We start from the raw sequence: 144,179 nt of genomic DNA on the forward strand, positions 1-144,179 counted from the left end.
TTCTCTGCCACCCTCTGGCCTACTGCCTTCTCTGTTTTTATTTTGGTCAGGAACTGCAGCCTGAACTCACGTTATGCTTTCACGTCCGCAAGCTATTCAGGGGTCAGGTGATGGGAGGGCACACTACTCCATGCTCTTGCAGGGGGCTCCAGACCTGTAAACAAGATGTCCTCCTTTTCCTCAGGTTGCCGCAGCTCAGGACCTGTGGCCAGGCCCTAATCCTCTAAGATTGCCTCCTCATATTCAGGGCTACCTTCCTCCTGCTATTTTGTTGTGGTCTGCAAGCTGTTTGTCTCCTCAGAGGCTCTGAGCATTATCTGGAGATTTGCCTGTATGGACCTCTTTCCCACATTGAGCCCCCTCTCATTGCCAAGCTTCTGCAGCTTCCCTTGTGATATCCAAGTTGATTCTGGCGCTATATAAGAAACATAATAATAATAATAATCAGCTCCATTTCCATTGTAAGCAAAAAGGAGGTGAGGTAACATACATTTGAAAAAAGGAAAACATGATCAAATCCATAACTAAAACAAGTTTACAAAAAAGCAAAAGAGGCCAATGAAATTTATTTAAAAAATAAACTTCCTTAGTGTGCGGTCACTTGGACTGTTTATCCTTCCCTGAAAGTTTGGGGGGGATTCGTCAAGCGGGGGCTGAGATAAGAGGGGGGTCCCAAAACATGTTTTCCCCATGTTAATTTCCATAGGGCGGTAGACCTCACTTTTAGCCCGAACAACTGAATGGATTTACACCAAACTTTGCAAAATTGTAGGAACTGGTAGCCCGATGTGCCTTTGCTATGTCTCAAGATATGTGCTCCAGTGGATTTTGAGTAATTTTGGTTAAAAAAAATATATATATCTGTAAGCGCGCCCCGGTACGAGCACCGGGGAGCGCACTGGGCGCGCCACGCGACTTGCGCACGGAAAGCTGATTGGCTGTCGGGTGTCTGTAAACATTCTAAACAGTCCGGAGCGGCCGCCATCTTGTGTCTCGGTAGGATCGAGACATGAGAGGTGACCAAAACAAAGGGGGAAATGACCTTAAGGGGGAAGAGTAGACCCTCCCTGACCCCCTAGGTTTGATGTGGGGGCTTTAAACGGCCCCGCGGGGCCAAATAAAAAGAATATTTTTTTCTCGATTTTTTGCGGGGGGAGCGCCCTGTACGCGCACCGGAAAGCGGACCGGGGAGCGTACTATGGGGAAAAAAGAATGATAGACTTTTCAAATATTGTATGTTTATTCATTTTTTTTTGTTTTTTTTTATTTAAGTACGAACATGTAGGTACCAATGCATAGTCTAAAATTTAATATACACTGTCTCCTTTGTAGATATCCTGCATTTTGTTACAGAAGTTATTGTGGTATATGGAATTCATACCATAGTCTGTCAGGAAAGCAGAAACAATATGGAGGCAGGAGATGATAAAAAGATGTTAAATACACATTGGAGATAATATATTGGGAGAAAGGAAGTTACTATGAGAAAACTTACTATGTAACACAAAAAAGTTGCACAGTATATTTTAAGTCTCACTTTATATTATATCTATTTTGGTACTATTTCATAATTTACATATAAAAAAGAATAATGTCTCAAAAATTTCAAATTTTTAAATTTAAATTTATTGTTGTGATTTTTCAAAATCTAAAAGAATTTGAAACATTAATTCATCAGGTATGTCCTCCTTTTCATTCCATGATTCAATTTCTTTAACACATTTAATTAAGTCTTGGTCTACAGTGTGATCCAAAAAGTCCATTTCATCTTTGTCTTCCTTAGGATTGTTTTCCATATTAATTTCAAATGAAATATTATTTTCATTTTGTTGTGCTTCCATTTTCTTTCTGTAAATTGCATAAAAAATAAATATATCAGTAGAGATAGGACACTGTTGGGTTTAAGTTCAGACAGGTACTTGTGAGTTTTTAACAGTGAAGTTATCTTTGGGCAGTGTATGGTTTCAGGCAGGAAGTAGAACTACTACAAAAGTGCCTGTGATGAAGCCTAAATAAATTCATAATTATACCAGAGAAGCCGAACTCAATCAATAATTTTAATAAATAAGCCTTTCTCAATGTCTAACTCTTACAGAGGGACATTCTATAACTATTTGAAAACGTTTTCCCAAATTAACTTAAAGTGCATAACATAGTTCTCCTTTCAAATTAACAAATTACCTTCTTCAAAGTAGTTGAAGTTTTTTGTGAATTTTTTTTCCAAATGTACCTTAGGTATTGTTAGTCAAAATGGCTGTGTTTCCCTCTCATTTTTCATATATATTCATGTACTTAACCAATCAAATGTCAGCACATAAAAATACAAAATGTAAGTAACATTTTAATTGGTTGAAAATTCAAACAGTTTCATATGTGTTTTTGTCATGTAATTTACCTCAGGATATTTAGACAGGGCTACAGCCCAAATGGCTCAATGGAATACCACCAAATTTGGGTAAATGGTAGGGACTGCTATGTAGTAGGACACATTCTATATTTGGTGTAAGTGTCTCCAGTGGTTTTTCTGTAAATTACTTTCCCACCTTTTTTTTGGGAGCGCTTACCGGTGCGCGCACTGGTACGCGCACCGGCAGCGTTACGGGGGTCCTCCATTTTGTGTTTTGGTAGAATCGAGACACAAGATGGAGGAAAAACAACGTTGGGAATGGGTAAAAGGGGGCACGGTAGACACTTCCTGACCCTCTAGGTTTTCCGAGGGGGCTTAGGACGCTCATATAGGCCAAAAATGAAATTTTTGGGGGAAAAATTTCGCGGGGGAGCGCTCGGTACGCGCACCGGTAAGCATACCGGGGAGCGTACATTGGTGAAAAATAGTGAAAAAAGTTAGAAAAAGATAAACGTTTTGAATGATCAGAGGTAGGGTAGCTCTGAAAAGAGCTTTTGGATTCTGTGGCTGATTTAGGTACCTACAAGTAGGTTCCAATGCACAGTCTTAAATTCAGGAGGAATATTCTATTCCCCTCATCTGAGAAGTGCACACCATCTCCTCTGTAGATGTATTGCATGTTGTAATGCAATTTGTTATTGTATATTGAACCCATTCCAAAGTCTCTCATGTAAGCAGAAACAGATTTATTCACATGTTTCCGTGCTTTCTCAAATTGTGGACAAAATTGGTTGGACCAGTTCCATTTCTGTCTTTGGCATATTTTGGAATATACCAAGGCATTTTGTGGAAAAAGTGTCATCAATTGATCAAAGGTGTCCTTTAAAAGCATTTCCAGACCAACCCCAGTCATAGTGCCCAAATCATTTCCACCACAGTGCACTATTAAGAGGTCAGGGTTTGGCAGATGCAAAAAGGTTTTCACCAATGGTATCAATTGATGCCATCTCAGTCCTCTCTGGCCAATCCACTTGATTTCCACATTTGATAAAACAAGGTTGTGATAATTTCTGCTTGCTGCATACCTTTGAGCCCAGTGGATGTAGCTATGTCCAATAATCCATAGAGAATACATGATGTGGGAAGGTTCTGGTGCAGTCAGATGAAGTGTGGGAATGAAATGGCAGTTGGAACAGTAGGAGTTTACAAAAAAATAATTGTGGAGTTTCCCTGCTGTTGAATCACAAGCAATGATTGGTGGATTCAGTTAGTTTAAAACAGAAAGTTAGGGTGCATGGTTGTGTTGTGTGTAAGAAGCAATTTGAATGGTTAAGAAAAAGTCACTAAAAGCAATAATGCCCTGGATAAGCTGGTGTATTGAGAGGTCAAACATCCTTGCTGACTTAATTTGCAACATTGTAGAATAAACTTTTGAACCTGAGAGTTCAGTTAGGAGGGAGTTGCTATAGTAACAGATAGAAAGGTCTGAGGGGGGAAGGGTGTTAGTTTGAAAATGGTGAGGGAAGACTTTTGATTGGTTGAAATAAGGCATATGTGTGTAAAGTAATAGATTTTCTATGCCAGTCTTGGTTTCAGTGTATTGAGTGCACACCTTTTGCTCTGCTAAAGAAAAATTGGTGTGTGTGTCTGACACTGTTTTCAATCTCCCAAAGCATTTGTAAAGGTAAGTAATGATTTATTTAATTTAGATAGAGACTTGTTTGCTCTATGGAGAATATTTGGAAGCAGATAGTTGGAAAGGGGCGACCACTCGGTCCCCCCGAACGTATGGTTGGGTGCCCCGATCCTCCCGGGAAACCATTTTGGGCGGGGGGCGTGTCTCGGCTGGTATGCCCGAAGTGGCGTAGCCGGGGCGCGCCTTTTCCCGCCCAAGAGGGGTTGTCCTAGACACCTACACCGATGGCCACGCCCAGTAGGCGTACCGGGGGAGGGTACACGCCCTTCCGAAGAAGAATAAAGAGAGCGGGAATCCAAAGAAGCGTCCTCTTGTTCCTGTCCTTGGAAGCTGCACCCACTCGTTGCACGTGAGCCCTCGACGGAACAAGGAGCAATTTTGAGAACTTGTAATTCTTGTGTTTCTCTTTCAGTGACTTTACAGAGAAGAGTCCCGGACTGTCTTGATCGACCCGGAGTGGATAATCGAAACCATGTCTGGCAAGAAGGCAGGAAAGGGTTCCGAGACAGACCAGGTGCTTCGCATGTTGGTGAACAGAATGACGAGAATAGAACGAAGCGTCGGTCAAGTTCCGGCGCTTGGTCGTGATATGGCGGGCATTAAGAAGCAACTGGCCGCAATGAACAAGCCTGGTAACCCGAAGAAGGTAGTAGGCCCGGCACTGCCGGGAGTCGTCCCCGAGGGTAGAGGGAAACGGGTCAAGAGGAGGGCGGCGGCAGGGGAGGTTCCGGTCCCTGAGGTGCCCCCGGTCAGCCCTGCCATACCAGCCGATGCCCCAGTACCAACCCCAGACGCGGGTCAACCGATTCCTGTTGTGATTACGCCCGCCAACGACGAGGACATGCCTCCCGAATTGGCCGCCCAGTTGGCCGCGTGGCTTAACAAAAAGGCAGGGGGTGCTACGGCGCCCGGAGACAGGGCCGAAGAGTCCAAGTTACTAATTCAGCAGTTGCGGCAGTCGCGAGATGCCGCGAAGGCGAATCTCCCTCTTGTCTCCCCACAGGTGACCCCGGAAGGACCGGCAACTGGCATCGAGAAAACGGCGGGAACAATGGCGGAACAGGGTAAGCTCGCTTTGCCAGTGGCGGGGGAGGGCTCTTTGCCCTCAAGACGGGAGAGAGTGGTTCAACATATCCCGTTGGCCACGAAAGAATTGATATGGGCAGACAAGTATGTTAATATGTTTTCGTTGTTGACTGACCATCGCGAGCCATGTGCAGCCGGTGCATCACTTTAAACATGGGAAATAAGTGATGCTCTTGTTGCGCAAGGCCTTCATAAATAAGGCCCTGAGTTTGTTGGCTGTTGATTTGTTTTTTGCTTTTTGATAATACTTATTATGAACATTTGCAAGATAGTGGATTTGTATTTTGGGAAACAGTGAGGTTTCAAAAGTGATATTGAGTGGTTCTACATAGGTCCTGTGTTGTGTTTCTAAAATGTTATTCAAGGGGGGCGTGGCCAAGATGGCGGGCTGAGAGGACGCTCTTGCCGTGAGCTCCCGAGCCCCTGGAAAACCTGCACCTTTCTACACCGCTGATCTCCCCCGGATCGAGCGGAAAACGCACACAGTGCTCCCCGTGGTGGTGTGGAGCAGCCCGCAGCCCTCAGTCTCCTTGCTGCAGCGGTGGAGCCGCTTGAGAACCGGCCGTGGCAGCTGGAAGTAGCAATTTCCACGGGGGCAAGATGGCCGCCGAGGGATGCAGTGAGTAAGTCGCATCTCACCTCCTCTCCACTGCCGGGTTTTTTGATGGCATAACTGAGGAGCCTTGCCTGAAGAGAGCAGCCTCTGGACACTGCATGCCTTTACAGTATAGCACCACTGTGTTATTCCCCCCTTGGGAACAGCGAGGAAACATCATAGTACGCACAGTCTTGCGTATTAAGAGGAGAGTATCAGAAGTTACTAGGCTGATATTAAGATCCTGGTTTAAGATGCCTCCTCGCCTGCAATGCAGACTCGAGGCTAAAGACGGTAAGGGGGGAAAAACGGCAGATGCTGATATTACTAAAGGTCAGGCGGGGAAAGAAAAAGAGAAAAGTAAGGTGGACCCGAAAGCCTCTATCTCTGCCTTAACCACTGCGCAGAAAAATGCCTCCAGTCTTAAGAAGGCAACAGCGAAGAGAAACAGAACGGACAATGCGGTTCCCTTGAGAGAGACAGGAAACGCTACTAAACCGAAAGCTAAGGAGAACGCGCTGCGGCAGCCTTCAGTAACGGAAAGTTTTGCAAATATATCAACAAGCAGCGGGCCCCCAGTAACCAAACCTGGTGTTTCTTCGGATCACAGCGCAGGAGCGGGAGCGGAGGCAGAGGTTGGAGCCGGCGTCCACGGCGTGGATGCTGGAGCAGGGCTCAGAGCCGGTGCCGGGGTTGCTAGGCAACCCGAAAGACCAGCAGCGGCAGGGAAGCCGTCTGCTGCAGTGCCTGCCGTCGATCCATCTGGGAGCAGAGGTAGCACAGACGCGGGCCTGGGGGCCCCCAAGGGTGAGTCTGGAGGCAATGCTGGTGCTGGTGCAGTTGGGAATCTTGAGTCAGAGCTACATGACTTCAGGTGTGCAGTGAAACCAAATGTGAGTAAAGAAGTGAGTAAAGAACTTAAAGACTCAATAGATAGCCGGGCCTTGTATGCTCAGCTACCAGATGAAATTGGAAGGTCTCCCATGCCGGTGCAAGGGCTGGGGGTTGAGTTGGAGTCTCAGCCATGTGGGCAAAGGATTAATAACGAAAGGGAAGTAGATGTGGATGAACTGTTGCCTAAACCTCTAACATGGGCGGAAACCATGGATTTAGATACGGAGAGCAGTGTAATTAAATCAGGAGGAGAATCCTCTACCTCCGCTGAGATAGGCATCGCTAGTGGGTCTGCCTCTGCAGAGAGAAATTTATTCCGTTGATGAAGAGTCACAGTCTCTGCCCTCAGAGGACATTAGTACTGATGAATCCACGGGTATAGACTCAGTTAGTAGTTCCCCAGCTAGGAAAACTTCCCAGAAAAAACGCCTCTCTAAAAGGAAACCTTCCACAGCAAGCAGCACCACTGATCCTACTAAAAAGCTAGCTTGGGACTATTCTACTACTACCTTCTCTTTTTTGGAGCAAGACAGTCCGGCAACATTGATTGGGGAGCAAGGCTCTACTCAGCCCTCTCAACCTCCAGTTACGCTTGATCTTCTCTTTAATACCTTGAAGTTAATGCAATCTGAGGCTAGAGGGGAGAGTAGGAGGGCAAGACAAGAATCAAGGAAGATACAGAACAAACTCAGAAACATAAGCAAAAGGCAAGACGAGATGGTCGAGAGAGTTGCTCATGTAGAGGAAAGGACTAGCAAAGTAGAAGACGACTTGAGAGATCTGAAATCGTATAAAGAAGAGCATCAAAAGGTGGCGGAGGACGTTAACTGGAAGTTGGAAGACTTTGAGAATAGGCAGCGTAGTAATAATATCAGACTGCTAGGCGTGGAAGAAGGTCTTGAAGGGGAGGACCCCAGAATGTTTGTTGTAAATCTGTTAAAGGGGGCTTTTCCAGAACTATCTAGTTGGCAGTGGGAGAATGAAATTCAAAGAGCCCATCGCTTTCCATTTTTTCTTAAAAGGGGTCAGGCTCAAGCTGGAGCTCAGGGCGGGCGTCCAAGGGCTCTGTTAATTTTTGTAGGGAATTTTCTCCTGAGGCAGTTGATATTGGATAAAGCCAAGCCAGAGTCGAGACGCACCTACAACAATGTCACTTTTTTTGCAAGACCAGACTTTTGCCATGCCACAGTTGAGCGTAGATGGAGGCTGAGGCAATTGATACCACATATTCAGGCTTTGGGTTCAGAAGCTTATTTGTTATATCCCGCAAAACTGAAAATAGTGACTAAGGGCCAGTTTAAATTCTTTTTTTCTGAGATTAAGGCGAAGGCTTATATGGTGGAAGTCTTGGGATATAAGGAGAACAAATAAAATGGGTTTATTTTTGGTATGCTGAATGGCGGTGGGGAGGAGTGGCGGCTGCTGCTTCCCTGGCGTCCACACATAGGTCATGCCTGACCTATTTGCCTGTAGGGGGGGTGGGGGGTGGGGCAGCGAGGGGGGGGTCAGGGGGGGAGGGAGGGAGGAGAAGGGGAAGACGGAAAGAAAATGGCACACATCATACGCAGTAAGACACAGTTTGTGGCAGTTACAGGCCCTATACAAAGGGTGGAAGAAGGAAGCAGTGGGTTTGTTTAAGAGTTGGAAGTGGGAGCTGGTACCAATTTTTGATGTCTTTTAATGGCTTGCCGAATTTTGTCAATGAATGTTTGTGGTCTTAATGATCTCCAGAAAAGATTACGAGTTTCAGCATTTTGCAAGTCGATGTATCCAGATCTGATTTGTCTACAGGAAACTCATGTGGAGGGAGGTAAGGGTTTTCTGCTAGAGCAGTTGGGTTTTAAAGTCTTAGCACATACCAAACAAGCCTCTAAAACACGTGGGGTAGCGATTTTGGGGAGAGGGACGGACTGTACAGTCTTTAGGAGTAAAGAAGACATTTGTGGAAGATTGGCGATTGTAGAAATAGGATTCAGAGGAGCTAGGTTTACACTGGTTTCAGTTTATGGATCAACGTGTGATGAGCCGGACATATTTCAATTTTTGGATCATGAAATCTCGACCTGGGTGGAACCGATTGTTTGTTGCGGGGATTTTAATATCAATCGTCCGGCTAGTATTGAGCTACAACTGGGCCATTTCTATACGGGGAGGAAGAAAAGAGTGCACAGGGCTATAGTAGACATGGCTACACACAATGCTCTTTCAGATGTTTGGGCTAATTTGCATCCGCAGACAGATGGCGATACCTTTTTCTCTGCTCCTCATAGTATAACAGTAAGACTGGACTACTTTTTAATATCTAACGCGCTGCTTTCTAATACACAGATTAAGAAGCTACCCCGCCTGGTCTCTGATCACAATCCACTGTTATTGACAGTTATTTTAAATGGGCTAGTTAGGAAGACATATAAATGGTCATTTGAGCGAGCTTTGCTAAAAGATGAGGGATATTGTAAGCATATGGAAAAGTGGATTAGTGAGCTTTGGCTTAATAATAAGGGGAGCACTAATAGTGGTTATATTTGGGATGCCTTTAAAGCAGGTGTAAGGGGGGAGACAATTCGTTTTTCAACATATAGACGAAAAAAAGAAAGAGAAATGATTGAACAACAAGTTAATTCACTCTTGAGTGCAGAGGTAGAGTTAAGTAGGTTAATCGTGAGTGGGCTTCCGTTGGATCAACAATTGTTGGAAATCATGGTATTAAAGACGGAAATGGCGGAAAGAATCACTAATAAGACAGCAGTAAATTATTTAGCAAAGAAGGAACAGGCCTGTGAGTTTAGTGAGCGGGTGGGTCATATTCTTGCCGTTAGGACCAGACAAAAAGTCAATGCAGGGGATAATAAAAATATGGTAGACGATTCAGGCAATTTGATCTCGGACTCTGCAGGTATAAGAAATGAATTTTGGAAGTACTATTCTGAATTATATGATACGGAAGCAGAGGTAGGTAGGGACAAAGTCAGAGATTATCTAGGAAATATCCAACTCAGTAAGCTAGATTTAGAGGAAAAAGCTATATTAGACGCTACCATATCATTAGAAGAATTGACACTAGCCTTATCAGATCTCCCGTCCTCAAAAGCTGCAGGACCAGATCTCCTACCGATTGAATTCTATAAAACATTTATTTCAGTTCTAAGAGTGGAGTTATTGGATACACTCATTCAAGCTCAGAGAGAAATTTCAATTCCAAAATCATGGGGCGGGACTGAAATCATAGTTATTCTGAAAAAAGGTAAACCTCCCACAGCTCCTGGGTCTTATAGACCTATTGCTTTAATGAACGCTGATGTGAAGTTGTATTCCAAAATCCTGGCAACAAGGTTGACAGCCGTTATAGACAAATTAGTCACCCCAATACAACATGGGTTTATCCCGGGGAAGGGGACTACAGAACATGTAAGGACAGTGATCACCTGCTTTGACGCTATGGAGGTTGCTGGCGGCCCTGTCGCAGCTTTATTTTTGGATGCTGAAAAGGCTTTCGACAGGGTCGCTTGGGAGTACTTGTGGGAGCTAATGAGAATTATTGGGTTTGGTGACAACTTTATAAGAGCAATTCAGGTTCTCTATAGGGATCCAACGGCTAGAATTAAAATTAATCGGGATCTAACTTCGGCAGTGCAGATAAAAAGAGGTACAAGGCAAGGCTGCCCAAGTTCTCCCCTTCTATTTGCATTGTATATGGATCCGTATCTACGCTACCTTAACCTTAATCCCAGTATTCCCCCCTTGTGCGTAAATGAGCTAGAAGTTAAAGTGCTGGCATACGCAGATGATGTCGCGATAATTACCCCTGATCCTGCATTGGCAATTGGAGAGATAGAACAAGAGGCCCTCAAATTTGGCAGTATCTCTGGATATAAACTTAATAGAGCAAAAACACAGATTATTAAAAATACATTGGTTCATTGCAATGATTCATCTCCCCCTTAATGAGGAAAGTAAGTTTGGATTTGACGAGGCTAAATAATCTTAGACTTATGTTAGTGGGCCGCACTAACGTCATTAAAATGCTTATACTCCCCAAATTTCTTTATTTCTTTCGTACGATTCCTCTTATGTTTGAGTCAATTTGGTTTAATAAATTGGAGTCGATCCTTAATAAATTCATCTGGTCATATGAGAAGACAAGACGGGCTTACAAATTTATGACTTTGCCAAGGAACAGGGGAGGATGGGGGGTTCCTGATTTTAGGTTATATTATTGGGCATCGGTATTGCATTATATTCAGGGTTTGATTGGAGCAAGTGAAGGGGATTTGAAAGTCAAAGCTTTTTCAACTATGATTTATTCAATTGTATTGGGCTCAGATACTGTAAATGCTATCTTAAATTGTACTGACTCGTCATATTATAAACGTACACGTTTCAAGACAGTTGCTGCGGCACATAACATATGGACAGCTGTTGCAAAAAACTGTGGATTAGGGAGATTGAATAGGTATACCAGATTATATAGGAACAAGTCCCTACCACCCTTAATCTTCTCCGACGCCATTATGGCAGATTGGGATAGAAACGGTATTAAAAAAATAGGAGATATGCTAGACTCAGATGGAAATATATTTCAATTTTCAGATTTGGTGGCAAAATTTAATATAGCAAGATATAGCTTTTTTAAGTATCTGCAGATCAGGAGCTTTTTTAATAAGAAAAAAGGAGGCGTGGGTGGATTTAGTAAAAATAATATTATGGAAGCAATAGCGCAAAGTGGGGTGTGCTCCATCCGATATTTTTATGCCCATTTGGCAGAATTGAAGAAAGACGATACTGACAAATTTGGTAATAAATGGGCTGGAAAATTAGGGATACTGAGCCTGGTTTTTCTGGACTCATTGGAGCTAGGATGTTCAGTCTTTCACTCCGCCTCACTCCAATCCCAACATTTTAAAACGCTCTATCAACTCTACCATACACCGGACCGCATTGCACAGTGGGGTGGCACTACAGGGACTAGTTGCTGGCGGTGTAATGCTCCGGCCGCAGATAGTATCCATATTTTTGCGTTATGCCCTAAATTAAGAACCTTATTGAAGGGTATTGAGGAATTTATGGCCCGTACACTTGCTCTGAAGGTGATTTTAACACCAACGGTAATTATGCTAGGGGTTAGGGGTTGTGAAGGTGACCATTGTGAATTTTTATTTGTGGCAATGGCGGTGTAAAGGTTGTTGATTGCTAGAGTCTGGCTGGATCCCTTACCCCGTGTAACACAACAGTGGATTGCCTTATTATTGGGGACGTTCAATCTTGAAAAGGGTATATATGGTAAGAAAGGCAAATGGGCAAAGAGGTTGGGAAGGAAAATATGGGAACCGGTACATCGGTGGAAGGAAAAGATAAATGCAAGTCTAGTCTGATGTATTAATAATTTTTTTTTTCTTCTTCCTTTTGCGTTGATGGCTATGAGTAAGGAAAAAAAAAAAAAAAGGTTATGTTTAGCATTATATAGTTTTTCTTGATAGTAACTTTGGTTTAATATATGTATCAACTTTTTTGTATTCTGTGATATGTGTGTGCCAAAAAAACTTTCTTTTTTATAATAAAAATATTTAAAAAAAAAAAAAAAAGAGAACCGGCCGCGGCAAGGGCCGCCGGAGGAACCGCCGGAAGAACCGGGGACCCCTCGATCGCGGGGCCTCGGCAACCCAACGAGGGAGGCCAGTAGCACGGAGTGGACCAACGGCTTGCGGGCGTCTCGACACTACGACCGACCCCGCTGTGGCCTGAAACAACCTTCCTTGGCGGAGCGGAGCCGCATTAGCGGAGAGTGCGGAGGCGGAGCCGACAGTAAGCAGCTACGCAAGCCCGGGGATCAGGTAGGCCGCGAGGCCTGCGCCACGTGGCCCGGCCCTGAGCCCCGCCCTTAACCACTGCCGGGCGCTGCCAGCCCCTCCGGCACCCACGGTCACCTTCGTGGCCCACGAGACCTAACCCCTCTCTGGTCCCAAATGCTGAACGACTCGCATGACTGGCCCCCAGTCATGTGGTAATCGAGTGGACCAGTGGGGAAGGACTGCTGTGACCCCCGAGAGCGGGACTAGCCGGAACCGCTGGATGTGGTGTTCTGGGACGATCACTGGAAGGACTGCCCAGTAGTGCCCTCTTGTACGGGCAGACCCTGACTTCAACCTTGGGCGGAGCGGAACAGCACATACATAGTCCGGGAGACGAGACTACGCCACACCGGCGCTGGTTCCCCAGGCCGCAGCGGACGGCCATCTTGGACGGGAGCGGAGCGATTGCATCGACCTCTTGGAGCAGCCCTCGCTCACGGCGATCGGGGGCGCCTCATTGGGATTGGACCCACATCAGCGCGAGCAGTGTGGATTGCCACCTACTGCTGCTCTGCTGCCTCGGTCTGTATTGCCTCCTCGCCACAGCACGTGGGCTTTGGTGATCCCCCCCCTCCGCGATGTCGAATGCCAGGGGGCCGAAGAAGGGTGAACGGACTTTGCCGGACATGCTGGGAAGAGGCACCCCGAGGCAAGACAGGAACCAACCAGCTCCAAGCCCCCCGACTAGTTCTCGGGGCGCAGAAGGCGGGGAGCCCCCGGTGACTAGATCATTCCTGGAGTCACTGTTCAGCTCCTTGAGGGAGGACTTTCAAGCCTTGAAGCAAGAGGTGGCCGGGGAGGTCCGGGAAGTCCAGAGAGAGGTGGACTCCCTGGGAGAACGAGTGAACACGGTGGAGGCGGCTGGCCACTCTAGGGATGAGGAAATCACCCACTTGCAACAGGAGGTCCTGAGGCTGAGGGACTAGCAGATTGACCTACAGGCCCATGCCGAAGACCTTGAAAACAGGTCCAGACGAAACAACATAAGGGTCCGAGGCGTTCCATCCAGCGAGGAGGGTGAGGACGCGGCCGCCTACTTAGGAGCCCTGTTCCGTGAAATTCTGGGAGAATCGGAAGACTTCCCAATCCGGATCGACAGAGCACATAGAGTTGGTCAGCCTCGCAGGGCCTCAGCGCCTCTTCCGGACATTTTAGCTTTCTTGCCGGATTTCCCCCTGAAGGAACAGATTCTTCGTGAGGCCCGATGACAACAGCCTTTCAGCTTTAGAGATCACCCGGTGGCTCTCTACCAGGACCTGTCCGCAATAACACTGCAGAAACCGAAGGACTTTAAAATTGCTACGGACTTCTTGAGGGAACATGGCACACAGTACTCGTGGGGGCACCCCTTCCGCCTCATCTTTCGCTGGAATGGAACTCTGCACCAGCTCCGGTCCCTCCAGGATGTTTGCGGAGTGCTGGGAATCACTGCATCGGGCACGGACACCCCGGCGCCTCGTCGCAGGCGGAGCACGCGAGATGGCTGGCAGTTAGTCAGGGAACGGCGATCCCCACCGCCCGCGAGACCCAACTCGCCTACAATTCGGGCAGAAATGTCCAGCGCCATACAGGAGGCTTCCAGGACTACGGCAAATGGCGATGTGGCCTTGACGGCCTGAACATGCTCCGGGGGGAGTCTGCAGTAGCCTATCTTCATCGCAGGTGCGGGGGTTCCGGGGGTGGGGGGTGGCGGGGGCGCTGGAGGTGGTGGCTGGATGTCCACTTGAACAACTTTCCACGGCCTGGTCTGTTGAGGACCGGACTGGGACAATGATGTACTCTGCATGGTTTGGGGTGAGGGGAGTGGGCAGGGGAGTTGAATGGGTGAGTTTGGGGTTTGGGGGTTCACTGGGCAGCGGGGGAGAGGGGGTGTGTGGGGTTCCAGGGAAGGTTTCCTCACAGTTGGGGGTTTGGGGGCTCGGGGACTGTACTGTGCTATGAGGTGGTTTGCTATCACTGTGTGCTGTGGCCGCACGCTGTTGCCTTTGAGTTTAGTCCGGCGGGCCATGCCCGCCTTGGTGAGCGTTTCTGGTATTCCCCTCACTGATGGCCCTTAAGATTGTTACCCTGAATGTGAAGGGGCTGAATAACCCGGTTAAACGGAAGGCTGTACTGTCTCTCCTGGAAGACTCACAGGCAGACATCTGTCTTCTACAGGAGACTCATCTTCTAGCTAAAGACTGTCACAGGTTACGGACCCCAAAGTTCCCCACGCAGCTTTTCTCTTCCTGCGCTTCCAAAACGACAGGTGTAGCACCTATGATATCTAGGAGGTTCAAAGGGGAGGTAATGCAAAAGGTAGCGGAACAGAAGGGGAGGCTCCTGGCGTATAGAGTCAGGGTGGGGGGTCTAGTGTTAACTGTAGGCTCCATATATAGCCCCAACGATCATCAGGATCAGTTTCTGCACAGGGCACTGGAAGACGTGACATCCACTCCTGACAGACACATCGTGATTGGGGGGGACTTGAATATGGTATTTGATGCGCCCCTGGACAGGTCGGTGCAAAGGCGCCTACAATCGGGAGAGCTCTCGGGCTCGGTTCGTTCCCGTTTGGAGGATCTTGATATGCACGACATGTGGCGCCGCCTCCACCCCGCGACCCGCGCCTATTCCTACTATTCACACGCCCACAAATCCTATGCAAGATTGGATCATCTACTGGTGACGGGCCAGATGTACGAGCTGGCCTCGGGCGCCGACATAGGGGTCCTGTCTCTCTCAGATCAGGCCCCGGTGGAGGGCAATTTCCGGCTACCTCCGGTGTCTCCCTCGCGAGGGGTCTGGCATCTCAGGGACACTCTGCTGCACAAACAATCCGTGGTGAAACATATCCGCGAGTCCATAGAGGAATATAAGCGTAATAATGACAATGACGACACCACCCGCGCAACGCAATGGGCCGCCTTGAAGGCAGTGCTCCGCGGCGAGTTTATTGCCATCTCCTCGGCGGAGAATAAGGACCGCCAGCTTAAAAAGGACGAACTTACACGCCAGGTGAGGGAGCTAGAACAGGTGCATCAACGGACGGGAGCCCCTCGAGTCTGGAGGCAACTTAAGGCCGCCAGGAAGCTCCTGTCCGCGCTCGATATGGACAGAGCGGAGTACGCTGTACTTCACCTGAAACATAAATACTACACCGGCGGAGACAGGTATGGCCGGCTTCTTGCGCATAAGCTCCGTGTGCAACACCAGCAGCATCGGGTGAAAGAACTAGCGGCCCCCACTCGAGGGACAGTCACGGAGGATGGCCAGATTGCGGACGTTTTCCGTGGTTACTACGCTGATCTCTACGCCGGTGTCCCCCACTCAGCACGAGCCGAGACAGACTATTTGGAGTCGGTGTCACTCCCGTCCCTTACGCCGGACCAGGCCCAATATCTTGAGCGGGAGATCCGGATTGAAGAGGTGGTTACGGCTATCTCCTGACTCAAACACGGGAAAGCCCCGGGGCCCGACGGTTTTATCCCTCTCTTTTACAAGACCTTTTGCCAGGACCTTGCACCACTGTTGACGCGCCAGTTTAATTCGTTCTCTGATCTGTCGGTGATCCCTAAACCGGGCAAGGACCGGACTGAATGCGGGTCCTACCGACCGATTTCACTTTTAAACTCAGACCTGAAGATCTTCACCAGTATTCTAGCGGCACGTCTGGCACTCCACCTCCCGGGTATAGTTGACCCGGATCAGGCCGGGTTTGTCCCGGGCCGGCAGACTGTCGATAATACTAAAAGGGTGACCCATATACTGTATACTGGAGAAGGCCTCACGGATACCCGGGGAACGCATGCTCCTTTCCATTGACGCGGAGAAGGCGTTCGATAGAGTGCATTGGCCTTACTTGGAGAAGGTATTGAGTAAATTTGGCATAGGAGAGAGGTTTAGGCACCTGGTATTCAATTGCTACCGACTCCCATCTGCGGTAGTGAGGGTGAACGGTTGCAGCTCCTGGCAATTTGCGATAGAGAGGGGCACCAGACAGGGGTGCCCACTGTCGCCATTGCTTTTCGCTCTTTATATGGAGCCGTTCGCACACAGAGTTTGCCTGAACCCCAATGTCACAGGCGTCCGCATGGGGGAGTTCCACCACACCCTTAGTCTTTACGCGGACGATGTGATATTGACGCTCGACGACCCCAGGAGGTCGTTGCCTGCTTGTATTGCAGAGCTGGAAACCTTCGCGACTGTAGCGGGTTTCAAGGTAAACCTTGGGAAGTCGGCGGCCCTCGACATCTCGCTGTCCGGCGCCACCAGGGCTGACTTACAGAGGCTTTTTCCGCTGAGCTGGTCTAAAGACCAAGTACCCTATTTGGGGATTCTCCTAGCACCCTCTCTTCCTGCTATGGTTGCGGCCAACTATACGGCCTTAAGTAAGAAGATCAAGGAGGAACTGGCCCGTTGGGACAAGGGCACGTTGTCGTTGCTGGGCAGGGTGGCCGTGGTAAAAATGACCCTTCTGCCGCAAGTCCTGTACCTGTGTCGGGCCCTCCCGTTGCAACCCCCAAAGGGATGGCTCGGGCAGACTCAGTCTGATATAACACGCTTTGTGTGGCAGGGCCGCAAACCTAGGCTCAAGAGAGACATAGCCACGCTAGCGCCTGAGTCTGGTGGCCTTGGTTTACCGGACTTGCACAAGTATTTCCAAGCTGCTCAACTGCGCTACCTAGTAGAGTGGAGCCGGTGGGAATCGGATAAACACTGGTTGTTTCAGGACCAGGCGGTGGCGGGCAGGACGTTGCAGGAAGTGCCCTTCCTGCGGAGGGCCCACCGCCCCCCCAACCTCTATGCGTCCTTCATAACGCGGGTCCCGCTCCGAATCTGGGACTCCGTGTCCACCAAACACGACCTTACCACCTTTCCTTCTCCTTTTACACCAATAATCAGAAACCCGGACTTTAGCCCGGGTATGGAACCGGGAGCCATTGAGCTCTGGCGGGCAGCCCGTTGCTCCGCCCTATTCCACATGTAAGGCCCGGAGGGTGCGGTCTCCTTCCAGGATCTACGGCGGGACTTCGGTCTGCCCGAGACGGAGAGCTTGAGATACATGCAGGCGCGCCACTGGGCGCTCCAGCCGCAGGTACGAGCCTCGGCGGACCGGAAACTCACGGCATATGAGCGTTGGTTGGTGACTCGCTCTTCGGACGCCAAGCCTATCTCTGACCTTTATAAATTGTTGCAGCCTCCCCCCTTTCACATCTACAATCCCGGGAGAGAACGTTGGGGGCGGGAGCTGGGGCGATCGCTGAGCCACGCTGACTGGGACCACATCTCCTACCGGGCACGACACTCTGCTTACCATACTGGGCTTACCGAGACTTTCACAAAAATTTCCACTTACTGGTATCGCACCCCCGAGAAGCTTCACGAAATGAACCACTCAATACCCAAGACCTGCTGGCGAAACTGCGGACAGACTGGCACACTTACTCATATACTATGGGAATGTCCCCTCCTTACCCCTTACTGGGAGGAGGTGCTGAACGAGGTTGACCAATGCTTTGAGATTGAATTACCCCGCTTTCCTGCCTATGTTCTACTTGGCTTGCCAAATGGTTTGATGTACCCACTAAGATCTAAGAAGGGTAGGCAGATAGCGATCGCCCTGGGATCGGCAATACAGAATATACTCATTCACTGGCGCACTACCACGCCACCTACTGTTGTTGGTTGGCTACATAGATTGTGGCATGTCTTAGGCATGGAAAAGATGTCCCTGGTGGTAGCGGGGGAGGTGGACACATTTGAGGAGCTGTGGTCACCATTTCACACACTGTTAAGGTCAGAATTCAAAGAATTTACTTGCCCTAGATATCTCAGACTGCTACGGCTGACGCCACCTCCAGACCCGCCCATCTGAGTTGCCCGAGTAGTTAGCTAGAGGGGGGGACGGATGACTACGCTGCCATAGTGAAAAGACGGAGGTTTGATAGCACAGTACAGGGGGTGGGGGAGGGAGTCGGGGGGTTGGGGAGGGGCAGTTGGTTGGGGGGGGGTTTGTCTTTCTTTCTCCTTTTGGTTTGTCCCCGTCCACAGGTGCACTAGCCATGTGACTCTGGAACAGAATGTGCCCATCGCACTGCACGAACGGACTTCATTTCTATGTTGAACTGTATACACTATTTTGCGGGGGGGCACCTGTGGTTACTCGTTTGTAATGTTGTCCTTTTTCTTTCAATACTGCAATAAAATACTTTAATCTTAAAATGTTATTCAAAAAACGATTTTGGGTGCAAATGAATGGTATTTTCATTTGGCCCTTATTTATGATTGCCTTGTGCAGCCGGTGCATCACTTTAAACATGGGAAATAAGTGACGCTCTTGTGGCGCAAGGCCTTCATAAATAAGGCCCTGAGTTTGTTGGCTGTTGATTTGTTTTTTGCTTTTTGATAATACTTATTATGAACATTTGCAAGATAGTGGATTTGTATTTTGGGAAACAGTGAGGTTTCAAAAGTGATATTGAGTGGTTGTACATAGGTTCTGTGCAGTGTTTCTTAAATGTTATTCAAAAAACGATTTTGGGTGCAATTCAATGTTATTTTCATTTGGCCCTTATTTATGATTGCCTTGTGCAGCCGGTGCATCACTTTAAACATGGGAAATAAGTGACGCTCTTGTGGTGCAAGGCCTTCATAAATAAGGCCCTGAGTTTGTTTGCTATTGGTTTGTTTTTTGCTTTTTGATAATGCTTGATATCAACATTTGCAAGATAGAGGATTTGTATTTTGGGAAACAGTTACGTTTCAAAAGTGATATTGAGTGGTTGTACATAGGTTCTGCGCAGTGTTTCTAAAATGTTATTCAAAAAACGATTTTGGGTGCAAATCAATGGTATTTTCATTTGCCTCTTATTTATGATTGCCTTGTGCAGCCGGTGCATCACTTTAAACATGGGAAATAAGTGACGCTCTTGTGGCGCAAGGCCTTCATAAATAAGGCCCTGAGTTTGTTTGCTGTTGGTTTGTTTTTTGCTTTTTGATAATGCTTGATATCAACATTTGCAAGATAAAGGATTTGTATTTTGGGAAACAGTGACGTTTCAAAAGTGATATTGAGTGGTTGTACATAGGTTCTGCACAGTGTTTCTAAAATATTAATCAAAAAACGATTTTGGGTGCAAATCGATGGTATTTTCATTTGGCCCTTATTTATGATTGCCTTGTGCAGCCGGTGCATCACTTTAAACATGGGAAATAAGTGACGCTCTTGAGGCGCAAGGCCTTCATAAATAAGGCCCAGATTTATTTTGCTGTTGGTTTGTGTCTTGCTTTTTGATAATACTTTTTATGAACATTGGCAAAATAGAGGATTTGTATTTTGGGAAGCAGTGAGGTTTCAAAAGTGATATTGAGTGGTTGTACATAGGTTCTGCGCAGTGTTTCTTAAATGTTATTCAAAAAACGATTTTGGGGGAAAATCAATGGTATTTATATTTAGCCCATATTTATGATTGCCTTGTGGCACCAGTGCGTCTCTTTTAACATTTGACGCACTCGTGGCGCAAGGCCTTCATAAATAAGGTCCTGAGTTTTTTTGTTGTTGGTTTGTGTCTTGCTTTTTGATAATGCTTGATATCAACATTTGCAAGATAGAGGATTTGTATTTTATGAAATAGTGAGGGTTCAGTAGTGAAATTGAGTGCTTGTATTGTATTGTATTGTATTGTTATTTGTATAGCGCGGTTTCATGCCCAATGGGCGTCCAAGCGCTGAAGCATGAAGACAGAACTAGGAGTTACGGAGAGAATTAGAGTTCGGTGGACCTTGCAAACAGGTAGGTTTTCAATTGTCTGCGGAAAGAGAGTAGGTTCGGATTAGTCCGGAGTTGTAGGGGAAGTGAGTTCCACAACTTAGAGGTGTTTAAGGAGAACATCCTTCCTCCGGTCCTGGCTCTCCTTACTTTAGGTACCACGGCCAGGAAGGCCTACGTAGATCGAAGGTTTCTCTTTGGGTGGTGTTGAGTGACTTGGTTGTCATTAATTGCTGGGCCTGTCTTCCAGAAGGCCCGGTGGGCAATACATAATGCCTTGAATGCCACTCTCTGCCTCACTGGTAGCCAGTGTAGGCTGTTTAGTGCGGGTCTAGCTGACTGAGTTCGTGGAATCTGTAGCAGGGTGCGGGCTGCACAGTTCTGTACCACCTGTAGCTTTCGTAGGGTCATCTCGGGGGCTCCAACGTATAGGGCGTTGTTCGAGTCTAGCCGGGACTGAATCAGGCCCTGTACTGCCACTTGTTTGGCTTCCATTGGTAGGAGGGGTAAAACTTTCCTCAATGTTCTAAGTAGGCCAAAACACGTGGCGGATAGTTTGGTGGCCTGAGTGGAGAAGGAGAGACTTTTATCAAGCCATACTCCTAGGCTTTTTACACTTTCCTTGGGGGTAGGAGGGGTACCCAGGCACGGAGGCCATAGGGAGATGAAAGATACTGGTGATACTGAGCCCAGGAGCATGAGCTCAGTTTTGTCTCCATTAAGTTTTAAGGAGGAGCATGTCATCCACTCCTTGACATCCTCTTGGCATTTCATCAAGCCTTCAGAAGTATGCCTGGTACCCTCTTGAGCCAGTGATACCACTAGCTGGGTATCGTCAGCATACGATATGATTTTGATACAGTATGGTTCGACGACACAAGCCAGTGGTTTCATATATACATTGAACAGCGCAGGGCTCAAAGAGGAGCCCTGCGGCACCCCACAGTTCAGTGATTTTCTGGCTGATACTGTGTCCCCGTCAAAGATCTGAAAAGATCTGTTGTTCAGGAATGAATCAAACCACCTTAGAGCATCGCCTGTGACACCGATGTTGCATAGACGGTTCAGCAAGGTGGCATAGCTGACCGTATCAAAGGCCGCACTTAGATCAAGGAGGATCACTGCCACTGATCCTCCCTGATCTAGTATCTTTCGTGTCTCTTCGGTGACCGCAAGCAAGGCGGTTTCAGTACCATGCTTGGGTCTGAATCCTGTCTGGGTTGGGTCCAGAAGCAAGTTGTTTTCAAGGAATTGTACTAGCTGGGTATTTATGTACTTCTCCAGAACCTTACTTACCCAGGGGAGTAGTGAAATTGGGCGGTAACTGGAGTGGTCTTCTGGGTTGAGATTGTTTTTTTTTAACAGTGCCCGAACCATAGCTCTCTTCCATCCAGTGGGTACTGTACAGGAGGAGACGGAGGAGTTAAGTAGATTCAGCACCACGGGAAGGGTGGCTTGGCTTGCCTGAAGCAGTATCTCCGGTGGAGCAGGGTCACTGGGAGAGCCAGATTTGACTTGACGTGCCAGTTGATGAAGGGTGTCAAGGTCTAATGGGGGGAAGTGTTCCAGATTTGGCTGGTCTGGGGGGAAGGGGGGACTCGAAAGAGTATGATTGGGTGCTCCTGAATTATTGGCTGCTGTCGGGAAGGAGGAGTAGATCTGGGTGACTTTGTTGTGGAAGAAGTCTGCTAATTCATTACATTGTTCTTGCGTTTTTGTCAAGGGGGGAGCAGTGTTCACTTTAGTTCTTTTTTTTACTAAGTGAAAAATTTCCTTGGGTTTTGATTTGGCATCCATAATTTTGTCTGCAAAGTAGGTGGCCTGTGCCGCCCTAACCCCGTTTCTATAGGCCTTGATTGCCTCTTTATATTGGGACTTTTTTTCAGGAAGGAAGTCTAGTCGCCACGCTCTCTCTCGTTTCCTGCAAAGGCGTTTTTGATCTCTTAAGGTGTCTGAGAACCAGGGTGCAGATTTGTGCAGCCTCTTAGGTATAGATCTCCGTAGAGGGAGGATCGTATCCAATGAGTCCCTGATCCAACCCTCATAGTTTTTGTTTGCTTGGTTGGGGTCTGTACAGGAGGGTGGGCGGGTAAGTTCTAGGTCTGTTATCCAGGGCTCTATAGGTAGTTTTGTCCAGTTTCTCTTGGTTACGGTTTGGGGAGTAGGTAGGGGGGACTTGCCGGTAAGCCAGGTGAGTGGGACTAGAAAATGGTCCGACCATGGAAGGCGAGTGGGTTGCCCCACCACCAACTCAGTGCAATTGCTAAAAATCGGGTCAAGGAGGTTACCCTTTTCATGGGTGGGGGCTGTAACCAGCTGGATTAACTGTAGGGCTGCTAGATCGTCTGTTAGTTCCCTAGCAGTGTGATCTGTGGGGGAATTGAAATGGAAATTAAGATCTCCTAGGACCGTGTAATTGGCGGAGGTCAGGATTCGCTTGGCTATAATATCTGGAAGAGATCTGTGAAACAACTTAGCTGGTTCTGGGGGGCGATATATCAGGGTGCCAGAGAAGGAGCTGTTCGCAGTGAAATCTATGCTGAATGCTAGGCTCTCGCACTCGGGAATAGTTTTGGTAGTGGTGCGGCAGCAGTACTTGTCTTTTAGAATGACGGCCAGGCCTCCACCTCTCCCCTTAGTCCGGTCTAGTCTGTAAATTTGAAACCCGGGGGGTAAGGCTGAGACTATATCTGGCTCCGAATGAGACGTAAGCCATGTCTCAGTCAGGAAGATGGCGTCCGGGTTGTACTCCTCTAATAGCAGGGCAATTTGTGTGCTGTGCCTTGGTAGTGACCGGCAATTTAGCACAAACATATGATATTCCTGCGTTGTGGCTGGCGACGTAGTGCTATGAAAAGGGTGTTTACATCCGGGGCAGCGAGAGGGGAGTTCAGCTGGTGGGTAGGAATGTGTGCATTGTGCGACGGTTGTATTCCTTATGTTCTGGATGGCCGCCGAGCTGTACGTCCTGCCCTGGGTGATGTGGGGGGCAGGGGTTGTGGCCCCTGGTCCCGTCTGGTCGCAGACGTGCTTGCGTTTGGCACGCCTTCGGCGCACCACCGGCGCGCCTGCTGCACCCGTCCGCTGCGGTTCCGGAAGCAACACATTCTTATATATCAGAGGGAGGGGGTGTGAACATAGGATCTTTGCTGTGTTTCTAAAATGTTATTCCAAAAACGATTTTGGGTGCAAATCAATGGTATTTTCATTTGTCCTTTATTTATGATTGCCTTGTGCAGCCGGTTCATCACTTTAAACATGGTAAATAAGTGACGCTCTTGTGGCGCAAGGTCTTCATAAATAAGGCCCTGAGTTTGTTGGCTGTTGATTTGTTTTTTGCTTTTTGATAATTCTTATTATGAACATTTGCAAGATAGAGGATATGTATTTTGGGAAACAGTGAGTTTTCAAAAGTGATATTGAGTGGTTGTACATAGGTTCTGCGCAGTGTTTCTAAAATGTTATTCAAAAAACGATTTTGGGTGCAAATCAATGGTATTTTCATTTGGCCCTTATTTATGATTGCCTTGTGCAGCTGGTACATCACTTTAAACATGGGAAAAAGGTGACTCTCTGGTGGCACAAGGCCTTCATAAATAAGGCCCTGATTTTTGTTGTTGTTGGTTTGTGTCTTGCTTTATGATAATACTTATTATGAACATTTGCAAGATAGAGGATTTGTATTTTGTGAAACAGTGAGGTTTCAAAAGTGATATTGAGTGGTTGTAGATAGCTTCTGCGCAGTGTTTCTTAAATGTTATTCAAAAAACGATTTTGGGGGAAAATCAATGGTATTTACATTTAGCCCATATTTATGATTGCCTTATGGCACCAGTGCGTCACTTTTAACATTGGATGCACTCGTGGCGCAAGGCCTTCATAAATAAGGTCCTGAGTTTTTTTGTTGTTGGTTTGTGTCTTGCTTTTTGATAATGCTTGATATCAACATTTGCAAAATAGAGGATTTGTATTTTGTGAAATAGTGAGGGTTCAGTAGTGACATTGATTGCTTGTACATAGGATCTTTGCTGTGTTTCTAAAATGTTATTCAAAAAACGATTTTGGGTGCAAATCAATGGTATTTTCATTTGGCCCTTATTTATAATTTCCTTGTGCAGCCGGTGCATCACTTTAAACATGGGAATTAAGTGATGCTCTTGTGGCGCCAGGCCTTCATAAATAAGGCCCTGAGTTTGTTTGCTGTTGGTTTGTTTTTTGCTTTTTGATAATACTTGCTATCAATATTTGCAAGATTGAGGATTTGTATTTTGGGAAACAGTGAGGTTTCAAAAGTGATATTGAGTGGTTGTACATAGGTTCTGCGCAGTGTTTCTTAACCTCATGCGCGCTAGCGGAATTCCGCTCGCACGCTGAGATTTTTCAAAACGCATGTTACGTGACGAGCTGGGCTCATCATCAGCGTGCGAGGAGGCTACGCCATGACGAGCCCAGCTTGTCATCAGCGTGGAAAGGGTTAAATGTTATTCAAAAACGATTTTGGGGGAAAATCAATGGTATTTACATTTGGTCCTTATTTATGACTGCCTTGTGGCACCGGTGCGTCTCTTTTAACATGGGACGCACTGGTGGCACAAGGCCTTCATAAATTAGGCCCTGAGTTGCTGTGGTATAAAATTTAATATGTTGCAAATTAGTGTTTATATTGTTTTCTTTTTGTCATTACTTTGTTGGTTGCTAATAGTGGTCTTTAATGTGTTATTTTTTTCAGAACCACAGATTGAAATCAACATTATAAAAGCAAGCAAAAATGCCATCAAGGCAAAGGAATAGAAAAAATACCATACGTAAAAAAACAAAATCATCAAAGGAAATAAAAGAATCCTCTACAACAAGTACTTCAAAAAACACCAGAAAAGCTCCTGGTAAGACAACTAAGTCTTTTCTTCACAATTTATGTAGATCAAAAAGTAATGTTAATGGTCATAAGAAGATCCAGAAGCAGAGAACAAATTTAAAAATGAAGGAGAGGCCCTCAAAAAATTTCTCTATTGGAACAGGAGATAAGATAGCAATGGAAGGTTAAATCAATTTAGGGACATACGTAGACGAATGTTTCGCAATAGGTTAGTTTTAAATTTGCTTAAAAATGAAAAGAAAGGTAAACAGAGAGCTGGTTTTTACAAGAAAAAGAAAAGTGTAGAGAAGATTGTTGATCAGGCTTCTGAAGTTAAGAAAAAATTATTTGTTTTAGTAATCAATAGAATTAGAATACTTAATAAGGCAATTGATGTTTTCAAATCGAACAGTAGATGGAAAAGAATTATTAATCGGACTAACTTTTGTGAAGTATTTTCTGGAGAATGGATGCATAGTTCAAGTTCTGAGCCATTTTTAATGAGGAGAGTTACTTTCAGGAAAATGATTTGGTGCATGCAGTTGACACCAGTGGTCGAGCATATGAGGTGAAAGATGGTTGTGTGATGGAAAAAGAGAAACTTGTGTTTAGAGATGCAGAAGAGGTGTTAAGTGATGAAGTTTTAGGGAGATGTACTAAGGGTCCAGTGTACACATGGAAGTGCAGTAGTATTTGTAGTGTGCGACAGGATTCAATCGATTTGCTTCGAAATTTCTTACGTACATATAGTAAGAAAAGTCTAAAACAAAAAATGAAGATCTTGCAAGAGTTAGATCCTTGTAGAGTGAGAGAAAGAACAGGTTTGCATGGGCATTCACTGGCTTGTCTTTCTAGAAAAGTATGTCAGAGTGTTTTTCATCATTTTAGGATGTTAGCAGTGCATCATATTAAGGTGAGGAAATTAGTGAGAAGGTTGTATTATGCAAAAAGTCCAGCACTTAAGCTTAAACAGTTAAACAGTGCTCTTTTGCATGGATGTGAAGTGGATGTGAAGACTAAACTCCCCTTCTCTGACAGAGAGTTCTGTGATAACAGCGCCGAGACACCCTCGGGTATTTGCGTGCTCTAAAAATCGACATAATAAATAAATAAATAAAATAAATTTGTGAAGAAATTGAGTTTTGTTATTTTGGGAACAAAGAGGACAGTGTAGAAATGGATATAGTAATGGATGGTAATGTGGAAGACAATGTACAGATTTCAAGTACAGAAAATTTTGACGAGGAAATTACCAAGTTTAAGGTGAAATCAAGTGAAAGGCCTAATTTAACTTGTGTGTGTTGTCGACGGACTCATTATAAGATTCAGACTAGGTTAGTTGATTTATATGCAAAATGTGAATTGGAAAATAATAGTGAATGGCAGGATTTTGTAAGTTATTTGTTGGTGGAGAATTCTTTTGATTTGAGTTTTGATCAGTGTATTTGTAATTATTGTTTGAAAAAATTAAATGAAAATAGAATGCCTGCTAGAGCTGCTCATAATAATCTTCAGTTGATAGATATTCCTTCTGAATTGATGGATTTAAATACTTATGAATCAATTTTGATTCAATGTGTCCATCCTTTTCAAGCTATTGTTCGCATGGAGCCTAAGATAGGGAAATTACCTCCTACAGATTTACAAAGAGGATTAAAGGGAAGAGTTGTTTATTTGCCTCTAGATATCAAGAAAAATATTGATACAATTGGTGTAGAAAGAGTAGAAGAGGATCCTCTGGTTATTCTAGTTAATGGGGTTCCGACAAAGAGTAAGAAAATCTGGCAAGATTTAGTGGATGTTAGGAAAGTCAAAAAGGCAACGTTGTATTTGGTCAAAAACAATGAGTACTATAAAGATGTAAGTGTTTGAGCAGAGGAAACAGCTACAGAAGAAGACAGTGATTGTTCAGTTGGCCAAATTGAAAAAGTTGATGTGTCTAGGAGTAAAGAAATATATGAACATCCTTTGCATTCCAAAGAAGTAATGGGGAATGCAATTGACTTGTTTCAAATGAAAGCAGCAAAAGGAAGTCCCATTAGTGTATGGGAAGAAAGTTTGGAAGCTCGTTGTTTTCCACAGTTATTTCCAACAGGTCGTGGTGGACGATATGACGATCGACCAGTTCAAATTCCTGCAGCTGAATACCGGACTTTAAGATTATATGCTGAAGATCCAAGGTTTCGGCAATGCATTCCGTATTTGTTTCATCTACTGTATGAAAGTGATTTGTCTGGACTTTCTATTGCAGTTAATCATATATTGAAAAGTGGAGCTCATCTGCAAAATGTTTCAGCAAGGGACTTTATGGAGAAAGTCAATCTGCAAGACAGTATTTTGGAATCTCAGCTAATCAATCTCATGGCATGTCAGCGTGGAACAAATGAGTATTGGTTCCGTCGTCATGGGGAATTGAAATGTATGCTAAGAAACTTAGGAACTCCTACATGGTTCCTCACTCTTAGCTGTGCTGAGTATGCATGGGACGACTTACTTCAATTTCTACGAGAGGCAAATGGAAACATACAAAATATAGAATTGAAAACACCTGGAGAACTGTGTTCTTTGGATCCAGTGAATTTTTGCAGATATTTTAATCATAGATTTGAAGCTTTGATGTCTTTTATTACCAACAAAAAAAATCCTCCCCTTGGAGAGGTTTTGGATTTCTTTTGGAGGAAGGAATATCAAGCGAGAGGAGCTCCTCAATACATATGCTGTTATGGATTAAAGATGCACCCAAATTTGGATTAGATTCGGATGAAACAGTGATGAGTTTCATTGAATAGTATTCAACATGTGCTGTTCCAAAAACTACTGAAGAAAATAGTTTAAGGCAACAAGTTTTACGTTTTCAATCTCATCGTTGTGGAAAGTACTGTCGTCGAAAATTTAAAAACAAGGAAAAGTACTACACGAAATGTCGTTTTGCGTTTAGACGACCAGTGATTTCTAAGGGAAGAGTAAATAATTTGTTGTCATCTCTACGACATACTGTGACGAGGAAATCTCCCAAAAATACATATAATTTAAAAAGAAACGAAGAGTCCAAGTACATCAACGACTACAACCCAGTGATTTTGTCCATGGGAATGCTAACATGGATATTCAGTTCGTTGCTAACAACTCTATTGCTGTGGCTGGATATGTGACATCTTACATCACAAAAAAAGAAAAGACAGAACTGAAGGAAATGTGGGAGGACATTTCACATGAAAAGAGTCTAAGCAAGAAATTATACAGTTTCAGTCTGAAGATGTTGTCGCATCGAGAAATTGGAGCATATGAATGTTCTGATCGGGTCGAGCAAGTCTGTATGCTAAATCAAGAACAATCATTTGGGTGAGTCTAGGTCTTGCTGCAACACGAAACCGAGTTTTGAAATCTGTACAAGAAATTGAATATTTGGCGGAGAAAGAACCAAACAGTACAGATATTTTGAAGACAAATGTGTTGGATACATACTATCCAAATAGAAGTACTCACCTTGAGAACACTTGTTTGTATGAAGTTCTGCAAAACTACAGTTATAAGAGGAACATCACAGAAGATATCAATAATGGAAAATATGCTGTCATTGGGTATGAAGGATGTCTAGTGAAGCAGAGAAAAGGCCATTTGATTAATCATCGAAAATTGAGTTGCGAAGCCCCAGACAAAACAGAATTTTACTATTTAGCTCTTTTGCAACTCTTTAAGCCATGGCATACAGAAGAGGAACTACTTGGAGATTTTCTCTGTTATGAAGACTCTTTTAATGCAACTAAGGATACGATAGAATGTCCTGTTTTTCCAAATTATCTGCAAATGTTGAACGAAGAAATAGAGCAAGAAACCACAATTGCTGAAGAGATTGCTAGAGACAGTTCTCAAGACAGTCCGAGTTCTACTTCATTGAGCCAGGATCTACTAGGAGGACCAATTATCCAAAATGAAGCTGCAACTGCCATGGATGAGGTGGAAAGAGCTATGGAACAAGCTCAAGAGGATGGAGTTAACTTAAAAGATTTGATAAAGCAACTAAACGTTGAGCAGAAAAAGATATATGACGAAGTCACAGAACAGATTGAACATGGATTCAGACATAAGAAAAGAGAGTGCTCATGTACATCATTTGAGCCTGTCTGACTGTACGTAAGTGGAGAAGCGGGAACAGGAAAAAGTTTTCTGATTAAAGCCATTTCAACTTATCTGCAGAAAAGGACTGATTCACCGCTGTCTTGTGTTGTAACTGCTCCAACTGTTCTGGCAGCACATAACATTAAAGGGATTACTCTACATCGTTTACTGATGCTACCAGTTGAGCATGATAATAAAGTGCATTACAACAAGTTATCTGGAGATGCGTGTTCTGAAGTTTCAAGAGTCTTGAAGAAAATGAAACTTCTTATCATTGATGAAGTAAACATGGTCTCAAATCTAATGCTTGCTTTTGTGCATTTGAGAATGCAAGACATTCTTAGAACAGAGTATGATGTGTTATTTGGAGGAAAACACATTATTGTTTTTGGAGATCTATTGCAGTTGACTCCAGTAAAAGGACAACCAGTGTTTAAAATGCTTACGCATGAAGATACCAGGAAGTCCCTTGGAAGCATTGGAAACGTTAATATATGGTTAAATTTTAAATATGCTGAACTGCTTCAAAATATGTGACAGGCAAAGGATGAAGATTATAAATATATTCTACAAGATGTAAGAATTGGAAAAGTAAGTGAGCTTGGGAAAGAAGCTTTACGTGCTCGATTAATTTCAAATTTGTATCCAAATGAAAACATTCTGCCAGAGAATATTTTTTAAAAAATGACTGAGAAGAAATCTGGGATATGTTTGAAGCCAACTCTGCAAGAATGTTCCATCTTCAACAACAAAATATTAAAGTTAGAAAATGAAGAGATTGTGAAACTGGAAACAATAGATAAAATAGAGCATATGGGTACAACAGTTGTTTTGTCAGAAAATTTGAAAACAAAATTGGATTCATTAGAGAAAAGTAGTTCTAAAACAGCTGGTTTTGAAAAGACTCTGAATATGTGTTTAAATTGTCGTATCATTTTGAGAAGGAATTTAAATGTTGAAAGAGGTCTGGTAAATGGAGCAATGGGTTATATTGTTGATTTTGTGAATTACAGAAATAGAGATGGAATTGAATTTTTAAATATAAAATTTGATGGTATTGAGCAAGTACAACAAATCAGTCATTGTTCTGCTAGATTTTTACTTGTAAAAGACTTATATGTTCGCCAAAAACAGTTTCCTGTTTGTTTTGCAAATGCAGTAACAATTCATAAATCTCAAGGTTTAACTGTAGATAGTGCTTTGGTGAACATCTGTGTTTAAAGATGGTATGGCATATGTGGTATTATCCCGAGTCAGAACTTTATCACAATTGTACTTGATTGAGTGTGATGAGACAAAGATTTGTGCAGATCTAGATTGTGTTAAAGAATACAATAGGTTAAGAAGAGAGTATGCTCCACATTTGCCGGAATATCCTCTGTTTGAAAAACATGTGGTAGGCCAAAAAAGAAGAAATGAGGATAATTGCAGTGAGGTGGTAGCAAAATGACAAAAAGGAGATGAAACTGTAATTCAAAACAGAAAGAAAACGGATTGTGATGAAAATGTTGTTGGATTTCAGTTTGAAAATAGTTCTGGTGTCAACTGCTATGCTAATGTAGTGGTTAATGTTGTTTTTTTTCTTAAAACTTTACAAGAACAGATTGTTTAAAATCGGGATCAAAGATTGTGTGGTTTATTGAATTCTGTGTTTGAGAAATGTAGCAGTGATAGGTCAAAAATAGAAAGTGTTACAGAAATTCGAAATATTTTAGATATGTGTTCCGGTCAAGATACAATTTCACAGAACATTCAGCAGGATTGTCAGGAACTTTTAATGTATATGTTTGGTGTTTTGGAAGATGAAGGTGTAGATGTAGATAATCTTCTCAGCCTTTCTTATCAATGGCAGCATGACTGCCACAATTGTAGTTCATCAAGTAATACTAGAATAGACACTGAAAGATTTATATATTTGACTTTACCAGACTGTAAATCAGTGTCATTTAAAAATCTAGTTAAAGCAGCAGATCATAATATGGTGTGTACCCAATGTAAATGTCCAATGCTATCCACATTATTTATACAAAGTTATGGTCAGTATATCATTTTAGTTTTCCAACGATGTAGACCTGATGGAACTAAATTGACAACGTGTATCAAACATTTTGTGGCTTCTCAGTTATCAATTTCAGGAAGAACCTTTACAACTGAAGCTATTATTTATCATGACGGTCCTTCGACAACATCAGGACATTATACATGCTACTTAAAATGTAAAAAAGGTTGGACTTACTGCAATGATTCTCATTTGACTTATAAACAATGTTTGCCTTATGACTTTAAAAATTCTTACCTAGTGTTTTTAAAACCAAAGTTTTAGTAAAGGGAATTGGCCTTTGAAGATGGGAATAGGTAATAAAAGTTAGTTAGTTAGTTAATCTAATGTTTAAAATTATTTATCTCATATAGGTACTCTAAGTGGATCTCATAGTAAAAAATACTCATATATCTGACGCAATTTGTCCGTAAGGAAAGTGTAAGGTATGATGTTCTTAGATCTTTTTTCATAGGAAGTCGATGAAATGGTAGTTATAGAGCACAGCAGACTTTTTTTTCCACCAAAAGGACCTTCACTATCTTCTATTTGGCCTCACGGAAAAGTAAATGAATCAAAGATTAGTTTACATATATGAGTTGTAAGTTTGTATGGTTTTTTTTAAACACAATCTTTTAGATTGTGTTTTTTTTTCCCCGCTGTTATATGATGAAGAGTTTGAACTCACTAATTTAAGTGAAATTCAATATATTCTGAGAACAGCAAAAATAAACAATGTAACATATTGTAGAAGTTATTCTATAGTTTTCATTGTGTAATTTATATTGTATTCACATTGTCTCACACTCATTTTCCATTTTCACCCTTATTTAGCTCTCTTTACTCATTTACACTGCCTTTTTTAACTTTGTTCATCGCTGTTCCTTTACTCCTCTTCATTCACAACTCCTCAATTCAATTTGAACTGTCTGCATTTCCTCTCTCCCTTCCACCACTTTTTATCTTTCTCACATTCTCTCAGTACCACTGCTTTAGTTTTCTTCCCCTCTCTTTCTTTCTTTTTCTCCTTTACTCTTTTTCCTTTTGCACTCATTGTACTGCAGTTCACTCAGACCTTCCCTTTGTTTTTCTGTGTACTTACTCTCTCACTCCTTTTTCATCCATCGTTCTATATTAACCTCATTCCCTTCATCCCTACACTCTGTGACTCCCCTTCACTCTCTCTCAGTCATCTTCTATTCATCTTTCTTATTAATAGTTTTTCATTTAGACTCCTTTCCTTTTCACTCATTTTGCTTTTACTTTCTTATCTTTCCTGATTTCGTTTTGTCTCACATTCTTTTAGTATCTTACTTACCTTCAGTAATTTGTTCTCTTTCTATTTCTTTTCCCTCTTTTTTGTCTTTCTACATTACTTTATTTCTGTCTTTGTATCCTTCACTATTGCTTTATTTCTTAGTAAACTTTTTAAGATTTTTTACCTCTTGAACTGTTTCTTCTATTTTTAAATATATATTTTACTAATTATATCTTGTTTTTTCTTTTGTATTTCACAGATACAAGTAAGTTTTCATTAATTATATGGTAAGTGTGTCTACAAAATGTAGTTTGTCATCACCCTTTGCTTTAACCTCACTACTTTTCTCTCACCCTACCTCACCCCTGTTTTCTTACTCTGCTTCCTTCACTTATTCGTATCCTCCATGTTCACTTCTCTTTTCCTTACTTTCCTACCACATTCAACTTCTTTCAGTGCCCCTGCTCATCCACACTCCTTCACTTACCTTTTTTACTGGTTCACTTAGTACCTTTCTGACACTCCTTCCTTTACTCTCTCTCTTCTTTCTCTCTTTCACTCCCCATGTCTTACCCTTATCCATCCTCTTTCACTCCTCTTTACATACACTCACTGCTATTTTCTTTCCCTCCGTCACTACTGTTTATTTTCTCTGGTTCCGTCACTACCTGTCAATCCCCATACTTAACTCTCCTTCCTTTGACTTTCATCACACATTCACATTCTCCCAGAACCTCTGCTTTAGTTTTATTCCTCTTTCTTCTCTTCTTTTGCTCCCTTATTCATTTTCCTTTTCTCAGTTACTTCCTCTTACACCTTTTCTCTGTTTTAATATCTCTTACACAGTCCCTCTGTGTTTCTCCCTCTAGCTCTCTTTCTCTTTACACCACTCTCTTTGTCCCCATTCCTCATGCTCACTCCTTCATCATTTTTTTTTCTTTTTTTTTTAAGAGTGCTGACGGAAAGCGCCCCGGTACGCGCACTGGGGCGCTCACCGGTACGCGCACCGGGAGCGCACCAAAGTGAATTTTTTTTTAAAAATGAATATACTTTAAAAAAAATATATTATATTAATATACAATATAGGGTTCATTTTTAGAAAAACATACCTTTCTCAGCTATAGATATTTGCAAAAAAATAACCTTAGAAATTCACTAAAAAGTACATAGGTATGAAGCCCTATAAAAAGTTAAGAATTAGCAGTTAAAAAACCTATGAAATTCACAGAAAAAATCAAAGGTTTTACACCAGTTATAGTTAGGAATTAGCAGTTAAAAAACCTATGAAATTCACTGAAAAAACCATAGGTTTCACACCAGTTATAGTTAGGAATTAGCATTTAAAAAACCTATCAAATTGACTGAAAAAACCATAGGTTTCACACCAGTTATAGTTACCTGGAAATTTTACTGACATAAAACCATTGAAATTCCCACGTTATAGTTAGTTGGACTCACTATAACTTGCGCGTGTAATGCACTGCTGATGACATCACATATAACATCACTCATGACATGGTCAGTGACATCACTCATGACATCACTGATGACACCATCCTTGTGACAGAGAGACTGACCTCCTTTCACTGTAAAGTAACCCTTGAAACACATATTGAAAAATAAAAACTAACATTTTTAAAAAAGTGGACATACCTTTACCAGTTACAACAACCAATTCAGTAATTCTACCATTTATATACACATCCACTCATTCACCAACACTTCTATATAGTCACTCATACATATACTCACTCATCATATGTTGTGAGACACCTATACATCCGTTAACACACCGACAGTCTTCCAAAAGTTGCTCACACACATACTCACGCATGCAAATAAACGATTGAACATCCATTTATTTGCATATACAGCTATACATACACTACCACCTTACTTCTAAAGAAACTTACACATACTTACTCTCTTAAACAATCACTTATAGAAACACATACTTATTAAAACAAGAACTGTTTCAATCTCTCACTCTCACATATACTCACTTATATACAACAATACTCACATATACTAGATTAAAACATATGTAGTAACTGATAAAGACAGTAGTGAGACAGTCATTCACTTACTAACACATACATATACACACTCACTCACCCATACAGTCTGGCACATATGCTGTCTTCAGAACACATACAAACAGTGAGTCAGTCATTGATGCATCAGTGTGCTAAGTAACACCCCCACCAAATCATACAGAAATTCATCCTGATACTAAAAAAAACATCTAATAAGCCATAGAAACACACATGTAGCTACTCACCAACACATGCACCCACTTATATACAAAGTGAAACACTGATACAAACATTTAAATATTGAAACAATACTCGCTAATATATGTATTCACTATGATACACTTGATAAGCCAGTTAAGCAATGATTTTTAAAAAACAAAATATCCATTAAGACCCTTATTTAACCATTTATTCTTCCCTCGACCTTTACATATACATATATAAAACATATTTATTTTTCAGAAAGACACACATTCACTGGATGGTGTCAACAGTGATGTCATGAGTGATGTCACTGACCATGTCATGAGTGATGTAATATGTGATGTCATCAGCAGTGCATTACACGCGCAAGTTATAGTGAGTCCAACTAACTATTACGTGGGAATTTCAATGGTTTCATGTCAGTAAAATTTCCAGGTAACTATAACTGGTGTGAAACCTATGGTTTTATCTGTGAATTTGATAGGTTTTTTAAATGCTAATTCCTAACTATAACTGGTGTGAAACCTATGGTTTTTTCAGTAAATATATATATATATATATATATGTACAAAAAATCCAGCTCCCATAAAGAAGAACTCCATGGAAGAAGGCACAGGCACAAAGTGGGTTCAGGATTCGGCATCGGTTTATTGCATCATGTCGCCCTCAATCCCAGGTACAGGAAACGTTTCAGCCTACACAGAGGCCTTTCTCAATCATAGGTTTCAGGCCTTATATAGTTAGGAATTAGCATTTAAAAAACCATTGAAATTGCTCCTATATAGTTAGTTGTAATAACTATATTTCGCGCACCCGCAATCCACTGCTGATGATGTCACATATTACATCATTCATGACATGGTCAGTGACATCACTGATGACATCACTGATGACATCTCAAATGACATCACTGATGACATCACTGATGACATCTCATTTGACATCACTGATCACATCACTGATGATATCATTCATGTGATAATACGATGCACCTCCTCACACTCTAATATAACCTTTGATACACCCAGTGTTAAATACAGACTACCATCCTTGAAACCATTGACACACCAATACCAGTTACTACAAACGCTCTCACTGATTCCTAGGTCTACACACACGTCTTTGTCCAGTTGTGCATGCACTGTTAGTACCAGCGTTCTTCATATGTGCCTCTTTAGCTGTCCCGTATTTGCATGTCCTTCGTTATGTGTGCATCCTCAGCTTTAAGTTTTGCAGCTTTTGGCGTGATCCCGTGCTTGCGAGGGCTGGTTTGAGGCCCCTCCTGAGCCCCGGACTAAATTTTAATTGTGATGTGGCTTTGATCGTGTGGTACACTGCCTGCTTTCATTGTCCACCAGAGCCGGTGAAAAAGAATTGAGTTGCAGGAAGGCGAATGACAGCAGGGCTTTTACATCGAAGATGGGAAGAGTGTAGTGTGCCCTTTCGAAGCTCGAGGGCATTTGTTTGATTCTCGGAAACTCCACTGCCAGACGGCTTTTGTAGTCATTCAAAGTAGGAGCACGGACCACCATTAAGTGCACATAATCTCCTTTATTTGGGTTGGGCTCTGTTGGCCATTACGTGTTTCAGCACCGAAGTGCCTTGATCACATGACACATGAGTCTGTCACATGACCTACACTTTTTTTCTTTTTCTCATTTCATTTTCTTTTTGTGATTTTTTTCCACCATTTAAAGTGACAGTGCATTGTGTATTTCCATGCATTATTGCATATGTAATACCTTTGATATTTACAATCTTACAACTTCTGGCAATTTTATTTCATCAACAATGATGGTATAAATACCAATTTGATCACTGACATCAAGTGTCTAGAACCAATAATAGTGCAAAGTTACGCAATGTTCAACAAAGTGCAAAATGCAATACAGTATGACCTATATATATATAGATACAGTATTGTAGAAAATGATATAGATAAATAAATGAATACATAAATAGGTCTAAAAATGTATGTTTTAGATATCAATTTAAAAATTACCTAAAATTTCTCATAATTCTTTACCAAACATTTAATTGATCATTGAGAGCCGTGCAATAATGTGTGTAAATACCCTTGGTTAGATGTTGTAGCCCATATAAAATTCTATTTGGAATTTTACATATAGTTGTAGATTTTCTTTCTGTTTGCTATTGGGAACACTGCACATATCTATGTGGTCCGTTGAGTCCATTTATCTCATATGATGGTTCAATTCAACTCTATTAATCTATATACGTACATTCCCCATATTTCACTTTATTTTGGATATAGTTATGTGCGGTCCCTGTAGTAAATGTTAAGGGTATTGGGCTTTCAAAGCCATAAATTTATACAATACAATTTCTGAACAACAGAAGCCTCTGTCTTCAGACATGTGCAATTAAGTGAAAATAAAAAAAGTGTTTAATAACAATAGTTTACTGTGTAAAAAAACCCTAATAGATCTACTTAAACAACACACAATAAAAGCCTTAATCGTCTAATCAGTTACTAAGATATCAGCCCTTGGAAAAAATAAAGTTTTATATTTGCATCTAGCTCATTTTTTATGTTCTGAACTTGCGACTTTTCCACTTGGCATATTAATTGTGACCCAATTGTTTGAAATTTAAATACTGAGCTCATAGCAAGACTTTCAAATATTTCAGTATGAAACTGCCAATGAATAAACACAATCTGAAAAAGTTAAGTTGTAATTACTACTTATAGACAAGTGTACAAATCTTCAGTGATGTTGAGGCCTTGGGGGTGTTTAGAATCAAGTTCCAAAATATGCCTGTCTCTAGATTACGCAGAGTTCCCTCTCTGTTCTGTTGCCCCCTCTCTTATTGAAAGGTACACTGTCAAGCAGGGGCTGAGAAAAAGGGGGGTCCCAAAATGTGTTTTCCCCAAGCAATTTTCCATAGGACCTTTCGCCAGGGCTACAGCCCGAACGGCTGAACGTAATTACACCAAATTTGGCAGAAAGGTAGACCTTGGTTCAGAGTACTGACTTTTTTTTTAAATGGTGTAATCTGTTCAGTAGTTTTTCAGATATTAAAGGAAAGAAATACATATATATATGGGCGGAGCCTAACCAGACATCTCATTGTGAGATCTGATTGGCAGTCAGCACTTCATCCAAGAAGTGTTGGCAGCCATCTTTGGACCAATATACATCATAGCACCTCATTGAAAAGCATTACAGTTAATAGAAGGTTTGAAGACTTTAGTTACATTATAAATCATTTGTTAATGGTACCATACTCATTTTAGGAATTGTGGTGTGTTCGAAGGTGATTTTATCATGTGAAAAAGCCTTCTGCTGGGATATCATGAATCATGTTTGAGAGAAAACTATTTTCCCATGCTCTTCCCACAGAGGTTTGGAAGGTGATATATAAGATAAACTGAGAGCATATTTTCTGTAAATTCACATTATCATTCTCAGTCATGTGAGAATGAAGTCTGACATTCTCAGTAAAACAGAAACATCCAACAAGGACAGAGACTGTCAGTTGATTCCTTTGTGTTCCACTGCAGCCTCCCAGAGTGTTCTAAAGAACAACTAGAGCACTAACAGTCTTAATTATGACAAACGTTTGGCACACCTTAAGCCATCTTGATTGGAATAAAGTGGTCACTCTTGAAGATTTAATTTAAAAAGGAACAAAATGAGGGGGTTCATTTTGCCATAGGAAGTATGATTAGTACTGACATGAAGGCTGAAACATGCACTTTCAATACCAGCAGCAGACTTCCCTGGTGAGCAGTAGCTTTACTACAGTGATCTAATAAGCAACCAGAGTGCTAACATTCTGAATTTATGGCAAATGTGTGACACATCTGAATGCCTTCTTAATGGAATCAATGTAAAAACTGAAAGTATTTGCTACTGAGGAGACTGTAGTACATGAGGAAATAAGGTGTCAGAACCCAATTAAATCTTACCGCTGAAGATCTTGCGCAGGAGCAGAAGTTGATAGTTCCCAATACCCCCTCAAGGCTCCCCCCTGAGCCTGTTATAAAACTTGGCTCCGGAAGACCCCCACGGGGGAAAGGGGAAGTGGATAAAATAATAAACTGACAAAGAAGAGACTACCTGGGTTTTCTTCCTGGGCTCTCTCTTGAGGTGGTCGGGCCTGCAGACTCCAATTCAGAGATAACCTAAATTACAATAACAAGGAATTAAGTCAAAACCCCTATAATACTCTGCCTTCTATATTCTACCTACTTCTGGTGTTTCTTACCTGGTCACCACAAGCCTTTGCTTCTTTCCTTATTTGTCTTTAGCTCTTCCTCTTCAACTATGTGGATATCTGCATTGGATTAGATTTAAACAATATTCTTTACTTGCGTTCGTCTCCTGACTTAAATATCCTAGTCAGTAGAGATTTGTATTATATATGTATTCCTTACCTTATCTCACTAGTTATAGACCTTGTATATGGATTCTGTACCTAATAGTTCCTACTCTACTTACTAGTCCTAACTAATGTGTACCTATTAGTACCCTACCTGCAAAATAATACTCTTATTATGTGTTTTCCTAAGGATAACGTTTATTATATATACATTGTATTTCATCTATAACAACTCGCCTTCTTTCCTTCCTAGGTGAATTCCCAGTTAAAACTCAGGTAAGTACGACGATTATTTCTGTTTGTTTTCAATATTGAAATATATATATATATATATATTGCATTCAGTCTCTAACAATTTGTCTTCTTTCCTTTCTAGGTGAATGCTCAGTTGAAACTCAGGTAAGTACGAAGATTATTTCTGTTAATAGTCAATACAGTTCTCTTTGTCTCCAACACTCTCTTTTATCATTGCTTTACACTTATCTGTGTCTTCTGCAGACTTCTTCCCGTCGTGTCAACTTGCTTCCTTGTCAAGTAAGAGGCCTCTAAAGTAAGACTGGACACTCCGCTACTCATGGTAAGTTCTGCTCCAGACTAATCTCGTTTGCTTCCTCCTTCCTCATACTCGCGGACTTAAACTCTTCAAAACGCGCTAGAAACGCGCCTCAAAATTCGTCAAGAAATGACTCTATGCAAGAGTCCAAAAAAAGGCTTCCACACTCGGTAACTCTTCAGGTGAAGTGCGCTGACCGTTACGCTCACGCGCTTCACCGTAACTTCAGCACCTGAAGATTCTCAGAAAACTAGACTGCTAACCCATACTCGGGTTTGGCGGCCATATTGAAATTCCGTGACTGGACTTGCAACCTCCAATGGTTGCAACCTGGATTGTTTTGAGGCCTGGAAATCAGTGACTTCCCGGCCATCATTGAGGCTATGTAATGCCTGAGCCTTGGGGTTCTGACATAAGGAAACTTCATAACAAATAAGTCTCCCAAGATGGCCACCAGAGACATAAGAGCCAAAATGCAGCACAAATATCATCTAGATGTAGCCCAATGACAGAATGTCCCAGAGTGTTCTAAAGAACAACTAGAGTGCTAACAGTCATACTTATGACAAAAGTATGGCACACCTGAAGCCTTCTTGATTGGAAAAAAGTGGTAACACTTAAAACATTTAATTAGCAAAGTAACAAAATGAGGGGATTTATGTTGCCATAGAAATTATGATTAGTGCTGCAGAAAGAAAAATGAGGGCACACGTTGACTTCTCAAATCCTCTTCAATTTCCTAAAAATATTCTGACATGCAGACTGAAACGTGCACTTTTAATACTAGCAGCAGACTTCCCTGGAGAGCAGTAGCTTTACTACAGTGATCTAATGAGCAACTAGAGTGTTAACATTCAGAATTTATGGCAAATGTGTGACACATCTGAATGCCTTCTTGATGGAACCAAAGTAAACAAGCATGGAAAATGCAATAGGTCTTGCCCTCGTTTAAGTTAAAGCAATTCTGTTTGTAATTAGGTGGCTTTTCAGTTTTGCTTTTATTATTATTAGTGTTTTCAAACTTTCATGTACATAACATGCATATGTTTGCATATATGTATATATATATGATGGCATGCGTTTAAATTTGTATTAATATAGAAATTCAAATTAAATATATGTTTATATGTATGTATATATATATACACACACACATACATACATATATATAAATGCATATGCATATATATGCATATATGTGTGCACATGTGTGCGAGTACAGAGAGGTAGAGAGAGGTAGAGAGGTAGAGGTGTAGAGGTAGAGGTGTAGAGGAAGAGAGGTAGAGGTAGGGGTAGAGAGAGGTAGAGGAAGAGAGGTAGAGAGTAGTAGAGAGAGAGGTAGAGAGTAGATGATGAGTAATAGAGAGTAGTAGAGAGTAATAGAGAGAGTAGCAGAGAGTGAGTAGTAGAGAGTAGTAGAGAGTGAGTAGTAGAGAGAGAGTAGTAGAGAGGGAGTAGTAGAGAGAGAGTGGCAGAGAGAGAGTAGTAGAGAGTAGTAGAGTGAGTACTAGAGTGAGTAGTAGAGAGGAGTAGAGCAAGAGTAGTAGAGAGTGAGTAGTCGAGAGTTGTAGAGAGTGAGTAGTAGAGAGTGAGTAGTAGATTGAGTAGTAGAGTGATTAGTAGACTGAGTAGCAGAGAGTGAGTAGTAGAGAGTAGTAAAGAGTGAGTAGTAGAGAGTAGTAGAGAGTGAGAGTACTAGGGAGTAGTAGAGAGTGAGTAGTGGATAGTCAGTAGTAGAGAGTAGTGGAGTAGTAGAGAGAGAGTAGTAGAGAGTGAGTAGTAGAGTGAGTAGTAGGGAGTTGTAGAGAGTGAGTAGTAGAGTGAGTAGTAGAGAGTAGTAGAGAGAGAGTAGTAGAGAGTAAGTAGTAGAGAGTGTGCAGTAGAGAGTGAGTAGTAGAGAGTAGTAGAGAGTCAGTAGTAGAGAGAGTAGTAGAGAATGAGTAGTAGTGAGAGTAGGAGAGAGTAGTAGAGAGTGAGTAGTAGAGAGTAGTAGAGAGCAAGTAGTAGAGAGAGTAGTAGAGAGTGAGTAGTAGAGAGTAGTATAATGAGTAGTAGAGAGTGAGTAGTAGAGAGAGTAGTAGAGAGTGAGTAGTAGTGAGAGTAGGAGAGAGTAGTAGAGAGTGAGTAGTAGAGAGTAAGTAGTAGAGAGTAGTAGAGAGTGAGTAGTAGAGAGTAGTATAATGAGTAGTAGAGAGTGAGTAGTAGAGAGAGAGTAGTAGAGAGTGAGTAGTAGAGTAGTATAGAGTGAGTAGTAGGGAGTAGTAGAGTGAGTAGTATAGAGTAGTAGAGAGTGAGTAGTAGAGAGAGTAGTGGAGTAGTAGAGAGTGAGTAATAGAGAGAGTAGCAGAGAGTGAATAGTATAGTGAGTAGTAGAAAGTGAGTAGTAGAGAGTGAGTAGTAGAGAGTAGCAGAGAGTGAGTAGTAGAGAGTAGTAGAGAGTGAGTAGTAGAGAGAGAGTAGTAGAGAGTGAGTAGTAGAGAGAGAGTAGCAGAGAGAGAGTAGTAGAGAGTAGTAGAGTGAGTACTAGAGTGAGTAGTAGAGAGGAGTAGAGCAAGGTAGTAGAGAGTGAGTAGTAGAGAGTTGTAGAGAGTGAGTAGTAGAGAGAGAGTAGTAGATTGAGTAGTAGAGTGATTAGTAGACTGAGTAGCAGAGAGTGAGTAGTAGAGAGTAGTAAAGAGTGAGTAGTAGAGAGTAGAAGAGAGTGAGAGTACTAGGGAGTAGTAGAGTAGTAGAGAGTGAGTATTGGAGAGTCAGTAGTAGAGAGTAGTGGAGTAGTAGAGAGAGAGTAGTAGAGAGTGAGTAGTAGAGTGAGTAGTAGGGAGTTGTAGAGAGTGAGTAGTAGAGTGAGTAGTCGAGAGTAGTAGAGAGCGAGTAATAGATAGTAAGTAGTAGAGAGTGTGCAGTAGAGAGTGAGTAGTAGAGAGTAGTAGAGAGTGAGTAGTAGAGAGAGTAGTAGAGAGTGAGTAGTAGTGAGAGTCAGTGTCAGTCAATCAGTGTCAGCCAGTGTCAGTCAGGCAGTGTGAGTCAATCAGTGTCAGTCAGTGTCAGTCAGTCAGTGTCAGTCAATCAGTGTCAGTCAGTCATTGTCAGTCAATCAGTGTCAGTCAGTGTCTGTGTCAGTCAGTGTCAGTCAATCAGTGTCAGTCAGTGTCAATCAGTCAGTGTCAGTCAGTCACTGTCAGCTAGAGCAGCTCTGCTGACCTGGTTCTCTGGCTCTAAAGCAGCTCTGCTGACCTGGTTTTCACCCTCGAAAGCAGCTTTGCTGACATGGTTTCTCAGGCTCTACAGCAGGTCTGCTGACCTGGTTCTCTGGCTCGAGAGCAGCTCTGCTGACCTGGTTCCTATGCTCTAGAGCAGCTCTGCTGACCTGGTTCTATAGCTCTAAAGCAGCTCTGCTGTCTTGGTTCTCTGGCTCTAGAGCAGGTCTGCTGACCTCCTTCTCTGGATCTAAAGCAGCTCTGCTGACCTGGTACTCTGGGTCTAAAGCAGCTCTGCTGACCTGGTTCTATGGCTCTAGAGCAGCTCTGCTGACCTCGTTCTCTGGATCTAAAACAGCTCTACTGACCTGATTTCTCTGGCTCTACAGCAGCTCTGCTGACCTGGTTCTCTGGCTCTAGAGCAGCTCTGCTGACCTGGTTCTCTGCATCTAGAGCAGCTCTGCTGACCTGGTTCTTATGCTCTAGAGCAGCTCTGCTGACCTGGTTCTCAGAATCTGAAGCAGCTTTGCTGACCTGGTTCTCTGGCTCTGAAGCAGCTCTGTTGGCCTGGTTCTCTGGCTCTTAAGCAGCTCTGCTGACCTGTTTCTCTCCCTCTTGAACAGCTCTGCTGACCTGGTTTCTCTGGCTCTACAGCAGCTCTGCTGACCTGGTTCTAAGGCTCTAGAGAAGCTCTGCTGATCTAGTTATTAGGCTCTAGAGCAGCTCTGCTGACCTGGTTCTCTGGCTCTAATGCAGCTCTGCTGACCTGGTTCTATGGCTCTAAAGCAGCTCCGCTGACTTGGTTCTCTGGCTCTAGAGCAGAGTAAGGGCCGGCTCGTCCTTGCCCGTCTGTGGCTGGCTGAAGCTGGGCTGGGCCTAATTTCTTGGTTTTGCCGCCGAGATTGGGACAACATTTGCAATCAGTAAGAGCTTAACCCGTCTTTATTTTCTTCCTGGCATTTTGTTTAATTGATTTGTGACTGTGGATTAATCAGCTGATTCGAACCAGTAGCTTTTTTTATTTCTTTTTGCAGGGGAGGGTGGTTTCATCGTTCATCCTATTATATTGGATTGTATTAATTGAGTTCTCCTCTTGCGTTCTATAAAGTTGGTAACTTTGAAGAGCCATGGGGAAAAGGAAAATGTTGAGCCCGAAGGTACCTCTGGGTAAAAAAGGTATACCGGCCTCACAACAATCTCTATTAAGTTACCTTACGGGGGCTATGGGGGCCTTAAACAAAAAGATCACCTCAGAAGAAGAATCAATAGAGGCAGGCTCTTCCCGTTTATCCACTGAACTAGAGCAATTAGTCGAACACGTATCACCAAGTCAAAGTAGTGCCCCTAAAGACCACATGAATGGTTGTATTCAAAACATTTCCGATGACATATTAATAAGTGAATCTGATTCATTCTCACAGCCCCCGCAGAAAAAGCAAAAGACTCCATCCTGTTCTGACAGCACTTGTATCGTAAAGGGCCCTACCGCGAAGTACAAGAACCCCTCAGAAGCAACCACAACCACTATAATGAAAACCCATTTACCAGGGGGAAAAAAGACAACAGTGAGGAAAGGTTCCTATAGAGGGACAGAGGACTCTTCAAATAGGTTAGAGGCTCTAACTAGTGATGTAAAGAGACTATTTACCTTGGTGGAACGTCTGGATTTTTATTTAAGACTGAATCTGGACCAGGTTCGGGCTAAACTGACACTTATTGAGGATCACGTGTCCCTAGATAAAGGAAAAAATGTTGATCCTGTACTTGATGCCCAAGAGTTAAGGGAGGACAACAAGGGAAATTCCATTCAAATTAGAAATAGCCCATCCCCGCGGAAAGTCCACTCCAATCATAAGGATAGCGAGTCCCACCCCAAAGACCTACCTACGGAAACAGCTAGCACCAAAAACCCTGCATTTGTTCCTACCTATAAAAACTCTTTATCGACCCCTCTCATTGATGATAGGCACGGGGTATAGCTTGCCATTCAATACACACAGGCCATATATCTTTATCATCCTCCTTACAGGCCCAACAACAAGCACTACACTTCCCATTTCCCCAAAACCGGGCTTACTTTGGGCCCGATGTAGTACTTGATCTTCCACCATGTGCGACACCTTATGTAATAGCAAACGTGCCACCTAAGGGACCAGCATAGAGCGAATCCTGGGATTCACTAAAAAAGAAAGCCCTGTATTGGTTGGCTAAGAAGATGGGTTTAGATGCCCAATTTTTCGAAGAATTTAAAATGTCGAGAAGGGTTCAGTGGGTGGACAGTACCAGGAAATCACTGTCGGGGGACTGTATAGTACACACATTCAGTTCTCCCACGCTGGTCAAGAACATTTTTTGGGGGGCTGGCAACAACACTTTAGCGGCAGGTTTGATTAACATCCTCCCACTAGGTTTTTTCTACCCTCCACGTTCTAACCACTTTTATCTGGCGGAGACCAGACATATTGCTCCAACCCCAATCTATTACTACGGCGTTCCAACCTTTAACCAATTTAATTTGCCATCTGGGTTGGAAGGCAATGATTGACTGGACAAACACAACCTTATAAAACTAGGTTCACAGGAATTCGGGATTGTCCCACACAAGAAGAACAACTTTAACCACCCTCCCTCCATTAATTCCGTCATTCAAAATGAGGCAGATAGGAGTAAGGGTAATAAGGAGAATCTAAATCATATGTCCATTGCTGGAACTCTAAGTTCGACATCACTTGCTCCTTAGTAGTACGAACAATGAAGGGATCAATCTTACCACAAATTTTGGTCAATGTGAAGGACCCATTAAGCAAAGTCTTGGGCGCCCCTCACCCACGCCTGATTTAGAGTTGAAAATCATTTTTTGGAATGTAGCTGGACTACGTTCGAAATTAACAAATGATATCTGACTGCAATTTGCCGGTCTTTTTAACGTCCTTTGTCTCCAGGAGACCTGTGCCACGGCGCCCTTACATATAGGGGGCTACAAAATGTATTTCTCTAGCGCACTCCCCTCTGCCTCCGGGAGAGCCGAAGGTGGTTTGTCAATTTTTATTTCAAATCTTCTAGCAATTAAGAAAACTGGGTCTTATAAAATTGATCCTAACATCCAAATAATAACATTAGACTCAAATCGTCATGATACATATGTTTTGGTTAACCTCTGTATTAATCTTCACCAGACTGATCTAATAGCCATCTTAAAAGAAATAACGTTCTACCTACAGGATTTAAAAAATAAGTCTGACAAAAATTTTATAATAATTTGGGGGGCGATTTTAATCTCACCCTATGTTCTCAAAATAATAATGGTAACTGTGGCCTTCTAGATGAAAATGGAATCTCAATAACACATTTCTCTCATACAAACACAGGAGAGCAATTAAATGAGGTAGTATGTGCTTTGGATCTGGGGTTGGCAAATGACTTGGTGGTCCCTCCAGTCCCTCTAAATAAAACCTATAATGGGAGGGGAACCTTTAGTACTATAGATTTTATATTTACCTCAGTCACTGCAGCTCCCCTAATTGTTAACTTTAACATTCACGATAATCCTACTAGTGACCACTTTCCAATTAGCGTAACAGTATTATTCCCAACCAACCAATGCAAGCGGAACCCTGTGAAAAGTTATTGACAAGGATCTTTACGCATGGAAAGACCGAACGGATACTCGCTTAAATGGGAAAAGATTGATCCGCTTGTAATAACTACCGAAGTGGTAAGAAATTCCCTACAATCAGTAAATAATTGTTTGGATCTTAACACTACTGATGCAGAGATTTTAAAGAGCTTTTCTAATATAATTACAACAGTAAAATTAGCCCTTCACGGGGAATTAAAGGAAATGTCGGTGAAAAGTAAAGGATGGTTTAATAAAACCTGTATGAAAGCTGACTCTAATTTAAAACTGGCCCTTCATAAAGCACCGAGGGATCAGCAGGAAATTGCCTACTGCAGAAGGGAATATAACAAGGCCATAAAAACCAGGAAAGCAGAACTCAAAAAAGATCTCTGGACCCAATTGCACGGTAGCTGTACCACTAAAAACAACATTGCTTTTTGGAAAGTTATTAGATCACCCTTTCTTTCAGACAAATCCAACACTGCCACCATAGATGTAGTTATTGACGAGTCAGCATGGGTTCATTATTTTCTGGAAATATTTGGCCTTCCGCCACGGGCTCAGTCATCTCCTACTAATAAAGAGAATGCAACTCTGCCTCCATTCAACCCTGCCTTCCCTATCCCTTTGGGGAAATCCAACTGGGAAGTAGAAACGGCCCTCTTAGCGAGTAAAGGTGGCAAGGCCCCAGGACCGGATGGGGTTCCAGTGGACCTTTACAAGTACAACATGGACCTGTGGACCCTGATACTGACAAGAGTCCTGGAGGCATCCTGTGCCGTGGACTCCCAGACTCTTGGTCAGATTCAATCCTAGTGCCAATTTTTAAAAGGGGAGATCCTAACCTCCTGCTATAGACCGATATCTATCCTAGATTCCCTGGGGAAGGCGGCAGGCCATGTCATTCTTAATCGTCTGCAGACATGGGCAACAGATAACAGAAAACTCTCTGATCTACAATTCGGATTTAGAGAAGGACTTGGCACTATGGATCAAGTGCTCAATCTGTCCCTCCTAGTGGGCAAGTACGTTACGGCCAAACGTGGGAATCTCTATATGGCGTATGTCGATCTGACAGCAGCCTTTGACTGTGTTAGTCACTCCAAGATTTGGGACATTTTAGCGGATATGGAGGTTGAGCCTCCGCTAATAATTTTTTTACGGGAATTATATACCTATGCCACTGCTAGGGTCAGGTTCGGCAAAAAGGGGGAGCTAACGGCCTCATTCAGAGTAGAGAGGGGAGTCAGGCAGGGCTGCATCCTGGCCCCCTTCCTTTTCACCCTTTATACGAACGGGTTGGAACTCGCCATGCTCCAGGGGTTCCAGGACCCACCCTTTATTAAAGGATGACCAATACTGGCCCTACTGTAGGCCGATGATGCCGTGATCCTAGCACGCACACCTATAGAACTCCAACGTGCTGTGATAAGATACCATCGTCACATGGCTGACCTTGACCTTTAAGTAAATATTAAAAAAAACATGCATTATGTCCATAGGTAACAGGTGTGAAAAAGCAAGGGATATCTTTGTTGAAAACACAAAAATTGAGACTACAAACACCTATCCCTACTTAGGTGTCCTGATGGATGTCAAATGTTCTTGGAGACAGGCCATAGAGGCAAGAAAGCTGCTCTTTATGAGGGCTACAACAGCTTTGGTTAATTTTACACAAAGGCTAGGTAGAAGACCCCCTATGGAACTGATTCAAATCTACCGGGAAAAATTTATTAGTGTAGCAACCTATAGAGCAGCTTTGTGGGGATATGGAAAAATTGAAGCCCTACAAAAAGTTGAGAACTCTTTTCTAAGATTTTCACTTGCTGTCCCTCGAAGTTCTTCAACCTATAACTGCCATTTAGAGCTTGGCCTTACTTATATAACCGATATAGTCAAGCTCCAACCGATGCTTTTGTGGCACCGCATTTGGTCCTCTGACACTGCAACTTTCAGCCAAGGGCTTCTAGAAGACTGTCTCTCTCTTGAAAATGGGTGTAAAATTAAATAGCTTAAGTACATCAAAAAATTCCTGTATGATTTAGGATTGGAAAAATACTACCAGTCCCCAATAACAATAACTGAAATATCTAGAAAAGTATTAAACAAGTTATGCTTGACCCACTCGGAGCGACTCAGGCTCGCTAATGAGGCAAGTAAATCCTCTGTACAACACGTGTTATTAATACAAACTACTGTGGCTATTCAGCCTTATTTAACGTTTGAGCTAAATGCTTACGAAATATTCTTGCTGACTTGCTTTAGGTGGAATATGTTTCACAACTTGGTCTCCTTTCCAGATGTGAATATTTGGGCAAAATATCCAACTATCTGCCCTAGTGACGAAACTTCTACACAATCTACCTTACATACAGGCCAATTCTGTAAATGTTATAAGGAGCCTAGGACTTGTTGGTTGAGCCCGCTATTAAAACATTTGGGATTAAGGAGATGTCGTCCTGCCTACCTTGATTTGCAATTACTGGAGACTTCATTTATGGTGGAAAACATTTTAGATTTTTGAAGTTTTGTGTTAAACACAGGGCAAACATATGCCAGTGAAATGAATTGTACAGGATTTCTTTCAATTAAGGACATTTGAATCACCATGAACTACGATTAATGTCCATAAGAATATGCACTGCTGTATTTTATCAACTGGAGAATGTATCATCATTTTTAATCGTTATCTTTTTGGATTTTTTCAATTTTATTTCTTCATTTTAGCGATTTTATTACGAAATGTACTTTCATGGTTTTGTAATGTTGAATACCGAATAAAGAAGTTTTGATTGATTGAAATGGTTGATGCTTTAGCACAATGGGTCGGGTTGCTAAAACTTTGCACTGGGCCTGTGCGAGTGATAAGGTTTGGCAACAACGGGCCTCTTTGCAGTTGCAGAGCCCTAAAACTTCAATACAGCCTCTCTGATGCCACACCAAGGGTCAAGGACCTGAGGGGCACCACCTCAATGTCAGGGGCCTGCTGTATCTGGGTGCTGGTTCGGGTGGTTGGGAGCCTGTTATGTCCACATGACTCCAAACAGGAGGCCAGCAGACTATCCCTTGGAGTCACTCTGGGAGTCTTGGGCTCAGGTACAGATTCAATCCCTTTGACTGAGGCAGTGCAGCAATGGATCAAATGGTAATACAGCAAGACAGTAGTTCAACAAAACAGTAGTCCAGCAGGGCAGTGTGGTGACTTTGAAGTTAGGAGCACTAGGATTCTGGAAAGGAATTAATGTGATCTGTTGGGAGGTGTTAGGGTGTGGCTGTAAAAATCCTGATGTAATGTGTCCAGTGTGTGATTGAGCTTGAAAGAATACAGATGCCTGTGATGGAGTCTATATGTGGCATGTTCATTTACATACTTGCAGCTGGGGAGGACACGACATGTGGCAACGATTAGGGGAGAGCTGCCCCAAAGGAACAAGACAGCTTTGACTGAGAATTTGCAATGGTACACCAAACAGCTTGTGCGTACCACATGTGCCTCAAATCAATGCAAAGCAGTCTGAAGTTGGCGTATGTGAAGTCAAAGCCCCGCTCCAGGCCAGACATGGCTGTTGAAGAAGTGAACAGTCAACAAGAAAAGAGTGCCCTATGGTTTTTTTTTTACCACATTTACTGAGCAAAAAAGAAAGTATAACACACAGCCTAATTTAGGGTGTTTTTGAAGAAAGCCCTCACTTACCACCTGGTGATGACATGCTTCATCATTGGGCTCCACCAAAGAGACCGAATGTCTCTTTGGTGTGCTACAACACCAGGTCTACTGCGGAGCCGGTAGGTGGGAGTTAAGGCATGTTTTTGTGCAAAACTAAGCTAGTGAGTGATGAGGGAATAAAAATAGTCTGTAGTGTATCAACCGGAACTTTATTCTATGATCACTAAAGACAGTATTTAAAAACAATGTGTATGGAAGCAGTCCACATTTAGTTGAGTGGTAGTTTCCTAGGTATCAGTCGACATGTTTCTTGCCATGAAACTGGTGTAAATTTACCGGGCAATTCTTCAGGACTAGAAAGGTGTATGTAAACCCTGGTGGTATGGGCGCGCTAAGTCCCACCCTTACCTAGGGATGTGAAAGTGAAAATAAAAAATGTGAAAAGTGCAAAAATTTGAAAGACAGGTCAGTCTCCTACATTACTCCAGGTTTTAGAGGCTTCAACTTTACGGTTTCTTTGAAACTACTTTGGACCGCTGTCTTTTATAAATTGACTTAAACCCTTGGTCCACTGCCACCTTTAGGGTCCCCTTTGTTTTCTCTAGAAACTTGAGGGCAATCGCTGGATTGCAGGGGTGAAAATATACCTCCAATACCTCGTCATACGAGGGAGAGCCTTCCTAGTGTTTTACTACACTCGCTACTCTTTTACTACTCTAGCCATTGAGAGATGTCAGCACATGCCCCCCTTTACACAGATGATTATATAAAGCAACTCTGCTCACGCCCTTCCCTCCTTTCTGACACGGTAGACACACCTACATTGACCAATAACTCTCTACCAGACCAACTAGAGAAACTTAAAAAGAAACAGGTACGCCTTGAATTGATGATATTAATGCTAACAGACTACTTGAAGGCAGAAATTATACCCATTGGACTACAGGTACACAATATACCGGGAATCTTTACAGATAATCCTAAGTACATTTCCAACTTCAGCTACATTAGAACCACCTGCTCGAGGCACTGGCTAGTGCTGGGCATTGATATAGCGACTGAAACACTCAAAGCCCTAGAAATAGAAATAACAGATCTACTTAAAAAGATCAACGATTCAGATCTCACCACTGAATGTAAAAAATTGCTCAAGCAGGTTGACAAAACCGTAGCAGAGTTCCATCGTATCGAGCAAAATAAAAAATCTAACAAAATCAAGAAAGATATCAAATCTTATAACATCGAAAATACATATCCCTACTTACAAAAAGATTTTTACACCAGTAGATCATACGCCAGTCCCCAAAACAGGAGACCCTGGGGACGCTACAATAAACGCCAGAACCTAGTGGGTTTTTCTGATACATCCGCTGATTCCTCAGAGAGCTCAGACCAAGGCGAAGAGCCTAGCACATCAAGACGAGGAGGGACTGCACAATCTAATTTTTTAGGCAGAGGCCAAAAAAACACCCCCCAGAGAGGAATGGTCAAGAAACCACAACGTTGGTTCAACCCCCCGGGAGAACGCAAAACGAGGAACAACTTCTACCAGTGGTGAAGAACACCTCCTCACTAGTTCCCACCATGTGTCTCCCCAGAGAACAACCACACAAAATTATCCCCATTTTCAACCTTTCAAATCACAACTTGGAACCCCCAGAATTGGAACTCCTTAAAAAAGGCCTTTCATTTGTCCCTACCATCCGTTCAAATTTTATGGAGTTTCAAACTGAACTGTTGAGATTTTTCAGGCTCGTTCGACTCAAAGCATTTTTCCAACTCTACCCCTCCCCCATTCCTAATTCGAACACACCTTTTCGTCCACCATCCACATTCCTGCCATCTGCAGGTATGATCCTCTCTGAAATTGTCACATTTGAAAAACTATTACAAAAAAATCTACATGACTTGGAAAACATTAAGCTTTTTATTCCCTACAATATCACACGACAAGAAAAAGATGCCATATGCACATTGAAAAGCAACCCCTCGCTGATAATTAAAAGCGCAGATAAAGGGGGAGGAATTGTCCTTCAAAACCTAGAATCCTATAAAGCCGAAATCCTGAGACAACTTAACAATACAGATCACTACCAATGATTACCCAGGAATCCCACTAAAGACATTCAGGAAACTATACTCAAACTAATGACAGATGCTTGTGCCGAAGGGTTTCTGAATAAAAAAGAATTCAATTTTTTAAATGTAAAAACCCCCCGCTTACCTGTCATCTACACCCTCCCCAAAGTACACAAAAATCTCAGCAAACCCCCCGGCAGACCCATAGTTTCTGCCTGCGGCTCAATTCTAGAGCCTTTGGGAGCCTATGTTGATTTCTTCATTAAAGAATTTGTGCCCCTGACTGCCTGCTATGTAAGGGATAGCATGGCTATGAATAATTGTTCGAGCGCTTCCCCTTTGATCCTTTACAAGACACCCTTTGCACTATGGATGTAGAGTCGCTCTATACAAACATCCCCCAATCAGCGGCTCTCCTAGTGACACAAAAAACTCTTGAGACTCGCCCCCGTCCACACAGGGTACCCTCACTGTTCATTTTACAGCCATAACGAAGGAGAACTCCTGACACGGCTTTACAAAAAGCCCACGGAACGCAACACGCTCCTTAGTTACCAGAGCAATCACCCCGGGCACTCAAAGACTCCCTCCCATACTCCCAATTTTTAAGGATCAGACGGAACTGCTCCTCTAAAGCAGACTATTTTAAAGAAGCAACCGTCTTGGCAAACAAACTCAAAAATCGCGGTTACCCGCGTAGACTGGTAAAAACAGCAACCAAAAGGGCACGGTATTGACTGCGGGAGGCTCTATTGACACCTAAAACTCATGAGCAAAACAAAAGGATAGCATGTGTTACCACCTTTTCCCCAGTGTCAAACAGAATTAGAAAATCCATCCTGAAACACTGGCCAACAAACAATGCAGGCACTATCAACCTAGAAAGACCACTCTTTGCCTTCCGCAAAAGCAAAAATCTTAGCGACCACCTGGTCAGGGCCGCACTTCCTGGCCCCTCAATCAAATCAACTATTGAATCCAATTGGTGTCTTCCACCTGTAATCGGTCATGTAAAATGCGGGTCCTGCAATGTTTGTGAGTACACTATTGAAGCACGTGATTTCACCCATAATGGCACAACTGTTTCCATGAAATTCCGCACTACTGGTAACCGTAACAATGTTATTTATGCAATTCTTTGTCCGTGCCCCAAAATGTATGTTGGTCAGACTACCCAAAAGGCCAAGACTCGAATTTGCCAACATAGGAGTCGCCTCAGATGCAGGACCCCTAATGCGCCTCTTGTGGAACATTTCTCCAAAGCTAATCATACTGAGGATGACATGAGATGGACAATTCTCAAGGTGGTCAAACTACCACAAAGAGGTAGCAACCTAGCCCAGCTGCTAAACAGAGAGGAATTGAAAAGTATAATTCAATTTGATACCATACGCACTGGGCTTAACAGAAGCAAAGATTAGACAACTCTGCTGTGATTCAACTACATACTGAACTGAACTCAAACCTGAACTTTAAGCACCAAGTTCGCATTCTATCCACACTGAAACTAGGAAGGAATGTGGAACTTTTTCTGAATTAAATATGTAATCCTGTATTCGCACTAATGTATTTTAAATCAACTGCCTACTTTTAAATGCACTGCATGTCACCACCTTGCCTGCGATTTTCACTTCCCTGTTCGTCACTATCACCACTCTAAGATGGCCGCCGCATCTTGATGCCTCTAGAACTATCCCTATCGCCTCACTCCCTCCGCCCACCTGGTCACGTGACCCCGCTTTCCACTTGCATTAAGTGTCATAGTCCCCGAAGCAAAACACCACTTGGCTATCAGTGCCGACTCGTCGATCACGCGTGGACATTGTTCCACTACGCCGGTAAGTTGTGCTCTATTGTTGCCGTACTGCGCAGAGCGCTAACTCCCCCTAGCTTCCCTAACCGCCATGCATTATATCTTCCCCACAGCGGATACCAATAATTCAAGGACGCATGCTTCCAACTATGGTGTGCATACCTACAGAACCCCTGGTATGTACTTTCCTCATCTGCCTTGTCTTTAATTCTTACCCTCATGCACCACCCCTGACTCCCTGTTTTCCCCACTCAGCTAAACCACGCCCCTCGAGGATGGTGGTACCTACATCGACGCGCTGAGCCCCAGGAGTACCGTCTTAAACCGAACGGTTTAACCACTTCCATTAAGGTAACTGCCCGAATCTTCACTCCCTCGCTGCCCATTTATAACCAATTCCACACCCTCCACTCGGCTCCATGATCTCTTACACGTGACAGTTTCTCCCACAGAATAAACCGAGTGTACCAAAGAGGTTGGTCACCACACCAACAGTCAGAACCTAGAACGAAAATTGTCCCACAACGAACCCACTTACTCACACCATTGAGATAAATGGCTGATTCCTCGTTTCTTTACGACCCAACTCACTTCGATTTCACCTTCGTCACCTACCCGCATCAGCTAATAAAACCCCCACTTGTTAAACATCACATCCACAGGTTTTTGGCTTATACTGCCCACAAACTAGCCACTGCCCTGCTGAACAATTTCTCTCCCCGTCACGCCGCTCAACATAGTCACCGACTGTTGTTCACTGCGATTCCGATGAAAATGATAAGTATGTGTGTGGAGCTTAAATTTTCTCCCTTCACGCTGCTCAACCTATTCACCGGTTGTTGTTCCCTGTGATTCCGAGGAAAATGTTAGGAATGTGTGTACTGTGTGCATGCTGATGTCTCTCTCTCCTTCAAAAACTTGAAAAGAACCTATCTCTAAAATTTTTAAAACCTTTTCTTTTTCCCTGTTCCTCCCCCATACAGGCGCATCATTGTTTTTCCTTTCTGGGAAGGACATGGCTTTTGTAGTTCGGACTGGACTGTTCCCATGGGGCACAGGGTCAGAGCTGATTTGCATATCGCCATTGTCTAACCCGGGGTGGTGTGGAGTGCAAAAAAACGATGGATTTGGGCCCAGATCTTCGGACTGGGGTGAATGTGTGACATTGATCCACATTCGGTCCATCACCTGTTTTGTTTGCAATTTCCGCCCTAAGTGCGCTGGGGATGCCCAGACGTGGGTCCCAGGCACTCCACACCACTGGAGTCAAGCTAGCCGGGCTGATGAGAGGTGTTACCTCGAAACCGGTCCGGTCCTCGGATGCTTGATTCCGTTCTGGGAAGGACATGGCTTTTGTAGTTCGGACTGGACTGTTCCCATGGGGCACAGGGTCAGAGCTGATTTGCATATCGCCATTGTCTAACCCGGGGTGGTGTGGAGTGCAAAAAAACGATGGATTTGGGCCCAGATCTTGGGACTGGGGTGAATGTGTGACATTGATCCACATTCGGTCCATCACCTGTTTTGTTTGCAATTTCCGCCCTAAGTGCGCTGGGGATGCCCAGACGTGGGTCCCAGGCACTCCACACCACTGGAGTCAAGCTGGCCGGGCTGATGAGAGGTGTTACCTCGAAACCGGTCCGGTCCTCGGATGCTTGATTCCGTTCTGGGAAGGACATGGCTTTTGTAGTTCGGACTGGACTGTTCCCATGGGGCACAGGGTCAGAGCTGATTTGCATATCGCCATCGTCTAACCCGGGGTGGTGTGGAGTGCAAAAAAACGATGGATTTGGGCCCAGATCTTCGGACTGGGGTGAATGTGTGACATTGATCCACATTCGGTCCATCACCTGTTTTGTTTGCAATTTCCGCCCTAAGTGCGCTGGGGATGCCCAGACGTGGGTCCCAGGCACTCCACACCACTGGAGTCAAGCTAGCCGGGCTGATGAGAGGTGTTACCTCGAAACCGGTCCGGTCCTCGGATGCTTGATTCCGTTCTGGGAAGGACATGGCTTTTGTAGTTCGGACTGGACTGTTCCCATGGGGCACAGGGTCAGAGCTGATTTGCATATCGCCATTGTCTAACCCGGGGTGGGGTGGAGTGCAAAAAAACAATGGATTTGGGCCCAGATCTTTTGACTGGGGTGAATGTGTGACATTGATCCACATTCGGTCCATCACCTGTTTTGTTTGTCATTGTTTTTACCAGGCATAGTAATTTTGTACAGTCCTGATGATGATCCCATTGTACATTTGAGCGCGGGATCGAAACGTCGACCTTTTGTAGTAGTCATGCAGTGAAACCAATGTGTACTAAGTTCTGTATGCACTACTCTGGCAAACACTTGCAACACTGATTCAAAAAGTGTCCAGTTTGCTCATTTCTCTTTTGCCTGCGATATCTCTTTCTTCCATAACTATTCTCTATCTCTTTACTGTGTTCTCTGTTCCGAGGTAAAGCACAGGATTGTGCTCTTTATTTTCGAAATGTTGCTCATACACTAACCGCCTGATTCATGAAGCTAAATTGTACCCGCAATCGCTGCGAAAATGCAATTGCGGGCGCAATACCCGTACTCGGGATTCAACATGAAAATAGCGAATTCGCAAACCCATAATTGCGAATTCGCAATTAAAATCGCAGAATCCCGGTAGGAGAGCATTAGTGATTTGGAAAATGCGACAATCCACGGATTCTGCAAAATAAATTGCGAATTCGCAATACTATCGCAATCGGCATTCATGAAAAATCGCAAATAGCGAAAAACCCAAAAATCGCAGTTTGCGCGGCGCAAATTAAGGACTACTCAAAGCGGGTTGTAACCATAAAAGCCATCAAAAATTACCTTTTAAAAAGACGTTGGCCAATCAGTAACAGGTTCAGGCCTGACCAATCACACATAAGGACAATCAGCAGCAGCATTAGGAGTTCCACAATGCCAGGAATGTACATGGTGGTCAGGCGTCGAAGGCTACAGCGAGCAGCACGGAGGAGACGCAGGATCCAGGACAGGATTTTCCGCCAGCGGGTCACCTTGCTGGGCCAAACCAGAGAGCAGATATATGCAAAATACAGGCTGAATGGGGAAATGATAATGCAGCTAATACAGGACCTTGACCCCCTGATGCAGCACCCAACAAGGCGTACCAATGCGGTGCCTACACATGTGCAGGTATTGTGTAGCCTGCACCTCCTGGCCTCCGGGAGCTTTCAAGGGATAGTAGCGGCTGCTGGGGGGATATCCCAGCCCACCATGTCACGCTGCCTCCAGACTTTTGTTGACGCTATGCTCACCCAGCTACACCGTCACATCACATTTCCCACCAGCCAACAGGATTTGGACTTGACCAAGCTACAATTCTACAATGTAGCTCATTTTCCACATGTACTCGGATGCATAGACTGTACCCACATCGCCATCTGCCCACCAGCTGCCACGGAGTATATGTTCCGCAATCGGAAGTCCTACCACTCCCTCAACATACAGATGGTCTGCAATGCTAAGACATACATCACTGACATTGTGGCCCAGAACCCAGGGAGTAGCCATGACTCCTTCATATTCCGGCACAGCGGCCTCCACACACGACTGGCCAGGGGAGACTTTGGGGAAGGACACCTACTTGGTAAGTACACTTTGTCGACAATGTCACATTGCTATTAGGTAGCAGCGCAGCACAGGCAATCACCCTCTGCTCCTCTCATTCAGGTGACAGTGGCTACGCCCTCCGTGAATACCTCCTCACCCCATACCTCAACCCAGCAACACCCCAGCAACGGCGCTACAATATTGCACACATACGGACAAGGAATTGCATAGAAAGGACATTTGGGCTGCTCAAGAGCAGGTTCCGCATACTGCACAAGATAGGTGGGGCCATGTATTACAGTCCTGCAGTGTGCTGCCGCATTGTGGCTGTCTGCGCAATACTACATAACATTGCAACCAAGCGCCGGATACCTGTCGACATCTCTGGCAGTGAATCTGAAGGGGACAACCGGCCACCTGCACATGCACGCCATGCACGCGGGGAGAACCCAGCTGAAGGCCACAGACGTCGCAACCACATCACAGTGAACAGTTTCTAGTGCACCCTCTTCCCTCACCCCACAAATCACAAATGCATGAAAAATGTAATAATGACACAACGCTAATGTGTGCTGCAAAAATAAATATAATTGTTTCAATCACAATAATGGTACCACTTCAACTTACTTCTATACTAACAGTATTACTGCATACTGCTGTGTCAAAGGACAGGGCAGGCTTATAGTCAGCCTGTGCCTGTAATTGTCATATGTAGTCAATTGCGCCTCCTGCGCGTTCCACCCAAGCGCCTCTGAGGCTCATCATCGTCCGGGGCACCTGTACCTGCAGTGGGCCTGGTGCTGCGCCTGAGTGGCGGGACTTGTGAGGCAGAGTGGCTGCTCATGCTGGAAGCCTCACTTACATCATCACCCCCAACAGTGGCAGGTAGAGCAGGAAGGTGTAGTGCTGTCACCGCCGTGGTCAGGTGCTCCAGGACCCTGGTCATATCCTCACAGCACTGGATAAGTTGGTGCTGCTGTGCAAGGGACCGCCGCGACAACTGCGAGGTTGCATTGGCTGCAACATAATTGGACCTGCTGTAGGTGGCCAGCCGACTCATAAGCTGATGGTGGCGCCGGCGTGCTGCGGTGCGCTGACTTGTCATCGCTGCCGTGTTGGCCTCCATGGCTGCAGTCATGCGGGCCATTCCCTCCCCCACACCTGCCATGGCTGCAGTCATGTTGTCCATGCGGTCCCCAACACCTGCCATGGCCGCCGTCATGCGGTCCATGCAGTCACCCACTCCGGCCACATTGCACCCAATCCTGTACAGCTGGAGCTGTATGGCACCTTGCTGCCGTGCCTGGCGCTGATGGATACGCAACATGCGTCTTTCGACGCTCATTCGCGCCAGCCCCTGTCCATTGCCCCTCCTGCTGATTGCTGCAGTGGTGTGCTGGCGAGACCTGCCACGCCTGCTCTGCTGGCCTGACACTGTGGCTGGCCGCTGTGTTGCCGCTGTTGCAGGCCCAGATGTAGTAGCACCAGCTACTGGTGCTGTCATAGCAGGCGTTGCTGGTGCGGCAGGGACTGGAGGCACACCAGTCGCGGGCCTGGCTGTGGCTGTAGGTGGTGCGCCAGACGCAGGGGGCACAATAGTCACGGGCCTGGCTGTGGCTGTAGGTGGTGCGCCAGACGCAGGGGGCACACAGCTGGTGGACCTGGCTGCTGGTGTTGTTGCAGCGGCAGGGGCTGGTGCCTGTGTTTGTGGTGGGACCTCTTCCTCCTCCTGGGCCTCCTCATCTATTGCAAGCCTTTCGCTGTAGCTGCTTTCAGCGCCACCTGTGAGGGTAAGTGGACGATCATTAGTTGCATGTATCTGTCAGACGTGCAGTTGCTACATGCATGCTGGGTGACATTCCCTGACTTGCTGTGGCTTTGCGTACTTTGGAACCTGTCTGGCTGCATTGTGGTACTACTACATTGTGGCCAGACTACATGTCCCACAATGCTTCAGGGCATTCCGTGATGTGCAACAATGGCATGACTATGGAAGATTATGGGAGCCTATATGGTCATGGACATTCATAAGGGACAGGGTCGCAGTCGCATGCCACTTACCTTGGCTGTCTTGGGTGGGGCGGGATGAGTCCAGACGTGTGAATCCAATGCACGCCTCCCTCTCAAGGGTGTCTTCCACCTGGTCCTCCAAGGCTGTGTTTGGAGGGACTGTAGGACCTCCCCCTCCAGTGCCCGATGCCTCTCCAAGGCGCTCCGCCACCTTCTCCTTGGAACGACCTCGGAGGTCGTACCATCTTTTTTTAAGTTCGTCGAGTGACCTATTGGCCACACCCACGGAGTTGACAGTGGAGGCTATACCCTGCCAGATCCTCCTTTTTTCCTGCTCCGGGACCCTCCTGGAGTCTTTGCCGAACAGTTTGGCGTGGTTGGCCACCACCCCTTCGATCAGATGCTCCAGCTCCTGGTCTGAAAATGTCAGCTTCCTCTTCCGCCCTGTGGTGTTGCTGGGGCCAGGAACAGGTTCCTCTGACATGGCAGCAATGTTGTTGCAGAGTTGGATTGAACAGTAGAATAGCAGTAGCTCTCCCACTTGCTCACTCGAGATCTGCCTCACTGTGGTGAATGGGAATGGGAACTGGCTGCTTCCTGGTTGTGATGTCATCACTGTGCTCGAAATGCGACTTCCCGTTTTCCCGATCTCGCGATTTTGCGATCTCGCAATTAGCGATATCGCTATTTGCGATATCGCAATCCCGACGCGGGTAGCCGGAAATAGCGATTTTTCTGCGATTATCGTTAATCGCAAACGGATTATGCGCCCGCGTGCGAATCACATTTTTTTATCGCTAATCTTCATGAATTCAGATTTGCAATTTCTCAATAGCGATTCACAATTTTTCGCTAATTGAGAATCGCAAATCCCGTTTTTCATGAATCAGGCTGTAAGTTTTTACAAATCCAACTATCGTTATGAAAATAAACTCCTTGTCCGGCTCGACTTGGATAAATATATAGCAGCCTATCACAGTCTGTTGTGTTATTATTGCATATCTTTGAAACTGCTTTGGACCGCTGTCTTTTATAAAAGGAACCATTACTTACAGTCAAGAAAGAAGATGGAACCTTACGACTTCAGATAAGGCATTGCCTTATGACTTCGGATCGGGCCTGACAACCCAAGTGCACTCACACGGCTAGTGCTTCCAGAAGTTACAGGTACAGGTTAACAGCGACAGTCGCCTGAATACCATATGCTCTCAACGGCAGTGGAAAAGACTGTGAAATACAATGCCACTGAGTTTCTGAAACCACCATTGACATGGTGAAGAAGCTGAATATTGGAGCCTGTGGTCTATATAGATCAAGACGTTCAATGATTTCATAGATGTGCTGGAAGCAGACAATAGAAAAATCATTAAGTACTTAAATAACCTTGCTAGTGATGGAGTGAAAGAACTGATAAGGAAATCTTAATTTGTACAATCTGATGCAGTATCATACGGTCAAATCAAGGAAGCAAAGTTTATTCTGATGCCAAATGTCGACTATGAAAGGTACATTTTCAATCAAGCACGACAACAAGATGGATGAGTTTGTTGGGAGACCTGACATGCTTATCAAACACCACAAGTTCATTGAAAAAAATCATGAAAAAGCCATGCACCTTAGAGTCATCAATGGTTGTCTTTCAGTCTCGTTCAGAAGACACATGCTGAAAGAGACACTCAGTTTAGAGAAAGTGTTAATGGCCATGAGGGCAGTAGAACATGCAGACCAACAGGCTGCTGATATAGAAGCTGGAATAGGTCAAGGTGAATTTGCATTGGGTATGAAAAGTAGACATAAACACAAGGTAGATGCACAAAAGTCGATGTCTCAGAAGAAAAATAAGTCGTATTTCTGATGTGTATTTCCATTTCCCCATGAAGTCCCTCCTTCAGACAGACATATAAAGGCTGTGGGAAAAACCTCATTTCATACCGGTCCGCAATGTAAAAGAAAAAACAAATGTGTCACAGCAAGAAGAGAAAACGGATGTGAGAAAGTTCAGGAAACATTCTTGCCACACCCACAATGCCAAAAGTCATCAGTTACAACAAATAGAAACTAAAGTCAATCATCATCAAATTCGTCATGTAAAGACTCTTAAACATCATTAATGATGTTGACTAAGGAACCACATGCACAAGCAGAATTAGCTGCTTGCAAGGAAGATTGAAATCCAGCAAAGAATCACATGACAAGTGACCATATTCCTTTGGACATTGCCCTAACATTATCTTACAGGTAAACAGTTACCACATAACCTTCATTATAGACAATGGTGCATCAATTAACATCATGCCTATGGAAAAGTTCAACAGCCTATCTCATGTACCCTGCCTGACTCCGTCAAACGGTACACAGTCAAAATATCGAGTTGTAAATATCGACCTACCATAATATCGAGTCTGAAATATCGAAGGTGCATAATATCGAAGGCAAGAATATCGTAGGACAGAATATCGACCCAAGGTAAGTAATATTGAAATACTTAATATCGATGTAAGTAATATCGAAGTAAGTAATATCGATAGCATATATATCGATGTTACTAATTTCGATGACACTAATATCGATATTTGTATTATTGTATAGTTTTTTATTATGTATGTGTTATATGTTTAATTTAACTATTTAAAATAATTACTATTATATGTGTATAAATTTTATTTAATAATAAATAATTTTATAAGTAGCTTTTATGTTTTTGTACCGGAGCGGGTTGTGGGTTTATAGGGGAATAGGGTGGGAAGTAATTTAATTATGGTAAATTGTTTAGTAATTAGTAGGATTTAATAATAAATTATAATTAATTGGTAATTATGTGAAAATAATAGGAAAATAATTTTAATTAATTTATTAATTGATATATATGTTCTGTAGCGGGTTGTGGGTTTATAGGGGAATAGGGTGGGAAGTAATTTAATTATGGTAAGTTGATTAATAATTAGTAGGATTAATTAATAATTATAATTAATTGCTAAATAATATTGATTAATTGGGAAAAAAATTAATTGATTAATTGATATATATTTTCTGTAGCGGGATGTGGGTTTATAGGGGAATGGGGTGGGGAGTATATTAATAATAATTAATTAATATATGTTTTTATAAATTTATATTAAATTTTTTGGAAAATAATTAATATTAATTAGGTAATTATTTATTATTATTTTGTACATATTTAACATTATTAATTAATTGGTAATTAAATAATATTAATAAGTTACATTAATTAGAGTTATTTATTGATATATCATTTTTAATTACTGTTAATTAATTAATTGGGAAAAAATATTAATTATTAAATTATAATATTTACAGCTAATGTGATAATACATTTACTTTATATGTTATTGTTCATTATTAATTAATTGCTAATTAAATAATAATCATTAATTTTGGGTAAAGGAGTATTTTTAGTGTTTAGGGTCAGTTTTCAGTTTTTGGGTAAGGGGGTATTTTTTGGTTCAGGGTCAGTTTTCAGTTCTTGGGTAAAGGGGTATTTTTTGGTTTCAGGGTCAGTTTTCAGTTTATGGGTAAAGGGGTATTTTTAGGGTTCAGGGTCAGTTTTCAGTTTATGGGTAAGGGGGTATTTTTTGGTTCAGTGTCAGTTTTCAGTTCGTGGGTAAAGGGGTATTTTTTGGGTTCAGGGTCAGTTTTCAGTTCTTGGGTAAAGGGGTATTTTTAGGGTTCAGGGTCAGTTTTCAGTTCATGGGTAAAAGGGTATTTTTAGGGTTCAGGGTCAGTTTTCAGTTTATGGGTAAGAGGGTATTTTTTTGGTTCAGTGTCAGTTTTCAGTTCGTGGGTAAAGGGGTATTTTTTGGGTTCAGGGTCAGTTTTCAGTTCTTGGGTAAAGGGGTATTTTTAGGGTTCAGGGTCAGTTTTCAGTTTTTGGGTAAGGGGGTATTTTTTGGTTCAGTGTCAGTTTTCAGTTCGTGGGTAAATGGGTATTTTTAGGGTTCAGGGTCAGTTTTCAGTTTTTGGGTAAGGGGGTATTTTTTGGGTTCAGGGTCAGTTTTCAGTTCTTGGGTAAAGGGGTATTTTTTGAGTTCAGGGTCAGTTTTCAGTTTTTGGGTAAAGGGGTATTTTTAGGGTTCAGGGTCAGTTTCAGTTCTTGGGTAAAGGGGTGTTTTTTTAGTTCAGGGTCAGTTTTCCCTACTGTTGTACTCTCTGGAGTAGGAATAGAAATTTTTACCCTTACGCTCTGCAACGTTTTATTTAATTAATTGTTAATATATCAAATATTTATTTTATTTTTTATATTACTTACATTTTATTTATGTTACTTTTTTATGTTTGTAAATGTGTTAGTAAATTACAATATATTTCATTAATTTATAAATTCGTAAAATAATTATTAATACTTATTGTTCAATGTATATATATTACATATTTAATTAATGTATTCTTAATATATGTATTATTTATTACTTTTAAATATTATTAGATACTTTTAAATATGTTTCTTTTATTTATTAGTCTTATAGACTTAATTTTACATTTATATATTAAAAAAAAAACGATATATTTAACATCGATATTTTTAACATCGATATTTTTTTTTCGATATTTTTGTACTTACCATGTTGTAGATAGGATGTCGATATTTTTGCCCTCGATATTGTTGACTCGATATTCTTGTAGGTCGATATTTTTGAAGTCGAAATTCTGTCAGTGATTCCCGTCAAACACGAAGATATTCACATGGGCTGCTTCAAAATCATTACATAGGCAAGGGTCATTCATGTCCAGTGTGACATTGTGAATCAGTTGTCGTTGATCTTTAATGTGTTAGGGAGACTCAAGACAATGAAAGTGCAAATTCATATCAATTAGGACATTCGAACTGTTGCACAATGGCACCATAGAGTTGTTTTTCGCTTACAAAAAGTTGTTGAGAAAGAACAAGAAATGATGTTGAAGCATGACATCATTGAATGCTTCATCGGTCCCACACCATGGGTTTCGTCCATAGTGGTGGTGCTAAAAAAGGACAGTTGAAATGCAGTGGGCATCTGTGTTGATATGCACCAGGAGGACAAAGCACTTGAGAGAGAAAGACACCCTGGTCTACACACAGTGGATATGAGCATGCAACCAAATGGAGCCAAAGTGTACTCTCATCTTGTCCTGAAAAAGGTATACCATCCACTCAAACTGGAAGAAAACTGTAGTTACATTACTACTTTTTTGAATCATGGTGGTTTCTTGAGATAGAGAAGACGAGAAGAAGAGTATTGGAGTGTCTTTGGCTACGGAAATATTCCAGGCTGTTATACGTCGGATAATTTAGTCTGTTACACACGCTTTTAATTATAGTGATGATATACTGGTATTTGGGACATAGCAAAAGGAGCATGACAATGCTCTTACACAATTGTGTTCTCTACTTGCTGATGTGGGGCCTACTCTAAATGCAGCAAAGTTTGATTTTCACATGACCAAACATAAATTCTTTGGGTACATATTCTCTGATGGGGGAATGACTCCTGACTACAAGAACTGCCATCCACCTGCCACTGACAAGCTTTAACTGTGCTACAACCTTTCATAGGCTTGGACAGTTATTGCTCAAGAAACATTGCTGACTTTGCCACAGTGAGTGTTCCTTTGGGAGAGTTGCAAAAGTGAAATGTCCCATTCCAGTTGACACCTGAGTGTGAAATAGTTTCAAAAGATTAAAACATGCAATTGAAAAAACAACTGAAATGGCATATCTTTACCCAAACTGCATATTAAGATCACAGTAGATGTGAGCCCGATGGGACTGGGAGCCATCTTTGTCAGGGCCGGAATGGCAGTAGTGGGTGTTTCCTTGGGAGGCTGGAAGGGTGGTGGCTAGTTCTGGAGCAGTGGGGGCTGGTTTTGTTACTGGGGCTGGTTTTGCAGCAGTGCTGCGATATTGACCCCCTCTAACAAAAGCAGCAGTGCTTCATACGTGCATCAACCCCGCCCCTTCCTGGGGCTGGTCCGACTAATTGCCAGGGCTTCTTTGGGTTCCCAGTCCGGCCGTGATCCTTGTTCAACACAATGGTCATGCAAATGCTCATAGACACTTTGTGGCATATGCCAGTCGAAGCTTTTCTGAGACTGAATGTGCCTATTCTAAGCCAGAAAAGGAAAGTGTGGTTGTAGTGTTGGCCTGCAAACATTTTCATGTGCTTCTCTATAGAAAATGTGTCTCCATTATCATGGACCACCACGCTTTACTAAATATTTTTGGAAATTCAAAGGCTAAGATGCCCCCTCGCATTAAGAGGTGGGGGTTGGACATTCATTGCTCAAGAAACATTCCTGACTTTGCCACAGTGAGTGTTCCTTTGAGAGAGTTGACAAAGTGAAATGTCCCATTCCAGTTGTCAGAAAATACAAAAAATATCCTGCAGTCAACAACTATAAAGACAAAGCATAATCGTACGACTACATAGACTGATTAGCAAAAAAATATGCAAAATTTGTACGGATTCCCATCACTCACCGATCCCGGTGACATGCTTCATCATCTGGGTCTCCTTTTTACGCTACTACTCCACCCTAATGATGGAGGAGCCCAAGGATGTTTTACAAAGTATTAATCTGACCACTTTGGACCACAAAATCAAGTTGGAAACACTCAGAGATTGTGTCGACCAGCTTAGGTGCGACCTATCTGGCAATAGTATCCAGGGTTTACTCTCTGGAGGTTTTCAAGATTCTAAAAAGAGATAACGTCCTTATGTAGAATGCTTGATCAGATGAAGGCACAAAAAGTATTAGTTTAACAGGAGGACTTTGTCAAGCATGAAAGTTGAAGTGTTCGGATGGATGTTCATGTGTCAAAACTAAAGACTTCAGAGGGACCTTGTCCAACATGTATCACATTTTGAGAGGTCTTTGTTGAACTCAGCTTTCAACCTTGCCCCTCTGGGGACAGTTAGAAGATAAAAAGTTTGAGAAGGACAACCTACTTACTATATCCAATCTGTGCTCCATCGTGGTCAGCCTGGAATTAAGCATAGGTCCTGGTCAATTACAAAGTGTGATTGGTTCTTTATATTGTCTCGGTGGTTTCTGATTCAACATTGTAGAAATGTATATTTCCATTTCTCCTTGTTGGATAATAATAATTTTTGTGTCACTGTTCTTGTTATATTTATCTTTTTTTTTTTAAAGGACATAGGACTTTTTACATTTTTCCTTAATTTAAGCCAGTCTACTCTGTGCCACAGCTACGAAGCGATGAACTCAGGTTTCGTATATTGAACTTGTGCGTTGGACCTGACACCATTTTGGACCTATTACTTAGGAATGACTCAAATTCTCCTCAACTAATAATTAATTTCTTAGAGCATGCACTCTGCTCATTGTATTTGCTTTTTCAGTTTAGCCCCTGCCGTAGTCAAGGCCAATATTCATCTCTATTTCTCACAAGAACCGTATAGCATGTGAGAGTGTTTTGCATTGGCATAGGTTGTGTGTCGTAGATTCTCCTTATGAAATGTCTGAAGCTCCTCCCTCCACAAGAGAGTCTCATTTGAACTTCATATAATATTTCTAATCCTCATTTTGGAAAGATTGCAATGATCTAACATGAGAACAATAACATGTGAATTCCTCTGCATTTTCATTTTATTTTACTGTACATTTCTACAAATGTCATAATTATAGAAAATGTCTGCATCATATGAGCTTGCAATATACTATCAAAGGATAGCAAAACATTATGATATGTAAATGCTCATAAATACCATTTATTCCAGTTATGGAAGAGAAGGCAATGATGAGCCTTGAAAAGAAATGTACATTGTTCTCAAAGACAGAAATGAGTCAAAGAACATGACACCCCCTAAAAACAATCTCTACTATTTTTTGGAACCACTTTTCCCGAGGTCACTGAAAGAGTGGCCAAAGGGGACATTCAAGGAATGCTTGTTCGCAATCTCTGGGATGCTTCAAATCTTGTTTACCAGGTTCTATGGTTGCTTAGCAACCCAGTTACATATCAGACATTGAAATGTTTCGATATTGGAGTCTTTATCGACCTGTGCACTTTTGCATGTTAGAAGTATTGTACTTGTCCGTGAAAGATGGTACAATCCTGGACAGGTTTCCAATGTTGAGGTACATTGCATTAGAAGGGGTTATTCTGGATTGCATAATGACAGTGACACCCTGATTTAGCCAATAGGCCTAACTGTTTAATAATGCTGTTCCCATGGTGTACTAGGCAGTGTGTTTTTAGGAGTGAGACCTGTTATTGCACAGAACGTTCCAGGTGCTGTAGCATCAGGGGTCCAGGTTACATTTAGGGGTTACTAGACTTGCGAGATTATTCCTTGTTGTGTGCCTCCTGTAGTTTGTAGGGCACCTCCGGTGATGTCACAGTATGTATTTACACCTACCATTTTGCAAATATTCGTTATTTTTAGTTTAATATTTAATGGAGTGTGTATTAAAATACTTTCCCAACTTAGATTAAAAGGTACTGCCTGAACAGTGATTCAATAAGTGTTGTTTATTGTTTGGGTGAGCTTCGCTGAGTTTTGATTCTTTAGTACTTGGACTACTCTGCTTCGCTATCCTGATAGTTAAGTTCAAAAAAGGACCTCAGTGTAGGGGTCCCAAGGCGCTGTGGAAACTATGGGCTGCAATATGAAGTCCTGCATCATCTGCGATTATGCAATTGATGAGGGGATTGCGATGTAAAGTCCTGCGTTGAGGATGCATTTTGCTACTGCAGGTCTAAGAAAACTGCAGGCTGTGATGTGAGGTCCTGCATCGGGGTTGCAGCAAGCAGTGGTGTTTCCTATGTGGCTGCAAGGAGATTCATTGTGCTGCATCAGTTCTTCACACTGGACCATACTTGGGCTGGCAGAGCACCTTCAGGCCTACTTCCATGGGTCAAGGACTGGGGTAATTCTGACAGCGGAAAGAGTCCAGGTGCAAGGTTCAAGGTGGTTGGAGATTTTCTTCCCTGAGGTTTTGATCTGGAGGCCAGCTTACTGGGCTTTGAAGTAATTCTGGTAGAACTTGGTTCAAAAATGCAGGTCCAGTCCTTCTCACTCAGGCAACAGGGCAACAGTTTAACAGAGTAGCAGTCCTTCTTGCAGGGCAGCACATAAGTAGTTCTGAGTTTTCCACAGGTGCATAGCTCATCTGAAGCCGTGGGTCTGAGGGTCCAATATTATACCTGGTGCTAGTTTTGAAGTAGGAGAAGGTTCTAGAGGACTAGTTTTAAACCCTCTGTGAGTGTGCTGAGGTAGAGTCTTTTTTGTGTGCAGAGTCGGCCCATCCTGCCAACACCCATTCCTCCCATTTGAATGTCTGAGACCAATGCACAAAGACCAAATGCCAGTTACACCTATCCATGTACCTCAGGCTACAAGCTGCAGGTACAAAATTGTTCAGACAAGACATTTCCACTTTCTAAAAGTGTAATTTTCAGAATTTGGACTTAAATCCAACTTTACCACAAAGGGGGGTTTAAAATGATAATTCTTTAAACGCCAAGAGCGAGATTGCCTGCTGTTCCCAAGTGAATGTTTTCACTTATCAAATGTACTATGGTAACACAATGTTATCCCATGGGACATGTAAAACATAAAAGTACATTCCCAACCTTTTAAATAAACACAAGATGATGGACGGAGCCCTGAAACTTTCCAAACACTCACCCCCAGTCAGAGATCTGGGTTGAATCAAGCATCGTTCTTTAGCTCACTTCGCCACCTCAGTTCAGACCCAGTCATATGCAAATCAGTCTTTACCCTGTGCCTCATGGGATCAGTCCAGCCCGAACTGCCAAGCCAAGCCAGTTCTTTCTTGTGTTTGCTTTGTTCAACCTTTTAAAAATCCTGCATCCTTCCCTTTGGGCTGTTTAGGGCCTACCCTAGAGGTGACTTATATGTATTAGAGAAGGAGGTTTGGGCCTTGCAAGAGGTTTAACTTGCCAGGTCGACATGACAGTTTAAAACTCTACACACAGGCTACAATGGTAGGCCTGAAACATGTTTAAATGGCTACTAAAATGCGTGGCACAATGAGAACTTTAGGCCCAATAGCAGTATTTAATTTTCAGGCCCGAGGGTGAAGGCAAAAAGTCTTGGGATGACCCTGCAAAAGGGGACAAGTCCAGCAGTATATTTTCTTGTAATCATGCATTTTAGCCCATCTCTTCAGTGTACATAGTGATAAATATTGTGTTTAATTTAGAACATAAGTGGTTTATCTTATTATCATGCTGTTCCTAAAATAAATAAAGTAAAGGCGGTTACATGCAATTGCACCTGACAGTTTATTTTGATATCAGAATTTCACTGGTGTCTGGAATTATATTTTTTAATTAACTTCAAACCTGGGCACCATTCAAATACCAAACTTGTACATGAATGTTTTAGGATTCATGCAATAATTAGTCCTGCGGGCTTAGCTCTTCGTAATATGGAACATCTAATATTACATAAAATAATATAAAAATAGCCAAGCAAAATCAGTTTTTCAATGAGCTGAAGCGAAGATATATTTAGCAGTGGCTTCAGGTTTAGTATCAGCTCATTTAACTCAGATGTTATCCAATATTAAAAAACTATAACTGCATATGCAGTGGTCAAGGACACTTAAATAAACAAAAATAAGCTACTTAGGGACACATTTATGAAGGGGTCACAGAGTGCACCATCACCTTACTGCATTGCGTGACACGGAAAGGGCAGGAATATGCCTTATTAAAGTCAATATGGTCATTCCTGTCCTTTCCTTTGGGTAGGTGTCCTTTTGGCTGCCTAGTGCATACACAAGCACCCTTACACCATGCTGCAAGAGTCCTTGTGTTCCATGCTGAGATTATTTGTGTCCAGGAAGAGGTAACTTCCTTCACAAAAACAATCCTAGGAGGCATATTCCTCTTTCTATGTATGTTGCTGATTTTATTTCAGCTGGCTTTAGGATTCTGGGCACCTTACCACTTATAGCCAGTGCTAAAGTGCATATGCTCTGTACTCAAAACATGGTAACATTTGCTAAGCCACAATTGTCATAGTTAATTTACTTCCCAAGTAAAGTGCACTATATCTGCCCAGGGCTTGTATATCATATGCTAATAGGGGTCTTGCAGCATTGATTTTGCCGCCCACTTCAATAACCCTTTAAACATGTCTTAGGTCTGCCACCACAGAGCCTGTTTGTGCAGTTTTAAACAGCCATTTAGACACGGGAAGTTAACCTACTTGCCAGGCCCAGACCTTCACTTTTATTACAAATAAGTTACCCCTGAGGTAGGAGCTTAGCAGCCCTTTGACAATGTGCAGTGTACTTACAAGGTAGAACGTATACTTTTGCATTTCACATGTCCTGGTAGTGAAAAACTGTTACTTTTTTTTTCAACTACAGCAAGGCCAATCTTCACCATATATTAACATTGGAATTGCCTTAAAACATCTTTTAAGTGTAATTTCCAATTGGGATACGACAGAGATTGGGAGTTTGGTGTCTCTGGACTCACAGTTTAAAATCACAACTTATGATGAAGTAGAATTTTTAATCGTACGGCTGAAAATGCTTAGAAAGTTGATATTTCTAACTTTAATCATTCTGTGCCTCTTCCTGTCTTTGAATACCTATCCTAATTGGGTGACAGCTGGGTTTTGTGCAAAAAGTGATCAGTGCTTCCAAGCGAACCTTGTTACATCCTGCTAAGGGCACTCAGAGTTGTATCCAATGTACTTTAAAAAAAATAATGAGTTCAATTCTTCTTTTGTGCTCAAAATTACTTTTTATTCTTCCCCGTTAAAGCGCGAGTCTAATTCAATAACAAAATACCGGCGAGTTTTGTTAATCTAAAATACCGGCGAGAATATCTCAATAAGAATTACCGCGATACGGACTCACAGGGAATCATTTAGAAACGCTGAAACACCCTGATTCAAGTAAGTTTCATGCCTGGGTAGAAGCGCTCTTTAAGAGCACAACCGAAACTTTTGTTTATATTCACTATAACGCATTTCGATCCTGATGTGTCTATTTATTCATTTTTTAACAGCTATTCTTATGAGTCTCATTCTTCGAGCCCCGGAATGTGATTAATGCGATTGGCATTAGAACCGTTTTTTTCACGACTGTTATTATCGTTTTTTCTTCGTTTTTCACGAGCACAGCACACCAATAAACTCCTTCACAACCCATGAACAAGGCACTTGAAATTCATTTTGCTCTCACAGATTTCATTCACATATGTTTATCACAGGCATGGGTATAGATGCACATAAGCCATTTACTCATGCATGACATGTAATAGGAGAGTATTGTTATTCATACGGTTTGTATATAATGTCTTGAATCAATTATGCGTTATGATTTGATTTAATTTCTAGATTGTAATCCCTGATGAAGAGCAGTTCATGCTCGAAATGCATTTGAGGGTTTCAAACACAAATAAGCGTCTTTGATTTAAAATTGATGCTTTGAGAATGGACTAAGATTAAAATCAATGAAAGAATAAAAAAGTAATTTTGAACGCAAAATAAGAATTGAACTCATTAATTTTTTGAAAGTACATTGGATACAATTCAGAGTGCCCTTATGGGGATGTAACCAGGTTCGCTTGGAAGCACTGATCACTGATTGTTTAGAAGACGTTTCCCTAGGACGGAACCGTCACCCCAAGAAGCAACCAAAAAAATAGAAGGAAGCATTGGAAAAAATCCTTACCTCATATCCACTCAACCTACAGGTTGTGCACTAGCTTTTGATTTGAATATATTCCTATTTTGTGCAAAAAGGTCATACACAAAGGAAGCTGAGGTTTGACATTTGCATCCTGATGGTCAATCACCAGGCTGATGGGCCTTCCTGGGGTATATTTAGAGGGAGGAGCTGACACTTGCACCTGAAAAGAGCAGTGCCTGTTCCCACACAAAGAGCTGTATACCCCCCTGTAGTGAGTCTGGCGCCAGGGTACAGGGATTAAACCAAAAGCATGACATTTTCCTCCAAAGTGTGGCATTTACTTGTCCCACAAAGCACTGCACTTTAAATTTCAAAATGGAGAATTCCTCTCCTTGGGAGTAAGAACTGAATAAACCAACCCACATGTTGGTCAATTCCATTAAAACTCCTTTTCCACTCCTCCTACAAATTCCACTATTGGGGCTGCCATCTGATTGGGAGGCACAGGAAGAGGCCATAGGACTGGCTGCCATTCCTTACTGTTCTGCTCCCTTTGAAGCCCAGTTTGATTTACCCAGCCTCCATCCTGGCCTGTTCTCTGCAGCTGTAGAGTTCCAACCTAGGGTAGCCTTTGTCTCTGTGGAGGCCACTTATCACCTCATAAAAGCGGGTTGACTAAGCCTGTTAAGGCTGGCTAATCGGGAGAGGCTGCAAGAAGGCTGGATTTAGGCTCACATAAAAGAACGTTCTATAACTTCTCTTCTGTGTTAGTTATGATGAGCTGTTGGATTTATCCTTACCAATCTTTTAAGTTCTTGAAATATTACTTTAGCTCACTCCAGTCACTAGTTACACTGTATTACACTATTCCCATGTTTTCCTATGGAGCTCAAGGTACTACAATGTGGAAAACTGAAATTAGTAGTTTTTCCCTCACCAGGGCTTATAAAACAACTTGTAAAATGCCCCTGCTTATTTTTACATGGCAACCTACCCTTGGGGCACCTAGGGTAGACCTTTGGGATGACTTACAACTAACTTCAGATGTACCTTTAAATGCAAAGTTGAATTTGCCTGTAATTTCGATTCAAAGGCTGCTTGCAAAGCAGACCTGACTTCTAAAATGACAGCATGCAACACAGCAGTACACACTTATGTGCCTCAAAGCTGCTGAGCCTCCAAAACTGCATGCCCTACAATTTACTAGAGACCTAAAGGTAGATTGTCAGTACCAGTTGTAATTACACATATTTGCAATATACCTTTTGATCAGAGCACTGGCCCAGGGCCTGGCTAGCAGTGCATTTACATTTATGCACTGGTCACCTTGCGCCACCCACGCTGCTTCACATTGTCACATGCCTCGCTGATGGAGCAAGTATTCGCATGTTACACGACTTGCTTGTATCAAGAACTTCAAATAACGTTAATAAGTTGATTCAACTTGTTTGTTTTACTAGTATTGCACTTTTACACTACACGGGGTGTCCCAGAGAAGCTTGCCTCTGTGTTTACTAAAAGGTAATAACGCTTGCTTCTAATATGGTTGCTGCTTTGCAGGAATCTAGTCTGCGCATGCGTGGGTCATACCCATGTGCTATGACGCACTCGCAGTTCTGGAGGGAACTTGTTGCTCATGCGCAGTATAGCTGTTTTCTCACATGCTCCGTGCTTGCATTGCTGCTTTTGCAAAGCTGTCTGTTCTGCCTAACTCCTAATGCTATAGTTATTATAAAGTAAGGGATGTAGTATAGCTATTTACGGTTTACAGTGTATTAATTTTTTCCTGTGTTTCTAAATTGTTTTCGCTTACTTTTCATGTATCATTCTCCGGGGGCCCGGGAGGCGCTGCTACTCCATCTTGAAGCCCGTATAGAACCAGTCATGTGATGGGGGAAAAGAAAGTCATGCAGCAGTGGAACCCAGCCAGCTGGCAGCCGAAGCCAAGATGCTCCTGGGAACCTGAACTCCAACCTAGCTGAAAAAGCTGACTTGTACCTGCATTTGCTACAATTGTATAATCTTTACAGTATACCCCATTGTCTTCTACAACTCTCTTGACATGGGAACTGGAATGTAAGGGGGGGGTCGAAAATGAATATTAAGTCTCAGAAAGTCTAAATTTTAGGAGGCACCATGACCAACCTTCTCCCTAGCCCAATCAGAAATTAGGGAACCTTTCACTTGCAACATTTGTGGGTGGTACATTGACCCGAAAACAGTATAATTAGCCTAGGTTTAGCTAAAGAAATTGTCCGACTTGTCTGAATAGCTGACCTGTCACTGACCCAACGAACTCTATAGAGAGCTGCGGAGCACTCTGTCCGTAATTCCCACAGACTCAGTCGGAGTTTGAGAAACCTTAAGTGCTAGCGAAGCACTTTGCTGAGAGATTCGAGAACCCAATCGGGGTTATTGGCAGATTCCTTGCAGAGAGGGGGTAGCGCAGGCGTTGCATCCGAAGCTGCAGGTATCGGTCGTACCCTTTGGTGAGCCCGGTCCTGATCCTAAATCCTTGGGTTATCCTGTCCTGACTGTCCATGAGCTGTACCTGCTCGCCTTCTGGCATCCTAAGTCCTTGAGGTTCCTTTCCCGCCTTTCCCACTAACCTGTGGCCAGGGTTAGTCTTCAACCTATCCTAGGTAAATATAATTGAGTGTGGGTGTTGTCATTCTAAACTTCTTTCCCTTATCCCGAATAAAGCATAATTGCCTATGTCCTTTACCCTGTTTTTCTACAAATAAGATTTTCGTGCAAACTTGTGTATCACCATGTTCCATTTTCTCCATATCCTTAGTCAAATGCAGAATCGTTTGCATATATAGTTTGTTCCATTCTTACCCTCCCTTTAGTAAATAGGAACATCTGGCCGAATAAAAATTGCATAAGGTTTCGTTTCTTGTAGACCGTTATTGATAACTAAAAGTCTGCTTTGATTACTATGTTCCCTTTCCTTACCCGCCTTTGGTGAAGTTGTGAAAGTCTGCTGATCTAAAAATAGCGTGTTCCTTATTTTTTCCCTTCCTTTATTTACCGATTTCTAAATGTTTCGTACTTTAATTCATAGCTATACTATCTTTTTAATCCTAGTTATAGACCGTTTGATCTGTGTAAATTTGTGGCTCATGGCAATTGAGAATGAAGAGAACTAGATAAAGGTTTTGAAAACTTCTTGCGTTTGTGGTTATTATAAAATCCAAACCGTTATTTCCAATGTTGCATCATACTTTTGTGCTGTCTACCTAATCCCAAATTAGTTCCTAATCCATTGTGATCTTAGGTACCTGTTACAAGGATTGGTAAGTCTGGTACATGGAAATAGAAAGGAGGAAATTGAATTGCTGATAACAGCGTGCAGGTTACCTGATTAAAATATATACATGAAAATTATTTTTTATGGGCCCGAGTGTGCATTGTGTTTGGTCGGGTGACCTGCACGCTCTATCATCCCTACCTTGGTTTTCACTTATACACTTTGAGCACCACGTACAATTTGGGTTGTTCTTAATTTCTGTCAAGTGTATACTGCAGTGATGCAATAACTGCAAATTACCCTTTTTTGTTATACCTTCTCCCTTGAACTTTTGTATAAATTATGCCTTGAGCACATGCCATAATCATACAGAGTCTCCTTGCTTCCTTTCAGATAATGTTGTATGCATATCCTTGCTAACTGTCTCTAGATAATACCAGTTGGGATATTATATTTCTTTACTATACCGAACCCCAATCCCAACACGGTTGATGGGTACTTTGCTCCTGTTGTTTTTACTAGCAGTGCCTGGGGCACAGTTATTTACCATCAGTATTAGTCAAAAAATGGGGATGATCAGTGCAAAAAGGGTGACTTTCCCACAGGTATATTTTTTTCTGGAACAATACCTGCTTACGTTTTTTTTAAAGTGTTTTAGACTATGTTCTGTACCTCGGTCGAGTCAAAGAGTCAAAAACACTTTGGGGCAAATTTATGAGGCCTTGCGCCACGTTTACGCCGCTGTTGCGTCACGCAAGGCGGCGTAAACGTGGCGCATCCCTACGAACGATTTACAACGTGACGCATCTAGGCAGATGCGTCACGTTGTAAAGCCCTGCGCCGCTTGTGGGCGTTCCGGCGCAGGGTGGGCGTTCCGGGGCAGGTGCGCCTCGCAAAAGTGGCTGAGTGAAATCTATGAGATTTCACTCAGTCACTTTTAAGCCAATGCTGCGTCAAAAGCCTGCGCCTGCTTGAAGCAGGCGTAGGTCTTGACGCAGCATTGTTAAAATGGGGCATCCCCGAGCCTTGCTGGAGCTGCGTCGCGCTTGCGACGCAACTCCAGCAATGCGACACATTTCCGGCACAGATGCGTCACGCATCTGTGCCGTTTTTGCACCATGGTGCGCCGCATTATAAATGCGGCGCACCATGGCTGGCGGAGCTGTGGCGCACTGTGGCGCATGTTAACTGGCGCATCCCTGGGGATGCGCCAGTTAACATAAATCTGCCCCTAGATTCGATTACTTAAAAAAATCATAAAAGTATACTATACAAATACATGATATTATGCAACCTAAACATTTTTTTTTTTAAATTCTTTTTACAAACAAATGTTGGTGAAGGAGAAGGCAGAATATCCAGACTAGAGCATAAAGTCACATTGTACTCTCAAGTAAATTTGCGTAATCTTGATATCTGCTTGTTATGATTTTCCAGGAATTATTCTGTGATTTACTACTATGTAGATCAACTTAGTTGATGCAGCTTTTGATATGTGTAAAATTGAGTAAATGGTGGATTCAACAATGTAATTTATTTTCATTACACAGTTATGTCTGTGTAATTAGCAGTGAAATGGGATATTTGTTTGAGAAAGACTTCACCAGTTACACTTTTAACATAGATACCACACCTAATTCAGTAATTGGGACTTCTCTGTTCGAATTGTTTGGAGGATGTAATCCAGGCACCAACATGGATCCATGAGGGCTAATAAAAAGTTTAGGGCACAGAAAGAGTGCAAGATTGAAAATAATGTTAGCTTTTCAATTGTAAAATGTGTTTCAGCTGCTAAATCAGCCTTAATCATTAGAAGGGCCTACTCTCTGCGCAAGCAAATTCATAATGCTCGCTGTTCCTTAATAGCTGAAACTGGCGCCCCTTTTAACTTATAAAAGCACACGTTTCCAGAGTTGGGAGTCAGCTCATCTTTTTTTTTCCTTTGGTGTTGCCACAAGAGGATGCTCTGAACCTGTATTGCCGAAGCCACCCTGTCATGGTTGAAGGCCCCCCGTATCAGAGAAATTTGGTTGGATATCGAAGTGGGGTCAGGACTTGCTTGTTTCCCTCTAGGAGAATGAAAGGATTATCCTGTTACCAAGTCGGACATAGGAGCGAGTAAGGGACGCTAGAGGAGTAGTCCAGCTCCTCGGGTAAACACTGGGACTGTATGCTTTTAAAATTTCACTAGTGGGGTCCCAATCCACCCCACACAGCACCGGGGACCGCCAACCCCTGGGGCTTTGTTTTTTAAAGTGGGGGGCATTCAAGCTCCTTTGAAATCCCCGGGGACTGCCACTACCAGGGCTTTTATTTATATATTTGCTGGGGCACATGGCCCCCGCTGCCCCAGGGACTGCTGTCCCCCCCCTGTCCTCTAACCCCTTCCAGACTTCTGAGTCTCTCCTGCTAAAGTCCAGGGAATGTTCTTGCCTGTCTAGAATCACACCGTGAGCCTGTGTGCACTCCTACAATAATCCTCACAGAAGCCTTTGTTTATTTAATCTCTCTGCAGACATATAAGTGATTATAAAGTTATCCTGATGTCAACTACTAGCAGTATGAGAACCCAGTCACTGTTTATGCACTTGGAGAATCAGTCAGGCATGCAGACAAGCAACGGTATAGTCAAATGTGCACAATGTATGTGGTCCCTTAACCCCTTCCAGACTACTGAATCTCTCCTGCAAAAGTCCAGGGAATAGTTTTGTCTGTCTGGAATCACACTGTGAGTCTGTGTCCACTTCTACAACCAACCATGTGTGCAGCAGTGAAGAGGGACGCATAGAGTTGCAACATATTTATATACATATGTCACATCTCTGTGCTTCACAAGTGCCACTGCGCAATGCAGCTAAAGAGCTTGCACTTGAACGCTGCAGTACTTCCTCATGAATCTTCACCTATAAATTCACAATACACTATTAATACATTCCTTCACTCATTCATGCTCTGCACATTTAACCAAACTTTCACACATTACCATGCAATTATAATTCCTTTTTTAACCAGATAAGGTAGTTCTGATAAGAACTTTTATTTTTCTTCTTTTTTTGTTTTATTTCTTTTGTATTTTTTCTTTTATTTTATAAAAAATGAACAATAAAATGAAGAAAAAAACAGGTAACTTTGGGAATTAAATACCATTCCTAACAAAAAAAAGAAAAAAATTAACAACAGTGATTGCGTTGAGCAGCCCAAATGGCATCCCCCGACTGCTCTCTGTAACAAACTATTTTTTTTGCACTTGATGCAGTGCTGTTCCAAAAATCCACATTCAGTCCTTATATCCATCTGTTGTTATGAAGTAGATGGTCCTGAGGTACTTGCTCCAGGTGCTGGTGGATGTAACACAGCTCTCCTCATCTCCTCCTGAGCAGGATTTAGAGGGTAAATTGTCTTGAGGTGTTTATACATGCTAGCAGTGCCGCATGAATACTTATTTTCACTGCCTCCAGAAAGTACTCTTTGACATATTTTGCATGTCACCTTTGTGGCATTAACTTTCTTTTGTCCTTCAGGAAAAGTAAAGAATTTACAGACTACAGATTCTGGTCTCTCTTTTCTGGGTTCCTCCTGTAAGAATTCTTCTTCGGAAGATTTTTCCATCTGCTGCTGTTGTCCAGATGCCATTGTTGTTCAGAGTTGCAAAAAAAACACAGAAAACCAAAAAGGTTAAAGTTGGAGAAGAGATGTTTCTCTGAAGTATGTCCAAGAAAAATAATTAAAATGGGTGGGGTCCTTCAATACTTACAATGGGAAAGGTTATGAACCAATAACATTTTTCTTTTTAAGGTCACATAGGAACCGCGCACCCTGCGCTTGCAAAGCACGCACCCAAGGCGACTTCACAAAAGTACATTTAAAAGTGGTATAAGTTTATTTTAAGTACAAATATATTATTTTTATAAGTATCTAAGATAATCTCTTGCCCCAATATGTATATTAAGGATACATATATATGTATATATATCCAATTTAGGCATAAAATAAATTTGGTGGAGTCGCACATCCAGCGTGCACCAGCACATATATGACGTCTCGCGGGAACCACCACCCCGCAAGCATCGCGTACGGTAATGTGCATGTGTCGAAACTGAAAAAACATGAAGCCGTCACTCAATGTACGCGGATCCTTCACGACTTTTCAAAAATGGCGGCTAGAATCCACGCACCCATTGTAATGGGTACGCTTAGGGAAGTGACTCCATAAAACACTTAAAAAAATGAAAATAATGAAAACATATGAATTTTTTTTTAAAACAACATAAAAAGTTAGTTTTACATTTTTTTATAATTTTCATTAAAAATGTATAATATTATTTAATAAATAAAATATTTACAAATGAGCAGTTAAAAAACTGTATAAAATCAGTACCAAAAAATAGATATACCTTAATATACCAAAAAAATCATTTAAAAAACTTTTGAAATTCACTGTAAAAAACATAGCTTTCAGAGACATTACAGTTAGAAATGAGCTTTTAAAAAACCTTAGAAATTCACTGAAAAAGCCATAGGTTTCAGGGGCGTTATAAATAGCAATTAGCATTTAAAAAAACATAGAAATTCACTGAAAAAAACGTAGGTTTCAGGGGCGTTATAGTTAGTTAAACATTTCACTTGTACAAAACCAGTGAAATTCCCCGTTATAGTTAGTTCAGCTAACTATAACACGTGCGGCCGCAATGCACTGCTGACGACATCACATATTACAGAACTCATTACATGGTCAGTGACATCACTCATGACATCACTGATGACATCTCAAGTGACATCATCCTTGTGATACAGTGGTAGACCTCCTCTCACTCTTATATAACTTTTGATACACACACTCAAAAATAGAAACTAACATTTTCAAAACAATGGGCACATCAAATACCACTTACAACACACCTATTCAGTAATTTCAAGATCTACACACATCCACTAATTCTCCAACAGTCCTATATAGTCACTCATACATGTACTCACTCATCATATGTACTCATACACCTATACATCCTGTTACACACCAACACTCATCCATAGAGTTACTCACACACATAGTCACACATGCAAACAAAGTATCGAACATCCATTTACTTGCACATACAGTTATACAGACACCACCACACTTACTTCTACATAAACTTACACATACTTACTCTCTTAAACAATCACTTATAGAAACACATATGTATTTATACAGAAACTCTTCCAATCTATCACTCTCACTTATACTCAGTTATATACACCAAAACTCACTAATACTAGTCTAAAACATATGTAGTTACTAATAAAGACACAATTGAGACAGTCATTCACTCACTAACACACCCATACACACACTTATCCACACATGCAGTCCTGCACACATGCTGTTTTCAACACATACAAACAGTGAGTCACTCATTCATGCATATATGAGCTAAGTAATACCCCCACCGATCCATACAGACACTCATACACTCCTCCTGATACTCAGAAATGCCAACTAATAATCCATAAAGACACTTATGTAGCTACTCACCAACCCATGCAGCCAATTATACACAAAGTGAGAGACTGATACAGATATTTAAATCTTTAAACATTACTCAATCAGTCAATTATACAATCAATTTTACAAAAACAAAATCATCCATTTAGACACTTACATACCAATTTATTTTGCCATCAACCTCTAGTTATACATATGAAAAACACATTTAATTTTTTTGAAAAACACACATTCACTGGATGATGTCATCCGTGATGGCATTTTGAGATGTCATCAGTGAAGTCATGACTGGTTTTGTATGAGTGAAATGTCCAACTGACTATAACCCCCCTGAAACCTATGTTTTTTTCATTAAAAAAATAAAAATAAAATAAATATATATATATATATATAAACATTTATATATATTTTTTTAATTTATCTAAATTATTTATTTTTAAAAATATGTATTATATGTATATATTTATACATGTATATACTTTTTAATTACCCTTTGCACCCTAAAACCCAAACCCACCCTTATCCCTTAAAATACACCTGCACCCCAAAATCGTAAACCACCCTTACCCCTAAAAATACTCCTGTACCACAATACCCAAACACACTCTGAACCCTAAAAATACTCCTGCCCACAAAACCCACCCTAAACCCTGAAATGCCTCTGTACCCCAAAACCTAAACTCACTCTGAACCCTAAAATTATCCCCTTCTCCCCAATACCAAAACCCACCCTTAACCTTAAAAATGTCCTTGTACCCCAAAACCCAAACCCACCCTGAACACTAAAAATACCCTTTGCACCACAAAACCTTAACTCACCCTGAACCCTAAAATCATCTCTTGCACCCCAAAACCAAACTTCACCCTAAACCCTAAAAATGCCCTTGTACCCTAAAACCCAAACCCACCCTAAACGCTAAAAATACCCACTGCACCCCAAAACCTTAAGTCACCCTGAACCCTAAAAAATCTCCTGCACCAAAAAAACCCAAACTCACCCTAAAGTTGTTTAGGGCCTACCCTAGAGGTGACTTATATGTATTAGAGAAGGAGGTTTGGGCCTTGCAAGAGGTTTAACTTGCCAGGTCGACATGACAGTTTAAAACTGTACACACAGGCTACAATGGTAGGCCTGAAACAGGTTTAAATGTCTCCTAAAATGCTTGGCACAATGAGTGCTTTAGGCCCAATAGTAGTATTTAATTTTCAGGCCCGAGGGTGAAGACAAAAAGTCTTGGGATGAACCTGCAAAAGGGGCCAAGTCCAGCAGTATATTTTCTTGTAATCATGCATTTTACCCCATCTCTTCAGTTTACATAGTGATACATATTGTGTTTAATGTAGAACATAAGTGGTTTATAACATTATCATGCTGTTCCTAAAATAAATAAAGTAAAGGCGGTTACATGCAATTGCACCTGACAGTTTATTTTGATATCAGAATTTCACTGGTGTCTGGAATTATATTTTTAAATTAACTTCAAACCTGGGCACCATTCAAATACCAAACTTGTACATGAATGTTTTAGGATTCATGCAATAATTAGTCCTGCGGGCTTAGCTCTTCGTAATATGGAACATCTAATATTACATAAAATAATATAAAAATAGCCAAGCAAAATCAGTTTTTCAATGAGCTGAAGCGAAGATATATTTAGCAGTGGCTTCAGGTTTAGTATCAGCTCATTTAACTCAGATGTTATCCAATATTAAAAAACTATAACTGCATATGCAGTGGTCATGGACACACAAATGAACAAAATAAGCTGCTTAGGGACACATTTATGAAGGGGTCACAGAGTGCATCATCACCTTACTGCATTGCGTGACACGGAAAGGGCAGGAATATGCCTTATTAAAGTCAATATGGTCATTCCTGTCCTTTCCTTTGGGTAGGTGTCCTTTTGGCTGCCTAGTGCATACACAAGCACCCTTACACCATGCTGCAAGAGTCCTTGTGTTCCATGCTGAGATTATTTGTGTGCAGGAAGAGGTAACTTCCTTCACAAAAACAATCCTAGGAGGCATATTCCTCTTTCTATGTATGTTGCTGATTTTATTTCAGCTGGCTTTAGGATTCTGGGCACCTTACCACTTATAGCCAGTGCTAAAGTGCATATGCTCTGTACTCAAAACATGGTAACATTTGCTAAGCCACACTTGTCATAGTTAATTTACTTCCCAAGTAAAGTGCACTATATCTGCCCAGGGCTTGTATATCATATGCTAATAGGGGTCTTGCAGCATTGATTTTGCCGCCCACTTCAATAACCCTTTAAACATGTCTTAGGTCTGCCACCACAGAGCCTGTTTGTGCAGTTTTAAACAGCCATTTAGACACGGGAAGTTAACCTACTTGCCAGGCCCAGACCTTCACTTTTATTACAAATAAGTTACCCCTGAGGTAGGAGCTTAGCAGCCCTTTGACAATGTGCAGTGTACTTACAAGGTAGAACGTATACTTTTGCATTTCACATGTCCTGGTAGTGAAAAACTGTTACATTTTTTTTAACTACAGCAAGGCCAATCTTCACCATATATTAACATTGGAATTGCCTTAAAACATCTTTTAAGTGTAATTTCCAATTGGGATACGACAGAGATTGGGAGTTTGGTGTCTCTGGACTCACAGTTTAAAATCACAACTTATGATGAAGTAGAATTTTTAATCGTACGGCTGAAAATGCTTAGAAAGTTGATAATTTCTAACTTTAATCATTCTGTGCCTCTTCCTGTCTTTGAATACCTATCCTAATTGGGTGACAGCTGGGTTTTGTGCAAAAAGTGATCAGTGCTTCCAAGCGAACCTTGTTACATCCTGCTAAGGGCACTCAGAGTTGTATCCAATGTACTTTAAAAAAAAATAATGAGTTCAATTCTTCTTTTGTGCTCAAAATTACTTTTTATTCTTCCCCGTTAAAGCGCGAGTCTAATTCAATAACAAAATACCGGCGAGTTTAGTTAATCTAAAATACCGGCGAGAATATCTCAATAAGAATTACCGTGATACGGACTCACAGGGAATCGTTTAGAAACGCTGAAACACCCTGATTCAAGTAAGTTTCATGCCTGGGTAGAAGCGCTCTTTAAGAGCACAACCAAAACTTTTGTTTATATTCACTATAATGCATTTCGATCCTGGTGTGTCTATTTATTCATTTTTTAACAGCTATTCTTATGAGTCTCATTCTTCGAGCCCCGGAATGTGATTAATGCGATTGGAATTAGAACCGTTTTTTTCACGACTGTTATTATCATTTTTTCTTAGTTTTTCACGAGCACAGCACACCAACAAACTCCTTCACAACCCATGAACAAGGCCCTTGAAATTCATTATGCTCTCACAGATTACATTCACATATGTTTATCACAGGCATGGGTATAGATGCACATTAGCCATTTACTCATGCATGACATGTAATAGGAGAGTATTGTTATTCATACGGTTTGTATATAAGGTCTTGAATCAATTATGCGTTATGATTTGATTTAATTTCTAGATTGTAATCCCTGATGAAGAGCAGTTCATGCTCGAAATGCATTTGAGGGTTTCAAACACGAATAAGCGTCTTTGATTTAAAATTGATGCTTTGAGAATGGACTAAGATTAAAATCAATGAAAGAATAAAAAAGTAATTTTGAACGCAAAATAAGAATTGAACTCATTAATTTTTTGAAAGTACATTGGATACAATTCAGAGTGCCCTTATGGGGATGTAACCAGGTTCGCTTGGAAGCACTGATCACTGATTGTTTAGAAGACGTTTCCCTAGGACGGAACCGTCACCCCAAGAAGCAACCAAAAAAATAGAAGGAAACATTGGAAAAAATCCTTACCTCATATCCACTCAACCTACAGGTTGTGCACTAGCTTTTGATTTGAATATATTCCTATTTTGTGCAAAAAGGTCATACACAAAGGAAGCTGAGGTTTGACATTTGCATCCTGATGGTCAATCACCAGGCTGATGGGCCTTCCTGGGGTATATTTAGAGGGAGGAGCTGACACTTGCACCTGAAAAGAGCTTTGCCTGTTCCCACGCAAAGAGCTGTATACCCCCCTGTAGTGAGTCTGGCGCCAGGGTACAGGGATTAAACCAAAAGCATGACATTTTCCTCCAAAGTGTGGCATTTACTTGTCCCACAAAGCACTTCACTTTAAATTTCAAAATGGAGAATTCCTCTCCTAGGGAGTAAAAACTGAATAAACCAACCAACATGTTGGTCAATTCCATTAAAACTCCTTTTCCAGTCCTCCTACAAATTCCACTCTTGGGGCTGCCATCTGATTGGGAGGCACAGGAAGAGGCCATAGGACTGGCTGCCATTCCTTACTGTTCTGCTCCCTTTGAAGCCCAGTTTGATTTACCCAGCCTCCATCCTGGCCTGTTCTCTGCAGCTGTAGAGTTCCAACCTAGGGTAGCCTTTGTCTCTGTGGAGGCCACTTATCACCTCATAAAAGCGGGTTGACTAAGCCTGTTAAGGCTGGCTAATCAGGAGAGGCTGCAAGAAGGCTGGATTTAGGCTCACATAAAAGAACCTTCTATAACTTCTCTTCTGTGTTAGTTATGATGAGCTGTTGGATTTATCCTTACCAATCTTTTAAGTTCTTGACATATTACTTTAGCTCACTCCAGTCAATAGTTACACTGTATTACCCTATTCCCATGTTTTCCTATGGAGCTCAAGGTACTACAATGTGGAAAACTGAAATTAGTAGTTTTTCCCTCACCAGGGCATATAAAACAACTTGAAAAATGCCCCTGCTTATTTTTACATGGCAACCTACCCTTAGGGCACCTAGGGTAGACCTTTGGGATGACTTACAACTAACTTCAGATGTACCTTTAAATGCAAAGTTGAATTTGCCTGTAATTTCGATTCAAAGGCTGCTTGCAAAGCAGACCTGACTTCTAAAATGACAGCATGCAACACAGCAGTACACACTTATGTGCCTCAAAGCTGCTGAGCCTCTAAAACTGCATGTCCTACAATTTACTAGAGACCTAAAGGTAGATTGTCAGTACCAGTTGTAATTACACATATTTGCAATATACCTTTTGATCAGAGCACTGGCCCAGGGCCTGGCTAGCAGTGCATTTACATTTATGCACTGGTCACCTTGCGCCACCCACGCTGCTTCACATTGTCACATGCGTCGCTGATGAAGCAAGTATTCGCATGTTACACGACTTGCTTGTATCAAGAACTTCAAATAACGTTAATAAGTTGATTCAACTTGTTTGTTTGACTAGTATTGCACTTTTACACTACACGGGGTGTCCCAGAGAAGCTTGCCTCTGTGTTTACTAAAAGGTAATAACGCTTGCTTCTAATATGGTTGCTGCTTTGCGGGAATCTAGTCTGCGCATGCGTGGGTCATACCCATGTGCTGTGACGCACTCACAGTTCTGGAGGGAACTTGTTGCTCATGCGCAGTATTGCTAAAATGGCCGCTTTGTTTTCTCACATGCTCCGTGCTTGCATTGCTGCTTTTGCAAAGCTGTCTGTTCTGCCTAACTCCTAATGCTATAGTTATTATAAAGTAAGGGATGAAGTATAGCTATTTACGGTGTACAGTGTATTAATTTTTTCCTGTGTTTCCTGTGTTTCTAAATTGTTTTCGCTTACTTTTCATGTATCATTCTCCGGGGGCCCGGGAGGCGCTGCTACTCCATCTTGAAGCCCGTATAGAACCAGTCATGTGATGGGGGAAAAGAAAGTCATGCAGCAGTGGAACCCAGCCAGCTGGCAGCCGAAGCCAAGATGCTCCTGGGAACCTGAACTCCAACCTAGCTGAAGAAGCTGACTTGTACCTGCATTTGCTACAATTGTATAATCTTTACAGTATACCCCATTGTCTTCTACAACTCTCTTGCCATGGGAACTGGAATGTAAGGGGGGGGGGGGTCAAAAATGAATATTAAGTCTCAGAAAGTCTAAATTTTAAGAGGCACCATGACCAACCTTCTCCCTAGCCCAATCAGAAATTAGGGAACCTTTCACTTGCAACATTTGTGGGTGGTACAGTGACCCGAAAACAGTATAATTAGCCTAGGTTTAGCTAAAGAAATTGTCCGACTTGTCTGAATAGCTGACCTGTCACTGACCCAACGAACTCTATAGGTGATTGATACAGAGAGCTGCGGAGCACTCTGTCCGTAATTCCCACAGACTCAGTCGGAGTTTGAGAAACCTTAAGTGCTAGCGAAGCACTTTGCTGAGAGATTCGAGAACCCAGTCGGGGTTATTGGCAGATTCCTTGCAGAGAGGGGGTAGTGCAGGCGTTGCATCCGAAGCTGCAGGTATCGGTCGTACCCTTTGGTGAGCCCGGTCCTGATCCTAAATCCTTGGGTTATCCTGTCCTGACTGTCCATGAGCTGTACCTGCTCGCCTTCTGGAATCCTAAGTCCTTGAGGTTCCTTTCCCGCCTTTCCCACTAACCTGTGGCCAGGGTTAGTCTTCAACCTATCCTAGGTAAATATAATTGAGTGTGGGTGTTGTCATTCTAAACTTCTTTCCCTTATCCCGAATAAAGCATAATTGCCTATGTCCTTTACCCTGTTTTTCTACAAATAAGATTTTCGTGCAAACTTGTGTATCACCATGTTCCATTCTCTCCATACCCTTAGTCAAATGCAGAATGGTTTGCATATATAGTTTGTTCCATTCTTACCCTCCCTTTAGTAAATAGGAACATCTGGACGAATAAAATTGCATAAGGTTTCGTTTCTTGTAGACCGTTATTGATAACTAAAAGTCTGCTTTGATTACTATGTTCCCTTTCCTTACCCACCTTTAGTGAAGTTGTGAAAGTCTGCTGATCTAAAAATAGCGTGTTCCTTATTTTTTCCCTTCCTTTATTTACCCATTTCTAAATGTTTCGTACTTTAATTCATAGCTATACTATCTTTTTAATCCTAGTTATAGACAGTTTGATCTGTGTAAATTTGTGGCTCATGGCAATTGAGAATGAAGAGAACTAGATAAAGGTTTTGAAAACTTCTTGCGTTTGTGGTTATTATAAAATCCAAACCGTTATTTCCAATGTTGCATGATACTTTTGTGCTGTCTACCTAATCCCAAATTAGTTCCTGATCCATTGTGATCTTAGGTACCTGTTACAAGGATTGGTAAGTCTGGTACATGGAAATAGAAAGGAGGAAATTGAATTGCTGATAACAGCGTGCAGGTTACCTGATTAAAATATATACATGAAAATTATTTTTTATGGGCCCGAGTGTGCATTGTGTTTTGTCGGGTGACCTGCACGCTCTATCATCCCTACCTTGGTTTTCACTTATACACTTTGAGCACCACGTACAATTTGGGTTGTTCTTAATTTCTGTCAAGTGTATACTGCAGTGATGCAATAACTGCAAATTACCCTTTTTTGTTATACCTTCTCCCTTGAACTTTTGTATAAATGATGCCTTGAGCACATGCCATAATCATACAGAGTCTCCTTGCTTCCTTTCGGATAATGTTGTATGCATATCCTTGCTAACTGTCTCTAGATAATACCAGTTGGGATATTATATTTCTTTACTATACCAAATCCCAATCCCAACACGGTTGATGGGTACTTTGCTCCTGTTGTTTTTTCAAGATTGTGAGCAGCTGCCGAGCTGCGAGAGTTAGTCTCTAGGGACTTTTCTTTCGGATCAACTCTGTGATCCTCTTCTCTGTGTGATATTCTCGCTCACACGGAATGTCTAAGGAGTCTCTGTCCTACTCAGAGGAATATATTCAACCTCTTATGGGTGGTCCCTCTCTCCTTTCTGGACCATCCACATCCCCTGCTACCGCCCCAACTGCTAACAACTCCCGTGTTCTCCTGGAAAAACTTGAGAAGCTAAGAAAAAAACAGATCTGTACCGAACTGCATGCCCGCATGCTAACAGACTACCTCAGATCAGGTGTTATTCCAGTGGGAGTCCAAATCCGCAATACACCGGCTATTTTCACCCAAGACCTGAAGTTCAGGACAAGTGCTTGGCATAGACACAGCAATTGAACACAGTGAACAGGAGCTCATAGAAATTGAAGAACTGGAACAGCTGATCCTGGCTGACTCCACTATTCTTGACGCTAAGAATCTCATAGAAAAGGTCAATACTACCATTTTTACATTTGGAACCTTTGAGTTGAATAAAAAAGTAACCAAGATACAAAAGGACATCAAATTTTACAAAGTTAAACAGACATATCCGTATCTCTACGACAAATTCTTTAACACTCCATACGTGCCGCCCAGATCCAGGAACTGGGGCAGATTCAGAAACAACCAACGGATCACCTTTTCTGACTCATCCAATACCTCAGCCGAGGAATCAGACCCCGGTGAGGGTCCAAGTTTTACACGTCAGGCAAACAGGCCACCACCCTTACTGCCACAAGGTTTTTTAGGGAGGGGCCGCGGACGTGGCCAACCGACCACACGCCCTGTCAGAACTCGCCAATACCAACCGCAACTCACAGGGGAGAGACAAACACGCAATCGCTTCTACCAATGGGACCCTCAATAGGATGCATACCTGCCACGGTATCAGCTACCCCAACTCCATCACTGAAATTCTTGAGGAATCCATTCCCATCTTCAACTTATCTGACCAAATCCTAACGGCAGATGAAACACAGATTCTCTCCCGTGGACTGAGTTTCGTCCCCACTGAACGGACTAATTTCCTGGACCTTCAATCAAGTGTACTCAGATTTTTCAGCAGAATACGATTAAGTCATTTCTTCATAAATGAACCAGAGCCCAGCGAACCTGTCGTACAACATTTCCACCCTCCATCAACCTTCAATCCACCATCCTCCATGATGCCCCCCAAAATTCTTGCCTTTGAGCGGCTAGTACTTCGGGACATTGCGGAACTACAAAGTCAATTTCAATATGTCCCTTACAACATCTCACTCATGGAAAAACAAGCCCTCCTGAGCCTCAAAAACAACTCTGACATTGTACTCAAACCAGCGGATAAGGGTGGCGAGATTGTGGTGATGAAAGCAGACAATTATGATCTGGAAATTAAGCGCCAATTGAATAACACTGATCACTACCGTCCTTTGCAAAAAGACCCCCTTCAAGACATCAGGGAGAAAATACAAACTGTTGCCGCACAGGCCGAATTGAGAGACATCATTACGCATAAGGAATTTCTTTTCCTTAACAACCCTCACCCGCGTACCCCTGTTATCTACGTCCAGACTACTATATCTCACCTGACTACTATATCTCACCTGATAAAGTCCAGGGAATAGTTTTGCCTGTCTGGAATCACACTGTGAGTCTGTGTCCTCTTCTATAAACCTCCTGACAGAAGCATGTGCCTATTTCATCTCTCTGGAGACACATACGTGTTTATAAACGTATCCTGATGTCAACTACTAGCAGTATCAGACCCCAGTCACTGTTTATGCACTTGGAGAATGAGTTAGGCATTCAGACAAGCAGTGGTACAGTTGAATGTGTACAATGAATACAGTCCTCTAACCCCTTCCAGACTTCTGAGTCTCTCCTGCTAAAGTCCAGGGAATGTTCTTGCCTGTCTAGAATCACACCGTGAGCCTGTGTGCACTCCTACAATAATCCTCACAGATGCATTTGTTTATTTAATCTCTCTGCAGACATATAAGTGATTATAAAGTTATCCTGATGTCAACTACTAGCAGTATGAGAACCCAGTCACTGTTTATGCACTTGGAGAATCAGTCAGGCATGCAGACAAGCAACGGTATAGTCTAATGTGCACAATGTATGTGGTCCCTTAACCCCTTCCAGACTACTGAATCTCTTCTGCTAAAGTCCAGGGAATAGTTTTGTCTGTCTGGAATCACACTGTGAGTCTGTGTCCACTTCTACAACCAACCATGTGTGCAGCAGTGAAGAGGGAAGCATAGAGTTGCAACATATTTATATACATATGTCACATCTCTGTGCTTCACAAGTGCCACAGCGCAATGCAGCTAAAGAGCTTGCACTTGAACGCTGCAGTACTTCCTCATAAATCTTCACCTATAAATTCACAATACACTATTAATACATTCCTTCACTCATTCATGCTCTGCACATTCAACCAAACTTTCACACATTACCATGCCATTATAATTCCTTTTTTAACCAGATAAGGTAGTTCTGATAATAACTTTTATTTTTCTTCTTTTTTTGTTTTATTTCTTTTGTATTTTTTCAACGATTTTGTATTTTTTGGGTGTTTTTTATAAAAAATGAACAATAAAATAAAGAAATAAACAGGTAACTTTGGGAATTAAATACCATTCCTAACAAAAAAAATGAAAAAAATTAACAACAGTGATTGTGTTGAGCAGCCCAAATGGCATCCACCGACTGTTCTCTGTAACAAACTATTTTTTTTTAACTTGATGCAGTGCTGTTCCAAAAATACACATTCAGTCCTTATATCCATCTGTTGTTATGAAGTAGATGGTCCTGAGGTGCTTGCTCCAGGTGCTGGTGGATGTAACGCAGCTCTCCTCATCTCCTCCTGAGCAGGATTTAGAGGGTAAATTGTCTTGAGGTGTTTATACATGCTAGCAGTGCCGCATGAATACTTATTTTCACTGCCTCCAGAAAGTACTCTTTGACATAATTTGCATGTCACCTTTGTGGCATTAACTTTCTTTTGTCCTTCAGGAAAAGTAAAGAATTTACAGACTACAGATTCTGGTCTCTCTTTTCTGGGTTCCTCCTGTAAGAATTCTTCTTCGGAAGATTTTTCCATCTGCTGCTGTTGTCCAGATGCCATTGTTGTTCAGAGTTGCAAAAAAAACACAGAAAACCAAAAAGGTTAAAGTTGGAGAAGAGATGTTTCTCTGAAGTATGTCCAAGAAAAATAATTAAAATAGGTGGGGTCCTTCAACACTTACAATGGGAAAGGTTATGAACCAATCAAATTTTTCTTTTTAAGGTCACATAGGATCCGCGCACCCTGCGCTTGCAAAGCACGCACCCAAGGCGACTTCACAAAAGTACATTTAAAAGTGGTATAAGTTTATTTTAAGTACAAATATATTATTTTTATAAGTATCTAAGATAATCTCTTGCCCAAATATGTATATTAAGGATACATATATATGTATATATATCCAAGTTAGGCATAAAACAAATTCGGTGGAGTCGCACATCCAGCGTGCACCAGCACATATATGACGTCTCGCGGGAACCACCACCGCGCAAGCATCGCGTATGGTAATGTGCATGTGTCGAAACTGAAAAAACATGAAGCCGTCACTCAATGTACACGGATCCTTCACGACTTTTCAAAAATGGCGGCTAGAATCCACGCACCCATTGTAATGGGTACGCTTAGGGAAGTGACTCCATAAAACACTTAAAAAAATGAAAATAATGAAAACATATTAAAAAAAATGTAAAACAACAAAAAAAGTTAGTTTACATTTTTTTATAATTTTCATAAAAAATGTATAATATTATTTAATAAATAAAATATTTAAAAATGAGCAGTTAAAAAACTGTATAAAATCAGTACCAAAAAATAGATATAACTTAATATACCAAAAAAATCATTTAAAAAAACTTTTGAAATTCACTGTAAAAAACATAGCTTTCAGAGACATTACAGTTAGAAATGAGCTTTTAAAAAACCTTAGAAATTCACTGAAAAAGCCATAGGTTTCAGGGGCGTTATAAATAGCAATTAGCATTTAAAAAAACATAGAAATTCACTGAAAAAAACGTAGGTTTCAGGGGCGTTATAGTTAGTTGAACATTTCACTTGTACAAAACCAGTCAAATTCTCTGTTATAGTTAGTTCAGCTAACTATAACACGTGCGGCCGCAATGCACTGCTGACGACATCACATATTACAGAACTCATTACATGGTCAGTGACATCACTCATGACATCACTGATGACATCTCAAATGACATCATCCTTGTGATACAGTGGTAGAACTCCTCTCACTCTAATATAACTTTTGATACACACACTTAAAAATAGAAACTAACATTTTCAAAACAATGGACACATCAAATACCACTTACAACACACCTATTCAGTAATTCCAAGATCTACAAATATCCACTAATTCTCCAACAGTCCTATATAGTCACTCATACATGTACTCACTCATCATATGTACTCATACACCTATACATCCTGTTACACACCAACACTCATCCATAGAGTTACTCACACACATAGTCACACATGCAAACAAAGTATCGAACATCCATTTACTTGCACATACAGTTATACAGACACCACCACACTTACTTCTACATAAACTTACACATACTTACTCTCTTAAACAATCACTTATAGAAACACATATGTATTTATACAGAAACTCTTCCAATCTATCACTCTCACTTATACTCAGTTATATACACCAAAACTCCCTAATACTAGTCTAAAACATATGTAGTTACTAATAAAGACACAATTGAGACAGTCATTCACTCACTAACACACCCATACACACACTTATCCACACATGCAGTCCTGCACACATGCTGTTTTCAACACATACAAACAGTGAGTCACTCATTCATGCATATATGCGCTAAGTAATACCCCCACCGATCCATACAGACACTCATGATACTCAGAAATGCCAACTAATAATCCATAAAGACACTTATGTAGCTACTCACCAACCCATGCAGCCAATTATACACAAAGTGAGAGACTGATACAGATATTTAAATCTTTAAACATTACTCAATCAGTCAATTATACAATCAATTTTACAAAAACAAAATCATCCATTTAGACACTTACATACCAATTTATTTTGCCATCGACCTCTAGTTATACATATGAAAAACACATTTAATTTTTTGGAAAAACACACATTCACTGGATGATGTCATCCGTGATGGCATTTTGAGATGTCATCAGTGAAGTCATGACTGGTTTTGTATGAGTGAAATGTCCAACTAACTATAACGCCCCTGAAACCTATGTTTTTTTCATTAAAAAAATAAAAATAAAAATAAATATATATATATAAACATTTATATATATTTTTTTAATTTATCTAAATTATTTATTTTTAAAACTATGTATTATATGTATATATTTATAAATATTTATACTTTTTAATTACCCTTTGCACCCTAAAACCCAAACCCACCCTTATCCCTTAAAATACACCTGCACCCCAAAATCGTAAACCACCCTTACCCCTAAAAATACTCCTGTACCACAATACCAAAACACACTCTGAACCCTAAAAATACTCCTGCCCACAAAACCCACCCTAAACCCTGAAATGCCTCTGTACCCCAAAACCTAAACTCACTCTGAACCCTAAAATTATCCCCTTCACCCAAATACCAAAACCCACCCTTAACCTTAAAAATGTCCCTGTACCCCAAAACCCAAACCCACCCTGAACACTAAAAATACCCTTTGCACCACAAAACCTTAACTCACCCTGAACCCTAAAATCATCTCTTGCACCCCAAAACCAAAATTCACCCTAAACCCTAAAAACGCCCTTGTACCCTAAAACCCAAACCCACCCTAAACGCTAAAAATACCCTCTGCACCCCAAAACCTTAAGTCACCCTGAACCCTAAAAAATCTCCTGCACCAAAAAAACCCAAACTCACCCTAAAAATACCCCTGTACCCCAAAACCTAAATACTCCCTAATCCATACAAATACCCCAGTACCCCAAAACCCAAACCCACCCTGAACACTAGAAATACCCCCTGCATAGCAAATCCTAAACTCACCATGAACCCTAAAATTATCTCCTGCACCCCAAAACCAAAACCTTACCTAACCCCTTAAAATGCCCCTGTTCTCCAAATCCTAATTACCCCTAAACCCTAAAAAAACCCAAGCACCCCAACATCCAAACTCACCCTGACCCCTTAAAATACCCCTGAACCCCAAAACATATACCCAACACCCCAAAACCAAAACCATATACTTACCTTAAACTTAAATAACATATGATTTTACCATTCATGCATTTATAACTAATTTAATTGTAAAAGCATGTGTGGTAAAAGCATATAAAATGTAATGCCATGCGTTATAATGGCATTGCGGAATAATGGTACTTGCTTTATCTTTGTATGCGGAGTGATGGTATGCGGGGTAAAAGTTTTGTTGTAAAGGTGGATTACTTGGGAACAGATCAAAAAATGCTTGTTTCACTCATTTATATTATAGTTTATAATCCTCTTTAGTTATAAAATCAGGTATTAAGTTACTATTCCGCAATAATAGCCTGGAGGATAAGGGGGGTGCCCCGAAACCGGTCCCAGGATGATTGTATCTGGCTTTGCATATGGCTGGTCCAAACTGGGGTAGCGTGGTGAACAAAAGAACGGTGGATTGAACTCAGATCCTTGTGACAGGGGGTGAATGTTTGCGTTGTTCAGCATTATGGCCATCATTTGTTCCTTTTACTTTTAGAAAGTTGGCATTTTTCTAAGTAAACAAAATGTACCTTTCTTCCAGTGTCCTGAGTTACATTATCTTTCATGACTCTCCTGTGGTGTTTTGTGTATTCCTTCAACATCTGGAAAAAAATAGGGATCTGGGCTTAGAAGAAGTGAGTCTTTCTGATAGGATGACTATGGAGGAGTTGTGTCCTGCACTGATTACATTTCAAAAGACCCTGCTTGCAGCACACACCACGGAACCTGACACCATATGTTCCCTTGCAATACAAAAGGGAGCCAAGAGGTAAATAAGGGTACTTAAGGGACAGCCCTCCACTCACTAAGCATCAATACCAAAAGATCCCTGTACCCTGGACTCGGATTAGTGTTCATCTAATAAGGCATATCATTATGCTGGAATTTATATACTTTAATTCCTAAGGCATCCGCCCACTGAAAGCGTCAGTCTAGGCGTATGTCCTCAAACATGCCAGTCCGTCCAAAAACAAAACATTTTCATTAAACATAAAAACTACGGGGGAGAATCCAGAAATGTTTTTCAATTCAACATAACCACCAGTGACTGATCAACTGAAACAGTACGCCATCCACACTTATAGTGAAAAAACCTAAAACATAAAAAATGTGTGGGGAGGAGGAAGGCACCTCACGGGAGAACACCTTTGGGGCCTTTAGGCAGGTAAGCACCCAATTCTTGCCCCTTTCTCATCATCGGTTGCCTTACCTCCTCAAAGAAAATGTGTCCAAATGCAAAACCATACGTGTCATGTGCATACAAGCAGGTGCAAGACAAAAACCATCCAAGGAATCACTCCTTGATATGAAACAAAAAAGTATTTAAAATCAAACGACACACCAGAGTTACAATTTTATTATTAGTTATGGTGTGTACTGGTGAATTAAAAAGGTTGGTAGCTTAACCTCGCATACCAATACCCACAGCCAACATGTTTCACTGCCCTACAAACTTATTGGCAGATTCATCAGGGCTCACCACTTGGTCGCTGCACCAGTATTGGACACTCTCATAGTGTTCCTGGGATGAGTTCCGGTCCTGGTGCCCGAGTGTATGATTGATGTGACAATCGACAGTGAAGTCCCGTCCTCTTCCAGCTGGTATGAGAGGAGTTGGCTGGATAAGGTTTCCACTATGAGAGGGTCCAATACTGGTGCAGCGACCAAGTGGTGAGCCCTGATGAATCTGCCAATAAGTTTGCAACCGATGATGAGAAAGGGGCAAGAATTGGGTACTTACCTGCTTGGACGGACTGGCATGTTTGAGGACATACGCCTAGACTGACGCTTTCAGTGGGCGGATGCTTAGGAATTAAAGTATATAAATTCCAGCATAATTATATGCCTTATTAGATGAACACTAATCCGAGTCCAGGGTACAGGGATCTTTTGGTATTGATGACCATATGTTGCCTTGCCTTTTTCATCCTAGATAGTCTAGAGCTAAACCCAGGGGAAGAACCAACCAGAACAAATTTGGGAGTAGGACAGGTATTGCCCCCACACAAAGACTGCCACAAGGTATAAATGTGGCGCCCTCTAAACCTCTCATCAGAACACCTCTAGACCTGTGGAAGAATCGCAAGAAGGACTGTCCTGGAATCTGAAGAGGGATCACTCGCCCTGCTTGGCTTGCATGAGCCCTGATACTGGCCTCGGCTGGAGATAGTCCTGATCCTCAAAAGGTGCTATCTAGTTCCTGGACACTTGGATGGCATCAAAGTGTACTCTTCCTGATTTTAAACTTAACTCCAGGTGAAAACCCAGAGGATTGGGACTCTTTCTGAAAATGAGCAGGCTCCTCACATCTGCAACTGTCACCGAGTTTACTCCCAACATGAAGTTCCAATGGCGACCTGCTTTCTGTACCAAATAGCAACCGCCTGTGACTCCCGCCAACGCAATGATCCAGTGAATGCCCAGCCGACGATGATCTCCTTGTGGTCTCGCTAACATGAGCTCCACCTGAGAGCTTTGGTGCTGTATTCACCTAGAACTTCTACTTATTATATGTATTTTTAATGTGGCTGCATTTTATTGAATACATTTTACTGTGTTGTCTAACCTGGTTTGGGATTTTTCTTATTTCGTGATTTTACTTTATTACTGTTTGAGTGCTGCATAAATACTTTACGACATTGCCTCTACGTTAAGCCTGACTGCTTTTGTGCCCAGCTACCAGAGGGTTATCCACATGTCTATTTACTGACTTTTGTGGTGCACCCTAAAAAGCATTGTGTTTATTATTTTAGTGGACATCCATCCTCTCACCTAATAACCCAATTTCTCACAAATACCTTCTTTTAAAAGTTAATCATGCTGTACAAATGGTTATCGGAAACAACTGCTAAATGAACTGTTTGCAATTGCACACTGCCCATGCCTTTTCCAAGGAGATGTGCAAGAGGTGCATAGTCTTTGGTACTTTTAGGGAAACTGTTTTTTAATCCTACTGCCATCTTCTAATCTCAGCAAATGCAGGACGATGAGCAGCTGGGCACTTGCCCTCATCATAGGGCTACAGTTGAGAGAAAACTAACGGTGTGTGAAATTCAGGCAATTTTATATTTGGCAAAATTAGCAGTAATTATGCAAAAATCTATCAGTTAGTGCTAAAGTCTAGCGCAAAATGCATGCTTGCACCTATTTTGGCTATCAGGATACATTTCACACAAAAAAGTAGTGAAAAAAAAGAAAAGCACCATGAATAACAGCTCCACGTATTTTGTTGTTCAATGCTGAATGGTACATTTGCAATACATAGCAAACACAACAAGATGAGAGACAGAGTGCTGAAACTTTTCAACCGTCACCCCCAGTCACAGATCCGGGTTTAATCCATCATTCTTTTGCTTACAATGCTACCCCAATTTGGACCCAGCCATATGCAAATCATTCTTGACCCTGAAGAGGGTCAAGAATGACCTCATGAGAACAGTCCAGCCTGAACTACCTGGCTAGGTCCACCCTAGACCGTAAACAAGCATACTAGGACTAGTTTTGGGGTTTTGCCCCTCATCAGCCAGGCTAGCTTGAATCCAGTGGCTCAGCGAGCAGGAGACCCATGTCTGGACATACCCTAGACCACTGGTAAAATCGGAACTTAAATCACAATTCTGAAAAGACTGCTTTTAGAAAATTTGACTTTTCGTGTCCTTACCATTTGGTATCTACTGCCTGTTCCGGGGCACATTACTGTGAAAGCTTTGTTGTTGTATTTTTTTAGTCGCCCTGGATAGTGAGACAAAAAAGGACTAGTCGGTCATTCAAATCATTTTATTCGAAGCTTATTTGTTAGGATCATAAAAGTACAAACATACTTAATAAAAACATCAATCAATATACAAAAGATTAAAAATAAACTATTAAGAACATCCATTGTTAACATTGTAATTTTGTGCAAACACCTGATCTTCCAGGATTTTCCATAGTAAATGAGCTATCTAATCATGACAGAATCTCTTTCAAACCCGTTACCCTTGCAAAATTTCTGTAATTCCTTGAACTCATTCTTTATAGACAAAATTGCATTAATAAAGGCCAGCATTCCAGTCTATAATAATCTGCCACTCAGCCCTACTGTCGTCCAAAACCACAGCACCTTTACGCAATTTCCAAGTATCACCCAGCTTGCTTTTGCGGACTTGCTTTCTAAGATCAAGACAGGCTCTCCTACCGACTGTTGTCCCCCCAGCATTTTGAAAGAAATGTTCACTACCATTCCCAGTCCTGCACTCTATCTCCTGAATCAGTCACTATCCCAAGGCACTGTCCCTGCTACCTTCAAGGAGGCTATTGTCCAGGAAATTAGCCAGATGTTTTAAACAGCCTGGTCCAGTCTCGCCATACTAAGAGCTACGCCCAACCAGTTCACATAGTACGGGGGTCTAGGATCTTTCCACAACTTGCAGATCTCCCTATGGGCTATTAAAATGAAACAAAGAAATAAACCTGTTGATTTATTAGGGAGTTGACTTATAAGGTTGTTGTCAAGGCCAAAGATGACTAGAGCAAGATTAAGAATCACCTTAAGTTTGAATATTCCCTCCAATGCCTTCTCCACGTTCTGCCAGAAGACTCTTAGCTCATCACAATCAAAAAACATATGCAAATCGTCCGCATCTGCCCAACCTCACCTTGGACACTAATTTCATGGGTAACGGAAATGAGGCTGGTCTAAGGACCCAATGGTCCAATGATTACTCCAATGATTACACCAAGCCTCGCACTAAAAGAAGCTGGCCTGGTCGGCCTAAAGTGAATGCATGAACATGGACCCAGGGTGCCCAGGTTGGCAGGGGGTCTTTATTGTGAAAATTGCAGACGCTTATGGTGAAATGAGGACTAAAAAAAAAAGGAGGCTATTATCATTCCCGGGGGCTGACCCTCAATTGTTAACAAACTATCGCCCTATCTCTCTTCTTCCCTACCTTGCTAAGGTTCTGGAAACTTATGTCACAAGATGCCTTACTGAGTTCTTAGAAAAATCTGAAATTCTTGACTCCAACCAGGCAGGGTTTTGCCCGGCTCACTCCACCGAGGCAGTGATTCTCACAGTTTTAGACACTCTTCGTGACAGGGTTGACGGTGGTTCCCCGCAGGCTCTTGTCCTGCTTGATCTCTCCGCGGCCTTTGACATGGTTGACCACACTATTTTGGTCAATCGTTTCGGAGACGCAGGAATCACGGGACCTGCCCTTGGCTGGATTATCTCCTTTTTCGAGAATCGATCACTGACAGTTAGAACAGGACCTTTTATCGCTCCCAGAGTAAGCATCGCCTGTAGAGTCCCTCAGGGCTCCTCGCTCTCTCCCCTGTTACCTCCTCCATCTTGTCCAAGCCTTGAAAAAACGCAAAGTCTGCACATTCAATTATGCAGACAATTTTCAACTCATCTTTTCTATCAGTAACTCCTCAGAGTCGGTTCACACTTTCCAGTCCACCATGCTGTTCATCAGTCAGTGGATGAACAGCAACCATCTTAAGCTCAATCCGGACAAGACAGAGTTAGTTCTTACTGGTGGCATTACTAAGAACCCCTTGAGTCCTCATTTCTGGCCCAGGGAACTTTGCCAACCTCCCTCTCCATCGACTTTGGCCAAGAGCTTGGGGGTCATCATCAGCCAGGACCTTACGATGAAGGCCCAGTGATTTCCACCTGCTTTTTCCAACTTAGGAAAATAAAAAAGATCTGCAGGTTCCTTACCTATGAAGCTCGAATCCAGGTGATTCTTGCCAGTCATGTTGACTATGCCAATTCACTTAACTATGGCATTCCCCTCTATCTTCCCAAACGTTTACAAACATTTACAACTGGTTCAAAACCAGGCAGCTCGTTTGCTTGCTCATCAACCCAGACATCTCCACGTTACCCCCTCCTGAAGCAACTCCATTGGCTCCCAATAATCCAGCGCTGCGCCTTCAAGGTTGGGTGCCTTATCTTTAAATCTCTCAATGGGAAAAGTCCTAAATTTGTGAACAATCTGATTCACAAGCACGTTGCCACGCGTAACCTTTTCTCAGCACACAAGCAACTTCTGTCTCTTCCTTCCTACAGACTAAAGCGCACTGGTGGTGCCAGGTTTGCTGTCCAGGCCCCCATGTTCTGGAACTCTCTTCCCTCCAAAATATGCTTCTGTCCTACTCTTAGCAGTTTTAGAAGTTGTCTTAAAACTTGGCTATTTCGTCAGGCTTTTTAATTGCGCACTCAGACTTGGGTTCTAAAAACATTGCAGCACCAAGAAACCTCCTTGGAGTATGTGCGCTTTACAAATTTATTTTAACATAACATAACAAAGGTAATCCAAGGAATCCTATGTTCTAAAGAGAGACAGTCTTCAATAAACTTCTGAGTGAGTTTGACAGATTCCCGTCTCCAGATGGAGTGCCATAATAAGATTGGGGCCTGACTAATAAAACCACTTATGTATGGGACATCCAATTCTGTGTGACAAATAAAATTTGAGCAGCTTATAGGGAGATCTACTACTTTTTTCCAAAAGGAGTCCTAAACCGTCTGCAGAGCGGACAAATTAGAGTATCCCCAGATAGCTGCCCCATTGCTAGCTACGGAGATAGCGGGCCATGTAAACTTTGTTAACTATGTCAAGGGGTTTTGCTCCTTGCTTTTGTTTAAAGGAATATAAGGCAATAATACTTTTTTTTATGTGAGAGCCCTCGTAATCATATTTGACTAATTTAGTTGACTATCAAAAGTTACCCCTAGATAGATAAGAGAAAGTATCTGTTTGGGTATCTTTCTGGCCTGCTATATGAAGAATTGGTGCCTTTTCATCTTTAAGTCCAGTGATTAAATAAAGGACTTCGCCTCATCGGTTTTCATGTCTAGTTTGTGCATGTATTTCACATAGGTCTCTAACAATTTCAGTAGGGCAAGACCCCAATGGGTTACAAGTATCGCATTATCTGTGTAAAGGAGAATTGGTATGTGCACATTATTCACCTTCGGGACGTCTGTGGATGAGTCTAAGAGGGGTGTCTCCACCCCATTAGCATAGAGTGAAAAAAGAAATGGGGCAAGGACGCATCCCTGTTGGACCCCCCTGTTGATAGGAAGCCACCTGCTGCACTCTCCCTGCTTCCCGTAACGGACGCTGGCCGAGGCTGAAGAGTACATCTGTCTGATAAAGAGGATAATTGTTTCATCGACGCCCATCTCCTTCATTATCCTCCATAGATGGTGATGGGCAATGCAGTTGAATGCTGAAGATAAGTCCATGAATGCCAGGTATATTTTGCCCTGCTTGGCTTGGAAATACTTGTCGATTAACAGACTTAAGTTAAGGCATTGATCCTGGGTACCCTTCCCCTTTTTAAATCCATTTTGTACCAGGATCAGGACTTTGTCGGTAGTGTCCTATTTTTCCAATTGGTTCAATAGAATTCGACCCATAAGTTTGGCGGTACTGTCAAGGAGGGAAATAGGTCTGTAAATTTAGCCTCCCTTTTGTCTCCTTTCTTATGAATATATATTAAAAGAGATTTCAACCATGAATCTGGTTGGCCCACGGCAGCCATTGCTTTCAAAACATTTGTCAACACTGGTCTCCATATGTCCAACTGTTAGAATAGAAAATCGATTGGGGTACTGTCCGGGGCAGGGGCTCTGTTGCGTGAGCACTGTAGGAGGGCCTCACTGACCTCAAGATGGTTAAAAAAGAGATTGGGTTTGGTTGTTTACAAGTTCGACAACCGCTGTGAGTTCCCTCCCCCACCAATTGGATCGAATAATGAAGAAAAATGGGCAACCCAAAATTCCTTGTCCACATGACAATCTAGACTTGGGTCTGTAGGTGGTACGAGTAAGGGAGCATTGATTACCTTCCAAAAATTGCTGGATTTATTTTAAATGGTGGCTTGGTGCAGTTGGTCCCATGCTTCTTCCTTCAGTGCTTTAAGTCTGGCCTTCCTGGCTTTTTTATACTGGTGGCAGAGAAGCTTGACTTGATCCACGTCCCTTGCTATGGTTCTAAGCATCTGATGTACGTTTGAAAGAGATCTTGTGCAGGTTTGATCGAACCACCTTGGGGCTAAAAAATTAGCAGTATGGCTTGTCCTAGTTAAGTGATTTTTTTTGTATTGATTAGGATCTGTTGGAAGGAAGTTGTTACCATAGGTGGTTCAGAGTTCGGTTCTAAGCACATCATTATATCATTTAGCCTATTTGCAACCACGATAGGGAGCATATATGCTTTGTCAGTTGTAGCCCTTTTAAGGATAATCGGGTTATTCCTTGTTATCGTGGGTTTGATATGCCTCATATGCTTTAAAGAAAAATCTTTCCATACCAATTTGCCAGTAATAGCAGCATGGTCAATATAATTAAGAGACTTTATTTGGACGTTACAGATGAGTTTTTTAGAATGGTCACACGCTTTTAAATAATCTCTAGTTGAGCCCTGGCTAGAAATGCCAAATGATTTTTGTAGCATACCTGAGCTTGTGTCAATAGGGTTCAGGATTCCTAGGTCTTTAATGATAAGGAGTCTGTTCAGTGCATCTCCATAAAGGTTATGCATTGTTAGAAATGGGATTTCTGGTTGGCTAAGGCTTGTGCCAAAGTCAGGCAGAAACCACCATTCTAAGTCAGGGCAAGGAAGTCACCCGCCAAGATCACCCCTGCTCACCCTCTTGGTAGCTTGGCACGAGCAGTCAGGCTTATCTCAGAGGCGATGTGTAAAGCATTTGCGCACGCACCCACCAGCAACAACATCCCAGGCCCCCTTCAAAAAGAACACCACACAAGGTTATATAAAAATAGCCTTTGTATTATCAGAACACATCAGAATCATAATCACAGGATGTGCACGGGCAATATTTACAAGGGATTATGTACACGGGACAGGGCCATGTAGACCACTGTCAGGAATAAAAGCACTTTTAGAACTAGCACTTGGTAGAATTAGCACTTTATAGAAATAACACTTGGTAGAATTAGCACTTTGTAGAAATAGCACATAGCACATATAATAACTATAGCGCCAAATAACAAATGTAGCACACAACCAGTAACCACTGGTAACAGATAAGTACCACCTACGCAACCCTAGCCACCTTAAGAAAATATCAGGCAGGGAACCATGAACTCACTAGCATAACTATACTAGGAAAAACAACCACCTAAGCATAAAAATTATATTTAGGGGTATAGGACAGAAACTTTACACATGATGCATAAAAACACATTCAGAGGTGTCAGAACACAGGGTGCGCAAAACATACTACACACAGCACATTTCCTAACACCCAAAGCATTAGCACATAAATCACATTTAGCACATAAATCACATTAGGGTCCAAGTTGCACCACTGAGCCAAAACCTAAACGTAAAAGCTGCCCACTACTTGCTGGGCAGCTGGGGACAATAGCAAGGGGCCTAAATGCTGCAGCTGGCACTAACTGCTGCGCAGCTGGGAAAGGCCAAGGTAGGGATCAGGGAGTGCGACTCACTCCTAAGTTCAGAAGAACACATGTCCCTAAAAGGAAAACCTAAATGGAGCAGCTGCCCACTACTTGCTGGGCAGCTGGAAAGGATCACTGCGACAGGCCTCTCACTAGCCCTTTGGACAAAAACTGTGCCAACTGCTGGAGCCATCTGGCTCTGGAACCAACTGTACACTTTGGAGCCTTCTAGGCTCTGGGGGGAAAAAATGTGCATTTTGGAGCCCTCCAGCCTCCAAACAAGGATGGGGGCGTGGGAGCCACCTAGGCTCAGCACGGGCTCCTCTGGCCCTTTAAATTAATAATGTGCCCATTGGGAGCCCTCCTAGGCTCTAGAACTACTGGGGCCCTCAGAGGCACGAACACGGGCCCCTCTGGCCTCAGGATCCCCACAGGGGCACTTTATACAACTCTGGCCCTCGTTGGAGCCCTCGGGCTCGGAATAAATGCCCCCGTTGTTGGAGCCTCAGCAGGCCTTAAATTCACAAAATGCCCCAGAGCCTCTTGTGGGCTCTAATTAATAAACTATCCCCGTCGCTGGAGTCCCCCCTCTGGGGACTCGGGAAATAATGGTGCGGGCAATGGGGAAGCAGCCTACTGCCAACCGGGACCACTCTCTCCTCACAAACACTGCCCCAAAGACCAGCTAGCACCTCTGTGGGGGGTGGGCACCGGCAATGTGCCCTGATGCCCCACTCTCCTCAACGAGTAGCACAGGGGCCTCACTCACCGGGTTGCGGGCAGGATTTCTCTCCGTTGGGCAGCGGAAGCGCCCGGCGGGGCTCTCTCCCCTCATGGGAGCCCCGCCTTCACCAAACGCCCGTTCTTCACCCGCTCTTCAGCCGGTCCCCCATCTCGGGACCGGGACTTGATGTGGAGCCTTCGGGGCTCCTGGGGCAGCAGTTCCCCCTACCGGCCGGGGGCTGGCCAATCACAAATACAATTCATAAAACATTACATGAAGATATAGATGGTTTGGATTCTGTTTTCTAAGAAAGTGGTTTTTATGAAGAATCTTTTGTTGAGATAGTTTAATTTGGTAAAGTGTTAATTGAATGTCATAGATGTCACTGAGATATTGAAAGAAATACGTTGCACCCATATGAACCAATTGTTGATAACATCAATCACAGCTCGGTGGCAGGCGGGACTTTCTTTGAAAACCGGAAGTCCCGCCCCGCGTCAGACACAAGGGTGCCTGACTTCCTGTCTCGCCCGCGGCGGTGATCTTTTTCTTGGGGCACAGAGAGGGGTGGGCACCCTTGAAGTAACAACTAAACGTAGAAGCGGGGTGGGCATCTGCTTGGGCTCCGATACACGGGGTGGGCAACCATAATTAAATAAATAAAACATCGGAGCGACGCAGGGTGGGCACCTGCAATTTGCGGCAAGTTTGGGGGAATCCCTTCACCAGGGATTCCCTCAGGACAGAGGGCAGCTCAGCGCTGCTAGGCTAAAATAAGGCGCTCACAGGGAGCTAGGGGTAGCCACAGCCCTGGGGCACAGGCAAAGGCACAGCAAAAGGTCCTGGAGGACAGGGGGGCAATGCAGGGCCCAGGGGCCAGCACATAGGGCACTCCAGCAAGGAGACAGCCCCCATGCCGGTTCCTCCTGGGCCCCAACATCAGCAAGCCCCACTCTGTTAGGGGTCAGGAAGTAGAGGGGTCCTCCAGACATCCAGGGGCTGGGAGGGCCCAGGGAGGCAAGCCTTTCCCTGGGCCCCAGCAGCAGCAGGCCCCTGGTAGATTCAAATCAGGAAACAAGAACATTTTACAAGAGGTCACAGCCTCTTTGTATGCACACACTTCATTTGTCTAAAGGTGCAGGCAAGGGGCGAACCAGATACAACTGGTTCCTGAGCACTTTGTTTTGCTCAGCCCCTCTGCCTATTCACAGGATGGGTCAGGGACATCAGACACAGCACAGGTGGTGGAGCCAGCATTGTGAGGGGAAAACCCAGCCCTATTCAGGTCCCAGGTGCACTCCTCCCCAGCCATCAACATGCAGATCTCCCATTCCCCACCAGGGCAGACCCATCCTGACTCCAGGTGCCTGGCACATCAGCCAGCCCCAGCCAATCACAAGCCAGCACATTCACTGCACAGACAGGCCAACTTCTAGAAGTGGCACTTCCACACTAGACACAATAACACCGCACACATCATCGCGCAGAATTTAATCACACGAGTCCGCACATAACAAACTTACACCTGCACTCCCCATGCATCAGGAATTACCATGGACACACACATTCCTCATGCATTCCTATGGGAGGGCAGGCCAATCTCACACACGCACTCAGATAGCGCAAGCACTTTACACTGCGCCACAGTGCCAAAGTGCGCAAAGACCAGAAATCATTTTAACTATGATTCACTAAAAGGCAAAAAGTTCAGGGGTGAACCTGCCAGAAGGGTCAAGTCCAACATGCATAAATTGAGGAATAGGCTCACCTGCATAATCGATCAGGCCACATACTGCTTTATTTATTAAACAGCAACTTTGTTCGTTAAAATAGCCCGCCCATAAGATATTCGGTATCTGTTTAAATTTTAAAAAGTGCGTTCATTTCCCCTTCCAGCAGATCAACAACCATTTTCATATCGCCTGTAAAGTTATTATTATAGTAATTAATTACAGGACTGGAGTTGCCACCTGGGCCTTTAAGGTGTAGAAGTTTATAATAAGGGGAGACATTGTGGATTGACAGGACTTCCAACCTTAAGGTGTTTTTCCGCAACATCAAAGTCCGTCCCCTAGCACGGCCTGATTTGGATGGGAGAGCGGGAGTATTAAAAGAGTGGTGGCCATCTAGGTGGATAGGTCCAATTTCCCATGTTTCTAGTAAACATATCAGGTCAAATATAGTGACAATATTTAACCATTCAGGATCTGACAATTTGGAAATCATTCCTGCAATATTCCAACTGATTAGCTTATTCTGATCAGTCCAATCAAGTAATTCTATAGATGGCCTCTGCTGGAGTGAGTTCCAGTCCCTTTAATGCTGTCACCTCAGTCCTGGACCCTTAGTTGTGATGTTAAAGGTACTTTTCCTGCCTAACCCTAAAAGTTGGGACTTAGAAAAAGGTTCACCAAAAAGTGGCCTGAGAACGGCAAAAGTTTGGGACCTACTTGCTTGTCAATCCACCGAGGGTGCATTGGTAGTTCGCCTGACTCCACGACAACTACCACTATGTTCATCTCCACGCCAGCAAATGCTGTTCAAAGGGACCTCTTGACAAAAGTATCCGGCCTCGTGAAGCCCTCATTGGCTACAGCCTGCAGCTTCATCCTGCTAGAGCTTTTTGACTACCCAAAAATTGACAAAGTCAGAATATAACATTGTTCATGTCGACTCCGTGCATTGGCTCCCCGACGAAGACACCACCTCAATGGACGCCCCTGGCTGCCTTGCCCTGCCTAACTTTACCTTCTCAGGATCTTTTCTTCAAAATGTCTTCTAAGTCTCAAGTTAAGCAGAGACAGGGTCTAATCAACCTTATGTATCTGACCCACACTCTATTGCAGTTGGCCTTAACCTTTGATTTTGCTCCTCGTTGTACATGACCAGATACCCATGGTTGGCTCTTAGATCTTGTAGGTGCTATTTGTTACAAAAAACTTTAAAAATTCATAACTATCGTTCTATATATTATTTTTTTAGGTTGAGCTAAACAGTGCATGCGCTGTCTCTCCGAGACCTGCTCTAATTAGTCTGTGTGCTTCAAGTCCATCCCCTTTCTGTAAGGGTTCTCACCTTTGATTCTGCAGAGGCGTCACAAGGTGGAAATTTCCCTCAACACTTTACAAACTCCACAGGTCTTCTTAGCAGTAATGACTGAAATAATAAAAACAATAAGTTAGAAGGAAGATTAATATTTCTAAGGACTTCACTAGAAAAGCAATGAAAATACTCCTATGGTAACCTTAAATTTCCCTACTTAATCGTGGAAATAAAGATAAAGGATGGTATGATAAACCATGGATTTAACTGTAAAGAAGACAGACTGTAAGTACTCATGCATGACATTCCACAATATGTCTAATCAAATCTAACAGACTTGAATGTCCCACCTGTACTACCTTTGTCAGCAACATAAATATTCTGTGGATAGCGTCACCAACATTAATGCTCTGTGGATAATAGCTGTGAATCTAATGCAGTCCAATAATAAGGGGGTGAGAGGCCCTTATGTTCTTGTCCAAATAACAGAACTCCCAATCCATGTTAAAAATAGAAGGAAGTAGTAAAACAGACGGCAGCGCTCACTAGAGCTGTTACCGTATCTTCGGTGCTTGAATAGTCCTTTGGTGGTGGCCAACAGAGGATAGAGATATCCAGCAGGCGAAACAAGAGAAAAGGACATCCGGCTGACCAACGGAGCCACAGCACAGCCCGGCCAGTCAGCGGAAAGCCTACCTGCAAGTCCGGCCCACCGAATCAAAGAGAAGAGTGCAGGAGAAATCCAGTCACAGAAAACAGCAAAGGACTGAAATCAAAGGATCCAGGGAAACGGCAGATAAAATCTTAGGCAGAATCCAGAGACAAGCAAATCCAGGTTTGCAATCCCGACGCGGGGAAGTGAGGGGACACAACGAAAACCGGAAGTGAAACGCCGGATACAACAACAACTAGAACACGAAGCGATGTTCCACTAGGAGAGTCAGGTGTTAAATCCGCCTGACCTCCTTGCGCATGCTCGTTCCAGAGCCATCATCTTCGTAGTTCTATAGGCGGCGTTGGCGGCAATCGTGACACTTTCTTGCTATTACTTTTCAATTGTGTATGTCTGTGTCCTTTACAAATCCTTGGTTGCTAATTTTTCAGTCCTGCCGCAATGTCCCTCCTTTCTCTCTTCTGTTCTTCCCACAGAGTAGGGACTTAGTACTGTCTCATTCCTCTATGGTTCTTTGTCTGTTGTTTGTGGAATATTGCTTTGTTCCCTGCTCTGTTACTGTTTCTCTGTGTTTTGCTGCAGCACCCAAGCTGCTTTCATTCAAATATAGCATTCTTGCTCCCACCTCCTCCTAATGCCACAGTTTTGTTACAGCTGCCTCCCCCACCATGGCTCTCGTCCCTTGCTTGTAATTTTTAATTAGGTTTTTTGCACTTTTTCGATCTCCACCGTCAGTTCAGCATTTTCTAGTAGTATATTTGCTTGGTTTGGCCTTTCTTTTAAGGGGGATTCGACTTGTTTTTTAGGCATGGCCTGCAAAGGGTTTACATCTCGCCTCCACTTTTTCCTGGCTTTACATTGCTTCCTGTGCAGGCCACTTACTTTTCCTCTGGTACTATTTGCTGCAGCATATTTTCTGGCATTGGCCAACGCTTGTTTATTGTGGCTTATAAAGTATTGTAGCGCTTTCCACGAGCGCCACTTAAACTATTTGTTTACATTTGGCAGGCGTCGATGAACTATTTGTTTTCATTTTGCTCAGCAAATCGAGTCATTCGCCCGGAATTGTGTTGAGGTGGAGAGTCGAAACCTGCTCTCCAGCTCCAAAGCCGGCAGCTCTAGTTGTGTTCCATTCTCCAGGATGCTACTTTTAGCATATGAGGCATTTTAAGTTCGGGATTGGATGATGACATTCAGTAATTGCCTTTTTTTTAAAACATTAATATTGTGATTCACCTAAAATCACAGGATGTTGAGCTGCTGCCAAGACTCCAACCGGATTGCCCAGCTTCAAAGCTCGCAGCTCTGGCCGTGACGCCACAGGAATAGTGTCTGCATCTGGATGCTTAGGCTGATGTTTATTCCGGATAACCTGGGCTTTAAGTGGGCCGGGTGGCACAGGTGCTGAGAACTGGCAGTTTTTTAAAGGGGGCCTTGAAACGGGTCTCTGTCGGGCTCTGTTTTGTGGTGGTCCATTTTTTTCCAGACTGCAGTGACAGCAGGCACATAGATCTGTTTGCGTGCTCACACTGCTCTCTTCTCAATAGTGAAGAAGTTACGGCATGACGTCATGACAGGTGCGTTTTGTAGGGGAATGGAAATCCTTTAGAGTCCTTTTCTCTCTAGATTTCCCTTCTCCTTTTTGAAGCTCATTAGCAGCAACATTGTTGTGGTGTCACAAGGGCTTTAGGTGGAAGCGTTTTAAATATTATATACAAGCCATAGTTGCTGGTTATTTATCTTATGCAACTGACAACCACTGACAAAGCCAATAGTCCTGACTTCTTATAGGTATGATGTTACTTGTATCAAATATCTGGATGCATTGATAAGCACACATTTTTAGCTTACGTGTTCTTATGGCACGCACTTAATTACATTAGCCGTGCCACTTTGAGAGACCTCACAGTTTTTTCATCGAACTTAAACCCCTGCTGATAACCCACCCTGAGGTAAAGGATTCCTGGTTATTCCTTTACCAAGATTCCTTTACCAAGAGGTAAAGGATTCCTGGTTCTTTCTGTGAGCAGTGTATGCCCTCCCTGTCCTGCCGTCCTTCTCTCATTTTTAAATCCTGCTGTCTTCCTTTGGGTCTGAGATGTAGCATCAGCTGGCTGTCCTCCCCTTCCCAAGAACAGCTCTTTCTCTCCTATACACGTTATCTTTTACGGACCCCGTTTCATTCCTGCAGTCCTTTCATGGCTCTGTGGAACACGCGCTGGTTGAAAAACTAACCCTTTATGGCCTTGAAACAAGAATGCGTTGCTTCCTTTCAAATGGGTGACATTTGTGGTCTGTAAAACAAAGCTTTTGTCCTGTTTGTGTGTTTTTTCTTTACCTCACTTTTTAAATGTCACCCTGGATTTAAATATAGATGGGTATAGTTGGAAACATGTGCTATACCATTGAATGTATGGTTTGTTTCAGTGAACAACGCCATGTTAGTTGAGGCTAGAAATACTCGCCCAGTCCACACATGAGAAAAGGGACTAACTGCCAGATTCATCAAAGACCCGTTTTGCGAGTCTGTAATAGCGATTCATAAGGAATCTGTAGTATCTTGTTATTCTCTATGCTTTCTCTCTCTACTACTTCTCATCCTTACAGAATCGCTATTACAGACTCGCAAAACGGGATTCTTGTAGGAATCGCAAAATAAATTGTGATTCCTACACAGTCCTTATTTGCGATTAGCAATTTGCTATTCGCAAATAAGGATGCGATTTCAAGGGTGCTAGGGGTGTCCAAAGGACACTCTGTAGCACCCCTGAAAGGTAATCTACATTGGTGTTGCGCACACACATGTCCAAAGGACATGTGTGTGTGCAACATGCAACTTAGAAAAATGCTTTTTGACCTTGCGGTAAATAGCGGCCCAAAATTGCGATTTTGCAATTTAAAAATGGATGATGAATTGCATTTAAGGAATCTCAAATAGAGATTCCTTAAACGTAATTCCTCGCAAAATAGCGAATTCGCTAGTACCGATTTTTGCATTTGGGGTAATGAATCCCAAATGCAATATTTGCGCTCGCAAAGGGCCAGATTCTGAGAATCTTGCCCTTTGCGAGCGCAATTCAGCTAAATGAATCTGGCCGTAACAGCCCAAAAAAACTAGCCGCAGCCATCTTAGAGTGGTCAATAAACAAAAATACATAGAGGAAAACGAATGTATATATGTAGTTTGGACTAATAAGCTCTTCCATAAAACTCCAGCCTCCGTAATCCAACAAAAAACATTAAAATCTTTAAATCTTTAAAAGAAAATAATAATAAGAACCATAGGAAAAAAACAAGACAAATACAGAAGAAAAAAGTGTTGTCTGTGCTACTCAATACAGTAGATCAGCCGATTTGTGTTTCGGATCGGCGTGTCTACTGTATGGTTAATTTGGTTAGTAAGTAATAAATAAGTGATAAATAAAGAAGAGAAATATTAGTACATGTCCAATCATAATTACACCATAGTGTCCACAGAGTAACAAAGATTATTTTCTGTTACTAAGAACAGTTATTCAGATAAGTCCAAGTAGCATCAATAATAACTGTGGAGGGCAAAAATTATCAACATGTATAGCGGATGGCTTATTAGCATTCGACATATCAGACAATGTAAAATCTATATGTTCACAACTATATTCCAAGCCAAATAGCTCTTTACATATTATTTGGCAGACTGCTTAACATACATGCCGTATGTAGTTTATTATGTCATATTGTTAACAGCAAAGCACATATGGCAAGTCAGTATCTTTAGCATAAACATCTTACAAACATTTCACAATTATTGAAAGACAAATTGGAGCAGATTTAGTCAAGGGTTCCTATACATTAGTTTATTTTATGAGGATGAAGACAGAGTGCCATATGTAGAGAAATGATACATATTTAATATGACCTTTACAGGGATTAAAATTCTCCCAATTAGTTAAGCAATGCAGAATGACAAGTCATTGTTTCTCCATCAGGGAAGCATCATCCTGTGCTGAACAATTGGTAACAATTCAGACATCAACCTAAGAGGTAATATGACTAGTTACCCAGGAAGTACTGTAATACATTATCAATATTAAGGCATCTATCGACTCCATGTAATTGCATTATCCAGCGTGCTTCTTTCTTCCTCAATTTCAATTCACGGTTACCTCCTCTGGCATTTGGTCGAATATTCTCAATACCATGGAAGGTAAATGATAAATGTTCACCTTGTGCCTGACATTCAAGCGCATGTAACGCTGTGGGATATCTTGGGTCCCTATTCTTCAGAGCCCAGAAGTGTTCAGCAATATGTTCTTTGAGTTTCTTAATTGTACTACCAATGTATACTCTCTCGCATGTACAAATAACAGCATATACCACATAAGTAGTATTACAGTCTATATGAGTAGAGATCTGAAACGTCTTTGAGCCATTGTAGTTGAAAGTGCGTAATCCATGCTTGCTCAACCTACAATTACAACACCTAAAAGATCCCTTATTAAGTGTGTGCAGCCATGTAGGGTTGTGTGTCTGCAATATGGGGTAACTGGGACTAACCATATTCCTGATTAACATTCCTCTATGATAAGTGATGGAAGGGTGACTTCTATATGTGGTAATAACATCGGATCAGCCATGAGCATGAACCAATATTTTTACAAAATCTGATCGATTTTAGAGGACCATACATGGTAGCCTGTTACCAATCTGCTATTATATTCTGTGTTTGATATATTTGTTTTTTTCATCTGGCATATATCATCTTCATGTGTATTGAATAGTAATGTGATCTTTATGTATTAAAACTTCTAGCCCTGAGGAAGTCCATTGCTCACAGCATACTGGATGAAACACGTGTTGGCGGCTAGATCTTTGCTTTGAAGAAGTTCTATGAAATAAAACAGAAGATTGAGAAGATCAAGTTGTATTTGAGGACTTTTTATTGGGAATATGAGCTCAGGATATACTATCTATTTGGTTTAATGGTATGGTTCTCCACACCATTTGGTGAATGGTGGATGGCCGTTACCTTATCCTTTGAGCTATAATTACGTTGAATTACTTTACTGTTTCACAACTGTGCACAATTATCACCCAGCCATCCTTTCTTTTGTGAAGATTTTAGGGGCATGTTTTTGTAGAAGGACCAAGTAGTACGGTTATCCTCGCAAATCTGTTCATCCATTCCTTGTGCGTACACATGTGTCACACGGTAGATTGTTCACATCCGCCTACAAATAGTTCCAAATAACGTTTTTTTCATTTAATGTATTTTTTATCATAACTTACATACCACCTATTTTTCTGCAGTCCTTTTTAAAATTTATGTTAAAGTGATTGAGATACTTTGTAGCTGCCTGAAATGTGAGAGGTTGGTTAGGGGGAATGCATTGATGCCTCCATCACAAATAATAAAACAATGCATGGCAGAGCTGAAAGACTTGTTATTTAAAAAAAGAAAACCACTTGTAACAGCTGCAGTGGACAATGTAAAATGATTTTGTTTTTGCAAATATAAAGCAAGTCGTGCTTAGGTGATAGCATTATTTGTTATTATATTTTAGCATAATTTCCTTTTTTATTTTTACAGTATATGCTTTCACAAAAGATAAACCATTGCACCAGCGAGTCAAGGCCAAAACTATTGTCTTTACCAGTGTTTGTTTCTCTTGTGTCAATATTTTTGGGGTATTTTGTTTTAGGTTGCAGACTACCACACAGTGCAGCTGTGTGGTTTGCTAAAGACATCTTGGGGACATTCAAAATGCATTCCGCACTTTGCTTACCATTGTTTTTGTTGTTTTTAACTCTCCTTTTCTGGCGTTTTATTTGCTGGCTTTATTTTTTTTTTATTTTGGGGGGGGCTAGTGCAGGACGTTAGTTATGATGTTACATATTGACAACTGTGCACCATTCAACATATTTGCACTCAGTACAAGATAAATACAGCCAACATAAATGCACTCTATACCGCATACCAGCACTCCACACCATAACATATAATTGCAATAAGCATAATCTTGCTAAATGCCACATAGTTCCATGCCTCACAATTCAATTCCACACATTTCCAATACACACCACATAATTCCACATCAAACCAAACCACATATTTCAAATACATAACACCATAACACAGCATATACCTCCAATACACACAATACATTTACACATCATATCACAACTAACACTTACAATACAACCCACATAATTCCACTGCACACCACATGCGTCCACTACACTCCAAACCAAAACACATAGGTAAAACATGTTGTCATTTACTACACCAATAGCTGTAACTCTTGAAAATACGAGACCTATTGCATTGCAAATGCTTGTGTTTTATTGGTCATTTTATTTAATAAAGTTTTTTATATTTTACTAAATTAGTGTGTGATTTTTCTTATATTTTCGTTTCATTTTATTACTGTTTGTGTGCAGCATAAATTCTTTCCACAGTGCCTCTAAGTTAAGTCAGAGTGTTTTGTGCTAATCTTATAAAGGGTTAAGCACAGGATAATTTAGTGACTTTTGTGGGTCACCCTCACATGGTTTGCCTTGTTGCTTGAGTAGGAATCTCACCCCTCAACCACTAACCTAATACATACACATGCTAATTTCTTCTACCTTTCTTTAAATCATCAAGTAGGGTGTCTGTTGGTCCATTTTGCTGGCCATCACGAAGAGGAATCTTTTTGTGTGTGAGCCGTTTCTCTCTCCCTTCCCTTTCCCACTCACTACTGTACATCACGCACTGAGCAGTTTTCCGCATACTCGTTTCAATAACATCCTCTATTCCGTCATCTAATATCTTGTTTTCCTTGCCTAAATGTCAATCCCTCGGTGTGACCCAGGGGACTCTTCCGAAGGAAATGAATTGGCTAAGCTGCGAAAATCCTGTCCAGTGCTAAACTGCTGATATTTCCTTTAAAGGTCAGTCCTACCTTCTCTCTACTTAACTTAAATCTGCAGCCACAGTGATGTCAATTCATGATGCTCTGGCTTAACCCACAGTCCATATTAGAAACTCGCGTTAATCCTTCACGGGAGGGAGGCTTGCCTCTGGTTTCATTGATAGACATAGAAATGTATCCCCCCTAGGAAAACAAACCGGTGCATTTGTCTAGTGAAGCCTCTGTTATAAAAAGTACATTTACATTGGTCTCTTGGGACTACTTGAAAATTCAAGATGTGACGTAGGATATAACATTATATGAGACCGGCAATAAGAAGATACTGAACCTGTTGCATGCATTTTTCTTGATGTGCCCTTTAAAAGTGGAATAGTAATTTTGCATTCTGCAGATATGTCTGAAGCATCTTATGCAAATGTATTGCATAATGCGATGGAAACTGGCAGAAACACGCCGACTCTATTCATTCCATCATTATATTTTGACTAGGATATCAAAAAGGATATTTTCGTAGATGAACAGGTGCTGCACTGAGTGCACTGTTGGACAGATTTATATTTGTTTCTATACATTCCGCCAGCAATCTTTTGCTGAGCATAAAGAAACACAGAAATTGTGAATTGTAACGTGTCAGTAACCTGTGGATTTGCCATTGCACATTTGTTCGTTAGTCTCTTACATAACCTTTGTGACACAAGGATTACAAATATTAAGGGACAGATTTACTTAGGCTTTGAGTCAAGTTTGCATCACTAGGTGAAGAGTGTTAGGATGGGATTTGCATTTCAAAGTACCCCAAAGTAACACAGTGTTATGCTGTGCGGTACATTGTGCTACTTTGCTTCAAGGGAGCGTTCAATGAGTTGTACATGAGCATGTCCATTCAACCAGTAATAGATTTTTATGCAAATCCCTATACACTTTCATTCGTTACAGGGACGTGACTCAAAACCTTACACCTCCGTGAGGCAGGCATAATGAGGAGAAATGTTTTCATTTCTCCTTATTTTTCCAACTGTGCTTGTGTGCTGCATTATACAGCACACAACAAAGTGGAAAAAGTATAAAAAAAATAGTTTTTGTACTAAACGGCTTCCCTTCCAGTGCAAAAACTGTGCTTTAGAGAGTACCCACACCTTTTCACTATGGTGCAAAGGTGTGTGTGGTGGTGTTTAGCAGCCAAAAGTATCCCAGCACAGAGGGACCGAAAAATGTGCCATAACATAGTAGCTATACCATATTTTCTCTCCCTCTCTCTTTAGCACAAGGCTGTGCAGCATCTTTAATTGTTCAATAAAAAAATCTTTACAAAATTGCAGACTTCACCAAGTTAAGAAATATGTAAAAGAAGATGTAGAAAGTCACATAATATATTGAGACCTATTCACAAAGGTAAAGTGAGGGGAAAGTCTAACTTTACGACTTGTGGTATTCACAAAGGGCATTTACAGCTCGTAAGTGCCCTTGTGAATAACATAAGTTGAACTTTATGGCTTTCAGTATTCACAAAGGGCCTTTACGAGTAGTAAATGCTCTTTGTTAAATACGGAAAATTACACAGTTAGACTTTCATCTCACTTACCTTTTCTGAATTGAGCCCCTTGTTTCTAGTAAAGAAAAACCAAGCATAGCCAATTTTTATTAAATATTTCTTCATCTCCAAAAATGGTATTGAACTTCCACCTTTATGAGTGCAAAAACCTGCAATGCATCCATTTTTGCATTTAATCTTTAAAAATTCATATCTTGACTTCTACGTATTAGGCTTTCGTCGTTTTGGTCTCATTTTGCTCAGAAAAAATATTGTCCATTTCTCTAATCCTCTCTGGAGTCTTTTTGTGGTGTATTCACTGAGTTACTGTGTGTGTTGCACAAATACTTTAGACATTGCCTCTTAAGATAATCTTGGCCACTCTGCGCCAACCTACCAGAGGGTCAGCTCAGGTTATCTTTTATTGTGTCTCTAGCTTACCCTGACTAGAGTGGTGGCTCCTGCCTGTACTGGGTGCATACCTCAGCCAATTAGGCATCCTATTTCTAACATTGGTTATTTGTGGTGGAGATAGGACTTGTGTTTGTGCAATACCATATAGTAACTCTTTGTTCACTACAACTGTATATTTAGACCATTTCAAGCCTTTTTCAATTCTCCCTGTTCTGACATCTTTTGATTTTTTCAAAGTCCTTTTGCCCAAGTTCTATTTTTCTCTGCAATGTCTGGGGTCTTACCTGGCAATATGGAATTCGAGCTGGCCAACCTGGAGGCACACACAGTGGCCCAGCTCAAGGTATTCTGCTAGGAGAGGGTGGTATTGTACAAGGGAAGTGCCACAAAGTCAGAGCTTAAGCAAGCCTTGAGAGCATGGGCCTACCCAGAAGGAGAAGTGAATGAGGAGGACCAATCTGTGTCTGAGGAAAGATCAAAGCAGGACCTAACATAGAGTCTTGTCATGCAGCCTACAGAGGGGGGGTCTTCTCCCATGACTAGCAGTCCACTCTAGAGCAGACACCAGTGTGTCTTCAAAGAGCCTTTCCCCAAAGGAGCTGGTGGACAGGAGACAGGAGAGAAAACTGAAGCTAGAGCTTGCCAAGATGGAGAAGGATAAGGAGCAGATCCTTGCCTTTGCTAATCTTGAAAAGGAGCAAGCTTTAGAGGAAAAGAGTCTAGCCATGGAGGAAAAGAAGATGGCCCAGGAGCTAATCCTCATAGAGCTAGATATTGGGACCCTCCAACTGGGGTCCAGAAAAAGCTTTAATTGTGGCAGCATACCTGCAGTGTCTGAAGAGGAGTCCATATTCCATATCCCGAAAGATATGGTGCAAAGCTATGCAGAGGGGGATGATATAGATAAATTGTTGCCAGCCTATTAAGTAGCTATGAAACTACACAGGGTCCCAGAGGAATTCTGGAGGGGTAGTCTTTGGCGGTACATGCCCATGATGAGGAAGGACTCACTCCTTACACAAGAGGTGGGGGAACCAGACCAACTACAGTGCCATGGAGACCATTTTAGTCAGGAAGTTTAGCTTGACACCTGAGAAGTACAGGCACTAGATCAGGGCCAGTCACAAACTCTGTACACAAACATGGGCTGTTTTTCTGGACTATGGTGGTAAGGCAATGTAGGGATAGGTGAGCAGCAGAAACACTAATTATTGTAAAGGGTATACCACTTATTTTTGAAGGAACATATTCTTTTTTCCAGAGCTGCACCTGTAATAGATTGATAGCAAGCTTACTGATTCCAGGAAGCTTACTGAGCAGGCAGACCTATGGGTCAGCCCCAGAGTGTCCAGAACCATACAGGTTATAGGGTAAGGAGGAAGGATAGGGTTCCTATGTCCCTTCTGAGAAGAGGGAGGGAGAGCCTGGTTGGCAGTGGCACAGGGTGCCCCATTTCCCAACCCACTGCCTTGATTGTTCTCAATTAGGACACAAACAGGGGAACTCTGTCCAAAGAAACTCCCCACTGGTGGGAACCCTGCAGGGGTGGACAATGTGGCCTTATGGGAAAGTAGTCCCCAGGGGCAGGTCATAGAACATGCCATGATCTCCCACTAACCTGGGAGATAGATTTAGAGGGTGAGTTGGTGATCTCAGAGGTTGGGAGTTGTCACTTCCACAAGGTGGGAGTGAATGGGGTCCCAACCACTGCTCTGAGGGAGACTAGGACTAGCAGGACCACGATTGCAGAAATTCTAGTTTGCCCCACAGCAATATACTGGTGAGGTATGTAGAGTGACTCCATCCCATGGGCAGGACTTTTTCCACCATATAGCCCTGGTTTCCCTAGCGTGGGGTGGGGGGGGGTGACCCAGAGTGACCCATGAGACCCAGAGGTAGTCCTCAGATTCCATTGACTGCATTCTGGAGAATATGTTGCCCCCAGTATCAGGAGACCTGGGAGTGGCAGCCACCATAAGTGCTCTGATGGTTAAGTTTCCTGGGGGTACCAGTATCGAACGGAATGTACAGAACCCCAGCTGTAAGGGAAGGGGGAGAACAGACTTACTCCCTGACTCCTGTCCAGCCCAAAGGTACAGACCCTAGGCAGGAGGACCAGTTTCAGGATAGCTCTCCTGAACTGGTGGGAGATGAAGTGGAAAAAAAGTCACCTGGACCTACTACCCCCACTCTGAAAAGCCACAGAGACCGCAAAATGGACTGGGATCTGGCTCTTGACACTGCCTACTGGGATGCATGTGTGGGCAAGTTAAGGTTAGGTGCTGCACAGATCAGGTCCACAGGTAAGGAGAAAGATTCCCCATGGGTTAGCTTAGTAGCCCCAGATGGCATGAACGGAGGGGTCCAATTGGGTTCAGAGAGGCGTAGAATTTCAAGTACCCCAGCAGTACTGGCCCATCGACCATGCTCTATCACCCTAAGCAGAAAAGTTAATCAAAGCATTAATGAGGCTAACCTGACTTTGGTCAGGCGGCGTGTTGGAAAATGGACCTCTCTGAAGGGTCACTCCAAACTTTTTGTCTCCCTCCTATTTTTGCTGAATTATTTTTGTTGACCTTAGGACTCTGAGTACTTTACTATATCTGACCAGTACTAAAGTGCATGTGCTTCTTGACAAAACATGATGACATTGGTTTACACCTAATTAGCATATCTGATGTACTGGTAAGTCCCTTGTAAATTGGTATACCATATACCCAGTGCTTAATTTGTGCCGGTGCTTTCCGGTGCTTAGCACAGGTACTTATTTTTCAGGACAATCTCAAGGGGTAGAGGGGGGAGGTAATAGCTAAGGCAGCCCCCCACTCATACAGTATTCAAACAATTGAGGCATCACCTATATGCAACCGCATCCATATACATGACCAAGAGACAGGGACTGATTATCAGTATCACTTCCCAGGATGTGTCTAATAACATTAATCCTTAGGTCAAGATGTGTACTAATTCAATATAAAATCACACAGGACCACATACAATTCACCCAAGAAAAGGTGTGAAAAATAAAGAGAGTACCTCACGGTAGAACAACCCGAGGGGGTTCCCGGTTAGCCATTGCCGGTATACCCACTTCTCATCATTGGCCACTCTCTCTATATGAAAAGACAGAAGTGCACTAGATAAAGTAATCGTGTAAACGTGAGAATAGTGGTGAAGACACAAATAGTGACAATTGTATAAACAATGACACCAAAATGTTGTGTACATAAACAAACAAACAGACCCCTAACCAACCATAAAAAGATTATGTGTAGCAGGACTTTGCTTGCTTTTCGTTTTTTATTCTGTTGCAGCAAGCCCCACCAGTTAAAAATGGTTACTTGTATACCACAATGATTTATATCCTCAAGCCGACATGTTTCATCGCTCCAAGTTTCAGAGATTTCATCAGGGCATAAGAGGGGTTATCTATTCTCAGTCTTTTCAGAGGAATCTGGACCTTGAGGGTGCTAAGTCAGCATGTACCAGCACCACTCTGTAAGACACCGTGCCAAATTTTCACGTGTCCCAAAAATGGCTGGAAATTGCCACAGCCACTGTTGCCGAGTCCCTCCGGCACTTCGGCTGAAACTTGGAGCGATGAAACATTTATTGAGCGCAGTGTGACAGTCACCGTAGTAAAGTTAAACAGACTTCGAGTCTGAGCAATTATGCCGCCGGCACAGTGTGCAATGCTCAGGGCCTGGAGGCTGGTAGAAGGAGAGGGCCTTCCGCTTTGGCATTAACCCCTTTCATTCTAATCCTTGACATGGTAGAATTAATTGACTGTTGACTCACATGAAATGTTGTTTTTTTCCGAGCATATTTATCTCTTTCGGATGTACTTTGTTTTTTCAGTATTTTAATAATTCCTATTCTCCATGGTGTGCAATGTGGTGCACCTGTTAAAGGTTTATTTCCTACGTAATCAAGCCTCGTGCTTGAGGGTCAAGTTGTTTGTGCGGTGCTGTGCTTTCGTCATCCATGCAGAACTGGTCTGTTTTTGTAGTATCTGTGCAGAGCTGAGAAAGAAGTTCCCCTCGCACTTCACGGAGTGTGGGCGAACCCCTCGCCCAATAGGTGCAATCCTGCCACATCCTGCAGGGTGCAAACCCAAAAACCGCCCCCAAAAGGGGACACAAAGAAGAATGGGACACAAAGAAGAAGTGCTCACGTGCGGCGCTGCCACCTCCCCACAGGCCTTTGTTTATCATTATCATGCTGCCTGGCAGATTTTGGAGGATGTGGCATTGGTGGGTGGCTGGAGTTGCCCTATCTAGTGACCGGAAACAAAGGGGAGGCAGGCACATGGAGGTGAATAAAGCAGTGCGGAACTCTTGTAAACGTGTGCGATTTAGGACTGTGGAGTTGTTCTGGTTTAACTCAATGCAAGGTCAAAACACAGGAGCATGTGCAATATGTATGGAAACTTAGCAAAGGGCCAGCGGGATTGAAGAGGCTGGTGGAAAGCGAGGGAAAAACTGACATTCAAGGGAGTGATACTACCCCCAACCCAAGCGACCTATACAGCATTTCGTAACACCTGCCATTAGTGGAGCAATGCTCATGCTTTACATTCTAGTTAGCACATGGCAACCTGTGTGGTGAGTGAGACAAAAAGCACAAACAACAGTATTCACTCGGTATTCCTTTTTTTAGGTCTCGGGCCTAGCCTACACTGCGTAAGCAGTGTGGGCATAGCCCAGAGTCCTTTTCTCAGGGCTTTTGAAAATGGACCTTGGATTCCACAACGCTCGTGCTTGTGGATTTCCAAAGTCCATTCTCATTGGCCTTTGCGTGCGTTTAGTTTTAAAACAGAACACGCAAAAGGCCATGGGCGGACGTGTAGCTCCACCCATGGCCTATTGCTGTCTGTTAAGCGCACTCAAGGCCATATATATCTTGAATTATCATGGCCGTGACGGCAGCAGTAATTCAAGACAGTATCACAAAAGCTATCGAATGTTATTAAATGTTTGAAACAACGTGTTATGAGTCTGTATTTCCCTTTTCGGCATCTGTGTTTAAGTGGAAACTTCTAACTTTGTACTGCGAGTGATGCTCGTGTCAAGTAAAACATCAGCCTTCCCTGGCAGAGCAAACCTCACACAGCTCGGGGAACCCGCGCTCCGGCTAGCCGTCTCTACACGCTGTTCCTAACAGCTCTTTTCAGGCACCATGATGTGTTTGGGGAGGGGACTGCGAGAGGGGGGAATTAAGCATGGGCGAATTTTGCCAATCTCGCGTTCGCGAAATTTGCGGATTTGCGAACTCGCAATTCGCAAAATCCGCGAATTCTCGCGAATTTGCGGATTTTTTTTTTGTGTTCGCGCGGGTTTCTGCCAGTTCGCGAGGGTTTTGTACAATTTCGCAAACGCGAACTTACCTGTCGGGTCGCAAGTTTTGCGAACTTGTTGTTTCTACGTGTCCAGCCTGTTTGGGACACTCTTCTTCATCACTGCCACTCCCTGTCACCACTGCCACTCTTTGACTACTCATGCCACCCTCTGGCCCACCCATGCCACCCTCTGTTTCATCACAGCACCCTCTGGTTGTCCAGTCAGTGTACATTATTGTGGCAAAGCAAAGCACACCTTCCCTGCCTCAAGTGACCTGAATTAATTTGGGGCTGATTAATGTGTCACAGAATATTTTTTTAGCTGGCACCTGCTTCCTTAGTGCTTCCTGATTAGTGATCTTTTGCACTTGCTAAGTGCTTTCATTGTTGCAAAATTAGTTACAACACCTGCCCTGCCCCAACTGACAATAATGAATTAGGGGCTGATTAATGGATTTGAACTTCCAGCCTGGCTCCTGCTTTTCTCCCTTAGCTGTAATTCAGGACCTTTGTGGCATATGTGTAACTATTCTGAGGTTCAGAGCAGGGTCACATAATAGTTGCAAGTAGGCAACTGAACTCTGGAGGGGCCCCTCAGGAAGCACTACAAGAAATGGCTACTAATGATGAGCCTGAACTTTTGAACCTGGTAAGTAGTTTCAGTTTTGCTAAGATCGTATTTCTGCAATTTAGCGCTTATTCGCGGGGCGCGAAGTTGTACTGGGAAGCCGCGAACTCACGTGAACAGTGCGAGCAAGCCATAAAATCCGCTGCTCGCGGATTTGCGGATTTTGCGGGAGATTCGCGAATCTCGCGGATTGCGAATTTACCGAAAATCCGCAAAATCCGCGCGCGAAACGGATTTTCCGCCCATGCTTAGGGGGAATATGCTTTCCAGACTGTTTTTTTAAAGGTACTAAAGTTCTGCAGGGCGAGGGGACTCAGGAAGTGGGAGTGTGCTTGCTTTTGGAGCAGGGTTGGTTGGGAAGGGTCCGGGGGCGCGTTGATTAAAATAATAAACAAGTGCTGGTGAGGGAGGGAGATGGGTGCTTGTAGGGATGTCAGTGCGTGACACGACACTGGGCATGTTTCAGGGCTTAGGGACAAGTTAAGGCTGTGATGGAAGCAGGGGTGTGGATTCCCTACCTTCTGATTCCAAAGTGTGAGTGCAGAGTGAGAGTGAGTGAGAGTGATGGCAGAGAGTGAGTGCAGAGTGAGTGCAGAGTGAGTGCAGAGTGAGAGTGAGTGCAGAGTGAGTGCAGAGTGAGAGTGAGTGCAGAGTATGAGTGCAGAGTACAGAGTGAGTGCAGAGTGAGTGCAGAGTGTGAGTGAGTGCAGAGTGACTGCAGAGGGAGAGTGAGTGCAGATTGAGTGCAGAGTGAGTGCAGAGTGAGAGTGAGTGCAGAGTGAGAGTGAGAGTGAGTACAGAGTGAGAGTGAGTGTGAGTGCAGAGTGAGTGCAGAGTGAGTGCAGAGTGAGTGCAGAGTGAGTTTGACTGCAGTGTGAGTGCAGAGTGAGTGCAGAGTGTGAGTGCAGAGTGAGTGCAGAGTGAGAGTGAGTGCAGAGTGGGTGTAGAGTGAGTGCAGAGTGAGTGCAGAGTGTGAGTGCAGAGTGCAGAGTTTGTGCAGAGTGAGTGCAGAGTGAGAGTGAGTGCAGAGTGAGAGTGAGTGCGGAGTGAGTTCAGAGTGTGAGTGCAGAGTGCAGAGTGAGTGCAGAGTGAGTGCAGAGTGAGTGCAAAGTGAGAGTGAGTGCAGAGTGAGTGCAGAGTGAGAGTGAGTGCAGAGTGAGAGTGAGTGCAGAGTGAAGTGAGTGCAGAGTGAGTGCAGAGTGTGAGTGAGTGCAGAGTGAGTTCAGAGTGAGTGCAGAGTGAGAGCGAGTGCAGAGTGAGTGCAGAGTGAGTGCAGAGTGAGAGTGAGTGCAGAGTGAGAGAGTGCAGAGTGAGAGTGAGTGCAAAGTGAGTGCAGAGTGAGAGTGAGTGTGAGTGCAGAGTGAGTGCAGAGTGAGAGTGAGTGCAGAGCGAGAGTGAGTGCCGAGTGAGTGCAGAGTGAGTGCAGAGTGTGAGTGCAGAGTGCAGAGTAAGTGCAGATTGTGAGTGCAGAGTGCGTGCAGAGTGCATGCAGAGTGATTGCAGAGTGAGTGCAGAGTGAGAGTGAGTGCAGAGTGAGAGTGAGTGCAGAGTGAGTGCAGAGTGAGAGCGAGTGCAGAGTGAGTGCAGAGTCAGTACAGAGTGAGAGAAGAGTGAGTGCAGAGTGTGAGTGAGTGCAGAGTGAGTGCAGAGTGAGTGTGAGTGCAGAGTGAGTGCAGAGTGAGTGCAGAGAGAGTGCAGAGTGAGTGCAGAGGGAGAGTGAGTGCAGAGTGAGTACAGAGTGAGTGCAGAGTGAGTGCAGAGTGCAGAGTGAGTGCAGGGTGAGTGCAGAGTGAGTGCAGAGTGAGAGTGAGTGCAGATTGAGAGTGAGTGCAGAGTGATTGCAGAGTAAGTGCAGAGTGAGAGTGAGTGCAGAGTGAGTGCAGAGTGCAGGGTGAGTGCAGAGTGAGAGTGAGTGCAGAGTGAGTGCAGAGTGAGAGTGAGTGCAGAGTGATTGCAGAGTGAGTGCAGAGTGACAGTGCGTGCAGAGTGAGAGAGAGTGCAGAGTGAGAGTGACTGCAGAGTGAGTGTGAGTGCAGAGTGAGTGTACAGTGCAGAGTGAGTGTGAGTGCAGAGTGAGTGTGAGTGCAGAGTGAGAGTGAGCGCAGAGTGAGAGTGAGTGCAGAGTGAGAGTGAGTGCAGAGTGAGTGCAGAGTGAGAGTGACTGCAGAGTGAGAGTGACTGCAAAGTGAGTGCAGAGTGAGAGTGAGTGCAGAATGACTGCAGATTGAGGGTGAGTGCAGCGTGAGAGTGAGTACAGAGTGAGAGTGAGTGCAGAGTGAGAGTGAGTGCAGAGTGAGTGCAGAGTGAGAGTGACTGCAGAGTGAGAGTGACTGCAAAGTGAATGCAGAGTGAGAGTGACTGTAGAGTGACTGCAGAGTGAGAGTGACTGCAGAGTGACTGCAGAGTGACAGTGACTGCAGTGTGTGAGCGTGCAGGGTGAACAGTGTATGAGTGTGCAGGGTGAACAGTGTGTGAGTGTGTAGGGTGAGCAGTGCGTGAGTGTGTAGGGGCAGTGTGTGAGTGTGCAGGGTACGAACATTCAAACTAAGTCCATCACACACACACACATAAGACCACACACAGAAGTCCACACACATAAAACCACCCACACACCACACACACACCACACACACACACCACGCACACCACGCACAACACACACACATACACCACACACTCACCACCACACACCACCACACACTCACCACCACACACTCACCAATACACACGCAACCACACACACCCACACACACAACCACACACACACACCACCAGCCGTCAGTGCACGCTTTCACCGGGCACAAACACCACCAGCCATCAGTGCACGCTTTCACCGGGCACAAACACCATCAGCCGTCAGTGCAGGCTTCCACCAGGCAGACAACACCAGACGTCAGTGCACGCTTTCACCAAACACACACACACCACCAGCCATTAGTGCACACTTTCACCAGGCACACACAACACCAGCCGTCAGTGCATGCTTTCACCAGGCACACTCACCACCAGCCATCAGTGCACGCTTTCACCAGGGACACACACCACCAGCCGTCTGTGCACGCTTTTACAAGGCACACACACCACCAGCCATCAGTGCATGCTTCCACCAGGCACACACACCACCAGCCATCAGTGCACACATCAATTGTTAACGCATCCACAATTAACTATTGTAGCAATCGCTGTATGGTGCACTTTACTTTTAAACATATTCATCTAAAGCGCAGCATGCCACCATTGCTACAATTCCAATCCAACCCACATAATTCCACTTCACACCACATGCATACACTCCATAACACATGGCTAAAAGACATTGCCATTTACAATGCCATTAGCTCTAACTCAAATAAATCCGAGACCTATAGCATTTCCAATGCTTGTTTTCATTCTTGATGCAGGCCAAAGTAACTGCTGTGCCAGCAGCCAATCCCGTCTGTGGGGGCAAGTCCCTGTGAATGCCACTGGTCTCAGCAAAACCCTGTTCGCGTGCCACCTGCTGCCGTGGGCATGTTATTCATTTTATTTCTGTTCTGTCCCAGTCCACACACACAGTGCCTGCTGTAGAGGTGAATTTGGATGTGCTGGCAGTGTTGCCCCTTCTCTGTGCCACGGTGAGGTAACACTGTCTGTAACACCAGTGTTTAATTGCTCTCATGGCCGGCTCAAGGGCAGTACGACCGGTACCACAACATCAGGTGCTGATTTCAAGGATCACAGTGTTTGTAAGTTTATTTTCATTTTAAAAGGTTCTGCTGCGGGGTTTATCATCTCCAGCAAATTTCCAGGCAACAATAAAGTTTTAAAGTTAACTCTGTGATTAATGTTCTTCCTGGAGAGCGATGGGAATTACGTCTCATAGAGGTTTTGACTCATCATTATGTTGTGGGTTAATATGCCATGCAGATGAAAAGTGCACATAATGTAAGCAGGTCTGTGGGTTACTGCTTTTCTAAGAGGCATAATTTTGTTACAGTTTATAAGTTAAAAATCCAAATATAGAACAGTAAATTATTAACTGTCATCAAAGAACTGCATGCACAGTTCAGAGTGTAGGTTAGAGCATATATTAATGATGCAAAAAGGGTTAATTGGGTAGAAACTAATTCTTATTATTAAATAGCACCCCCGATTATGGTGTTCCATTTTCAATTATGAGGTTGTGCTTCTCCAGATCAAGCAGTCTTAAACTATACTGTCTACCTGCAAGGACGACATGTCACTCCAACAACTTGTAGTCCTTTGGGCCTGGCTTATGTACATTTCATATACAGTGATTTACATACATAGGATTAATTGTGTGGGGACCCACTGGAGGAAGTGGGTGGAGCCGGAAGTAAGTGGGTGTAGCTTCCGACAAATATTTGAGCACCTGTACTTCATTTTTAACAAATTAAGCATTGCATTTACCCAGGGCCTGTACCTCAACTGCTACCAGTGGGCTGCAGCACTGATTGTGCCATCCACAGAAGCAGCCTTTGAAACATGTCTCAGACCTGCCACAGCAGTGCCTGATTGTGCAGTTTACCGCCACTTCGACATGACATTTAAAAAACACTTGCTAGGCCTTAAGCTCCCCTTTCATTACAAATAGGTCAACCCTAATGTAGGCCACTTGTAATCCTAAGGGCAGGGTGCCATATCAGTATAAGGTAGGACATGTACTTGTATGTTTAACATGTCCTGGTAGTGACAAACTGTTTCGTTTTTCACTGCTGTGAGGCCTACCCCCCTCATAGGCCCGCATTAAGAATTCCTTAACACACTTTTAAGCTGTAATTCCTGATCAGAAAGGAGTAGCTCTTTCATGTTTCGTAGCTTTAGAATGGTAATGATAAATCCTCCGTACTGGTGAAGTTGGATTTTATATTACTGTTTTAGAAATGCCACTTTTAGAAAGTGGACATTTCTCTGCACTTACTGCTCTTTGTGTCTGCAGCCTGTCTCCTCCAATATACGTCTGGGTTGGGTGACAGCTACACTTTGTGCATTCCCTTTAGCCAGCCACAAACACCGATAGGTGAGGCTCATCTGCATTCTGAGCACTCGTATGCATTCATTTGCATTCTGATTGGTCTAATTGAGCAGGGAGGAAGGGGAGAGGCGGACACACTTCAATAAGTAGTGTTCTGTCCACACACAAAGCACTGATTTCCCCCCCACAGGTGGCCTGGCAGACAGAACTGGGTTAAAAGTGATCCTTGTGCACTTGAAGTCACCCCCTACATCAAAATGACTTTTGGGTATAAGTGCTGGGTCTTTGACCCACTAAAAACAGACACTTCTGTATCTTGAACTGAAACTCTGTCAGACAGACTGATGTGCTGCTTAAAAGACTCAACTTCGACTGGTTTTCTAGAAGGGCTGCTGTTCTGCTTATTATCTGCTGCCTGCTGCTCCCTGGCTCAACTGAGGGAGAGCTTGGCTCTGCCTTCTCTCCAAGTGATCTCCAAGGGATTTTCTGCTTGCCTCCTGTTTTCTGAAGTCTCAGTAATACAATAGACTTCCTACAATTCTGCTGGTGCTGCTGGTCTCTGCCTTCTGTGAGTCCTACCCTTGCCTGTGGTGCCCTCTTCAAATGCTGGGTCTCTGATGTGGGTACTGTAGCTGTTTCTCAAAACCGACACATTGTCACTACTGTGTCGGTCCGAAGAAACGCATTGCCCTTCAAGGTCAACCCTGTTTGATGACAGCAGCTCTAGAGCCTGGTGGCCCGATGATGTTGGTCTGTGTACCTCGACAACCCCAAATTGCATTAACTTCAACAAAGCTCAATGACTCAGTGACCTGACTGCATGGAAAATATTGATGCATCATGCCCTCCGCGTTGATGCCTAGTTCCATCCAAGAAACATTCTGAGCAGGGTCTGTGTGGGTCCTGTAGCTGGCCTGTCCTCCATGGCAGTCTGCCTAAACTTTGGATTTCCACCGGTCCCTGAGGACCTCAAGTAACAATTAGAATGCTAGTGACTTCTAAGCACTATTTTTGCCTTTAATCTTTAAAGAATCATGGCCAGATGTAAGACCTACCAAATTGAAAATTCGAAAATTCCATGGCAAATTTAAATGCACCTCAGTGTCTGAGTCACTGGTTGAGATTCCCAATGGGGTTGCAAATTGCATGCCTCATGCATATTAATGAGGCTGTCCCAATTTTCGACCCCCTTGGGAATGGCTGGCACTCCCATGGATGGTGGCCTACTGGGGTCAGCAGAGCACAATGTCTGGGACTGCTTTTAAATAGAGCAGATTTTTCTTTTTTAATGCAGCCTGCTTTTCTTAAAGGAAAAAGGGATGTATTTAAAAAAAAAAAAAATTCGGTTTCACTTTTTTAAGGGCAGACAGTGGTCCCAAATATTTTGACTGCCCCTCACAAAGGATGAAAGGGTCCCCGGGGGACCCCTTTCTATTTGTGAGTGGTTTATCACCCTTCTGTGAAGGGTAGTAAACTGTGACTGTTTTTTGACCGCAATTGCATTCCCAAAACAGTCATACATAGCTTCAGGAGTCCCTATTAGGAAGGGATGCCCTTGAAGCTCTCCTTCCTAATAGCGAGTCACTAATCCAATTTTACGATTTGCAAATTGATTTGTGACTCGCAAAATACGATTAGTTCATGGGCCACACGTTTTTTGCGGTTGCATACGGGTCTAAACCCCATTTGTGCCTCCAAAAAAAATGTGTACCTCTGGCCCCATATCTTGACTTTTTATTGATTGTTTTTTTATCATTTTGGTGTCATTTTGCTCGGATAAATATTCTCTATTTTTCTAAACCTGTGTGGAGTCTTTTTTTGGTCTATTAATTGTGTTACTGTGTGTGTTACACATTGCCTCTTTAGATAAGACTGACTGCTCTGTGCCAAGCTACCAGAGAAAGGGTGAGCATGTTATCTTTTAGTGTGTATCTAGCTTACCCTGACTAGAGTGGTGGTTCCTGCCTGGCCTGAGTCCATATCTCAACCAACTAAGAATCCCATTTCCAGCAGTCTGCCAAGTAGGCTAACTTACCAGATCGGAATTGCAGTTTAAAACTGCACAAACAGGCTCTGCAGTGGCATGTTTAAGGGCTACTGAAGTGGGTGGCACAATCAATGCTGCAGGCCCACTAGTAGCATTTAATTTTACAGGCTCTGGACACATGGAATGGGCTTACAAGTAAGTTAAATATGCCAGTTGGGGACAAGCCAGTGTTACTATCTTTAGAGTACAGAGCATATGAACTTTAGCACTGGGTAGCAGTGGTAAAGTCCCCAGAATCCGAAATCCAGCAAAAATGAAGTTTAAGATTAGCATGAAAATAATGTTTTCTTTCAAATAGCAAGTTTCATACCGGAGTATACTACTTGATTGCCTATATTAACAAGAAGAGACAGATATTTATGTAGTCAGGGATATAGGCTTGCTTTCTTTCTTAGGCCAGAAGCAGTGTGGCCTGTGTAAATGGCACCATAAAAGAAACACTACACTGAAACCGCATGCAGTTAATGTGGAACTATGCACAGTTAAAAGCTTAAAATGATCTGATATGAACCTGTCATTGGTTTAAACTAAAACTTGTCTGCTAAATGGGAGATAACATTAAATATTAATATAAATAAATAAAATACTTTACCAACACAACATCCTTGAATAACAACACGTGCCCAAACAGAGAAATGGTATTGCATCCATAGATCTATTATTGATTAGGTGATAGACAATGCCAGCAGTGATGTCATTGGTCACTTGTAATATTATCAGCAATCCAGTTGGATGGTGTTGATGGCAGAGGCAAAGGCTGTGGTAAGAATATCACAAACAGTAGTCACCCACTGTAGTGCTCTCTTGACACCTGTAGGGCAGGTTGCGTGAGGGAGTTGCCTACTGAAACGTTTTCCTGCCACAAATATTGTATGTGGAGTGGAGAGTGGGGGAAGGGCTTTCTCGGAATGGTGCTTCAGGCGCCTTCTCCAAAGGCTTCTGCTATGGGGGGTATCTAGCATCTTATACATATTCAAAAGGTCACTATAAGATAACAATTCACATGAGGATATTACCCTGTCTTTCCTCCATTCTTATCCTGCTGTGAATTGGCTCTAACATTGCGGATCTAGACAATACCGCAAAAGCCTCAACTTCATACATTTTAGGACAAAAATAAACAAGCACCTGTTTAAATGACCCAATTTTGTCTCAAGAGACCCAGAGCATGGTAGCACAACTAGCCTAACTGAAGCCGACAAGTAGTCAAGACCCAAGCAATAGAAAAATGATGCGGGAAAAAGAAACTTTCCTTGACTTAAACAGTGGCGTAATGCAAACTGATGGGTCTCCTGCCTGCAGAATCTAATGTTGTCTCAGAGGTTCCCACATCTCATAAATAATCATTGGCCTTGGGCTGAATAGGCCCCCTAAAAAATGTGGGTCCCCTGAAGGGTCCTGATCACCCCTCCTCATGGTAAGGGACCTGAGTTACTCCCATGGACTTCCACCAACACACAGGCTGCCAGGAAAGTATGTACCAGAATTATGTACTGTCACACGTCCTTGATATCCTGAAACTTAAACCTGACATAGAAAATGCAGTAACTGTGGAATGTAACCAACATCAGTACCCTGCATCCATGTTGTAACCTTCTCGTTCATTGTAACTTGATGGTGCCTGCAGCAATTCATTTCCACAGGACATACAATGTATTTCCTCATGTTCACTCTTGTAAACCAGCCTAACACTGTGATTTTTTCTGGTATTTTTGTGCAGTTTTATATAGCGCAAACACCACTCGCAGGTATTGGATCACATTATATTAGCACCAGTTTCTTTGCACAAGGGCACCTTCATTTATGTAGGCATAGGGAGATTAAGTGATTTGTCCAAAATCAATGATGGTAATCCGCCTTCAAAACTCAAACCCGGTTTCCCAGCTCCATAGTCGGCAGCTCTGGCTCTCTGAAGTGGATGCCACATTCTGATGTAAATGTGTGTGTCTTGTAAAACGCACTGCTACCCAGAGGCGTCCTGGCGCTATAGACCGCTGGGGAACCCGTCCTGGCTTTCCCTGTGAGATGTTCCCTCCTGGGTATCTCCAAGGTGAAACCAGGCATCCCCGGCGTTTGTGGGGGGCCGTTGTGGAGATGAGGCAAGCTAATGCCCAGAGTTGCCGAGTGTGATCCCGGGTTAGAATAGGCACCAAGGCGAGAATTATCGAGTCTGCTGACCCTGGTTCACGACCCTGCCGCGTCGGGGATTGAACCCTGGTCCCGGGCCATCCTCTGATTCCGGGTCTGCCGCCTCTAACCAGTGAGCCACACCACTCCAGTGTGCAGTTTGTATAGTGCCAACACCACCCGAAGGTATCAGAGCACCTGTTAGTTTAAACAAGGGCGAGCTTACCCACTTCATAGTTGGCAGCTTACTTACTCCACATTCTCGTCTGAAGGGTGCCATATCATCTCCCTAGTCTCAGCCTCAGTTCCACATTTTGTGACTATGGATAGATCACTTAATCTCCCTGTTTCTAAACACAACAAGCATTGGCAAAGCAAGTAGGTTGCGTCTGTGCAAAATCTATTCTTTTTAGGTCTCAGCTAGACAACACATTTTTTGCTTTGCTAGACAGCGCATGCACTGTGTAAAACAGACGTATTGTGTTCTCTCTATAGGCCAACAGACCGCCCATCTCCTACCATTGGTAAACTTCGGCATCGCTCTAATTTTCTTTGATTCCATTCATCATGGCATGGGGCATCATGCCCTCTTCTTGTGTTTGCCCTCTCATACCGCATGATCCAAGTATATGTCTCCTTGCTTTGCTGCTGGTTTGTGCAGCTATTTTTGGTTTTTAAGCACTCTATAGGAGTACTTGTGTTTTCAGGACGTCTCCCTTGTACACATACCACTAAAATGCATGCACAGGTACATAAACAAATGTATTTCTTAAAAAGTTATTAAAACACAAACAGCACTTGTTTTTTAAATGTTTTCCACAATGCGATGGTATTGGAGTGCTTACTCCATCTTGCCATACCACAAACATGAGCTGAAGGTTTTGGAGCACTTTAACTGCTCATCAGTTACATTTCACAATGACACGTTAATTTTTGTTGCTGATCCTGCTTCAATAAAGGATTTTTGTTACCCTTTATTGTTGCTTCCTCCGTCCCTCTCCTGTTTTTGCTTGCCCGTCCCATCCTCCATCTTCCTATAGTCTTCCTTGTACACATACAGACATCACGGACTTCATCACTCCACACGCGCTCCCCTCCAAAGACTACATCCTTCTGGGAGACCTCAACTTTCACCTTGAAAAGATCAACGACCGCAACACCACCACCCTCTTGGACAACCTCGCCAACCTAGGACTTAAACAACTGGTCACTTCCCCCACCCACATCGCAGGTCACACACTCGACCCCATCTTCACCTCCAGCAATCATGTCTCCTTCAGCCACACTACGGATCTCCTCTGGACTGACCACAGCTGCGTTCACTTCACCTACAACAAGCCAAAACCCATCAACCACCTCCAACCAACTCTGCAAAGAAACTGGAACAAAATCACCATCGACCAGATCTCCTCATCGCTCCTTCTAAACACCCCAACCCACTCTTCTAACCCAGACCAAGCCGCCGCCAACTTCACCCTATGGTTATCCAACACCGCCGACACCCTAGCACCACTGAAAAAACGCCAAAGCAAACCTGGCAGCAAGAAGGCCTCATGGTTCAACGATGATCTTAAAAAGTCCAAGAAACTCTGCCGCTCCCTTGAAAAGGCCTGGAAAAAAGACCCAACCACTAGCACCAAGGACGCCTTCAAAAACGTCACCCGCACACACCACCAACTAATCCGAAAGGCCAAGAAAACAGCATTCAAGGATCGACTTGACAACAACGCCCACAACAGCAAGGAACTTTTCAACATCGTCAAGGAATTTACTAATCCCTCGGCCAACTCCAACGACATCACCCCCTCTCAAGCCCTCTGCGACTCCCTAGCCTCATTCTTCCACAACAAAATTGCAGACATCCACAACAGCTTCGACAACCAACCCGGAGACCAACCCACCCTACCATATGCTGAACATTCTCCCCCCCTGAACACCCTCAACGACTGGAACCTAATCTCCACTGAGGACACCATCCGCCTGATGAACTCCATCCACTCAGGATCCCCCACAGACCCATGTCCTCACCACATCTTCAACAAAGCAGACTCCGTCATAGCACCGCACCTCCGAGATGTCATCAACTGCTCCTTCAACTCCGCCACCTTCCCGGAAAGCTGGAAACACGCTGAACTCACCGCCCTTCTGAAAAAACCCACAGCGGATCCCACCGAACTCAAAAATTACCGCCCCATCTCGCTCCTTCCATTCCCGGCCAAAGTAATCGAGAAAGCCGTCAACAACCAGCTCGCCGCTTTCCTCGAAGCCAACAAATCCCTCGACTCCTCACAATCTGGCTTCCGAGCAAAACACAGCACTGAGACCGCCCTCATCGCAGCAACAGACGACATTCGAACTCTACTGGACAATGGAGACACAGTCGCCCTCATCCTCCTCGACCTCTCTGCAGCCTTCGACACAGTCTGCCACAGCACCCTTTTACAACGCCTCAGAAACATCGGAATACAAGGAAAAGCACTTGAATGGATCACCTCGTTCCTCTCCGGAAGAACCCAGAGAGTCCGCCTTCCACCATTCAAGTCCGAGGCCACTGAAGTCATCTGTGGCGTACCACAAGGATCCTCACTCAGTCCCACCCTCTTCAACGTATACATGAGCCCCCTCGCGGCCATCGCCCGCCTACACAACCTCAACATCATCTCCTACGCGGATGACACTCAACTGATCCTTTCTCTCACCAATGACCCCAGCACCGCCAAAACTAACCTTCACGAAGGAATGAAAGAAGTTGCCGAATGGATGAAACACAGCCGTCTGAAACTGAACTCAGATAAAACAGAAGTCCTCATCTTAGGTACATCCCCCTCTGCATGGGACGACTCTTGGTGGCCGGAAGCCCTTGGAAAAGCACCCATCCCGACAGACCACGCACGGAACCTAGGCGTTATCCTGGATTTTTCACTCTCAATGAACAGACAAGTCAACGCCGTATCCTCATCCTGCTTCAACATTCTCCGCATGCTCAAAAAAACATTTCGCTGGATCCCCACCGAAACAAGAAAAACAGTCACCCATGCTCTTGTCACGAGCCGACTGGACTACGGAAACACCCTCTACGCAGGTACTACCGCTAAACTCCAGAAGAAACTCCAACGAATCCAAAACGCCTCAGCCAGGATCATATTAGACATCCCGCGCAACGAACACATCTCTGGCCACCTGAAAGACCTCCACTGGCTACCCGTCAATAAGAGGATCACTTTCCGACTGCTAACCCACGCACACAAATCACTCTACGACATCGGACCAGAATGCCTCAACTCACGACTGTCCTTCTACACCCCCTCCCGCCAACTACGTTCTTCTAGCCAAGCCTTCGCCACTGTACCTCGCATCAACAAGACCACCATGGGAGGCAGATCCTTCTCATACCTGGCCGCTAAAACATGGAACTCACTCCCCACTCACCTTCGCCTTACCCAGAACCACCTAGCATTCAGAAAGCAACTTAAAACGTGGATATTTGACAAGTAATCCTCCTCCCCTCACTAAGCGCCTTGAAACCCTCTGGGTACGTAGTGCGCTATATAAATTCTTTGACTTGACTTGACTTGACATACTCACATTCCACTATATTGCATGCATGTGTACATAAACAAATGCATTTCTTAAAAAGTTGTTAAAACATGAACAGCATCTGTTTATTATTATTCCATGGTATTGGAGCGTTCGCTTTATCGTCAGTCTTGGCATAGCACGAACACGAGCCAATGGTATCGGAGTGCTTTAAGTTCTCACCAGTTCCATTCCATAATGGCACATTCATTTTTGTCACTGATCCTGTTTCAATTAAGGTTTTGCCCCCTCCTTCTTTGTTGCTTCCTCCTGCCCTCTCACATTGTTGCTTGCCCATCTCCCCATCCTCTACTGCTTACCTCCTGCTATACTCGTCAACCCACTGCCTTACTCATCACTACTGCTTTTTTCTTTATTTTTGTACTATTCAATGGTATTGAGCATTTGTTCCATCCTCCATCTTGCCATAGTGCTAACACCAGCCAATTTAAGTGCTCACCAATTACATTAGACAATAACAAGTTCATTGTCATACACAGGGTAAAGCCTTAGTGATTTGACCAGAATCCCAAACTGTACAGCCAGGCCCGAATTTCAAACCTGGTTCCCCAGTTCCCCTGTCAGCAGCTCTCGCCATTACATCACATCCTCACTTCACTTCAAAGCTCCTCAACTTTTTCTCACTATCACTTCCATCTTGCAAGCGCATTTCCTATCGCACTACTGGTTGGGGGATGAAGTCCTCTTGAATGCTGAAGGTCCTTGGGGGACAGAAACAACCTCTGTTACCTTCAGTAAGTCCCACACAGTGGTATTGCTGACAGCACTTCAGCAGCCCCACTTCCTTTCTCCACTACTCTGCAAACTTACCTAGTAGTTAAAAATACATAGAAATATACTTTCTAAAAAAACAAAGGTTACAGGGACGTTATAGTTAAAATTAGAATTTCAAAAACCTCCGAAATTCACTTAAGAAACTAAAGCTTACAAGGAAGTTATAGTAACAAAATAGATTTGCGACTCGCAAATTTAAATGCACCTCAATGTCTGAGTCAGTGGTTGCAATTCCCAATGGGGTTGCAAATTGCATGCCTCATGCATATTAATGAGGCTGTCGCTATTTTCGATCCCCTTGGGAATGGCTGCCACTCCCATGGATGGTGGCATACTGGGGTCAGCAGAGCACAATGTCTGGGACTGCTTTTAAATAAAGCAGCTTTTTCTTTTTTAAATGCAGCCTGCTTTTCTTAAAGGAAAACAGGATGTGTTTAAAAAATAAAATTGTAACTTTTCAGTTTCATTTTTTAAGGGCAGGCACTGGTCCCTGTGTTCTGCAACATTGTTCCAACATTAAACCCCAGTGGGTTAATGCTAAAGTTTATTTTTTAAACTTGCATGTATCGCGCTGATCATCCTGAAAACAAACCTCCAGTAAAGGGCATGACGCCGATTTACATGTTATAACATTTGTTTGGGTGAATTAATATCTTTATGGGTGTGGTGATGCCTTCTTTGCCATAAAAACAATATAGTGCGCACCAAGAGAAAACCCCCCACAATAATAAACATCCATTACAAACTTCTGTGGAAGTGTGGTTAAACATGCTGTATTAATAGCATTTCTTAATGAAGACTTTTTTCAGACAATCCGCGACGTGACAAAGTTGCTCTTCTTTTTTTATCTTCCTTATTTAGGGTGCTAACAGAGTAGGAACAGCTGTAATACAATTCATTTTTCAAAGAGTCTTGTAGCACACAGCAGCACACACCAGTAGCAGGAGTAAGCCAGAGGGTGAAGAAAGAACATACACGGCTCAGGAAGATGTGGGGGCAAGGAGGTTATTAAGGAAGATATCAAGAAGGTATTGTGCACTTCCTCAGCGGCCCATCATAACCATAACCTCCCACCTAAAAAATCAGCCGGCCGCATGGAAGGTCAATCAGTCGGAAACAGGGTACTACTCTTTCGAGCCGATACTTCATCGGTTCCAACCGGAGACCCCCCATATTTCAGCAAGGCAATGATCCAGACCCAGATCCAGACTCAGGCAAGCTCACCATCACCCACTATTCCGCAACCAGACCAAGGTGTACTGGACAAGGCATTGACCTCCATATCTAGACCCAGTGCTAGGCCATCATTGGAAACACCTCAACCCTGCTCACAGACCAGGAGCCTCTTCATCAGCCTCATTTCACTCAGGAGGGCTCAAGAACGACCCTAGAAAATGCTCTAGCAGTCATAGACACAACAAGGGCCCACTCCCCTAGCTCAGGAGATCCCTGGGTCACAGAGGCTGTGCAAAGAACTTTAAAGCCAAGCCCCTCAACTGCAGCCCATTTCCAAACTCAACCAACCAGCCCACTCACCTTGTTGAACTTTTACAAGAGCCAGGCTTGCCCTGAAGTAGCCAATAACTCTCCCGAGCCTACCTGAACCCTGATGGATTGCCAACCGGGAGTCATGACAATTGAGCTAACAGATTCTCTGATCCCATCAAAGACCACAAGTAGGGAAAACTCTCTTGAACCGAGCAATCTATCAGACCGGTTACTAGCCTCCATGACTCAAACACCGGGACTTAATATGAGGAAGTGTTATATTCCATATAGGTACCATAATATGGGCCTCGGTAAATTCATTACCCTTCACCTATATTCTCTTCCTGCATTACCCCTGTCGCGGTTTACAGGGACTGACCTTTTACCTAGATATTACACTATATTCAGAACACGGTCTTTCCCTATTTTGAAATCTCATACATATGCATGAGGATTCTTGGAAGCACAGCAGGACTACAATCTCCTGTATAACATCTATGTATAAAGTTCATGCCCGATGTCGTCCTTAGGCCAACGCAGTAATGCAGCAAGGTAGGAGTTCTGGGGAGACCTTTGGGTATATATACATCACATCTTGCTAAGATAGACAGAGGAGACCAAGACTTCCCGTCCGACACACTGACCAGAGACACTGAGGTGTCGCGGGTGTCCAACTCAAGACCAGGACGGGGTCCCATAGTTTCACAATTCAGGTAATAGGGTTGACTAAATACTAGAGGGATTCTTGGCTTAAAACCTATACCCATGCTAGGCACACATAGGCACATCTAGTTAGGGAAGGCATCGTAGGAGTACGCATCTTTTATCATGTGTTTTATATACTTGAATGTATTCATGATTTTAGTAAGATGGTAGAACTATAACATCCATTCACGTTCATAGTACTGTTAGTCATTTATATCTTATACTGTCTAACGGTTGTTGTAGCACATACATTTTACACCAGAATAACAACTGTTCTGTAAATGCTTATTGAAAATGCCCAGGCTGTTTTATTCGGTGGATCTCTCTGAGACAAACTAATTAAGCACGACTGATTGAGCGAAAGGTAGTATATTGTTTCCACGGTCCTTAGGGATCAGGGTTGTCATGTTCGATGGTTGCAAAGAACTCTTTCTCCTTGGTAAGAGGAGATTCTAGTGGCACTGTGAGCTACTTGGACAAAAAGGACCAACATACCCAGTGGGGGTGAACAGAGTTCATCTGACACCAATCCTACAGTGTAAGTTGTCTAAACACGCAGATCCTGTATATCTTCCATAGAAACTACACAACATGGTGCCACTAACGTTATTTGGTTACTTATTTAACAGTTTAATCTGAGTAGTTCTATTTATTGGCTGTTGGTTAATCAAGCCTGAAGGACACAGTGTTCCTAAAATTGTGCAAAAAACACCTTATCTTAGTTTCTTTGGAAAATACTTCTGCCTTAAAACAATGACTGAAGACGCGGCTAACGCAGTAGGAATTGTGCAAAACTTGTATATTACAGATGTGAGGAAGATGCAAATGCAATTCCAATTGCAGAGAATATTATTAAGGCAGTCACCTTGAAATTGCTTGTGCATGGTTTAACACCTAGGGGTGGCATAGTAGCTTTCGTGATTGAGGCACACAAATCGTACAGAACAGAGGTATTTTATTTGTGGGTTACATTTCCAGCAGCTAATGCAAGAATAAAAAACACATTTCACTTCTACACAGAAGGTGATGTACCAGCGGAATACTGTACGTTTGAGGACATTGAGGTTCTGCTCATGTACTAGGAACACTAATACTGGTTTAAAGGTGCCTTACCCCATATAAGAGGTAGAGTAAGACTCGGTCCACTCAGAAGAGAAGGAGCAACAAGGCCAATATTAGCAGCCTACACACCACATCCTGACATCGGAACGAGGCCAGGAGGAGTCTTACCCATACTTCACAAAGAACTAATAAAACTTTACAGAAACATGACACAATATGGCATGAGGACATTTACAGTCCAGCCAGCGATGGTAACAACAAATGCACCTCATGTTCAGAACACAGAAAAAAAAATGACACCACAAACATTACATGCAGTAATGGATAAAATGCCCGCAAAAGGTGAACAAATGCCATTGTGGATAGCTCAGAAAATAACACAGCTAGAAGCAGAATTCTAACAAACTGGCCTTTATGAAGAACACAGAATGCTGACAATCTGCTTACCCATGGGGATAACAACACAGATAGAGGATTGCACCTCGTGGGGTCAGTTTTCAATGCCATATGTACCAGAACTCATGGTATCCCATCATTAGCAGTAATACCAGACGTATTAAGACAAATAAAAAATGAGTTCGGAGCAGAGTCTGCTCTGAACTTGGGGATAAATATTAAAGGGGAGGCAGCATCAGTGACATGCACCAACGCCTGAGGGAGTTCAGTCCTTTACAACAGGAACACGAAATACCCAAAATAATTGAAACTGCTTATGCAGAGTTAGGCAGGGACAGTTTTGGTGAAAAAGCGTTAAAACCATCACTTATGGGTAGTTTTGAGAAGGAGACCTTCAAGCAGACACCTACTTCTTCTAAAAAGACATGGTACAATAACAAAAAAAAAATGTTATAGAAAACAGACCTCAGTCCAGAGGTAGATCTCATCCGCAGGAGCCATCCGAATGGAGGTATTACCTTAGGAATAGGGATAATATTAGGAAACCTGACAGGTATCAGGATACTGATACATCTTCCTCGTGTTCATTTCAGGGTTCATCAAAAAACTCTGAGAGGGAAGGACAGTCAGAAAGACAAGAAGAGCGTACAAAGTCCAGAGACAAGCAGAACGCTCAAGACTATACTACCAAAAAAGAAGATAAAGCCAAACCAAAACCACAATTGAAAAAGAAGAAGTTTGCAGGTCTAAAGATCAGACATGCCTAGAATTCTGAGGACTCGACTACTGAACTGGGAATAAGCTCTGACGATGGTAGACAGTGTGGCAGAAGTAACGATAGCTCGCCAGAACCTGCTGGAATTTCTGGTAAGAGCGGACTTGATTGATTATATCACAGTGAAAACACCTGATACTAGGGTAAGTGTCCCACATAAATGATATCAAATGACATTCCAAATGGAGGGGTACAACTGCAGGACAGTTAAAGAGCTTTTTTGGGAGAACCTGACGTTTGGCTATGACACTTTGTTAGCTTAGCAAGATTGCCGGCCAGTATTCGTAATGGATTGCCCAAGGTGAGAAACAGTAATTTTATCAGCATTATTCGACCATGATCCCAAATATTTTAAATATACGTATTTGTGGGAGTGAGTAGTAGCCCAGGCCCTGGCACTATACAAAAACCATGTTGGATGGGATGAGGATTCAACCCACCACAATATTCCACTAAAAAATACTTCAACTGCACAAAGGCAGTATTCAATAAAGCTAGAGGCTAAAAAACAAATCAGGGAGATCTTAGAACATCTTGAATATCAAGGGGTGATTGAAAACTTGCACCTCTCAAATTAATAACTCTTTGTTTCTACTAACAAAACCAGACAATTCATACTGTTTAGTTTTAGATTATTGACAATTAAACACTTTCACTAAGACATTTACAGTCCAAAATGCACACAGTGCCGCATTAATGAACAAATTTGGGTGGAAAAAATACAAAACAACAATATATATCTCAAAGGGATTATTTTGCTAAAATATAGCACCTGAAAGCAGATATTTGACAGCATTCTCAGTGCAAGGCTCCAAGCGTCAATATTGTTGCCTCCCCCAGGGGTATAAAGACAGCCTGCGTTGTTTTCGGTTAGGGTACCTGAATTACTTCAAAATCTGGATGAGGAGGCATTGCCCTATGTGGATGATATTTATCTAATGGACGAAGACCTGGGGGAACACTTGAACAGAGTAAATACCATAATTGTGGGATATGGATCTAAGAGTTATACATTCAACTTTAAATAATCAAAAATAGGCCATCTTAATGTCCTTTTTTCTAGGATATGAGCTTTGAAGTGAAGGGAAAAGCCTAGCAGCTAACTTTTTAGAAAAGTGTGCTGCTCCAACCTTCAAAATCCTTAAAAAGCCTACAATCAATCCTGGGATTCCTTAACTTTGACAGAACATGCATTTTGGATTATGCAGAAAGAGTAAAACCTTTCTACGATTTAATAAAACGTGACTTTTCAGTTAGACAATGGACACAGGAACATACAGATACTCTTCGTTCCTTACAAGCTGATATGATAGCTTCAAAACACTTACAGACACAGGTAAACGTACGCACCCTGATGATCTGAATAGTTGCGGGTCAATCTGGGTACACTTTTCTAACATATAATGAAGGTGAAACAGTACCAATAGCATATAAATTACATTTGTACACAAATGCTGAGATGCGTTTTGCATCAACTGAAAAAATACTAACAGCAGTCCGGACTGCTGTAGTTAGAGAAAGAGTCCGTTCTCAAGGGAAACGTGTAATAGTAGTTACCCTGGTTCCAGCCTTAGAGGCTGCAACAAAGGCAAGCGTCCCCAACGCTAAAGCCTTACATCCAAGATGGATACGATGGGCTAATTCTCTTACTGCAACAGATGTAGAATACAAGTACGACCCAAATCTAAAAACACAAGCATTCCTGCAATACGAACAAGAATATCCTCTACCAAACTAAATAATACCTCTGGATCAGTATCAATGCATTATTTACACTGATGGTTCAACCGGCTATAGGGAGCAAATAGCAATACTGAGTCATCAACGTGATGTTGTTGTTCACATTGAAGGGAATTCATTGGCAGACGAAGCCGCAAAGGGTGCTGTATGTACGACTTCCGTAGCTGCAATCACTCATTCAAGAACTAGGATAGATGGTGAAATAATGGTTACAATTATTGTCACGCACAATAACTCAGCAGTACCAGAAAGATTTCCACTCAAGTACTCCTACAAGTTGGATGCAAACAATGTTCCATTTGCTCAAATTCCAGAAGTGGGGGATAGATTAATACCAAATATGGATCGAAGGTTAGGAGTAATTCTAGCAGCACACAAGGGTATAGGTTCTGCACATGCAGGAGTTTCTGCAGCAGTTTCTCTATAGAAACTATACTACAGGTGGCCATGACTAAGAAAGCAGACTACGGACTATATCATGAAATGCGACATCTGCCAGCAGATGAAAGGCTTCACAGTAACACGTCCTGTGCAGACACCATTACTAATATCAGACAAACCACTTGTGTGTGCTCATTTGGATCACTGCAGTCCCTTACAATCCGATGGGGCTGATAAGTTTATCATGGTTTATCATGGTTTATCATGGTTCCAGTGGATTCCTGCTCTAGGTTCCTTTGAATGTGGCCCCAACACTCTGCTGATGCTCAAACTGTTATAAAAGATTTGCGAGTCTTTAAAGGGACATACTAATTTGCACACTACATTCTGACCGTGGCCCCACGTTTAGCTCTAGGGCTTACAAGGAAGCTATGGTAAGTCAGTGTGTAGCATTGCGGTACTACTCTCTGTACCATCCCAAGGGAAATTCGGTTGTGAAGAGGAAAAACCAGGACTTAAAGCAGTCTTTACCATCTACA

This window comes from Lissotriton vulgaris, chromosome 3_1 (genome assembly GCF_964263255.1).
Source record: "Lissotriton vulgaris chromosome 3_1, aLisVul1.2, whole genome shotgun sequence".
NCBI classification, from domain to species: domain Eukaryota; kingdom Metazoa; phylum Chordata; class Amphibia; order Caudata; family Salamandridae; genus Lissotriton; species Lissotriton vulgaris.